Source organism: Plectropomus leopardus, chromosome 4 (genome assembly GCF_008729295.1).
Source record: "Plectropomus leopardus isolate mb chromosome 4, YSFRI_Pleo_2.0, whole genome shotgun sequence".
Taxonomy (NCBI): domain Eukaryota; kingdom Metazoa; phylum Chordata; class Actinopteri; order Perciformes; family Serranidae; genus Plectropomus; species Plectropomus leopardus.
This window is the reverse complement of record NC_056466.1, coordinates 24,377,229-24,521,407: the sequence shown is the minus strand read 5'-3', so window position 1 is coordinate 24,521,407 and position 144,179 is coordinate 24,377,229. Positions and strand designations below refer to the sequence as shown.

The 144,179-nt window shown below is 39.4% G+C and overlaps 3 protein-coding genes, 1 long non-coding RNA gene and 1 pseudogene across 7 annotated transcripts; all 5 read left to right on the top strand.

Moving 5' to 3' along the window:
- The first annotated feature begins 25,597 nt into the window (after window positions 1–25,597).
- Window positions 25,598–28,644, top strand: LOC121942503 (homeobox protein MSH-C-like). The gene is made up of 3 exons (XM_042485723.1): window positions 25,598–25,667; window positions 26,000–26,637; window positions 27,306–28,644. The coding sequence occupies exons 2-3, from the start codon at window positions 26,232–26,234 to the stop codon at window positions 27,716–27,718; spliced, it is 819 nt and encodes a 272-aa protein (XP_042341657.1). The 5' UTR covers window positions 25,598–25,667; window positions 26,000–26,231; the 3' UTR covers window positions 27,719–28,644.
- Window positions 28,645–30,113: 1,469 nt separating this feature from the next.
- On the top strand, window positions 30,114–34,410 carry atp5pd (ATP synthase peripheral stalk subunit d). The gene is made up of 6 exons (XM_042485443.1): window positions 30,114–30,167; window positions 31,603–31,733; window positions 32,441–32,537; window positions 33,625–33,696; window positions 34,038–34,100; window positions 34,227–34,410. Exons 2-6 carry the CDS (start codon window positions 31,612–31,614, stop codon window positions 34,356–34,358), a joined length of 486 nt encoding a protein of 161 aa, XP_042341377.1. The 5' UTR covers window positions 30,114–30,167; window positions 31,603–31,611; the 3' UTR covers window positions 34,359–34,410.
- Window positions 34,411–35,760: 1,350 nt separating this feature from the next.
- On the top strand, window positions 35,761–75,066 carry pnpla6 (patatin-like phospholipase domain containing 6). 4 transcript variants are annotated; one of them, XM_042484718.1, is made up of 37 exons: window positions 35,761–35,823; window positions 42,496–42,593; window positions 45,707–45,760; window positions 46,002–46,089; window positions 46,201–46,283; window positions 46,882–46,973; window positions 47,105–47,245; window positions 47,610–47,769; window positions 48,891–48,971; window positions 49,418–49,546; window positions 50,522–50,602; window positions 50,844–50,979; window positions 51,192–51,266; window positions 52,623–52,723; window positions 53,197–53,376; window positions 54,823–54,900; window positions 55,613–55,818; window positions 56,139–56,270; window positions 56,426–56,549; window positions 57,117–57,230; window positions 57,307–57,382; window positions 57,484–57,633; window positions 57,748–57,811; window positions 58,097–58,265; window positions 58,443–58,625; window positions 58,900–59,018; window positions 59,760–59,916; window positions 60,157–60,273; window positions 60,436–60,505; window positions 63,701–63,817; window positions 66,999–67,115; window positions 69,609–69,757; window positions 69,928–70,080; window positions 71,271–71,387; window positions 71,480–71,567; window positions 71,877–72,022; window positions 73,221–75,066. In XM_042484718.1, the coding sequence occupies exons 2-37, from the start codon at window positions 42,537–42,539 to the stop codon at window positions 73,293–73,295; spliced, it is 4,179 nt and encodes a 1,392-aa protein (XP_042340652.1). In that variant the 5' UTR covers window positions 35,761–35,823; window positions 42,496–42,536; the 3' UTR covers window positions 73,296–75,066. The 4 variants fall into 4 exon arrangements, with proteins under 4 accessions (XP_042340652.1, XP_042340653.1, XP_042340654.1 ...); XM_042484719.1 differs by lacking the exon at window positions 63,701–63,817; XM_042484720.1 differs by lacking the exon at window positions 66,999–67,115.
- A 1,567-nt stretch (window positions 75,067–76,633) lies between these two features.
- On the top strand, window positions 76,634–136,874 carry LOC121942624. The gene is made up of 3 exons (XR_006105815.1): window positions 76,634–76,842; window positions 127,363–127,435; window positions 136,772–136,874. It is a non-coding gene; the product is annotated as an uncharacterized LOC121942624 (long non-coding RNA).
- On the top strand, window positions 80,742–84,927 carry LOC121942623 (annotated as a pseudogene).
- Window positions 136,875–144,179: the final 7,305 nt, after the last annotated feature.

Here is a 144,179-nt window from a genome sequence, read left to right as displayed (position 1 = left end):
TTATCTTGTCCCAGTTCAGCACATAATGTAGTATGAATGAAGCTCCCCAAACACACACAAACACATACATACACATTTGCAAGGAAGCATGCAGAACTTCAGCACTCTTTGTGCACAGGACAGAAGACATGAACGCAACACTCTAATTAATAAGTCACAGAGAAAATATTTTAATGACTTACAAATGGGGGTTACTGCGCACTGCCCTGTGCCATTTATTTACAGTGAGGCTGAGACTTACTGGCATGAGGCAACACATACAGCAAATTCTTAGACATCTAAATTAGAGGGGGCCTGGAGTGTCGTGGCTTTGGATACATGTGTGTAACCCCTGTGGTCTCAAAGCCCCCTCCTTCAAATTTGCGTCTTCCCTAATCAGTGCCAAATGGAGATTTTTTCCCCCCTCTTCCCCAGCTTGAGCGATATAGGCAGCGCGAGAGAGGAAGGAAGTCATTGTATTCAATGAGAGCCTTCCATTTTTATTTTTTACAGCCGCGTCACATAGAGTCTCACCCCCCCACCCCACCGCCACCCCACATAAACGCAGCAACTCTTACAATTACTGACGCTTTCATGTGTCCCAGTCAGCGGTCGGTTGGGAAGGAGGGCCAATTGCTTATAATTAAGAGGTATTTGTTTGGGAGCTGCGGGGTGCTAAATTCTTCATACACATGGCACTTTTTTGTCATGCAGGACAAAATCTCCAGAGAAAATACAAAGACATAGATCACAGGTTAACCAAAGATGCTGTAAGCATTGTGTTTTCCATTCTAATTCTTAGGTATTACCGTGATCATGAACTCTAAATGTCATTTTAAAATAAAACCTTTTTTTGCCCATTTCAGGAAAAACAAGCTGTCAGAGGCGCTGTTTAAAGTAAACATGTTGGAAGGCCATTACTGCACTTCTAATCTCATTTGCACCTAATGCCACAGTAAAAGATTTCCACACTTCACCCAGCATATGCTAGTGATTATTAATTAGTGTTTTGCCTGCATTTTAGGTAATAATAGAGAGAACCAGTAAAATTGCGAGTCCTCATACCCAAGGCAAATGCCAACAATTAAAGTTTATTATGTGTTTGTTTTTCAATAGGTTTCTAACGTTTGGCTGATGCAACAGCTTGGCAGACGCAGGCCCCAAGCAGCAAACAGAGCCGCAGCCCGTCTGCGTGAGGGAGAGAGAAGCTGAAGGACAATGTGACTGTGGACTTCCTCCCTCGGCAAGTTTCTTGACATTTTTGTTGTCAAACAAAAACAAAACAAAAAATTAGTAGTGGAGGCATTGAAGTTTTGGTGCGCCCTCTGGGTGGCACCCAAGGCAATCGGTTATCTGTTAGTCTCCACGTAGCATAGTCATGGGGATTGTTGTTCAAAAACTGTTAAAAGGCATCAAGTCACACTGCTGTACATGTTCTGTCATGACCATAACACATACTGTTATTTATTTTGACTAAATTCCCCATACACACACCGTCCAAAATACTCACTCATCCACCAAATGTGTATCGATCCACAGCTCAAATTAGTGCCCAACAGTCATACTAATTTGACCTTTTTTTTAATAATGTTTGCTCAACTCTACATTGACCAGCTAGCTTTTTAAAAATTAAAAAAATAAAACATACATTTTTCTGACCTGTTTTTAAAGATGTACATTTTCATTTGGGGCTGAGATCCACAGACAGACAGGGAAGGTTTGAAATATTGAGTATTGGACTGTTGCTGAATTTGTTGACTATAAGAAAAATATCCAACTTAATTCTTTAACCACAAAAAAAGAAAGAAAAAAAATGACTTAATGGATCCTTCTATTTTGGTTTCTCATCAACCAAATATGCATAAGGCCTACTGTATAAACTTTTCTTATGTTGAAAAGTGTCATGCTGCAAACACTGAACTTATTTCTGCTGCGGTCTGAACCTGGTAGACGTTACAAACGGGGTCGCTTTTCTCTGCTCATGTCTGGCGGCGACGTAGTCATTCAGCTGACTGACAGAGAAGACATTTAATTCTTCACAGCGACACTCTGCTCGGCACTATTGTGTATTTGTTTTGTATTTGTGTGTATGTGAGTGTGTGGAGGTATTACTACCATAGGACTGTCATTTGGTCCTGCTGACACAGCAGAAAAGCGTCTGGGTCACAGAGTCAGCTGGCACCAGAGCTAATGGGCCTGGCCTTTGAATGTGTGCGTGTGTGTGTGTGTGTGTTAGTGTGTGGATTCACTAATGGTTTTGTTGCATGCATGTCCATTCAAATTAATCAATGAGTGTGCATGCAAATACACATTAAAGGTCTGATGTGTGTGCATGAGTGTGTGTGTGTGGGTGTGTGTGTGTGTGTGTGTGTGTGTGTGTGTGTGTGTGTGTGTGTGTGTGTGTGTGTGGGTCCTGCCCCGGCCCCCCAGCTCTGCTCTCCGTCCACAATGAGCCGTGCTCTGAAACATGGAGCCGCGTGATGACAGGCCGATCGGTGGGGGACAATGCGCTGTAATTTGTGAGGGGCCTTGCCGCGAGAGGAATGATGGGTAATTAAGAGGAAGACACTGAGAGACATGGCGGGGGCTCGGTGACAGCCGACAGGCCATTGGCTGTGTGTACCGACAAGCCAACAAACCCTGCTCTGGTTCTCCTATGACAGGCTGGTCCCCTGCTCAGTTTCACACAGACACACAGACACACACACACAGACACACACACACACACACACTTGCCCTGCCGTCCCAACTAAATACCACATACTGATACTAACTGTGTCGTGGCTAAGGGAGCGTATAGTGTTTTTTACTCAGGAAAATATGAAAAATTCAACTGATTTAAAGCAACATTATGCAACTTAAAGTTGATTGTTGAGTCTCCTTTCCTGGCAATCAAATACCAACGCATTTGGGTGAGTCAAACAACCTCAGACATCAACATTTTGACTTCAGTCTGTCGATCAACCAAATGCGTTGGTATTTGATGACCTAGGAATGAGACTCAACAATCCACTAAAAGTTGCATAATGTTGCTTTAAAGGAGCTTAAAGGATAAAGCCACTTTGTTACAATAAGATCTTATGTTCATAATGTCTATGATAAGTTGACATTGCAGTTACAGTGACTTTGCTTTTTTTAGAGGAAAAAATCTGAAAAGTCACTAATAATCCCTCACTGCACAGAATAAATGCCATGTCTTCTCAGCTATGGCAAGTACAAAATGTCAAAGATGAGAGTCCTGTAAACTGTAATGGATGTTTCCAACAGACATCGCAAAAGCCCCCACCCCCCCACCCCACCGGTTAATATTGTTAGCTCTGTCAGCACTGTTGCTGTTGTTTAGTCCTGTTTGTAGATTTTGCACTATTTGCTGCTCGCTGCCAGCTGAGCCACCTCCATGGTGAGAAACATGTGCAGACAAGTTACGCGCTGAATTTCACTGAGCCCCTTTAAGTAATCCTTTTCAGTCTCCCATTGCTCTCTCCTCTAATAATCAATTTGGCTAACCTTGGACTTTGTTTAAAACCTCTCTGACCATGCACTTTAGCAGAATTCTCTTTATCATGGCCACCACTTTCACAGATCAATGCACATTGTTAATGCGACTTCTTTATCAGCATTAGGAAAGGAAACCAATGAAACTCAAGTTGTAATAACCCGATTTCTGTGTGGTATTGACAAACATTATGTCTCATAATTTCATGCACAATTGAGCGAAGGAGCCACTTGTCTCTTGAAAAATATACTCAGTTTATTTGGTACACTGAGCAAAGGATATAACAAGTCTGATATAACAGCCTTTCAATTAATTCAACCTTTGCAAAGCTTATAATGTTTAAGAGTATCTGTCTACCAAAGACTCCCAGAGTAGTGCACTGTAAATATAAGTACATAACAGTAATAGTATCTAATATAGGACTGGGACCCAGTGTCTCTCTGTCTGTGGGTGGGACAGAATGAAATTCAGGTCTTTGTAGGGACCTGAATGAAAGACAAAGGACGCACTGATGCGTTACATATCAAATGATAAGAAGTCTGTGTTGATAGTCCCCTGTGTTGTCAGACTAACATAAAATACACATCTTGTTACCAGATCTCCTATCTCTGAGGACAAAAGCAACATGTGTATAGGCTCACCCATCAATAACAGTCAGCTAGATGGCAACAACTAACACCTGTGAATGTCAAGAAACCCCATATGTGTCTAAAATGTTAATGCATGTTAATATGTGAACACAATGAACATGTAGAAGTGTCTTGCTTGTGTCAGACATGAGCAAGAAAAAAGGAAAAAAACTCAGGAACAAATAACAAAAGCACAGCCCTTTGAAACAATACATTATCAGAAATGACAAAAATAGTTGGTGCAATTCTAAAGGGAGGACAACCTGAATAAAAGATACGTTTTAAAAGAAATTAATAGTGCCTGTAAAATAAAGCAAAGTGCTGGGCTGTCCCATGAGAAATGCAGTGATGATGACATAATATTGTCGCTCCCTCTCCCTTCCTCTGTTCAGAGTATTCACATGAAGTTAGCTTCTGAAAACACTCTCCAAATAGCATTTGGGAAAGTTGCTCAAGATTTGTAGAATGTGTTTCAGTAAAACTTAATAAGTGATATCCTACTTTCCCAGAATTGCCTTGAACTGACTGAGAAAGTGCCAGATTTTTGTTGCAAGCATGTGGCACTGGGATAATCTGAAAAATTTACACAAATGTCCCCTCAAGTTGGAATAACAACTTGGAAAGTTGGCTAAAATTGCAGTCCATGACTTGCCAACTTTTTGGGGGGCTTTTTATGCCTTTATATCATAGGACAGGTTAAGCGTGAAAGGGGGAGAGAGAGAGGGGATGACATGCAGCAAAGGGTTATTACAGGTTATTTGACACAGAGTAACCTAGATTGGTTAAAAAGGTATTTCTTAGTATGAACCGATAACATTTCAGGTGAGGCAATATCTTGGTGGTTTTAGGGAATGCACTGGTGCAAAAACAGCTATCAGTATGTCAACCACCAATGTCATATAAAACATGAAATTACACACTGCTGTTCTTAGAATATCTCTGCACATCTGCACAGTAAAAACTCACAAATAATGGTTACCACTGAACTCCAGTGGAACAACTGGTCGGCCCACAGTACTTAAATAAATGGCTATCGCTTCATTTCCGTTGTAGCTTTCCAGTGAGGACTCAGACTTGCAATCATAAGTAAATGTTATGTTAACAAAGTTATGTACTTAACACATTAGGTTGCTTAGGTTGGGTTTAGGAAAGTAAAGTTACACAGGTTGTGTTTTTGAAAAGAAACATGTTGACGACCTTCCTAAAAATAACTCAGAGTTTACTTAGTTTTCACGAGGGGCACAAACATCGTTCTCCTGGCTAAAGTTCTGTATAGTTTGACCCCTCTACCAGCCAAACCTACCTTGTTTTGTCAATTTTCACTCTTAATACTACTTCCTTCTTTACTCTCCTGTGTGCATTAGTCACATGATTGCAGCCTTCATGATTGCATGGGTTACATACAAATTGCTGGCTCATGATAATGGGGGTTATATATGAATTACAGTGCATTACTTTTTGTAAGTATATGTACAATCTTTCTATAGTTCATACAAACAAATAGTACATACAAACAATGCCGTATTTCAACTGTAAACCTCAGGAGCACAACTAAGTTGGAAGAAATGAAATGGGAACATCTGAGGAGTTTGTGAATGCAAAATAATTTATAAGGATGTATGAGAGTAGAGAGTAAGTGTTTTATAAAAAAACAAGACAAGACAATTTTATTGAAATTTTGAATGATGGACAGTTGCAGCCAAGTCAAAAAATCAGTATCTCTTCCATATTAATAATGGATTTCTGGCTCAATAATTGTAGCAAAATAGTGAGTTATTTTATTCTAGCCAAACAACATAGAAAACTGTATTTCCATGTGACATCACATCATCTACATTTGACCTGTTGGGGAAAAATACACCAAAAAATGCAACATATATTATTCTTGGTAATTTTTAACAGTGCCATGGTGATTTAAGTTGCATTTTTCCTTTGAAAGCAAAATCCCAAATCAATAAACAATGTTTATAACTTCTGTTTTTTATCTAAAACATTTCCATAGTGTATCACAAGAATGTGGCTCTTGCACAAAAAAACACTGTGGTTGAAATCCAATACGAATGAAAAGAGTCATTTAGCCTTCCAGAAAATCTCCAACATTTTCTCTTTCCTTTGCATTTCTTCTCTTCCTCTGCAAACCTTTTCATCTTATGGAGGTTTTACCGCATTACTACAGGGACCTTAAAACCGCAGGACCAAATCCTTAAGGTACACAATACACAGGCTCCGTTCCCACAGACCTCAAAAACCCATATCAGCCCATGTCTGCACATCCCTTCCTTGCATCTCCCTCGCAGCCTGTAAATCACCAAAGCTCAATGCCAGCTCTGCTGAATAAACGTGCTGGAGTCGCTGACTAATTGATAGTGTTACGATCTGAACTGGTTCATAGTGGCGCTAAATTGAAAACACAGGGGGATGTTGGTAGCAAAGACAGGGAGGAAAGGCTTGTGAGGAGAGAGAAACAGCACAGAAGGAGGGAGAGGAAGAGGTTTTGATGAAAGAGAAAGAGGAGGAGGACAGAGAGAAGAGGGTGTAAATAGGATGCTGATAGTTGAAAGGGAGGATCAGCCAGCTGCTGAGGAGGATGTTCAAGGAGAAACAGAGAGTAAAAGACAGGGAGATGGCCTGACAGAGAAGAGAGGAGGCGCAGTATCAGCAAGACAGAGCAGGAAAGGCTTCCAAGTTGTTCTCATAAATATGTCTGCCCTCACAAAAACCAGAGACATCGTCATCTTGTTAAGGACAGACTGAATCCTAGCTGATTCAACGTTGATTCTGTCCCCTCCTGAGATGTGATAACCCAAATTGTGTTGTCAGATAGATTAACTAATTTCAGATGTTCTAATTATTCTATTTTTGACAACTGAAAGAACAGAAAAAAAGTTGTGTGTTTTTCAGTTAACAAGAAAAAAAATCAAGTGCCTCAAACTAAACAAAATATGGGCTTGCCCTCAAGAATGTTTTAGAACAAGCATTTTTTGATTGTTTGCCCACTACGACAGCTCAAAGGCTTTGTCAGATGAAGGAGATGAGTCACATGACTTATGTTGAGATATTCTTGAGTCACAAGTTTGAGCACTTGAGACCTGCTTGACTAACATGTTTAAAATAATTGTCTTGATTTTAAACTTTAAACGGATGACTTGAAAGGACTTCAATAAATTATTTGATTTTTTTTCTAGATATTGAGAAGTTTTTTTTGTTTTTGAAACATGGTTTGATGATTTCTGGTATAATGCGCGCAAATCTGGCAAGCAATTAAGATAAAATGACTCAAAGTTCACTTGGTTTCACATCAGATACAAACTCCAGTCTCCTGGGGCAAAGTCCTGTGTTTGTTTGACCCATCCACCACTTCAACCTGCCCACTTTTGCAGGCTTTCAATCTTTATACTACTTCTTTCTTTATTCCTATAAATACATAGGTCACTTGATTGCAGCCTTCCCAGTTATGTGTTATGGCTCATGATTATGTAATATGTCACTCTAGAGGCTGACATTGTTGTGTTACCTCTTTTGCTTCGGCAATGCTGGCATGCTATCTAAAATCACATTGGAGTGGCATGATGCCGCCGTTCTTTGGTTCTGTGTGACAATGCAAAGGCAGTGTAAAGAATGACTTTGTAGCAGCCCTGTGGTGCGATATTTGTGTACAAAGGGTGATTGTTTGCCACTTTGAACAGTGATCCAATCTTGGGTGGTCTTACTATTCAATGGGTTTAAGGCGCTGACCATGAACCAAAATGTCCTCAGTTTGAGTCCACCTGGAGACCTTTGATGTATTTTACTCCCCATCTCGATCTCTATCTCCATCTCTAGCTCTATCTCTATCTCTATCTCTATCTCTATCTCTATCTCTATCTCTGTCTCTATCTCTCTATCATTTTCTGTCATCTCTCTACTGTCGACTTCCTAATAAATAAATAAATAAAAAGATTGATCCTTTGCGGAGGCTTTTTGTAAAGCTCCATTTTCTTGTGAGGAAAAACATGTGCTCAGCGTGGATGGGGGGCAAACAGAGAGAAATAGATACTTGCAAATTTAAAGTGTAGGCGTCCTCTTAGAGGATGTAGACAGAGAGCGAGAAAGAGATAGAGAGACAGAGAGCTTGATGTAGAGGAGGAGAGGGAGGAAGAGGGGGTTGTCTTTGATCTCGGTGCATGTCTGCCATGCTGTTTTCCTTCAAGGCTTCCTGGTAAGTTTCAGTAGACACCAGCGGGTCCACTCTCAGGGATCGGACGCTAATGGATCAGTTAAAGGGGCCTATGCTTTATGGCCAGGCTAAGTGTTATCATCTGGGGTTAAAGACACTGACCATGGAGCAAACTCCTGCCAGATAGCCGCTCCTCTGGGGGATTACAGTAGGATCTTTGCCAAAGTAAGAAGGCAATTGAGGGAAAGTGGTGCTCATTCTTTGTTTTGTTTTGGTTCATTTATCTCACTTTAGATCTCTTTTTTCTGTCAGGTTTTTTTTCTCATTCTCTCTGTTTCTGTCCACTTCGTCTCTTGTTCTCAGTACAGACACACATCAGGGAATACCTCTCTAAAGCTTCCTGAACGCTGTTTGAAACCATTTGTCAGTTGCGCAAGACAGAAAGCTGACGATGGATTCCAGAGGTTGAGGTGACCCCTTTCATATAGCAGTTTATCCGTGGGACCTGTCAGGGCCGACTGCTTCAAATAGGACGCAGGGCCCGTCAGATAAGGATCACAGAGACAGAGACATGCCTCCTAAAGTGATCGTTCTCCGTCTGTGTTTTTGTTTAACGAGCGGGCCGAGGGCTGGATTGACAGCTCATAGGTTCGCTCTAATTGAAAGTGATAGATTCAGTCATTAAGTTAATTGGCAGCTGGTTTTGATCAGGACCTGTCACAGCCACTCAGAGATTTTATGGCATAATTTTTGTAGTCAATTGGGAAAGTGAATACCAGGTCTGTGAGAACGCACCGGACCTTTCAGTTGTGGCTTTTCATCACGTCATGTTAACAGCATGTGCTGTGCCAACGTGTCGCTACTGACGCAAAGGCAACATGGATCAGTGGGCCAGGTACGGCCTGTTTACAGCTGCCGTTAACTTAATGTGTGAGTTTCACAAATCAAGTCTGTAGTCGTTGCCTTTGTATTACATAAAATGACACTAAACTTTAGTCTTGTTTCTATTTTTCACATGAAAACTAGAAAAAAGTACAAAACCTTCCAAAATTCATGCAGCAATTTGATCTGAAAAGACAAGTCTCATTGTCTCTCTCATTGTCAACAAATTTAATGAAAAGAACAAAACAAACAATTAAGTGATCTTTCAAACTAAAAAGTGACACCTCTAGACACAGTCTGATATATCTTATTTCCCTTTGCCTTAGATATTTGTTGTTGTCCAAAACTATTAAAAACATTTTAATGATCTACTCTGTCCACTGGGTGACATCTGCCCTCATAATGATGGATTTAAGTGACTAGATTTTAAGTCAGTCCCACATAATGCCCTCCTGCTGCTGGAAATACTCACTAAAGAATCAAATGTCTATTAATCCTTAGCTTGAAATAGTCCCCAAATACGTATTATTTCCTCCTGTTTGAGTAACTTTTGATAAATACTGCAGTATTCTGCTGTTCTATGAATTACTGAGCCTTTTTTAAAAGTCAAATTATGTTTGTGACCTAGTTTTTCTTACTTAAAATGCTGCTTACTCTGGTTCTACTTTGGCAACACATCGCACATCTCCAAACTATTTTCAGTGCAACACAACCAGTTTCTTAGGCTTGATTAGGGCTCAATAGGCACCCTAAATATTGTTGACACTCGCAGTATATTGGAATATTTTTCGTGCTCCATCTACCATTTTGCTCACTTGCTGTATGTTTGGAAGAGGTAAAATTCAGTTACAACTGGAACTGTGTTCCAAATAAAAAAAAACAGTGTTTGTTGAAAACATTTATTGAAGCTAGGAGCACCAAAAGTAAAGTTTAATTCACTCCAATGGGGTTGGAGACAGTTATCTCAAATTAAACCAAAAGTATCTGTGCGGCTGGATCACAGACTTCGTGTATGTGAGATAAATATGTATTATTCTCAATTAAGGTTCACCAGTCCTTTAAGGTAAAGCGAAATGTAAATGTATCTCTCTCCAACAGTAATATCATTTTAAATATATTGAAGACCTGATAAAAAAAAACAAACATCCTCACGCTGACTTTACTGTTTCTTTATTTGTCAAACTGTGACTCAGGAGAAGTCGCTGTCTAAACCTGAGAAAGGTCCTTGTAACACACCAAAATATCTCAGTCGAGTAGGAGAAGGGACCTGTCGTAAAATAGGCAATAACACGTGTTTCAAATTGGCCATTGGTTATAGATTGGTTTACAAGGCTGGCAGGTTATCGGCCCAGTGGCATTTCCCCGTGTTGATAAAGCACTAGGGAGTTGTGGGTCAATTAGTTTGCCACAGCAGAAATTCCTGCAGACAGCCAATTAAAGCTCCCGGCCTGCAGTCATGAAGCACGCTCTTCCTGTTGACGGCTCACGCAGTTATTCTGAGCCCCCGGCAGCTCCTTGCTCCTGCCGGTGTAAAATCTTATTCTGAGTCCAGTGCTGTGAAGAGGACATTTTTGGAAATCTCCATAGATATCTGACATTACATTTAAAAAAAAAGCTGAGGCATGTGTGTTTGTGGGTTATTCCTTACAACACAGTGATTGAGTTCCTTATTTTCTGCTTTTAAGTCACTGAGTACGCAAAAGATAAACACAACATATAAGGAAATAAACAAAATCAAAAAGGGTTAAAAGGAGTTCATGTGTTCAAAGGAGCAGTGAGTGCTCAGGGATGATTGGAGTGTAGGCCAAAGTGGTGCAGCGGAGACAAAAGACGACAGGAGATGATTGCAGGGAATCAATTTTCCATTCTGCTCGGTCTGCCATCGTCACAATGGCCTCCGAGAGCAAACCTATCCTCTTCAGCGAGGAGGAACAGCTTTTATCTTTTTCCCTTTGCTTCTGATTTAAGAAAAAAAGTGCTCGCTGTCACAAGCTTTTATTATGAAGTCTTTTGTACACGTACGGGCTGCAAATTGTTGCTTTTGTGACGTGACGCAAACAGAGCATAACAGTAAACATTGGTCCACTGTGGTATGTCAGTGGAGAGGCTCTTTGTGAAGAGTAGTGGCTGAGTCACAAGCTGACGTGTGTGTGTGTGTGTGTGTGTGTGTGTGTGTGTGTGTATGAGTGTGTATGTGTGCATGAGTGCGTATGTGTGTGATGAATGAAAATTCACTTTTGTTCTTTAGTGATCATCATCATCCTGATAAAACCAAAATAAAGACAGGATGTTTTCCCACACACGTACCTGTGTCATACCTTTTATTTTATGGTTGACATTCTGATCAGACATCATCGGTGCTGTGATCGCTGCTCAAAAAATGTAATATATTACTTTCTTTTCAAAATTTTGACTTTGCATGTGCTATTCTGGTACTGAACTGATCTCCGGTAAGCGTAGCTAAGACTAGAAATCTTGCAATTTTTTAAAAAAATTAATTGTAACTGTTGCCTGAATGGTATTTTCCTGAGGATATGTCTCAAAGATTGAGTATCCATTGTGGAGATAGACAACATTTTATCCGCCACATATCCAGCCATTTTGGGTTTTTAGCTGGTGTAGGGCTACAGCTATTCTGCAGCTGAGGAGGGCTCACTTTTGGTTGCCGCTATTTCCTGGAGCTTCACGTTGTTGAACTGTCTGTCGGAAAAGATTTTTCAAGACTTTTTAGGTCATGTTTTTCACAGTTGAAAGAGTTTTACTAGAACTACCTGCAGCAATAGTCTTCTAGTCATGTTTCCTCTCGACAAAACCAAACGAATGGAAATATTTCTTGCTGTTGAGATAAGCGTTTATCATCTTCCAAACTATGGCTTGCTGCTTTGTGCAATGTATTCTCACAGAACGGTTCATATGATGTCCTACAAAAATGCATGCACAACAGCTTCTACGATATCCTACGAATTAGCGCCCAACGAATGACAGTGTCCTTAAAAGTTCATTCAGAGTTCATATGGTTCCAAACATGTCTCTTCACGGGAAAGTCCTGGGCGAAAGTCCAGTGTTCTGTGACCAATGCACCACACGAACCTGCCCCGACGCTCCATGGGACCGCCTTGTTGTTAACCTGCATTCTACGATGGTCATGTAATAACAGCCTAATATGGGATATGCATAAATTTGAGTGCATTCATTTTTTGTAGGAAAACGTATGAACCGTTTTTGTAAATAACCAGCTTTGTGATGTGCATGTGCATGTGCATGTGCAGTTCTAAGTACATTTCGACTTGTAACTGGGAAAAGTAATATTACTGCTGTAATGCCTTACTGGGAACACTTACTGCCTGACGCTGACATGATCACCCATTTTGCAGAAAGTGTAAAACTTCAAAGATGAACCATATAATTCGATCATATTCACGCTGAAGAGCAGCCTATCTGTCTGAGTGCCAGGGGCCTCAAATAAAACTAAGTCGGTTCCAGGGGATCGCTATCGTCCTCGCGGCTATAACTACATGCACAACCACTTATGATCACTTATAACAAGTCTATGGACACGGCAGGCGTCAGCTGATCCACGCCGACAGGCACAAGCAGCGGCACCCTGGGAGAATCCCCCTTTAAAGCCCAATTATCTCGAGGAGCCGGTGTCGTTTCAAAAAGGCCAACAGTAGAAGATGTTGGCCCCTGATAAGCGACACATGTGTTCCATCACACTTAATTGAAGCAGGGTTTCCTGAAAAAGAAACAACCCTGGAGCGAAATGACAAAACAAACAGATTTAAGGACATAACAACTGTATTTGTAATGGGAACGTTTTTCATGGTGCATGGAAATTGCTTTTCGTTGGGCATATTTCTTCACGAAAAAGTCATAGTTTAGCACAGCATGGTGAATGTGTTTCTGAGTATTTCTCCTTTTTTTTTTTTTTTTTTTTACTGGACATCATTCTGTCTTGGAGAGCGCACCATGACGATAGGTTTCCAAACCTTCCCAAATTTGATTACAGGTCTGCAAAAACCTCAAACAATGCCGTGGCAAGCATGTCACTTACGGTCACAAGCCAAAGTCCTTTTCTGTTTTTTTCCCCTTCTTCTCCTCTCTCTCTTTTCTTTTCATCCTTATGATCTAAAGTTAAGAATAAAGACATAAGTCATGTGTTTTAACAGGAAACACGCATAACAAATTTACAGTAAGAAAAAAAAGCAGTATGGAGGGGAAATAGATAAAACTTGGTTTGTGTGTAATGTAAACAAAAAAGCAGCTTATAGTGGCTTTAATTTGGGGAAGAGATTGTCAAATCCCTACTCGGCAGTTACATCATCTTTTGTGTTTGGACGCACATATAAAAGTTTGTATTTTAAATCATTTTAAGGAGAGAGTCTGAGAAAAGAAAGCTGAGAAATTTAGTTATGCTGATGCAGTTATATTAAAATGCAGGAGCCAGGGTATCCCAGTCTATTCCCAGGATCTGTAGGATGTATTTAGCATTTACAATCTCTCATTTACGGGGATATTATTACCTCTCTGGCACCGAGCCCCGTTTTTGGAATCCCTCCCTTTAATGTTAAATCATGTGGACATTAAAGTCTTTCCTTGACTTACAAGACATGACATCTCTGGAAACATACAACCCAGGTCAAAGATGGAGCTCGTTAAAGGATTGCACACGACCACAAATTCACAGAGAGAAAAAGGGGATAAAGAGAAAAAAAATGTTTAGTTAACTCAGACTTCAGTCGTCGGGGGGAAGCGAGGCTTTGTAACCGGCCCGCTGGAGATGAGAGACAAAGACAGTTTTGTGCAGACTGCTCAATAAGGCTCCCCTGTCGTACTCACTTTATCACAGGGAAATTGTGTTTGTTATCGACAATGGCTTTTAACAAGCACCACAAGCATGGAGGGGATATGACTGTAAGGAGATAAAACCTCAGAATAACGCACACTGTACTTTCCGCCCTCTGATGTTAAATTAAGACCACATTTTTAAAAAGGTCAGATATGATTAAAAGCCACTGCGTGCAGCTTTTTGAACTGTTTTCCGCTGTTTTCAGTGGCACCTAAGTGATGCAATATTGGCTCTTTTTCTTCTTCTTTTTTTTTTTTAATCAAGCAAATCATCCCTCCTTTCTCATGGCTTAGGTATTCTACCTTTAATCATCACTAAACAAACTAATGTAAAACATGCTTAATACACATCATTCAGCCAACGATTCTCACCTACAGAGTACAAAGAAATCTCAAATTGACTTGCTCGGTCTTCACAGCATCCACAGCCAAGAATCAGCCAGGCGTAACTATAGCTAACTATTTGTCTCATTAACTGCAGTTTGTATCCAATTAAACCAAGCCAGGGGGACACTTAATGACCCCACAGGCGAGCAAATTACAGAGTTTATATTGTGATCTTTAATTAGACTTTACTAGCAGATTTGGAAAAAAGTTATTTTAAAGTTTTCCGTAGAAATTCAATAGTCCACAAGACGAGTTTACGCATCCCATAACTGCTCAATAATCCCATTCGTTTCATTTGGAGCTTTTTTTCCCCCTCTCTCTCTCGCTCTGCTAAATTGCCCAACATCATGATGCAATTTGGGTTTTTTAATCACCGTTTTAGCAGTTACAGCGCGGCTGTCCGATTTCCTGCAACAAAAGTGTGTAGTGCCATTAGTGCGAGTAATTTCACACAGCAGGCCTCCAGTTGTGCATGCGAACGGACGAGGAGAAAACAACAAGGTTCACAATGGAAAACCTGAGCTAATGTCCTCGATCGTCCCACCTTGTTGTGGTTGCTCTCTGGGGCAATTACATTCTGTAGACATTACGGGGGGGCAATGTCTGCAGATGGGATGCAATCTGTGTTGTTTTGCGGGGTGTGTGTGTTTGTGTGAGCTCACACTGGATTTCAGGTGTGTTTAAAGTCATAATGTGGCATGCTGAAATGACAGTCCCTTAAGATTTCCCTAAGTGGGTCTGGAGGAGTGCTGGAAAGTTATTGCAAGGTCAGCGGTGAGTCATGGAGCTGATGGCAGCCCACTGGGGAGTATGGTGCAGCGCTGGGATAGTTTGCTACTGTGTCATCGTTGCATTAAGGGATGTCAAGGTCGGGCTTTTTAAGTGTTTCCACAAAGGATCCCCTCTTCTCTGCGCCGGGCTGCACAAGTCATTCTGTGGACAACCACGCACCTATAGTAAAGTGTATTTTTACACACACTCAGGGCCATATGCCTGACAACACGAGGGCTAACCTCACCATTTTTTGGCTCGCTCCACCTTTCAGTCGGACGCAGAAGTCAAACAAGCAAAGCCACGCAGCGGGTCAGATATTGAAAATTGTGCACTTATAGAGTGAAAAGCAAAACAGAGAGAAATTCTTGTCCTGTTTTAAACTTTGTCTTATATAAACGCAGCCAGGGCTGGGGTGATATCTGATAAAATAGATCAAAATTACATTATTGGCTTTTATAGCCCACTGAAAACATAGCCCAAAGGTATGCTATTTGGCAGAGAGCAGCTCGTAATATGTCTAAGAATTGTTACCATCTGGCTTGACTGCAGGGAATGCTTCTCTCTTAAAAACCTCAAAGTCAAAATGATACAAGTAAAACGCAGCATTCATAACCAGGTTGGCTTTTTACGGACGCCTGTCCACATCGATTTGGCTCCACAGTGTCTTGACGATAACCCATGCTATTTAGAAGTAATCTTGTTTTTCTCCTAAAACTGGGTTTCACCGTTTTTCCCTGATGCTACAGCATCCGAATATAATGTTATATTTGAAGCCTGAAATTTCCTTTCCTAAAGAGGAGCTGTTCTTTGGGAAATTCATTCTTTTTGGTCCTAAAATGCAATCCTTTGGCATCATGTTGTAGAGATGTAAAAGGAAACAGGTATCAGTTTTAAGTGTGCAAAAACACAAACAACACTATATGCAATCCCTCTGTCTGGACAAGAAATGTTATCCCCTGACATTTTAACCCCTTTTCTCTGAGCTACACCCTTCTAATCGCACTCCTGTACACAGTTTCAGCCCCCATTACCTTATTATGAGATTACAATGTCAATGTGCTCAGAATTGTGACAATTACAGTAAGTGGTGGAGTAATTTTCGGCATTAAAAGGGGTCTTTGTGCGCTATGTTGCTGTATATTTCCGTGGCCTGTCATAGGTTGAGAAAGGGCGTTCTGGCGTCAAGTCAAATACATTCTCATATGTTCAATACGATCAGCAGGTATGCAGATGAATGTGTGTTGTACGGGAGCATTATGCCCCGTACACATACAGAGATTCACATTAGCAACACCCCATTTGAGAGTCACACTGACAAGCTGCCGTGAAGCAGGAATCCCTGTGTGTGTGTGTGTGTGTGTGTGTGTGTGTGTGTGTGTGTGTGTGTGTGTGTGTGCGCGTGCGTGCGTGCGTGTGTGTGTGTGTGTGTGTGTGTGCCTGTGGCATATGAAACATGACTCCCTGTTTAGCAGTGTGAACCGTGGGGGAGAGTGAAAGGGGGGAGACTGTTTTCTCAATGCCTCCTTGACCTGTCACTATTGATGATGTGTGTATGTGCGTGGATGCGTGTGCACGTGAGTGTGTGAGAATCCGGCAGACATCTACAGGGGGACAGCCGCCCCCTAACCCCCCCCCTGCCGATATCCTCTCATGCCACCACCACCCCCCCTTCCCTCTCCTCCCCACCTCCCTGCCTCCTCTCCTCCCCTCTCCTGGCGCCCCGGTATGAGAGAGAAAGCTGTTGTTAATAAAAAGTTTTCAAAGAATGGGATGAAAAGAGAGGTGAAATTGAGCGGCCCTGGCCGTATTATTTCTTCTCCGTATGGGAGCTGGCCTCTCGCGGTCTCTCCGACGCTCTCGGACCAGGAGGGGGTCGCTGGCTCGGTGACCATTACTGCCCCGGGGCCAAAGCAAATGATTTGCCTCTCTGAGGCTTCAAAGGGGAGCAATTACACTTAAGTAACCAAATGAAAAGATAGCCCAGCTTGGCAGCAGTTTGGGGGAAACAGTGGAGGCCTTTGAGGGAAGAGGCACCACACCTCAGGAGTAATATGTAACAGCTCGCATCACAGAGAGAGAAAAAAAAGAAAAAGAAGAAGAAAATAAACAACAGAATATTCAGCCACCGAATTCAGAAGAGAAAGGGTGCTGAAAGCTGCCCAAACCAAAACAACAACATCATTTAGAGTGGTTTACCGATCCAGCCGATAGCTTTTAGAGTAATTGTGGCTGTATAGAAACACACCCAACCACTGGCCACTTTGGCATGTCGCATAAACACATATGCAGCATTATATTGTGGCAAATTTGAGAGAAATTAGATATGAATATTGTTTTTATTGTTCAAATGTGCTGTGCTACATTTTCACTGCTTTGTTTTTGTTTGTTGAGATAAGCCTCAGAAAGTGTTTCTATGATGCTTGTGTTTGTTTGTGGATATTGTAATTACTGTACACGCAAATCTGAAAAAGATATATAAACGTCTTGCATCCTATTGAGAAGATGACACTAAAACAAGATATAAACCCCCCCTGCGCTGATTTAAACTGCAATGAAAAACATTCATTGCAATCTTGAGAGCCATGAATTGCAGTCCTGTGAGTGGCACACATAAAGTCAGCCTCTCCCCACTGATAAAAGGCTTGGAAAAAGGCCCTATTGAGTGAAGTGGAGACTGGGAGTTTGGTAGGGGAGCTCACCTGTGGAGAGGAGTCTATAGCTGCATAGAAGGCCCAACAGCTGCCAGGGTTGTAAGTCTAGGCACCTAGCGGAGCCGCAGAATGGGAAATGCGAGGCACTCTTTCAATGCACTGCCACTTAGTAACAGAAGGCATGTGCCAAACTTGCAGAATGAGAATGAAAACTCCCCCTTTGGAGTTCACTAAATATCAGCAGCGACTCTCTTTTTATCCCCTCCCCTCCTCTACCCCCTCCTCTCTTTTCTCCCTTTCCTTTAGTCTATTATAATTCCTCCATAAAAGAACAATGGTTGACTGAAAGACCCCCAAACCACAGAGATATACCAACAATCGGCAGGGAGAAGGAAAAAGGGGGGACTCAGCTGAAGTGTGGAAGCCATCAATTACTGAGGGCCTAAAGTTAACATCCCAGCAGGATATATGCATTAGAATGCAGATATGGGCAGGCTATGGGCAGCAGATGCCTAGCGGAGCGGTCAAAAGAGCATCCTGAGCTCGTGAGAGGACATATGCAATGTGGGAGACTCTCCCCTCTCGCCTCAGAATCTACAGAAGAATAGAAAATTAAATTGAATGATGATTGTAGCAGCGGCTCAAAGGATCCATTGTGTGGAACTAACTGGAATTATGGGTTTGAAATGTGACAAACAACTGACATCTCACATAAAGGATGCCAACGCACATGGCTGTGGTGCGGCCTCAATAAATCTCACACATCAGCAGCGAGATGGCTGTGGATGTGGAGTTTTGACGCTGCAACAAGTGGCCCTAAACGCACCGTGATTCCTCCACATGCACTGCCCTAACAGGATTTTCCCCTCTCACTGCATCTCTCTATTCTGGCCGCTCAGCAAGACTCAGCCCTTTGGGCTTCCTCGCGCTGCTAATTTACACTAGCCTGCAGGCTACCTTCACAGTCAGAACACTGCAATTGTATTTTCAGGCTCATTAAGCAATAGCACCAAAAAAAAGGGGGAGCTCTTACCCCCCGTCTGCTTTCCCGTCCACACTCTGTTCAGCAGGAGAGAAAGGGGAAGAGATAAAAGGTGGGATAAAGAAATGGAGCAAAGTGCTAAATTATAGTTGTGAGGCTCGATCACGTTGTTTGTGTTTACTACCACCTCAGTTGGTTTGGGAGGAGGGGGAGGAGGGTCTGCACAGTCGCTGCTCCCCGATCTTCTGAGAACCAATCCGGCTGCTCGGTAGCAGTCCCATTCAGGATCAACCCATGCTTGTTTATTTGAAAGAGACCCCGCTTTTTAAACTTCCCACCCTCTCCATTGTCCCACTTCTCACGGGGAGGACTTTGAAATTGTAATCTCAGGATATTCAAACACACACATTTGTTCTGACCTTTGGTGACTGCAATAACATTATTACTATCAGGACAGGCATCGCCAATTTGGATCCATGCCACTTTCGGCAAATGCTTTGACCCCAACGCTTTTGTCGACTTATAAAAGAGTGATTTGGCGAATTAGATTCAAAAATGAGGGCTGAAAACTGGGGACAAACTTCTTTTTTTGTTATTAAAACTAAATTAAAGGAAATTATGGTCTGAGCAAATTTATATTTACCTGCATGCAGTGGTGGATAAAGTAAGACATACATACTTGAGTATAAGTACAGATATCTCACCAGAAAATGACTTTGGTAGAAGTTAAAGTCATCTATTAAAATATTACTTCAGTAAAATTAGTATCTCGTATTTAATGTATCAAGGTATCAACATTATTTTTTTTATATATTTAATATACTTAAGTATTGAAAGTCAAAGTACAAGTAAATGCTGGTATTAAAAAAGTAAGTACTCAGAATTTGGAAAGGTTTATTTCTTTGTAACATACATAAGGTCTTTTTTTTTTTTTTTTTTTTACAATTTAAGGGATTTGAAGAACAAAATCCAGTTTGTCCTTCCATCTTACTCCTTCAGATGTCTTTCCCCACCTATCCTATTTTGTAGTAGGAAACTAAAATGCTTAGATGAAATGTAGTGGCATAAAATGTAAAAGTAAAATACAGACACTCCCAAAAAAATACTTATACTGTAACAAAATATTATTACTTTATTATATTACACCACTGCTTGTGTTATCAAAAGTGTGTGATTCCTTCAAGAAATACAGGAAAACATTTAAATTTCCTGTAACCAACTTATTTAGTGTGTTTTTCAGTGTTACAATTTGTGAAGATATAAAATCGCCAATGGTGGAAAAAAAAGAACACTTTTAATTGTCAAACATTTTCATTTACGCACATTTTACTTTGTGGAAAGACATATTTTCAATGATAAAACATAATGACACAAAATTATTTTATCAGTTTCTGTCATAATTGATGTAATTATCATTTTATTTCCCTTGTCAGAGGGATACAATGATACATCAACATCAAATTTCCAGTGTAACCTATCTGCCCTTAGGTGGAATTTGAGTACATGATAACTGTGAATTCGCCTGCATTCAACTTCAAATCATCATGTCATTAAAGTTAATGATAAAATGAAACAAGGAGAGGAAAATTGGTTGCAACAAATTTCATATTTTCTCCTCGCCTGCTTTAAACACCACCTAATGCATTTTTATGACCTGCAAAAGAAAAGATTTCATATAATATACACCAAATTGCTGTAATTTATACAATAGTTTGCTGGTTTTGGCCTCCCTGGGATTTGAAGCCAGCAGTAAAAGAGAAAATTGATGCTGCTGCCTTAAGTTTTTTTTTCTTTCCTCAAATCTACTGCATCACCGCTTTGGCTGCTAAGCGCATAAGAGATTGTGGCGACATTCTTGGGTTTGTGAATGAGACCACAGAGTAGCCACACAAAGTTCCTCGTCCCCAGTCTTCGACCTAACTCGCCCACTCGCATTGTCTCGAGACTTTCCTCAAGAATGTGGATTTCTATGGCCGACGGCAAGCCAGACAAAATTGCCAATTGCATTGTCACCTCTTGTGGTTTTTCCTCCTCAACGATCTGCATTGGCAGCAGAGTTCAGGAGAAACCCTCTCTCAATGAAAACATCTGTTTTTGAAGATGCTGCAGAGGGAAACGCTGTTAGACCCTTCGGTATATGATAACATTAATTTCAGCTTCAGTCACAGATGAGACAAATAAACCCTGTTGTGTTTAAGTTAAAAACAGCAGCTATAACACGGCGGGACGCTCCATCCCCTGATTGCTTTTTTTACAGTCCAAAAAACGACGCCATGATGAAGGCAGCTTGCTTCCTCTGCTTCGGCACGGCAAGACTTATTTCCCTCATTACCCTGCATTCAAACACAGGGCGCTGTGATGCCGCAAGAGGAAGTGGCTTTGGCAGAAAATGTCAAACCAGCGTTTAAATGCAGGATTGAAGCGGGTCTGATGTGGATTGGATCAACTTGTTAAGTCAAATGAAAGGTCAAGATATTTTTCCACAGCATTGAGCAATCCTCGGAGCAGCTATTTAAACTGCTTTAAAACAGAGAGTGCCACACTGGTCACCTTACGAGCCGAGGCATCGACCAAGGCTGGAAATTAAAACAATACAAAGATAAATGGTTACCTCTTGCTTTCACGTGGAAATGAAGACCCCACAGAAATGTCCCTTTCTTCCAAAACAAGTGAGAGTGACGTGTCGGGATGATGCTAGGAGTAGCACGCTCACATGTCCCCGTCCACTCTGTGCTGTCATGTCAGCAAAGTGTCCATCTCGTCGAGGCCTGCAGCTACAGGTCTTTGTGCTGCTGTCGACACATCTCACAGGGATTGGGTTCCACATCTCGCTCCTCTAAATGATGTGTTTGTTTGTTGGAGGGCCTCACTACAGCAGGGAATTCACACATTGTTGATGGGAAGACAGACACCAGCTCACCTGGACTCCCACAAAGTCTGAGTTCATCAGCTGGTGCATCCAAACAGGGCTCCACGCTAACGCTTTTCCCCAAGAAGTACATGTGCGCCAAAGAAAATTAGGAGTGCAGTTCAAAATGCTCCAATATGGTGTTTGTTAAACCATTAATTGCATACATGTTTATGCTATGCGTGCATCTGCGTTCCTTCTCCTTGTGTATTTTACAAGTTTTTGCTATACAGTTGTAGCTGGTAGATGAAAAAATCGACTGGCCAAGCATATTTTTTTTTTACCGGCCAAAATGATAATTGCCTTGTTTTGGTTTCACATATACATTTGTTTCAGTACATTTCATTGAGATGATAGTGTATTATGTTGAAGGCAAACTTAAGCCTCCTCTGGTATAAGCAGTGATGCACTCTTCATGTCGAATGCTTTTATTGTGAAAGGTAAGAAGCAGTGATGGAATGCAGCAAAGTACATTTACTCGAGTACTGAACTTAAGTACAAATTTGAGGTGCTTGTACTTTACTTGAATGTTTTCTTTTCATGCCCTTTATACATACTTACTCCATTACCCTTCAGAGGGAAATATTGTACTTTTTACTTTACTACATTTATCTGGATGCTTTAGTAACTTTACAAATGAACATTTTATAAGAGTTTATAAAATACTGTGTTTTGTAATAAATTAAATTACCAATTTCTACAAGTACACATGCAGCAATTAGCTGATTACTGAATCAGTCCATTGACAGAAAACTGATGACCAACTTTTTTGATCAACATTTAAATCTTTTTCAGTTGTCTTCAAATCATTTTAAAGTTGTTGTTTGCTTTTTTTTCAGTTTTTTTTTAAATTAATTTTGAGTTTTCTGGATGGATATATTTTTTCTTTTTGATAATTTTAATGTTTTGGGGTGCTTTAATAATTTTGAGTTTATTGGGTGTTTTGTTTTTCATAAAGATTTTTTTCTGAATTGGGTACTTTTAATACTTTAAGTACATGTTACTGATTATACTCACTTACTTTTACTTCAGTAACAGTTTCAATGCAGTACTTTACTGTACTAGTAGCAGTGCATTTCTACAGGATGGTATCAGTGCTTTTACTTAAGAAATGAAGTGGAGCTAATGCAGTGCTGTTGAGAGTTTGCCATCTTGGTTCAAACTTTGGGGCCTCTATGTTATTATTTCATAGAGTTATGAGTATTTATATATATATATATATATTCCTGAGTATGCGTGTGATGCTAGCTAGCAGCAGAACAGCGGCAGGCGATAGTTTTGCGGATCAGCTGATGTCCCCTACAGTAAAAGTCTTCTAGTTTTAAAAAAGTTTGCGTTTTTGTCACCACATTTCTGTTACTCGCACACAGCGCTCCTAAATTATTTGTCCAGTTTGCACAAATCAATTTTTAGGCGCAAGTGCGAGTGAACAGCTCCTGCTATAGAGCTCCGCTAAAGAGTCTTTACTGGATTGTCTTTTAAAAAAACAAAACAAAATGAGAATCATGTTATGAGCATATCAAATTGTTTTCTCACATAGCTTACCGTGGCCCTTTGCTCGTTTCAAAATGGCTAAGTGGTTTCATCGAGTACTGAAAACGGCCCCCGCACATACTCAAGAAGTTTTCTTTCCTGGTGCCAGCTGAGGGGAAAGTGCTTCCCATCGCGCTTGCACCGACCTTGACGGACAGATCTGCTTTCAAACTCACTAACACCTTCTGACACAGCTCACTCGCCTGCATGCTGTTACAGAAATGTCTTTCGGGGTAGGGGAGAGGGGGCCCCAAAGCTAAATACACCGGACCAAACACCAGGGGAGGAGAGGCAACTGTACTTCTTGTGTAGATTTATCTCTGGGTGTACCTGTATCGGATGAATCTCCGTATGAATCTGTGTGCTCCGTGGGGCCGACTCTCATCCCCGTCTTGCACGACACTGCAGAGACGAGATGGAGGGAAGGGTACACGGTCGCTGGGGTTTAAACCCAAACCAGCTGGGTGATGAGAGGCCTTGGTGTGTGAGGAGGAGACAGAGGGCCGGCTTTGTCAGACAGAAAATTAAGGAGCAGACTCGACATCAGGATTTACTCAAGTTGAATCATCAAGCGCAGTTGGGCCTCTTACCTGAGGAAGGGTTAACTGCTCTTTGCACCTGAAGGCTTTTACCATTAGTGAGCTCAATGAAGTGTTTTGACAATCAAGCCATCTTTTTGGTCGGTCTTTGCTGCAGATGCACAACAGTCATCTCAGGCTGCAAAACAACCAACAGCTTGAGGTTTCAGAACAAGTCGAAAGGTTAATTATTTATTGTTTCATCTAATTAAGCAATTAAGTACCAAAAGGACTAATAAAGTAATTTGGTGAAGTGAAAGAGGAAGAGAAAAGTGACGTTCTCAGATTATCCTCCACCACAGATCAATCCACCTTCCCACTTAAGCACTTCTTAATTGTATATTTGATAGTGTTGATGAGTGTGCACCTCTCAGTGGGGTCTTCCGGGAGGTCGCAGCATGCTGCTGACACGTTTAATGTGATATCAGCTTAGACATGTTGAAAGGGAAGAATTTAGATGACAGACATCATTAGGGAGTTTACGTCTCCTGTTGCAAAATGACGAGCTCCTAAATCGTTATTTTTTGATAAAGACGAATTGACTGGGCTTTCGGCTGCTTCACCACACCTCACACAAATATTGTACGTTTGACTCCATTCCATGCATCTAGTTGCTCTGCAGATTAAGACTTTATTTACAAAAACATAGGATCAGCCTCTAAAACATGTATTATTCTACTTTTAACTGTTCAACAGTGTATAACAGTGATGCTCAACTTACAGCCTGTGGGCCAAATCAGGACTGCGATAGGGGGCAAGGTGGCCTGCAAAGGCCACCCCCCTATCAGATTAGAGTTTGTTTATCAAAAACAGTTTCAGGATAGGATACTCGCACCTCTGTTGCCCCGAATGCCCTCAAATCCTAGAAACGCCCCTGTGTACACCTGACCTGTACAGGGCTGCTACAACTGGGTTTTCCCTAAAATTAAATTATTTTATCTGACAAGTATTGGTAATATTAACTGGCTGCTGGCCTGCTGTCATTTTGCAGAAGACGCCCCCGGACAGAGCAAGCTGAGTCAACCACAACCACAACAGTGAAATACTGAAAACATGTTCATGCAACTGTTATAATTATCCAATAATGTCTATGACTTTTACTTTAACATTTTAAGTACCTTTTGCAGATCAGCTTTGGTACCTTTTTTTAATGCAGGACTTTAGTAACAATGTGATTTTTGAATATTAATACTGGCCATTACAGCAGATCTTATTTAGCAAATACTGATTGCTGAGCACAATAATAGCATCTCTGAAAAAATGTTACATTGATTCTATAAATTCACACAAGAATTAACTTAATTAAATTACTTTTTAGATTTAACAAAAAATAGTTTCCAGTTGTTGTGAAGTTCATATGATGATGTTGAATTATTTCTGTAAACGTCATCATTTTAATTTTTAAAAAAAAAAGAAAAAAGAAACATGTCCACATAAATTAAATTCCTCCCCCATCACTCTCAGACGTGAAACAGTTAACTGTCAGCGCCTGCTTCCTGCTGCAGCTCCATGCAGTGGACTATGAAATATTTGGAGGACAATTGGTTAAGTGGAGTTAACCGTTGCCTTTTTCTCCCCGAGGTATCCTCCTCTGTGATCCCGCCGAGCCTGGCGCCTCGCAAAACACAACTTGTCTGGCTTATTAAATAGTATGACCTGCAGAAAGAAAATGCCTGTTGCTTCTCAACTGAGGCCATTGTGAAGCGAGAAGAGCTCATGACAGCCCTTAAATTGCTGTAATGCTGTGTGACCAACAGTCATACCTAATCAATTTCTAACGTGGCTGCGCACCTTTTCTTATCGGATTTGAGGCTGAGCTTAATTGTTTTACTCGTTTTTGTTTTTGTTTTTGTTTTTTTCAATTGTGAGTCATTTGATCATTTTATGAGGCATGTTTGTTTAATTGAAAGGGTATTTTTTTTCTTTGTAGATTTTAAGAGGCGTGATTTAAGATGTTTTCCTGTTTTCCCCTCTTCTTAGATGCTTTGATATTTCTATGTGACTCTTTTCTGCTCACATGAGGAGAATAACTCATCTCATAGTACCGATGGAGTGCCCGGTTAATGGATGTAAATGGTCAAGAGAGTCCTCCCCACTGGTTAATTGCGCTAAAATTGGTCTAAGCTACTTTGTGAAACCATCAATGGCCCCGCACCGCATGGGGTCTGTATGATTAACTTCTCCTTCCTTTCAAAGGCCTCTTGATGTCCCTCGGAGGGCGACGAGCCAATCAAACCCGCACTCTCTGACGTCACGAGGCCAACGTGACGAGCTGATTGGTGGGAGCAGGGCGGGGGGTACAGCCCCTGTCCTTTTATAGACGACCCCGTACAGCGCGTAAAAGCTACTGGGCACAGCTGACAGCGCCGGAGACGCACATCGGACACAGTTACGCACACAGTCCTCTGAACGGGCCGCTCGGAGGTGCATGGCCCCATCCCCTTGTGTCATGATGAATCCTGTGCAGGGGTCCCAAGACTGTCCCAAACAGCTCCATCAAAAGGAGGAGACGGACACGGAGGGCGAGGAGCTTCAGCCAAAAGACATGACCACTGAGAAAGGATACAAACTTCAGCGGAGCAGCCTCCCGTTTAGCGTTGAGTCGTTGATTTCCAAGAAGACCACTACCTGTCGGACTTCTTATTCCCCTTCAGATTTAGCGCTGCCGAAGCCCCTAACCGGACAGTTCTCTCCAAGGACTCTTTACGCGGAGAGCAAGGTTTCAGCGGAGAGCTCGCAGGGTGTTTCCAGTAGTTCCAGCGAGGACAGTCCGCAGTTTTGTGAGAAAGAGCAGAGCACTTGGTTCCAGACGTCCTCCTTTTCTACTCCGCCGCGTAAGTCCGTCCCTCTACTGTTCCCAGAATTGTGCATGGATACTTTTTCCACATTTATTCATCTCCTACTGTCGATCAAAGCTGCCAGAAAATAGCGTTATTAGGCAACAGATGCATAAAAATAGTAAAGTCAGTAGTCATATGAATGTTGCCCATTTTGCTCTGCAGACTGTGCGCAAAGTTCTTTCTTGAACTTTCCTTTCGTTTTGGGAAAAAAAAGCAGATAAATGATGGTCCCAATGAGCACGTGAAGCACATTTTTGGCCGCTGATTTTGTTCTTTGCCAGAATGTTTTCTATTATTACTATTATTATTATTATTATTACTATAGGCTTATCACATATATTTCTTATTTTTAAAATATTTTATATTTACCAAAAGATACAGGTGATCTATGTAAGCAAATATTCCAAATATTATCATGAATAAACCTTAAATGTTTACACGACTGAATGTGATCACTTTGTGATGCATATTAGCATAAAGGCTTAATTTGTCATAAAATATAGTCAAAAGTATTTATTGATATCAGATTCAATAATACTTTATTGATCCACGTGGATATGTTGAAGGTCCACATGTTTGTTTGTTTTTATCTGCTGTTATAATTACGAATCAACCTCCAACTGAATCTAAACTCATTTATTTCTCTTTCTGATTTCTAACAGGGAGCTCAAGTCCAACTCAGTGTACTTTACGGAAACACAAAAACAACAGGAAACCTCGCACGCCCTTCACTACCTCCCAGCTGCTGGCGCTGGAGCGCAAGTTCCGCCAGAAGCAGTACCTCTCCATCGCCGAGAGAGCCGAGTTCTCCAACTCCCTCAACCTGACGGAGACTCAGGTCAAAATTTGGTTTCAGAACCGGAGGGCCAAAGCCAAGAGACTGCAGGAGGCCGAGCTGGAGAAGTTTAAACTGGCCTCAAAGCCCATCCTGCCCGCCTTTGCTCTGCCGCTCCCCCTCGGTGCGCACATGGGCTCTCCAACGTGGGGCCCGTCAAACGCCTTCCCGAGGCCTAGTCTGCCGGTCCCGGGACTGTTCAGCGGACCCGTCACTTATGGGATGTACTATTTGTCTTAGTATTACTAAGTGTGTGTGTGTGTGTGTGTGTGTGTGTGTGTGTGTGTGTGTGTGTGTGTGTGTGTGCGCGCGCGAGTGTGTGTGTGTGGTGTGTTCTCTGTCATGCAATACACTTTCAAACGAGGTTGATGCGTTTTAAACACCTCGGAAACATTTTTGTATTTTTAATTTGGAGTTTAGAGAAATTTTCTAGCCTCCATAGTAAAAAAAAAAAAAATCTATTAATTTTGGGACACGTTTTGATATATCACTGTGCGTAATTGGAGTGAGCTCTCGCTCTGCTCATTTTCAGTGGATTGTGGATCCACAGGCCTAAATTACTGAGGCAATACTCCAAAAGTAAATGTCAGGTTTTTAAACGACATGCCTTAAATATCTCCTTTCCAGTCCACGCACCGTGCTCCTCAGTGGTTTGTGAAAGTGGACATTTAAAGTGTGTCCAGACATGACGGAGATCATCTGCTGAAGCGGAGGTTTTAAACGCAACAGAAAAAGTACTTAAACGGTGTCAGTGCCTTAATTAAACCAGAGTATCACTTGAAGTATTTCTCCTCATTCAGCATTGACTGTTTCTGCTAAAACTGCAGTTTTCCGCAGAGTTGCTGTTTGAATTTTCTGTCACAGTTTCTACATTTTGTAAACATGGAGCAAAATTATATTTTTGAGGGAAAAAAACCCACATACGTATTAGATCTGTTTTTTTCCTCACAGCGTGGCCTTTATGGGAGTGTTATAGATTTTCTCTAGGAATTTTGCTGTTAATGTAAATAAAAATGTGTAGTTCATAATGTCCTGCAGCCTCGCGCGAGGAGCGGCGGGAAATGTGGTATTTATTGAATATCTTTGTATCTGTACTGTGTACATACATCACTCTATCTAAATGCTCAGTTACTTGTAAAAACTGATTTTAGTAAATAAACATTATACAAGACTTGAAAGTGACTGACTCATTTTGCAACTTTTTTCCCCCACAGTTCTTTTTATTTAGATATGAATTATTACTTATAATAAAGTTTGAAGAATCAGTAGAGCAGGAACTTATATACTGAGTGCTCCTCCAAAAAAAAAAAATATAACCTCATCAAAGGTACAGACTTTAATGAGATAATCGCTTTTGTCGTTATTAATATTAATGTCATTTTTAATGAAAGCAATGTAAGTAGACTACGCCAAACCTCAACCATTGTTGCCAAAAACCTCATCGCCTGTTCACATAATTGTTATCATTATCCAATATGAAAATGGTTCAACACTTATGTTATTTTCCAATATCGTGCAATTTGCACTTCAATTTAAAATAAAGTCCAGACTTGTTAGAAATAAATTATCAGGGAGAATTCATTATGAGCCTTAGACAATAAGTGCAGTATCAGTTAAACCCCCGTTCTGTTAAAGTCAAAATTAGTTATAATATTTTAGCAAACATTTGTTTTCTGTTCACATCACACATCTGTTTTACTTTTCAACAAAGCATTTGCCAACGTAAATACACGTTAACCCAACACATCTTGTCATTAGAAGAGGATACACATGTGTTTAAGGAGGGCTGTGAAGAGGATACACACACACCTCCTGTCCAGTAAAAATGTTTCCAACAAGATCGTTTTAGAGCCATTTTTTATTATTATTTTATTTATTTTATTTAATTTTTGGTGTCGTTGCTTCGCACATCGGGAGGCCGATATTTACCTACCATGTCCACAATATCTTTTCCAAATATCGCCAAATAAGCACAAGTCATCAGCTTGATAACGTTTGCACATTTTTTAAAATGCGGCATCTGGTTAAACGTGGTGCTTTTTATTGATTCTTGTTTGGTTCCCTTACACACTGATGTAAACACGAGTCATTCTTTAGTCCAGCAAGTTAAGTGTTAGTTCTCGTAATTAGGCTTTTATAAACCATTTTTTTACACACAGGTTATATTTTTAAAAAGATAGACAATATTTTTTCTTATTTCCTTTTCATTCACTTTTTTCTTTCTTTCTTATGACCATACCTTTTCAACAAAAAAATGATCGCGTGCTGCTTTCATAGGCTAAAGTCATAGAAACCGCCAGACAATATATTATTGGGTGTATTTATATTTTTTCCTATTAAAGCATTTAGGTGCAGATAATCATTTAATAAACTGTGTAAGCACATAATAACTGTATTAAAATAGTGTTACCATTCTGTTTTCGGACAAAAAAATCATTGTGTTCAAGCACTGCAAATCTAACGTTAATCTTTAATACCGCTAAAACATAACAATTAACAACTGTCCGGCAGTGAAGTAAATTAGAAAGTTGCAGACCTTTTATCGGCGAAGAGTTGGCTCGCTGTAGTTTCTATATCGTCCAGCAGAAGGCGGTGGCGGACTCGCGGCTGCTCCCGGTGCAGATTTGTGCAGATGAAGAAGAGGCACTTCCGCTGTTCTTCTCTGTCAGACTCCACTTTGTACAGCGAGGTGAGTACGCTAGCGAGGCGGTCTGCTGAATGAAAAACATCTAATGATAGCCTGCTTAATAATTATCAGTGCTGCTTATACATGTATCTTTGTGCACGTAATTCAACAGTAAACTTGGCATTCACTCGTTGTTTTCGTGAATAACCTGACGTTGTGGAGAGACTTGTCTGACCTTGGCTAGCAAGCTAATGTGGCTAGCCGCTGTTAGCCAGCTTTGCAGCGGTCCTGAAATGAACAAAATGTCAAAGGCCCGGTGTCATTGATTGTCTCTTGTCAAATAAATGTTTTTCCCCTCATCTTATCTGCTCCATTAGTTGTTAAATATGCTTTATTAATCTAGCTCCTGCAGATATGCGCACGGTATTCATTTCTGACGCTGCTTATTATTAGGCCGAGGGCATAAAATCTTTATTTCGAGCTGCGAGGATTATTTGTCAGAAATGTTGTTTTTTTTTAAACACAGCGAGGTTCTGCAGTCAATTATTAAAAGTGAACTTACTGCTGGATTAACTGCATCATGACACAATGTCGCAGCTTGTACGTGTAAAGGTGAACGTGTTTTTGTCATTTAAGGCTACAGTCGTGCTTTACCTATTTATCCAGGACACTTTCTTAAGGTTATATAACCTTTGTGACAGCAGCACGTAGAGCTCTTTCCATATATATCACCACATCGTATAAATAACATGGTATAAATACAAAAGTACACCTGCCACACATGAATTACACGACATTGTAATGCTGGAGAAACTGGCGACATAAAGTGACCATTTACACTCAGTTTACAGGTAATTAAATCCACATAGCTAAAACTTCATTTAGTGAAAAACAGCCCTGCAATGAATCCAACCTTCATGAAGGTTAAAATGTTACACCTATGTTGAAAGGGATTGTAGAGAGGTGTTGATTCAACCTTTTGGTCTTTTTTAAAGCTTCATTAGTACTTTTTGTGTTGCATTAACTGATACTCATTTTCATTTTTAAGTCTATGCTTGCTGACAGAAATAGCGGGACAAAATTTCTGTATAAGGCAATACAGTTAAGCATCTAAAATCACCATGCACTTTAACAAAACTTCTCCAAAACACAAGTGTGAAAGTTCAGCCTTGTCCTTGGTAACAGCAGGACGACAACAACAAAACCTATCTCTAAACGCATGTAATTGGACCCTGAGTTGTTGTTTTTTTTTTTTCTGGTCAAATCCTCATATAGCTTCAACGCAAACTGAACATTAACATTGATGAAATTTGGATTTGTGTTTCTGTTTTTACCAGTTCAAAATAAAGATTCATTCATTCATTCATTCATGGCAGGCTGGTTTGCTAGACTACAAGCTATGTGTGTCTCCTGGCAGCTGAGAGTGTAGGTATAACTGGATTTGGGGTTTTTTTTTGAGGTTTGTTTGGCCTAAACAGGATTTCCGTCTCCCTTTCAGACAGGCAGAATGGCAGGCCGCCGTGTAGCCCTGAAGGCCATTGACTGGCTGGCCTTTGCTGAGCGGGTTCCACCCAACCAGAAGAGCATGTTCAACGGACTGAAGACCCGCAGTGATGCCATCGCTGCCAAGTCAGTTTCACACCAACACCGGGCTTTAAAGAGTCGTGCTGAGTCAGCTTAAGTCAACCTTGTTCTGCGCTATTGGAGAACACAAAAAATGAAGCTGCTTGAATACTGATAGTTTATTACAGTCAACACCGCTTTATTGGTTGATGTGTTTTCTTGCTGATGGGATGTTTCAAAGGACTCTGCTGTAATTTTACCTTTCACCTAATATGAGAGTAACACAGCAGAGTTAAAGTGTCCACCTGGCTGAGAAGCTTTGCAAGGTGCTGCAATGAAGGTCACATGTTCATAAAGAAAAGAGCCTCTGCACACTTGGATCCATTTATATTCAGTGTGCTCTTGGGCGGATGTGCTTTTGTACACATTAGGGCCGGATGTCACTCTTGGCAGTTTGCTTGAAAACGCATAGAGAATAATTTGGTGAAACTGATAACGTGCTCAACCTACAGAGGAGCCCATACCTGTTATAAGGCATTTTAGAGGAAGAAATTAAAGCTGCTGACAAAAAGACTGTTTAATTGATGCACCTGCCATTTTATATATGCATTTTTGCTTTTTTTTCATATACCTATCAGGTCCTCTTTATTAAATTGAATTGTGGTTATCATTGCACTGATTAGATTATTTGATGTCCTCTTTTAGTTTGCTCACAGTATTCACCTTGATTTTCATCTGCTTGCCCTCAACGCCATCTCCTCTCTTTATACCAGACTGGCCTCCCTGCCAGAGACTCCTGTAGCCATTGACTGGAGCTACTACAGGGGCGCAGTGGCCAGAGCCGGGATGGTTGATGAGTTTGAGAAGAAGGTGAGTTGTTTTATGTTTGAACAGCTTTGACGGTTGCAGTGCCTGTGAATAACCATAGCAGGCGAACTACAGCTTAAATTCCCTTTTGGTTTCTGCCTCTGCAAACATAATCAGTGTAGCTGTTGGCAGAAAAGTATAATATAATAAGTATGATTTCTTTTGTGTATAATCACCTGAAAATAAGAATTATTTTGTTTCTGTAACCTTAGAATTAGCTGTTCATGTATACATAAGGAGCACATCCTAGTCCATGATGTTCACCATGCTGCACTGCCATGTTTCTACAGTAGCCTGCAACAGACAAACCAAACACTGGCTCCTGATAGGGCCACTCACGTTTTTTGCATTAGCCACTGTATTCTTCAGTCCCTTCATGACAGGCTGAACAGTGATGAAAAAAACAAACAAACACTTTTTTTGCTGCTTTAATCAGTGTTTTCACTATTTTAGATCGCTGGGTCTGTTTGTTTTGGAGAGGAATAGGATAATTTGACTCAAAATTAAAAGAGCAACATCTGGATCTTAAGTTATCAGAGGAAACAGGTGACCACATATTAGCATCAGAGAAATACTGATTTGTCCCGTGAAAATGCTTCATTTGTTTTGGAGAGGAAGAGACATCTGCGGATAATTCAGCTCCTGGTAAAAACCTCCTGAACAATGAACATGGGGAATTTTAACTAGGAGACGGTTGAGCTGGTGGCAATCCTTAGTCCTCAACTAGATGCCACTAAATCCAACACACTGCTGCTTGCAACTGTAAACATTCTTTATTTAACTGTTGAGTTTTCTCGGCGTTGTAAATACTGTATATATTGTTTGTTTATGTCGTCCTCTGTGCTTTATTTCCTTCATCTTTATCCCGCACATTCCTTGTTTTTGTACTTATTTATTAATATAGTTTATTTTGCACAGTTATCTTTCTATTTTGCCATCCCTTTGCTGCTGCAATGTTGGAAATTTCTCCACTGTGGGACTAATAAATTATTATCTTATCTTATCTTATCTTTAACTTGTAATATCTTCAGTTTGTTTAGCATTTGTTGGTTTGTGTTACAGTGCTAAATGATAAATGTTCCTCCTGCAGTTCAAAGCCCTGCAGATCCCTGAGCCTGTTGACACACAGACGAGCGCCATCAATGCACAGGAAGCTGAAGCTGTGAGTGATTACACCAAACAAAACCACATATTGTTTAAATTTCAGCTTTACTCTGTTTAAATGTTTGACTTTTAATTGAAAAACGGATTCAATTAAACCAAAAACCAAAATTGGCAATTATATGTCAATTTTGCAACAACTTAGAGAAATGTAATAAGCACAAACAGTTACAGATTAGTACAGCAATCGTGAAATTCACCCAACACTATAAAAGACTGCGAAATAAAGCAAAGGGAGACAGAAACCACAACTGTAATAAAATGAAATTAACAGGAACATTGATGTGTTTTTTGTTGTCATTTTCCATTGTCATATAAAACTGTTTTGTTTTTTTCCAACAGAATAAGAGTGCATCGGCCTACATTGAAGCATCGAAGGTCCGTGTCGCTGAATATGAGCAAAGGGTGAGACAGCCATTGCACTCGTTACTAAAACGCCTCATGGACGTCTTTATGAAACCTGTATTAATAACCTCACTGTTTTTCGTTTCTACCTCTCTTTTTTTCCCTTCTCGTCGTGTTTGGGCACAGCTGGAGACGTTGAAGAACATGATCCCCTTCGACCAGATGACCATCGAAGATCTCAACGCCGCTTTCCCAGAGACCAAGTTGGACAAGGTCAAAAACCCCTGGTGGCCCTACAAGCCCATCGCAGATTTGTAGACCTATTACTCAACGTTCACCTCACAATAAAGTTTATGTATTTCAAAGAGAACTTTGGGATGACTTCATTATTTGATAAAGATTTTCTTTTCAGTTGTTTGAGTTGTTTTGATCAAATTCAAAAAAGGCAGCTTATGATGTTGTAGGTAGAAACCACGAGGGGGCGATGTTGCCTCAGTTATGCTTTGATAGGAAAAACGTGTGGGTTGAAAAAGCTGTTAACATTTTGACAAACCAAATGTTCTCATTAATCTGCTCTCCCTTTTGATTGATTGATCAGTAATCACTGTATGATAAAACTGTTACCAAGGTGAATGTGCCTCTTTGGGCATTCACTAAATCCTAGTGATGTTATTGACGTTTGCTGATTCAATTAGCGGCAGTTTTGAGGTACAGAGGTCTGTTACAATAGAATTGACTCAATCACTTTATTCAGTGTAACCAAAGGTAAAGCTTTATTTACATATTAGCATGCAGTGCGTTATCAAATACATAATCATAAAGGTATCTATGTATAGATTAAAAGATCATCTACATTTATAATGTAATATGTAAATCTTTTTTAAAACTGTCCACTGGATACTAGAGCAATACAAAAATGCATACAGATAAATAGAATGAGAAAACACAAAACAGACAAAACTAAACGAGATATGATTGGATTCACATTTCATAATGCCAGGTTATATCATATTAAAGTCATTTAACAAATTATATGTTATTCTACCCTTTTTGTTATTTACCCTTGCTAACATGGTGCTCTGTTGTTGAATGTCATTAACGAAGTGCAGCAAAAATGATTTAGTTTCTGACCGTTTTTCCTTATGAATATGGCATTTTCCAAAAAAAAGTTGTATGATAGACAATGTTATTTTATCATCTTGCCTGTAGTATAACATTACATCAGATGCATTTATTTAAATATTTCTCTTAAATCTCTACTTTTTACAAAGTTGGCAGCATCAATTCTAAAACCATCGAGTGAAAATACATGAAAAAATAAGTGACAAATATTTTGTTCAATCCCACACAAAATCCCATTTTCAATCAATATTCAGCTTGAAATTTTACAACACAAGCTTTACTGGATTAATTGTATGTAATATCTTGAAGGATAGCTCTTTTTCGCAATTTTTTTTCATGCTTTTTCCCACTGTATACCATTAAATAAGGATGACCAAAAAGTAATCATGCTGATCGTGATCTATCACAGACTGACTGGTTGTGTATCTCGTCAATGATTGGACGACGACTATTTATTTACATATTTGTGGGCGGGATATAGGCCGTTCGCACCGGCTTTGCCTTCTGATTGGTCTATGCTTACAGCGCCTCAGTCGTTGATTGGCTAAATCTCTGGTGGAAGTAAAACAGGAGGGGCCACTGGGAGGGGCTTCATCAGAGATGATTTCCGTTGTACATTACTTGCAAGTCGGTGACGATTGACGGGAGTCCATCAGCTCAGGTAAATGCTCTCTTTATTAACATATCTGTAATCTAACGACCTGGTTTCAGTATGATAGGTTTTAGCTCTCGGTAGTGTGATTTACTGAGAGTTTTCATTTAGCGTCAGCGTGTGACAAGCAGTAAAAACAGCGGCCATCCGCTCCAGTGTGTCAATAACGGTGAAGCTCAGTCAGATATCCCCTGTGGAGGTCATTTGGCTAAAAACAAACGCATCAAAACATCATCGGTTCAACATAAATGGTGGTTTGGACTTTTGCTGTATCCATTTCCATGATGATGAGCACAGTAAACCACGATGAGTAGCATCGGAAGCTAAGTTAGCTGCCGTTTTCCAAGAGGGATTACGTTATGCATACAGCCAGGTGCCCTCTGTCCCGGATGGTGGAAAGATGTTAAATTCTGCTGTCTTCACCCCCCACGAATATAACCCCAAACTAGTAGTAATACCACATTAACTACTTAATGTCTGACCGAGTGAATGTCACTCATTACACGCACTTTCTGTAGCGTTTCTCTGACTGTTAGCTAGCTCAGCTAACGGTACACCACTGCGTCAAAACAGCCTCCACTGCTGTGCATTAGCTACATTTCGTGCGAGCTTTAGGATTATTCAAAGAAAACTCCGCTTTGTAGTACTCTGATAAGCGGTTCCCTGTCTTCTTGACATGTTTACAACACAACTCCACTATCCCGTCAAAGCATTCACGAGAGGTCAGCGAGGCAACCCCATCTGTGGGTGCAAATTGTGCAAAACTATTTTGGCTGAAGGGAAATATGAGCTCATGTCGACCTCTGAGTTCACCTTGGTCAGTGTTTTTGTCATTTGAGTATCGGGGTTTATGTTGTTTGTATTTACTTTAAGCTCCCATTTGCTCTCACTTTAAGGCATGTCTCTAGAAAGGTAGTGTGAAGCGGAATTTAACAGTTTGGCTTGATTTTCAGGGTCAAAGGTGAAAGAGCAACAAGTTTATGTTGACAGTAGTACGGGGGGGCACTTATTTAATACCCTTTTAATATTGAACATGTGCATTTGTATCTCCCAATAAGAACATGAATATAGAACTTTTATTTTGACAAAATGTAAAACATTTATATCATAAATTGATGCAGAAAAGGCACAAAGTAGTGCAATGAAGATTCATCCTAATGCAGGAAATCAAGTGTTTGATGCTCAAAATGTTCGGCTGTGGGTAGGGCGGGGCAGTATATCAATATTATATTGATATCATTATATGACACTAGATATTGTCTTAAATTTTGAATGTCATAACTGTGTAACTTTTTACTGGTTTTAAAGGCTGCATTACAGTAAAGTGATTCAATTTTCTGAATTTACAAGATTAATTGGTTAGTTATCAACTATTAAATGAATTGTCAACTACTTTGATAACTGATTAATTGGTTTGACTAATTTAGAAAAAGCAAAAAATCTTTGATTCCAACTTCTTAAATGTGAATATTTTCTCGCTTCTTTACTCCTCTCTGACAGTAAAGTCAAATTTCGGATTTGGACAAAACAAGATACCTGAGGATGTCATCTTTGGCTTTGGGAAACAATGACTGACATTTGTTTTGACCAAACACTTAATCAATTCATCTGGAAAATAATCAACAGATTAAGAAAAGAAGATTTAATGAAACATAATCTTAAGTTGCAGCCCTGGCCTTAACGAACTTAGTCTTTTTACCCACGTTACTTATGATTATTTGTAAAACATCTCAGTGTGTGCATATTTTATGAAAGCACCGATAGTCAACTTAACATGTTGTTGCAATGTTTAGGTGTTTGGCAAAACCAAAAATATCATGATACTTGATTTTCCCCATATCACCCAGCCCCGTGGAGGACCCTCAAACCCCCGCTTCATAAGTGTTCCCTCCAGTGTTGAAACTACACCCTTGGTTTAAATGCATCGTCCTACAGGCAGGTTATTGTTATTGTGAATGTCATGGCTAGAGTGTGTATTGTGTTAAAACAGACATGGTAGTGTTTGTAGCCGGCCCAGGTCTGCCCCTGGACAGTGGAGTCAACACTAGCTTTATTGTTCTTCGGGAACAATGGGAGCGGGCCTGCATGGAGGCAGGCACTGCTCGGAGGCTAGAGGTCGGCTACTGTCTCATCTCTGGAGGATAGCCGGCCTGTGCTTTTCTTACAGTGTTATTACCACACACGATGTTGTGTGGAGACTATCTTAAGCAAAGTGTGATTGTAGCAACAAGTTTTGGTCAACCTGAAATGATGAAAGTTTTGTGAAGGAGGCTGCTGCACAAGCGACAGTGAAGGAAATGTTTTAGCACAGCAGTAACACCCTGAAGTCCACCGAGGTTCAGTTTTTGAACAAACAACTTTCAGCACTGAAAAGGATTTGGATATCATGGCTGGCTACCTACTAGAGCAATAAATGAAGAGCCCAACTGCAGCCAGAATTTTCTGACATTTGGCTAGCATTGATTCCCTACTCATTCCCACATTTACTTTATTTTTATTTTGCATGCAGTGTTATGAGATCACTTGAAAATGTAATTCACCATCCAGTTAAAAATGAAAATCCTCATAATACATATGAATAATAAGACTATAAATATTGGAGGATTAAGCTACAGGGTGTTATTAAATTTACACATCTTTTTAATGTTCTAAATAGGTGCTGAATTCACAATAGTCAACATTAATACAGAAGATTTTTATTTTGAGAGATTATGGCCTTGAAATTGTGTGTGTCCCGAAGCAGCATCCCATCCTGTGGTTTGTTTGTGACTTCATGTAACACGACACCGCGTCCTCAACCTTTCACTGATTGAATTTCATCCATGCAGCAGTTCAGCCACCCGCTCTGATGTTATAGATTCAGCAGGAAATACATCAGACGAAAGATGCAGCTGGTGCCAGCCTGTGTCGTTAATTCATATGCAGGCTACGATATTGGGACACTGCTGGTGTCGCTGGCACATATGGTCTACAAATTTTAGCTGTCATCATCGTCAAAAATCAGTCCTTATTGGCAATAAACAAATTAAACCTTGGATTGGAGGTGAAATCAATCGATCAGTTGATTGACAGAAAAATAATTGACAATTCTTATGATAATTGATGAATATTATTTCAGCCATTTTTAAGCGAATGTAGCGAAAAAACACCGAACATTACCAGGATGAGAGGATTTGCTGCTTTTTATATAATCCTAAAGTGAATGACTTTGGGGGTTTCTTAGGGCAAACAAAAATGTTTGGAGACTCTTGAATATTATTATTTAGACTAAACAATTATTCATTAGTTAACATATTGCACCTTCATTCATAGCTAATTTGATTACCATTGAAGAAGCAGGAGCAAGATAATCTTTTCATATTGTTGCTTAAAAATGACTGAAACAGTTTACTCATTACCAAGATAGCTGATTCAGTTCTAGTTGATTATTTTTCTTTTGTTAAACTAATCAATTACATGACTTAACGTTAGTTGCAGGTAGGGCTGGGCAGTATATTGATAAGGTGACAGGAGACCAGACATTGTCCCAGATTTGGGATGTGGGAATATTGTAAGTGTTGTATTTTCCTGGTTTTAAAGGCTGCAGTGCAGTTAAGTGCTGTTATTTTCTGAACTTGTCAGACTGTTGTAGTTGCTCTATTATTTGCCGTCATCCGCTTAGTCATCATAGCCACACTACTGATTATCATCTATCAAAAATCTAATTTGTGAAACCATCAATAGTCAAGTGGACGTTATCATCGCAATATCGATTTTGAGTTAAAAAAAAATACTGATATTTGATTTTCTTTTTACTGCCCAGCTCTAATCAATCATTTAACATCACTGCAGTATCTATATCAAGGTTTTTGGTCAAAACAAAAAAAAGTGATGTTTGCTTTTCTCCATTTTGCCAACCCTAGTTGCAGCCCATCCTCAGACTGATTAAGAAAACATTTTTCTTCTTTTAGTTTTTCTATCAGCAATATTTAACAAGAAATCTTAATCTGCCAGTATTAACATGCATTCAAACACCTTTTAGATGAAAACCTAAGACACAGAACAAGAGGCCTGTTTGTAGTCTTTTCTACAGCTATGGTAATGTCTCGTCTCTGTTGGTGTTGAAGTTTTGGCTTGTTTGTAGGCTTCTTACATGCTACTGCTGTAGCCTACTTTGTATGCCCTCGGTGAACAGAGTGTGTTTTTTAAGACGGCTTGTTTTCCCTCCAGCCTCATTTTCCGCTGGAGTCGGGAGTGGGAGTGGGAAATCAGTGGACCTCGGTGAGCTAAGCTAGCATAGCTGTTTATTTGTCTATAGACAGTGAATGAAGCTTGTTGTCCCAGCGACGGCACATACGCCTGTGTCAGCTGAATCTGGCTGCACTGGCAGATGTGGGCAGAGAGGTGGTATGTGGCCGGCCTGGATGAACTTTGGGAATTATTGCTTCAGTGATCAAAGAATTCTGGGTATACTGGACGACCCCCAGTAGATGTGCATGGTTATTATAACTGTAAATGGACCACCTGTGTAGGTGACTATATCACAGCATGCAGACGCATCTGTTTTTATGCAGGGGGCTGTGCTTTAGATGAGTGGTTGGGGGAGAGGGAGGGAAAATGGATTGTGCAGTAAATTAAACAAAAGCAAAATTGCCATATTCTTTTAATGCAGCAGCAGTTAATATCTCACAGAGACATCCTTAAGTGCATTTCATAGCTAATACTAAAGTACTTTTTTCCCCTCAGCAGCTGTTTGTGACTTGTGGGGTGGTAATTGATCTGTCGATTGGGGCTGATCAGATCAGATTGATGGATGAGAGGAGCAGCTGCTGCGAGTGAATGCAAACTTTTAGACCCATTAGAATGAACGATTAAATTTTACTTTTACTGCGCCGGATGTTTTGCTGCTCTGTATGTGCCAAGAGAATGCTCTGCACTCCCGAGTGTGGTGCGGTGAATAACTGAACAGTACGATACACACAGGGTTTCCCACACATTCATTTACTTTTTTGCGGGCTGCCACAATTAATACACCTGCCACCACCATCACATTTTTGAAGCTGGACTGTTCATTAGGAATGTTATTGGTATATACACTATATGGACAAAAGTATTGGGCCACACCTCTTAATCACTGAATTCAGGTGTTTCATTCAGTCCTATTGCCTCAGGTGTATAAAATCTTGATGAATGGGCAACAATTCCCACAGACACACCAAAATCTTGAAGAAAGCCTTCCCAGAAGAGTGGAAGCTGTTACAGTTGCAAAGGGGGGACCAACTTCATATTAATGCCTATGGATTTAGAATGGGATGTCATTAAAGCTCCTGCAGGTGTAATGTGTAGGCGGCCCAATACTTCTGTCCATACAGTGTATATACAGTTCAGTTATTCATAGCACATCTGGGGAAGAGATGGCACTGCAGTACGTCAGGCGCAGTGAAAGTGAAACTTTCTTCTGCTGGGTTCATCAGTGTGATCTGATCAGCTGTGAATGGATTGACAGACAAATCATCTACCCTGCGAGTGACAAACTGCTGCAGAGGAAAAAAGGAATCCATGGCCACCTGCGCTGCGTTCACAGACCCTCAAAGACCCTCAAAGATCTCTGAATTTAGAGAGAGGACAGATACAAAGGGACGCACAGGCTTTGTCAGCTACTGGCACACATACACTCTAATTCTGTGGGAAACTCTGATATATGTTTAAACAATGCTCTAAATGAACTGTCCAGCTCCAAAAATAGAAAACCTATTTTCTATGTTCGGATGTTTTTAATTAATCGTGGCAGGCCGCCACAAATAAATGAATGTGTGGGAAACCCTGTGATGACACACAAATGAAATGCACACAAATTTAAAAAAGAACAGATTGTGTAGAAAAAACAACGCCCACAAACTTTTCACTCTTTATTATACAGCAGCCTTAAATGATGTCGCCAAATCCCCGATAGAAGTGGTACCAAATTAATTGGGACAGTAAGAAGATCATGCTGCATAGAGAGGGATGGATGGATAAAAAGAGGGGAAGGGGTTACCATCTGGGTTTGTTTTTATCTGTTGTCTCCATAGCCTGTGTGTGTGTGTGTGTGTGTGTGTGTGTGAGAGAGAGAGAGAGAGCGAGAGACAGAGACAAAGCTCAGCCCAGTGTCCTTAACAGTGTGCTGCTGTAGGATGCAATAATTTGATCCTTCTCTTGATTCTGGTTCTCAGTTAAAGCGATTTAAAGGAGAGATTAAGTATGATTGACCAGACAGTTGAAAGTAATGTCTGGTCTTTATGTAGTGTCTGTTAAACCACATTTGCTGATGTTTCTTTACTGTTTTGAAGTAACTTGGAGCAATTTAGTGTTTGTTTGTAATTTTGTAGCTCACAGGAAATGAGAAAGGCCTTACATAGCCAGACACTGGTCAGCAGCCTCAAAGAAAATACTAAGTCTGGAGGTGTGAGTTGATGTTTGTGGATTTCGAGTTCCTTCTAGTGAGGTTGGCATCGCTGTCAATGGATGCAGCTGAAAAGCCAGAAAAAGATTAACATTTCTGTGCGTGCATGTGCATGAGTGATCAGCATGTTTTTTCCATTTCGATAGACAGTCTTCACAGAGGACACACAACCACTCATCTGTGCTTTTCCTACTGTGACATGCAAAATGTCTTCCATGAAGAAGCCCTGTTTAGTATGAGTGTGTCTTTTTTATTTCCAGTGGCCGTTGATGGACCATCCCTATGAAGAAACAGGGTTACAATGGGACAGAGTACCTCGGAACAAGAGGTCCAAGGAGGCAGCCCAGAGGTTACAGAGGTCGGTTTGCTCGCTCACTGGATTTATTTGCATAATGATAAAACACACGGGTTAAAGCCATAAAATCTTGGCATTCAAGTATGCACTGCTTGCCTTCAGAAGTTCTTAAGGGAGCTCACATAAAAGGCAAAGTCCATTTTTTTCTGCCAGACTTTATATTTTAAAGGGAAAGAGAAAGGCCTACTTTAGACATGCACACTGTCACAAATAATAAATAAATGATCTGTGAACAGCCATATTGGTCTTACACAAAATGGGGCAAAGCAGCCCACCGGCAAAAAACGATCTATCTTGTATTTGCCATTGAGAAAATACACTTAGATAACAAGTTTAGTGGCAATTAAACAAGCAGCTCAGGGCACATCAGCAGCTCATAATAGCAAACTGTCTTACTGGCATCGCACTCAACATGAACTTTTCCTAACAGTGGCCGGATGAATGTGGCTGGAAAACTCAGAACTTCTCTCCCAGCTGAATATGAGAGTTCAAACGGCCGCAATCACAGGTCATAATATTCCCACAATGTAGCAGCCTTTCTCAAGTCACTGGGGATCTTGAGCTTCCCTTTGAAATAAACTTTTTGCATCAGTTTTTTATCCTACTTTGCACTGCTTCTCCTACTTTGAAAATAACTGAACCAACCCTAGACCTCATCCAGAAGCTTTACACCACAAAGCGTCTTGAACTCAACCCAAAACCCAGTACGTTGTTCATGTCAGGCTCAACCTCAACTTTACGTTAGAGTTTTCTTTCTGATATATACTAGCCCATCATTTCCTGTTATGTAGTCCTTGTGTGAAACACTTTGAAAGATGCTACATAGAGATACTGTAGTTGTTTGGAATGAGCGAGTACACCATTATTTGTATTTGTAAGTATTCAACCAACCAACTACATCATCTGCATCTGCACTTTCCAACCAGAAGTGAGTTTAAACTGGAAATGGCTGGGACAGAAACAGGAGTTTTTATTTCCAGCCCCAAATTTTTTACGAGATGATCAGAAGTTGCCATATTTATATTTTATTACTATTTTACTACTATTTGTAGAACCATCTCAAGATTGAGCTTCCGAAAGTTTTTGATCACAAAAATTTGTTATTGAAGGCAGCTACCCAAATGAGGATTTTCCTACATCATGACACATGTCCCAGTCAAAACAAGTACATTATCCATGTCACTTTTTTTCATCCAAGTATTTGGCTCAACCCTAGCAGTTATTATTATTATTATTATTATTATTATTATTATTATTATTATTATTATTATATGACAATGTTCACATGTACATAGTGGCCTGTGAAACATGACTGACTTTCAGTTTGTTGCACTACAGCTCGCGAATTTATGGTAGCAATTACCTTCACTACACTTTCCACACTCACACTTTGATTTCTAAACTCCATTGCGTCTGCTTGAAGCCTCCAGCTTAATTGTATTCCTCTGTGCACATCCTGCCTATGCGCTCTCCCCATCTGTTAGTCAATATCCCCAGTGTCCAGCTTAGGCCTTTTACTGCCAAATAACCCTTAGCTCCTCACACGGTAATCAATAACTACTGATAACAGACATGTACTCCCACTGGCTGTCAGCCAAACACTAAAACATATTACTCTTGTTCTTAAAAGCTGTATCTGATGGCTAGTTAGACAAACACACACAACAAACAAGCTTATCTTGGCCATGGCATCTCCACTCCCTGCACTGACAGGCATGCTTTAATGTCTGAAAGAAGTGCTTAGTTAGATGTTCGATGGACTTAAGTTAGCCTATAAAAGTCTCCTTGATCAAGCAAAAAAGAAAACTACTCTGCTTTCTATTCTTTCTATGTTTAGCTGCTTGTTTTTGGAGCGCAATGCGAATCATTACAAATAAGCCATTTCCTTATGGTCTTATGCTTTCCTCTTAGCTTTTCTTTCTTGGTTTCTGTTATGCTTCATTTCTTTTTGTCTCCTGCTGCCTCGCCAAGAGTCCAGCTCCCATCAGTTTTCATTATGTCTTGTTGTCAGCCCTCGAGACTTGTCTGTGTGTAGTGAAGCTACACTGCTTCACAGCAGCAGAAGACCACATTATACCCTACATCCATGTGTGACTGACATGGACACAGCCATACCACACAAGGGTGGAGATCAGTTTAGACGAGGTCACACTACATGTTTTTTTATGCCTATTCAAAGCCAGACCGGTCTGCCCCAACCACTGCAGTAAGTTAGGACTTAGAAAAGCAGCGTGCTTGATATTCAGCACAGATTATCTTGTAGATTTATCCACAGACTGTTACCTTTTTGGTGGACTCCATACCACTCGGAGCCTGATAGTATTGTCTTTTTTAACACCCTCTTGTCTTTATTTTCTTGCCACCTGCTCTTTTTTAATTTCTGAGCACCTTCTCTCTGTGTGTTCTAAGCACTTTCAGTTTTCTGAGCACATTGCTGTCTTAATTGTCAGAGCACATTTTCTCATAATTTTCCGAGCACATTTTCTTGTAATTTTGTAAGCACATTCTCGTAATTTTCTGAGCAGCAAGTCTCTTTTTTCGAGGCTCAGTCTGCCCCACTAACATAAAAAAATACTTGATTTAGTGTTATCAGCATTCTTTCCTTCTATTGTAGCAAAACACATAGGCTCACCTTGGCTACAGGGGATGTGTACGCTCTGCAGTTACATGTCTCTTAAGGTGTAATTATGGAAAATCTTCTCTCACCTGGGCTTCACATTTGGAAATCTCAGTCTGCATATACTGTGGAGCAGAGCAAAAGGGCTGCGAGAGGTGCTCACTGTTTGTTTTAGCAAAAGTTTGAGAAATATATAGATGGAAGACACATGTTAAGGCACAAGCCCAGAGAAGGTCAGATAAGATGTTCATCCCCGTCTCTTCTCTTGTCCCAGGCCCTGATAGTCTGACATTCCTGGCTCCAGGGCAAATCCCTTATTGCCACATTCCATTACACTTCAGTGGCATTGAAACCTTCAGGCCCACACAGTGTTTCAGTCTTAATATACTGTAGAAGCGTGCAGCCGCTGGGTACATGCTACTAAGCAAATAGCACCGCCCGAAGAAGTTAATGATGTTTGTTTGAATGAATATTTTCTCTGTGTTTCTCTGCTCATCAGGACGGGTTTGATAACATCAAGATATTTGTGGAGGAGGAACTACAGACGAGCATGGTGAGTGCAGGGAATCTACCATACATGAGTCACTATAGGAAAAGAGAAATGAAATTTAACTCAGTAATATTTAGAAAGTACAAACATGCAGATGAAATAATGAAGTCATAATTTCAGTGCATTAAAACCTCCAAGTAAATATAATTTTAGTGCTACAGACATAACTACATTTTGTCATTATACGACCTTTGATCCCGTACTCAGATCAACTCTTTTCTCTCTTTGCTTCTTTTCTCTTCAGATGGTGGGGATGGTGATTGGTGCAGGCATTGCCATAGTCCTTATCGCCATCCTCATCTTCTTCATCTTGCGGAGGATCCAGCTTCGAAGTCAGTAAATCCTGAGGACCCCATCTCACCATGCAACATGAAGTTTTAGTCACAAAAAGTGTGAACCTTAATGTATTTCTGTGGTAATTTGTCATTTCCTATATTTTTCAGACATAGAAGCTCAGGAGGCCCCCAAATACCGCTTTCGCAAGAGGGACAAAGTCATGTTCTACGGACGAAAGATCATGCGTAAAGTGAGTATGTGGCTGGCCGTGACCTTGTGTCAGTCTTATCTCGTGAGTGCGATATCTCAAGAAGGCCGTGAGGGAATTTCCTCAAATTTTGCAAAAATGTCCACTGATTTGAACGGATTTGAATTTGGCAGTGAAAGGTCAATGTCACTGCGACCTCAAGAAAGATCTTTTTGGCCATAACTCAAGAATTCCTACACTAATTACATCAAATGTCAGTTATGATGAGGAAGTGCTGAAATTACATCCAAATGTTCAAAGGTCATCTTTTCTTTAAAATCATAATGTTCCTCAACACTTTTCTGGCCATTACTAAACATCATATCTGAGGAACAGTGGTGGAGACATTCGGATACTGAATTGGTGACACTAATGTTAGTTACCCAACTTGAAACAGTGCCGGTTGTTGAGATCTTCTGTGCTGCTCGGTTGAAGATGTGTGTGAAGCATCCATGTTTTCACAGATGTGGATTTATATTGTAACTGCAATTTGACTGGTTAATGGAGCCACATGACTGCAAGGCGGTAATTCTAGTTTTTTAATTGACTAAAGTGTCAATATAATGGAAAGAATTTTTCAACCAATATTTTTTCCCAACAGGTCTCTCAGTCTACCTCTTCCTTGGTGGGTACATCCTCTTCCTCTCGGCCACGCCTAAAGAAGAAACAGAAGATGCTCAACATTGCCAAAAAGTACACCAAATAACTCACTCCCACCAACATAACATTTCTATTACTGTCATGACCAGTTCACTGTTAGTGGCTCACAAAATCCCAAATCTCTTGATCTAATTCTACTGTCTTCCTGTATGTCTGCTGTGCAGGATCCTGCGCTTTAAAAAGGAGGTGCCCACCCTGCAGGCCAAGGAGCCCCCTCCCTCAGTGTTGGAGGCTGACCTCACTGAATTTGACGTGGCCAATTCACACCTCCCCTCTGAGGTGCTCTACATGCTCAAAAATGTCCGGTGGGTGTGTTTTCTTTGTCACAGCTGTGTAACTGTGTTCTTATGTAAAACGCCGTCTTCTAAAGGCACAAACATGTCCTGACATCACAGCGTTAATTTGCATGATAGGCAAATTCTCTGAAATATGTGCATTGCTTCCACAGACATGCCTTTTGAGATGTGTGTTTCTGTTGTGCAGCAGTTGCCTAGCAAACTGCGCTCATAAAGCTCAGTTAATGGCATTCCACGCAATTTAACGCAGACTTTTAAAAAGCCCTGCATTTTTGAATATACAAACTTTACTGATTAATGTTCACACCTGTACACACCTCTTTATGTTAGTGTACAAACCTCCTAATAACCTATCTGTCGTCCCTCTCTGCAGCGTGCTGGGTCACTTTGAGAAGCCCCTCTTCCTGGAGCTGTGTAAACACATGGTGTTTGTGCAGTTCCAACAAGGGGAGTACGTCTTCAGACCGGGCCAGCCTGACAGCAGCATCTACGTGGTTCAGGATGGGAAACTAGAATTGTGCCTTACTGGAACGGTACGCAGGCTTGTTTGTGCATGCATGACCGTTTATCTCGATAACCTGGTTATTTAATGTGTGTGTGTATGTGTGTGTTTTATGTGTTTGAGGATTACATTACCTAATGTGTAATGCACATGGGAGAAAATCCACTCAGGGGTTTAACCATGGGAGCTCTGACTTTAACAGTGTATTAGCATCTATTAACATTTAACTCAGATAATCTCATTAGAGAACTGGGGGGGATATGGCTGTAAGCAAAAGTTCTTCTCTTAATAACAAATAAGTACATTACAGCCTTTCAGTTGCGTTTTACCTCATCTGCTCCACCTGTCCCTGCAATACACTAATTTTATCCATTTTAGGGGTGACAGGGAATCTTTAGGGGTAAATAGCAAGTAATCACTTGAAGCTGAAGATTATTATGCAACTCATTTTTTCTAGTCATAAATATGTAATAAACATGCTTTGGTCAGTGGCCTTTTTAAACTTTGAAAGTGTAGAGTGTATAGGGGCTTAGAACATTATAATGGAAGTATAAAATGGTAAAATCCATGATGTACATGATTATCCTCCTTTTTTAAAAAAATTAAAATATTGGTTAAATTAAGCAATTTTGCCACACATTGTCACGTCATCCAAGTCATCATTTGAGACTGTGCTTCTCTTATGTATTTAAATTTAATTTTCTGTGAACGCACTTCCATGCTATGTAGTGAAATGAGCTTCCTGCAACCAAAATGCACTCAAAACTTTCATTTATTGTTGCTAATGCCACCTTCATAATTCTTGACTCTGGAAAAAGTCAGAAAATAGGTGTGGAGAAAAAAGAAACCCCAAATACAACCACAAATCACAGAGATGCCGATTCATACATAATATCATATGACATCTGTTTTTTGCAAAATATGGAAGTTAATTTGTGGAGGCGTTTGTCGTTGGCAAACTACAAATGGATCATAAACAATTACTACAAATTACTTGAGGTCCCCAAGCAAAGAGGGTTTTAGATTGGATAATCCTCCCCATTAAGACTTCAGTCCAGGCTTTATATTATTAAAATCAACTGTAAATACTCATGTTCTTTGAAAAACTTAACAGGGGTTGCTTGATGTGCATGTCTTCCTCATGTCTTCCAGGATGGCAAAGAAAGTGTGGTGAAGGAGGTTTACCCAGGAGACAGTGTCCACAGCCTCCTCAGCATCCTGGATGTCATCACAGTAGGTCACACCCACACAGATCTGCACAGTAAAGTGTGCTGCGTCACACCTGCACACACACGCTTCTTCAAATCACATTATTCACACTTTTACTGAAAGATGTGCAGCCCTCGCTATCAGAGTTTTAGACCCCACCCACGTCTCTCCTCCCTCACATCATTCACATTCACCAGCTGACTCACCCAACCTTCTCCGTCTGGCACACATGTGACTCATACATTGATTCTGATAAAAAAAAAAAGAATCCTGTGATAATCTTGTAATAAACTGGATGGGAGCAGCATGATGTCAATGCCTGACTTGAACTGAGTGTTTTAAAATGATAATCACGAAGATTTTCATTTTTTAAATAGATGAATAAAACATTTCTTCAAGAGCTGTTGAGAAGAAGCAGTCTCTCATGTCAGAGCTCCTTTTCTCAAGTATTCTGTGTTCTTTGTGTCCAGGGCCACCAGAAGCCTTACAGAACGGTGTCAGCACGGGCTGCAGAGGTTTCCACTGTTCTCCGTTTACCTGTTGATGCCTTCCTCTCTATATTTGAGAAGTACCCTGAGAGCCTGGTGCGGGTAGTACAGGTGAGATGTTTGTTTAATTATGTTTATTCTTTTTTCAGTCTTCCCACTTTATTTTAATTAGTATTTAATTAGTATTCAAATATCTTAAGTCAATCTTTCAAAAGTATTAAAAATGTTGGGGACAAGGGAAGTAGGATTTTCAATCTTTATTTTTTGTTGCTTTTTTTAATGTTGTATTAAAATCTAAAAATAATTGGTAAGATCTCTTCAAAAAATAATAATTTACTTAATGCCTCTGGCATTAACATCAGAGATCATAAGATAGCGAAACTAACGCTCATATTTACTTTCTGGCCGGGAGACTTATAGCAGAGGATCCACTGTCTGTCTGCTAACTGTCCCTGGACGACACAAAGAGGTTCATAATCACTGAAAACGGCCATTTTGCGGCTCAGTGTGTTTTATGCAAAAAGTTTTTCGAACTTAGCGTGATGGAATTAAGGCAGTGGAATCCCACATGTTTAGTGAGAAACACAGAATCGCTAAGAAAACCTGCCCAAAAAAATCCCAAACAAAAAACAGCAGGTATTTTCCCGTTCTGTTTCCATGCCTGTGAAAGTGATTTTTTTCAGCATTTAAAGTAGATCATCTTACTTTTTCACTGGTACAAATTGGAAACAAGTCCCATTTTATGTTAGAATAAACATTTGGGATAAATTGTCCCTAACCCTGTGATTGATGTCAGTTCATGTTTTTGTTGTTGTGTGTGTTTTTTTTTGTTTTTTTTCAATTTTGGTAAATGTAAAACTGCTCTTAATTTACAAAAAATCCAGGTAGCATTGAAAAGCCTTACAAAGTCTTAAATCTAACTTGCCTTAAAGTTTTTTTGTCTCTCTCTCTCTGTCTATCCCTCCCGCTCAGTTACTGTTGGTTAGAAATGTAAGCTCACTCATAAAACTGAGGTGGTTTTGATAAAAATCATCCAGCGGTTTGCATGTTTGGGGAAACCACTCACTTCCTGTTTTATCTCTTCAGATTATCATGGTTCGTCTCCAAAGAGTAACAGTCCTAGCCCTGCACAACTATCTGGGACTCACCAATGAGCTCTTCAGTCATGTGAGTTTATCACACACCCACACACACCCACACACACCCCACAGTTCACCAGACAGTCTCATGCAAACATCTGTTGTCGATGTGGTTTGGCATATATAAGGAATTCTGCATCATTAGCTCAAAACACATGCTGCTTTTATTATGATTTCAGTCACTAAATGTTGTGTCTCTGTTTCCACTCACACACACACAAACACACACACACACATCATATTACAAACCATTCACACTTGTCCTATAGGAAATGCAGCCCTCGCGTCTGCCACCACCATCTCCACACCCAACTCGCACCAGTCCCATCCGGCATGGTAAACGCTTTGGCAGCCTAACTGTGCCTGAGGAGCATCGGGAAGCTGCCATTAAGGGTGAAGCTTCAGGTATGGGGGAGAGACGAGAGAGACTGCAACATGATGTTGAAATGTTTGTAAATGATTAACTCTGTGAAAAGCCGCTAATGTCATTCTGAGAAAATGAACCGTTATTATACATGTATTAGTTTCCATTAAATCTTGATTATATAAGTATCTTTACTCTACAGTGTGTTTAGTTGTTTGGAAATTGTTTCACCTGTGGTTTCCTGTATGTACAGGAGGGGAACAAGGGAAGGATGGAGCAACAGTGCCAACTCTCAGCAGGACCATCTCCATGCCTGTGGACATTGCTGGTGAGTTTTCTTAATGCTCTTGTGCTATTTTGAGAAAATACTTGTCTAGAAACATCACTGAAACACCTGAGACAAAGTTAAAAGAAGATTTGATAAATGATGTGAACATGGTACAACAAAAGAGTTCTGCACAAATGTCATAAAAACAGCCCGCTCAGCACTTCTGACGCCATACCTACCTGTAATGCTCTACACGTACCTGATCTTTTGGGCATGTTCACACCTGTTACATAGCTTCTTTTGAATAGATATAAACTGTTATTAAACTCGTAGCTGCTTGAAAACACAAGTTCTCTGTTCTCTTTATAATGAAGCAGAGTGCTGTTAGAAAGGTAAACAAAACATTATCTCCACCATCTGCACGTTACCATGTTTATGGCATAAAGACACAGATGTTGAAACATGACAGCCAGCAGCGAATCGTACTGAGCTCCATCTGGCTTAATTTGCAGGGATTGAGATTTGATTTTGTTTTTCGAGAGTCAAACATCTTGCTGCTTTGTGTTCAAAATATTTCTGGAATCAGAATAAAAGGTTCATTCAAAATGTCCAATTAAAACCGAGGAAAAAAGTTTCCTGAGGCAGGTCATTTTATACACTTTGGCTACCTGCATTTGGGTTGTACGACTCAACTTATTTAAAAAACAAATCTGCTTTGATGCTCATTTTTATCTGCTAGCTTTATGTCTTATATCAACCAAATACAAGACCATATCAGTTGTTGCCAGATCTCCCGAGACTGTGTTGCTAAAACATCAGACAAGTCTCCAACAAAATGAATTTGCTCTTGATTTGTGTGTCTGAAACATGCCATTTTAGCGCCAGAATGTTTGGAAGATATGTCGCTTATTAACTTCGGTGACTATGAGGGTGAAATAGTCATAATCTCTGCTCACATTCACCTCGTCCATTGGAGTGAATACACTCAGGATGTGCTGCTCGTCTCCTAAAGGGGCGAGGCAGTAGTGAAGACCAATGAGACATGGGCACAGAAAACACTCTAAAGTGGGTCATTTTGTTTCTGAACAGTCTCTGTTTATACTTAGAAAACATGTGACTAAAGCTATAAGAAATCATCTGATTGTTCTCAAAAAGTTTTGTAGGATAATAGCCTCCCTGGCTGAAAGAAGGATGTCTTTGATTTAAACATTTTTCGACTCATCTTTTCAGTATAGTTACTTTTAAATGGACACTTTCATTTCATGATCATTTTCAAACCAAGCTTCACGTTTTGCCTCGTCTCCTTTTTGGGGCTATTATTATTGGGCTATATTTAATCTGCTCTAACACAATAACTGACTAACATCAAAATCAATGTTTATCTGAAGACTGAAGATTTGAATTTTGTTTGTGCAGGTATGCAGAAAAGTCTGAGATCGGACTTTGACATGGCGTACGAAAGAGGACGGATCTCTGTCTCTGCAGAGGATGGAAACACTCCTCCTACATTTACCCGGGTCAGTGCACTGCAGACTCTTGAGACATAAAAGAGATAAGGGTAATTGATCTCCTGAAATAAAGTTGGGCAACTGCACCAGCAGCTACAGTGTTTGAGAACAAAGACTAAAATCTGCTACAGAGCATGAAAAACAAAGTCCAGTACTAATCTACTAAATCTTTTTTTCTTGATAACTAACAATGATTTTTTTTTTACCATAAAATTGCTCTCCACTGTGTGATATTAAAACATTTGTTTTGTTTCAAAACATCAGTTTTGAAGCTGGAAACTTGATTGTTCAGTAGTACATCAAAAGCTGAGCTACATATATGATATAATCTGACAATTATCATATTCTAAGCTAAAGTCTTTAAATTAAGTCATTTATAATTATGATAATTCATAGTTTAAAGGGCCACATCTCTTGTTTTTAACAGGAGGAAGTTTAGATTGAGACGCATTTAACTTTTTTATGTACGTGTGCCATTGCAGTCTGTATCCCAGGACCAGCGGGAGCGGAGGGTGACAGTGGATGAGGTTCCCTCAGGGATCTATCTGTACCCAGAGGAAGAGCCGGGAGTGGACAACATCTTCACACCAGTGTCCAGTCGATCCTGTGCTGCTCTGTTTGAGGAAGCTCAGAAAGAGATCCTCAAACTCATGAAGATTGAGGTTTGTTCACTTTTTCAAGTTTCTAATCATGTCTTTAAGATATTATGTAATGGTATCTCGTGGCACTTATGTAATATGCCACAGAAACTGTTTAAAAGAGGAGAACAATAAAGCAGAACTTAGCGTTAAATATTTTTCAGATGCTATTTTACACAACCTGAATTGTATCAAAAACAAAAATTTAAAGATTGTTTTTTTTGGCTTTTGCATTTATTTGAGGTAGGACAGCCATAGTGTGAAAGGAGGAGAGTGAGGGGAAGACATGCAGCAAAGGGCCGAGGCAGGAATTGGACCTGCGGCCGCTGTGGCGAGGACATAGCTTCTATACATGGGGCGCTCGCTCTAGCAACTGAGCCACTTGGCACCCCCTGAATTGTATAAATTTTTAGCATTGTTATTAAACCAAGAGGGACTAGTAAAAAATTACTGACAAACTTCATTTTTATAGAAGTTTTCTTCAAGATCAACTCAAGCTCTTAATAGAATTGCCTCACGTTTACGTCAAAAAATGTAAAATAAGTAAAACACCAAATGACTACAAGATAATTTAACGCATTATTTCAAATCATACATTATTACTCATGAATCCTCACATTTTAATAGTACAAAACAAGAAAGATGTCAGTCCAAAACATTCATCTCTACCTGTGACCATAGTGCTGGATGTCTTCTATAACATGTCAAATAGAGATATCAAATGTCATCCTACGTCACATTATGTTTTTGTATAATTTTCAGCTGAAAAAGTCAAATACATGTAGAGCAGGGCTCTTCCAATCATCACATATACTGTAGAACCAAATTCTCATGGATTAAGAAATAATAATAGGCTCATTACATTATTCTGTTTTTGCATGAACGAGCACATTGTTGCAAATCACTGTGGACCATCTGCTGACGGATTATGATGTAGAAAAGGGGTCAGTCAGAGGAGCAGGGCGACTAGGGTGGGCTACAGCGTCAAGCCACAGCCTTTTATGTGCTTTGCAATATATAAGAACAATGATGACAAACCACAGTTAGGTTTTGATACCAGTATGCGAAAGTGACTGCATTTATTGTCAAGAAAACCCAGTTTATATTGAACTAAACTCCCAGTACTTCTGTACCACATCTATAAAACTAAAATTTTAATGCCGTTTTCAGCCCAAGACTGAATCTGGTAGGAAGTTGTACTCACGTGTTTTGATGCAACATGTTGTAAACTGTCTCTGAGGACCTATTGCTGCACTTAATATTTCAAAACATCATGCTGGTGTAACTGGGTTAAAGCCTGATTGATTAAATAAATGTTGCAGAATCGCCTGAAGCTTGACATCCACCCCAAGGTGAACGACAGAGAATGAAGACCTTTTATCCAGTGTTCCTCCACTATGACTCTTTTCTTTTCTATTACTGCTTGGATTGATTTTTTGAAAATGTTTCTGTCTTTCTTCCTGAATCCAGGAGCCATCCTTGTTAAATGGGAAAGTGACTCTGCATCATGCAAAAGCTGGAGCTGTCTTAGCCAGACAAGGAGACCAGGTACCGAACCACGAGATATACTGGACTCTTTTATTTTTGAAAACTCCTAACAGACTCATCTGTCTGCTTTTAGCTGTATACTGCCCCACAAAGGCAGAGAGCAGCAACTGCAGAGGCAGCTGAGGAGCAGCACAAGTTTTCAGGCTGGTTTGGAAACTTTAACAGATAGGAAGGGTGTAACACTTTGATTTTACGTCTATTTATGATGATTATTTTACCCTAACAATCTTTCCATAGAACCTGAATAATACCTAAAAAATGCAGATACTGCACTTAACCTTTCAATTATTCCCATTGACTTTGAGGTTAAATACATTAAAATAAAAGCTGTTCTTTCACTTTTCTTCTCTATTTTATCTGGTGACAGAAAGTAGACCTTTTTTAATGATTTTCAGTTGCTTATATGCATTAAATGTATTACTCTGATCACTACCTGCTTGTCCAGAATTTATTTCATTATAATGATTTATTTTAGCATATCTTGTATATTGTAAATCAGGTCTTTAAAAAAAGTCAGATTCATGCCTTTCCTTGATTTTCATCAAATGCGTAGGTACTGTTGTTTGTCTTTGTAGAGCAGTATAGTAGTTGGAGCAAGTGTAGTAACCAAATATAGTAACTGAATCACTGCAACAAAGATTTGAATGAGTCAGATAATACAACAAAGTTATTTTCATCCCCCCCGTTTCTGTTTCTCATTTCCCTCTTTCAGGACGTGAGTCTGCACTTTGTCCTGTCTGGTTGTCTGCACGTCTACCAGCGGATGATTGACAAGCAGGAAGCTGTCTGCTTGTTTGTGACCCACCCGGGGGAGATGGTAGGCCAGCTCGCCGTGCTCACCGGAGAGCCCCTCATCTTCACCATCAAGGCCGTCAGAGACTGTACTTACCTCAAGATCTCAAAGTCGGATTTCTACGAGTGAGTTGATCGCCTTTAATTTGGACAAACAACAATGAAGAGAGTTTATTAAAGTTGGTTTTACAGACCACTTTCAGCAGGCATGCAACCGAATCTGCTATTATTTATGGGCTCTCATTAATAAAGCAATATGTAATTACACATTCATCCCATGCCTTAAAAGTTTCAATTTCAAATTGAAGCTAAATACACAGATTGATCTTCCATCACTGCTCCAACTGCTCTTATTTCACTATAAATCATCTGCTTATAAACAGTGGAAATACTGTATAATAGGTATTGCTCATATCTGTGCCTGTGCTTTATGTTGCCCCCTGCAGGATCATGAGGGAGCAGCCCAGTGTGGTGCTGAGTGCAGCTCACACGGTGGCCATCCGCATGTCCCCCTTTGTCAGGCAGATGGACTTTGCTATTGACTGGATGGCTGTGGAGGCTGGCAGAGCCCTCTACAGGTACAACAAATATTTAGCTTTTTTTATTCAAACAATACTTGGTCATTGTGCTGTTTTAACATCAAATATTTTTTTTATTTTCTCAGTGAATTAATTTCTTGATTATTTGTAATTGCTCATGTAATATCTGTTTTGTTTTCTCTTGTCTCTTACAGACAGGACGACCAATCAGACTGCACCTACATAGTTCTGAATGGACGTCTGCGTTCAGTCATCCGCAAGGCAAATGGCAAAAAAGAACTAGTTGGGGAATACGGCAGAGGAGACCTCATCGGAGTGGTGAGAACAAGTCTTTTTCCCTCAGTGTCATTCTGCCTGTGTTTAGAAAGACACATCGACCCATCACCTTGGAAGTATAAGGCTCTATTTAACATTTTTGTCAAAATTATCCACATATTCTTATATTGTGGCAGCTTATTAACATTATGTGAGGTGATTTGTTAAAGTTCTATGCATTTTGGGACCTTTTACTTAAAAAACACTTAATTCTAGGTTGGCAAACTATCAAAATGAAATGTAGAGTGGGGAAATGATTAGATTAAAAATGACTGTTATTACGATGCCCTAATGAGCTGCTATTGTGAGCAGTGCAGTGTTTTGTTTCTAAGTGCAGTACTGTACTGCAGTATGAGTGAATTTTGCAATATCAGAGGGTTTTAATTTACTGGACCAGTAGTGGAAAAATAAATGTATATTACCGGATATTTGTGCACTGTTTAGACTGAAATGACAAACCCAATCATGCTGCTTGAAATGTTTCTCAGCTGTTTATCATTACTTTTACCCTCTTACTATAATTTTGTTTTGTGGAGCTGGAACATCTCATGCTCTTGCCTCATATTTTAGGTGGAGGCATTGACCAGGCAGCCAAGAGCCACCACAGTCCACGCTGTGAGAGACACAGAGCTGGTCAAACTTCCAGAGGGAACGCTCAACAACATCAAAAGACGCTATCCCCAGGTCAGGATCTTCATCTTGATCTGGTTGCAGTTGTCTTTTATGGCTGAAATGGTACTGATGCATGATGTTTGTTTAGGTGGTGACAAGGCTGATTCATCTGTTAGGCCAGAAGATTTTGGGGAACCTGCAGCAGGGCCGCGGGCCCTTCTCAGGTAAGATGATGATGAAGAGAATTTCATATGCACACAAACATACATGCACACTTAAACCTACAATTTCTATTGTATTTACACGCTGTGGTCCTGTCGTACAGGCTCAACCCTGAGTCTGCCCAGTATGACAGCCAGTGCTGATGTCACCAACCCTGCCAGCAACCTCTCCACTGTGGCTGTCCTGCCTGTATGCGATGAGGTGCCGATCAATGCGTTCAACCTGGAGCTTAGCCATGCCCTTAGTGCCATTGGTAGGCCCACAATTATTTCATTCCTCCGCAACATCCCTTTTGTTTTATTTGGGGTTGTTTGATTTCTGTTTAGTTCCTCTTTATACCTGAAGTTTGTTGTTTGTCTCTTTTCAGGGCCCACTCTGCTATTAACCAGTGAAATCATCAGAGAGCGACTGGGCGTCTCTGCTTTGGACAGGTCAGTCACAAGACACCTTTTTTTTTAATAACTTTTATTTATTTTATTCTCACACTTTTTTCTCTCCTTTTAAGTTTGTCTATACTAATCGCTTTCATTTCCTCTTATTATAATTCCCAACATGTTGCTGTCATTATAGCCTTTTCTCTGTTTTATATTCTTTCAGTCTTCTGTTGGATTAATCCCTGTCTTCTTTCATTCCTCTCAATCACTGTCGCTGTCTGTTTTTGGTGAAATAAAACGCTATTCCAAAACTCATGCCTGTTTCTCTCCTCTATCCATTAGTATCCATGAGTACCGTCTCTCCGGCTGGCTGGCCCAGCAGGAAGACATCAATCGGATTGTCCTCTACCAGACTGACAACAGCATGACCCCCTGGACTCAGCGCTGCATCCGCCAAGCTGACTGCATTCTCATCGTTGGCCTGGGGGACCAAGAACCTGCCCTGGGAGAGGTGTGTGTGTGTGTGTGCGCGTGTGCGCGTGCCAGGTTGCTGGCACGCGTGTGTGCTCGTGTGTGTTTTTCCCTCGTGTGTGTGTGTTTAAGAGAAAAATAATTCTGGTAATAAACAATTGAGTACATTTAGTCTCTGTTTGAACTCTCGCCTCTGTCCACCTCTGTCGCCCTCCAGCTGGAGCAGATGCTGGAGAACACAGCAGTTCGTGCTCTGAAGCAGCTGGTTCTTCTGCACAGAGAGGATGGGCCGGGCCCCTCCAGGACAGTCGAGTGGCTCAACATGCGTAGCTGGTGCTCCGGACATCTGCACCTCAAGTGTCCCCGCAGGGTCTTCTCCAGACGCAGCCCCAGCAAACTAGTACGACGCAAACTTTACTAGCTGTTTTTAAGAACTTACTCTTCTTTAGTATACTACATAAATATATTGTATCATGGTATGTCATACTAGCTAGTATCAGGTTGAAAGGCTCCATTTTAACCTTAAATTAAGAGTGCAGTCATGACATGAAGGTCTTGTAAATTTGGGGCATTTCAGAATGAAAAAGGGCATGAAGTCTGGTCTTGTGTTGCTAAATTTTAGTGGGAAGTTGCTGCCTTTTCTTTATTTTTGTCTATGTTCTATGTTTGTACAGAGGGATGTATATGAGAAGGTGTTTGAGAAAACGGCAGACAGGCACAGTGACTTCTCTCGGCTGGCCCGAGTCCTGACTGGAAACAGCATCGCCGTGGTGCTGGGAGGGGGAGGAGCCAGGTGAGACGGGCTGTCCAAAGAGGGCTGAATGTACAGACATGTGGAGAGCAGGTTTGCTCCTCAGAGCCTTGGTGTTTTATAATATTAACAATCCACCTTACATGTATATTATGTAATGTGTCAGCAATCCCAAACTCCTCCTCGTCTTACCATTATATAAGATAATGCAGGGAAGGATTTTGGATGGTAAATCCACCTTTTTTACACCAAAATGTGTCCATTTCCTCTATTTGGAAAGTGTAGATGTGATAAGCCTTAATTGATCCCCAGAGGGGAAATTCAGGTGTTGCAGCAGCACAATGACAGAAATAAATACAGATAATTAGAGAAGTAAAAAGTGAAAATAATAATAAATGAAATGGGTTTAGTAGTGGTACTGTATATATAACTAGTATAAGAGAAGAATTAAAAATATGACCTATTCAATTGCAATTGAAGACAAAGTTACGAGGTAAAGTGACATGGTGTGAATTACAGCAGCAAGTCTAATGGTCCGTACATAGCATAGCACACCAGAATAATATATACAGTGGTTTACTAATGATACTGTATAATAAAAAAGTTAAGTGAAGTGATTGTACTTTTTTGCCCAAGCTAAATTCTGACGATAAAAAATGTCTCTTTTATAGCAAAGGACCATCTCATGTCATTTTTGATCGCGCAGAACCATGTGCAGCTTACAACATATGAAGTCATCCAGTGTACCTGACTATTGTTGAACCCTTTTCTCCCCTCATGCAGAGGCTGCTCTCATGTGGGTGTGATCAAAGCTATGGAGGAAGCAGGGATTCCTATTGACATAGTGGGTGGGACGTCAATCGGCTCATTCATTGGCGCATTGTATGCTGAGGAGAGGAGTGCCGTCAGAACCAAACAGAGAGCCAGAGAGTGGTCCAAGGTACAGCACATACCCAAATCCACTGTGGCGTAATTTCTGTCATGCCTGTATGTCTAAGATGACATTTTGCTCTTAAAATGAAAATGTTTAATTCACCCAGCAGTCCTCAGTTAAATGTTTTTTCCCCGCGTGTTAAAAGTAGAATGATGAGGAACTCCTGGAAAGCTTTTTGGTTTCAAACAAGAATTGGTAATTAATAATAAACTTGCTTAAACTTCTCTGTGTTTTGTTGTTCAACAGGCAATGAACTCAGTATTCAAAACAGTGCTGGACCTGACTTATCCCATCACCTCCATGTTCTCTGGTTCTGCCTTCAACACCAGCATCTATAAAGTGTTTCAGGACAAGCAAGCTGAGGTGAGGGTTTGTGGTAAAATAAGTTTTTTTCCCAAGTTCAGAAAGAATTTTTTTACCACTGCTGTGCGCTCTACCACAACACAAGAGGGTCTTGTTTTTGAAGCAGTCACTGTGAAAATAATCATAAGGGTTATTGCACTGAAATACTCTCTGTGTCCCCAGGACCTGTGGCTGCCGTACTTCAACGTCACCACTGATATCACGGCCTCAGCCATGCGTGTTCACCAGGATGGTAAGTGACAGCTGAGCTGCCTGCAGGGGCCGCCCCCCCCTCTCCATCACATCGTTATAACGTGATTGACTAAATGTTTATTTGAAGCTTAGATAGGCAGCGCTCCTGTACAGTTTACAGTGTTTGTTATCAGAGTACAGTATTTGATAGCTTAAGATGAGCACATATACTGTAAATGCAAACACACACACACAGACATGCACATTAAAGGGCATGAGCAATTGCTTAAGCCAACATTTAACACCACTCAATCAATAATACTGCACCGAGTGACAGAAAACTAATGTGTGAAATCGGCACTGTCATCAATTTATGTTTGAAAAGTGATTTATCAGTGAATTCTGGCAGCAGTCAGGCAGATGGAAAATGGCGCAGCAACTCTTACCTAAGTGAATATATTGGCTTGCTGTTGCTCTCAATTGATTTCAGAAGTGACTTTAGGCACTGCATCTTTTTTATCCTTTTTTCTTTATACACCAAGTCTATAAATATTATATCATAGGCACAACTTACATACACAAATGTGACTGGCTAATGCATCATCTAGAGTGACAGGACTGCATGCCCTCAGATATATGGTTCAAGGCCGGTATACTCCAAACTGAGCTGAAGTTGGTTCGTTCTCAAACAGCTGTTAAATACAGAACTTTGAGCAAATGCCAAGGACGTCATAGTTAAGAATAGTGTCCACACCAGATGGAGCATATTGAGATTCTTGCTGCAAGTAGATTTAGTTTGAGTTCCCAACAACAAAAAGAAAAGTTACTATAAGTAGTAAAATTAATGAATATAATCCTAAAACATGAAGCTCAGCGAACATAAAACTTGCAGCCATTTACAAAAGAGGCAAGAGTATGTCAGCGGGTGGTAACCTGAAGTTTGAGTGACCAGCCTGCATCAGAGCCAAACACATTGCCTCATTTTAGCAGCAAAGCCACTCCCTTGCCTGCCTAAACATACCAGTTTCAGTCTCGTTTTGAGTATGCCACAGCCAAGGACTTACGAGTACGTAGAAGAGAATATGAGGAAAAGAAAACACTGTACTGATGTTTCTATGCTTGTGTCAGTATTTACTGAAACAATAGCAAATGTGTTCTGTTTGACTTGCGCAAAAAAATGCACCATCACTAACATAAGCTAAAGTAGATCTACCAACCCCGCAAATCCAGTGTGCCATTTTAACCTTTTAACAAAATTAGTGCAATTCTATTTTGTAATCTACAATATGTTGGCGTCAAATTAAGACATTGCAGTTTCATCATCAAGGCAATGTTTTGAATTACTATAATCCAAACTGGATTTGAGAGGTTTGCTTATGTTTGCATCCTGGCATGTGTATGAATTAACAGCTGGAGCAAAGCCTTTTCCTTCTCTCTGTCTCATTGTTCCCACCGCCTGCTTGTATCACTTTTACTGCACTAGTTTCTTCGCTTCTCATTTCTCCATTTCCCCTCTTTGCTTGTCTTTCTTTCTTTATTTCATTTTTCCACTCTTTTACCATCTGTCTGTTTCTTTATCTTCATTTACTTGTCCGTTTTAAACTTTTCCTTCCTACTTAACTTATTTTCTATATGCTAAATTAATGAAGCTGTAGGTTTTTCATTTTTGTCCATCACATTTGTGTCTAAAACTCCCAGATTATGCCTTATATATATATATAGTATATGTTACTGTCCCTTACGTCAGGTCTTTCTGCACAGAGAGACGTCACATAGCTGCCTTTTTACAGGTTACGCCATAGACAAAATAACCCTCCTAGTTGCTGACCCCAAAATGCTGACTCCCGTCCCGTGTCCGTGTCAACATGTAGGATCCAGAACACTCCACCCTGCTTTTCCCTCATTGCTCGTTAACGACATCTCACGTTGCTTCTCTCACTCATCAACATTTTGTGCTTCCTGTAGTTTTTCTGGTGTGCGTTTGTCCAACATTGCTAGCCTGGTGCTATTCTGAGTATGTCACTTTGGCTCCAGCCATTTGGTAAAGTGAAGAGTAATTATATGCCATTTGACAGGTGTAAGGTACACAGTGTCATGAGTTTGAATTACATCCTTTGGTTTTATCCAGTGAGAAAAACTAGCGAGATTGAGATTTGAGAAAACTTGAATTCAAAAACAAATCACAAATCTTTCTGTAAAACTTTGTCCAGTTTCACTTGCAGTTTTCTCTTCAGTCTACAGTTTGGAGAATTTAGTAACGCCAAACACCACCTCTTGAAATGTCGGACTCTCTCTCCTACTTTGTCTTTCTCCCTCCTTTATTTTTATCCTTGCCTCTCCTCTCTCTCCTACGTTACCTTTCTACCTTCTCTCTTATCCTCTTTATCTTTCCCCCTCTCTCTCTCTCTTCCACTATCTTTCTCTCTCTCCTACTTTGTCTTTCTTACTTCCTCTCTCTCTCCTTTTTAATCTTTTACCCCCTTTTCTCTCCTGCTTTCTGTTTCACCCTCCTCTCTCCTTGCCTCTCCTTCTCACTTTCCTACTTTGTCTTTCTTACTTTTCTCTCTCTCTTTCTCCTACTGGATCTTTCACTCTCCTTTCTCCTTGCTCCATGCCTCTCCGTCTCTCTACTACTTTATCTTTCTCCTTCCTCTCTCTCTCTCTCTCACCTTGCCTGTTGGACCAGCCATCTAACAACGCTACTACTATGTTTTTTAATATGCTTAATTAACATATCAAACAAACCTTGCATCACTGTTTTTATGTTGTAAAGCTAAGTTACATATATGTTGTGTCATACGTCCAACATATTTGTTGTCATTTATATCACAGATTTTTGTTACACTTAGACTAAATTGTATTGTTTGTAGTAAATGTTATTGTGTTACATTTCATCTGCATTCTGAACAAAGTCTATTTTACTTTGAATAGTGTAATTTAATTGGTTGCAGAGTATAGTTTTATATAAAATTGGCATCGCATTAGATTTTATCGCATTTGGTTGGAAACCACAGGCATAAGTAAATAATTTTGTGGACATTGTATTCCCCTTCCTCTCTGTCTCGCTCCGGGCAGCCTCTTGCACTCTTCCTCTATATGTTGCGGGCATTTCTTTCTCTGTCCTTTCTTATTCCTCTCTCTTTACACGTTCTTCTCGCTCTCTCTCTGTCTTTCTCTCCCTCTTTTTTCCATCTGTGACGTTGAGTCCGGCCCATATTTGATGTGTTCCTCCTTCTCCATCTCCATTTCCTGACAGGTTGCGTCTGGCGATATGTTAGAGCCAGCGCCTCCTACACCCCCTATTTACCTCCCCTGTGCGACCCCAAGGATGGCCACTTGCTTGTGGATGGTTGCTATGTTAACAATGTCCCAGGTCAGATTTTAAACACCCGCTCACCAAAACCTCCTCCCCCCCGTCCCTAAGTCGACAATCGACCACTCGGCTACCCTTCCTCCTCTTTCTTGTCCTCCTCCCTCCCGAGTTCTCACTCATAACTAACCCCACCCTGACCAGGTGGACATTGGGAGCCCATGGTTTGGAAGGAAAGACTAAATCAATTATATGTCTTAGGATTGATCCAGTCAGTGCCCCGATCTTTCACTGGCCACTACCAGTACATATCATAAACTCCAATTGGCTTTTTGGTTCACACACAGCACACTTTCTCCACTTGGCTTGGTGCCACCAATAATATGACTGCTGACTTTCACTTTTTTTTAGTTGTCGTGAGATTTTGCCCACGCATGTCCGGGCATCTATGAGAGATGCATGATGATCCTCTGGCCCCTTATGTATATTTGCTCAATCTTAACCTTCTCCTTCACCACTATAATGTTCTGGATGTGGCTTGTAAATATTGATGTATTTATGCACCTCTGTACTTGCTTATTTTTATATATTTTTACAAAAAATGCAGTTACTGTCTTGCAGGTAGTTTAGCTTGGCCAATATAAATCAAGCTTAAAGGAGCAGTGTGTAAGATTTAGGAGAACCTGCTTCCTATGTAGATATAAACTGTGAAAACAACACAGTGATTCTTATTTTCAGGTGACACACCTGAAACACATACACTAAGGAAAACAAACAATCAAAGTAAACTTTTAGATTAGGGCAATTATCGGTTAAGTTTCACTGTCACTGCACCTGACATGCTGCTTCTTCGTCTTCTCCTAGAGTATGCTCTATGTTTTGAGAGTGTGGTGCAACAAATAATCAAACAATAGGTATATATCAATAGCGCTCATTAGGACAAGTCCACTTCCAAAAATATAAAATCAATATGTGGTGGAAGACAATTTAGTTGTGGCAGGCTGCCACAAATACACTGGGCCTATAATTGATATGAATTTTGCTGGATTTTAAGTGTGAGAACAGCAATAGAGACCTAACATTACTGAGTGCATTTATTAAAGGAAGCTGATAGGGTTGAAGATGACTCTCACTGGAGATAATGAATGGCTGCACCATGTCAACATCACATCTGTCTGTTGTTGTGGATCATTGTGCGTTTCAGTTGGCCTAAATGTGTCTGTCCTTTGGACTGAATTGCAGCTTGTTCCCCTTCGTTTCGAATGAGGAGGTCCTTGTGAAATTGCTTCTGTTTCATTTCAATCACCTCTACCTACAGGAACATGACCGGTCTCTCCTACACAGCACCTGTCCTCTCCCCTGGCTTTGCTTGCTTCTATGTGCATGCCAGTGTGAGCCAATCGATATATTTCTCATAAATATATATTGATGGCATGTGTTACTTTTTTTGGTTTTTCCATGTATTTCATTATTATTATTATTATTATTATTCAGGGATATGTGTTCTGGATCTTGCTGTTGCCCGTCTCAGCCCGTTAAGTTAATAAAAAATGCAGGGCAAACAAATGGAGAGCTGTAGGCGGTAGTCATTCCCCTAAAGTCATATTTCCGTAAGATGGTTCTTCCTCAGCATTCACATATACTCCACGCACAGATGCACCCCTCGCTTTTCTCTGCGGTGCGCCTTATCCTTCCAACCCATGCAGCACCCATCCTGCTCCTGCCCCCTGCTGGCACTCAGCTGGACTGCAGGACTGAGGCGGGTTGGGTGCGTCCCTGCCATGTTCACTGTGAAGGATCTCCAAACATTGTCACAACATCGGCAGCTGCTCCTTCTCTGACATTTGGACAATTCAAGTACTCTCACTGCAATGTTATCTACATCTTATCCTAAGGGCCCAGTTGTTCAACAGATTTAATCTGGATTAAAATGATCTGGATTTGGGAATCCAAGGGTTTGCTATCCAAGACCAGCCAAACCATCGTTGTTTTGTATCAGTTTTTAAAAGCAACATTGGATCCGATCATTCTGATCCAGACACAAACTTTTCAAGATTACCAAATCTGGATTGCCAGTGCACTTAATGGGACTACTTATCACAATGTGGGTCACTGGCTCTATAAATAGCAGGAGGAAAAGTCAGTGTGGGGTCACTTTAGTGCTTTATTTCAAGAGACAGAAAACAGCATGGGGGATGATATTGCTAAAAACTACTTAAATGTAGAAGTTAAAATTATAATAATCATCATCATCATATTTATTTAAATGAATGACTGTTGTCTATCTGTCACTGAATGAGCTAACACAGTTGTAACTGAGTCAAAGGCCCACTGATGAAAGCCCTTGCATTTGCAGTATTTGGAGCTGGACTTCTGATTAAACCAGTAAATATATTCATCTTGTTTTCAAGACTTACATACACACTGCAGTTACTGCTTGTTGCCATGGGTGCCACCAAAGAGAATAAAACAGAGATCGTACTTACTTACTTTAAATCATTTCTGTTTAATGTTGACAGCTATTTGTTGAAATATTTTATGATAAAAAAATACTTAATTTTATTGCATTTAAAGTGTGTATATATATATTTACCAATTTGAAAGTTTTATTTCATTTTGTCCCCGTAATCCACCCGAATCCACCCTTCTGCTGGAAAATACTGATTTTCGGATCAAAGGTATCAAAAATTTTGAACAAAACAATCTGAATATTTGGTCCAGATCAAAAACAAGACTGGATTACATCATCTAATCCGATTTCAGAATCCTTTCCTTTTGAACAACCCATTTTCCTTACCAATAAGTGAAATCCGATCAGGTTACTTTTGAACAACTGGGGCCAGTTTATCATGACTGCTTTCATCTTAAATATACAGTATCTGTGGATTTTGCAAAGTCATATGATAGTAGACTGACCCAAAGCGCTGCTGTTGGGACACAGTTTGGGGATCCAAACAGCCTTGGTGCTCTGTGATGGTTGCCATTTACTTTTTTACCTTCCGCACAAGTCACACAGGGTCTCTGTGCAAGGTAATGAGGTTTGCAGTGGTGTGCAGCAGAGTGTAAAGGTGGGCAGAACAACAGTCCTAGCCTTTGCAGGGATCGGCTACCTTCCTCTGTCCGACCTCCCTCTGACGTTGGGATTGCGTTCTGTGTCGACACTAACCTAAAATGTATAGCAAACATGATTGAGATGTTATCCCCCCTCCTTCCTCCTCCTCCTCCTCCCTCCCTGGTGTACCAGGATCTCTGTGGCGCTATGTGCGGGCGAGCATGACCCTCTCGGGGTACCTGCCGCCTCTCTGCGACCCCAAAGATGGCAACTTGCTAATGGATGGTGGCTACATCAACAACCTGCCAGGCAAGTAGAGGTGGTACCCCACCCACCCCCACCCCCCAACACACAATCCTCAATGTCCCCAGAGGATGGGGGAGGTGGAGGGACGGGGGTTTATTATTAAGGTTATTATGAAGGGTTTTAACCCAGTTGGTTATAGGCTGGGTGAGTATAAGGTCTTAATTCTAATGGATGGAGGTCAGGTGGTAGTCGAGGAGTGTGCTGAGTTTTCCCTGTTTGAATATTGAGCCAATTCAAACCATCAGACAAATTTAGTCTTAATCAACCATATTTAAAAATGAAGATACAAATTGAGTGAGCTTAGTGAGGAAACAATTTTGATCAGACCTAAAAATAGTTTGTATTACTAAATAGGGAAAAGTCAGCACTTTGAGTTATGTTGGGAGTGGATTCACAGGTATCAAGGTTTCACTTAAGAAAGAGGAGGAATGTGGTATTTGTCAAACAGCCTGGTGTCAGAAAGGTGTCGAATTAAAAATGGGAGGAGGGGTTACGGCTAAAATCAAGTTTGAAAAAAGTATATTTAACATTACATACATACATAGTGTGATTTTACTTTTTTTTAATGCCCAAAAGACACCAGTCTGCTTTGTGATAACAATTTGGTCCCCCTCATATCAAAATTAGCACTTTATGTAGAGCTGGGCAATTATTCAGTATTATTGTTTATTGACTATCAGCAGAATCAAACTGTGATGTTATGATAATATCATGCTCTCACTCTGTTGTCCAAATTAATGCCTCCAAGCAAATTTTAAAGTTAAATCTAACAAAATTAGTAATAGAAATTTGGATTTACATGTATATAGAGCAACTTTGGGTATGTTTACATAAACACTAATATTCCAAATATGACAGTATTCTAAATTTGATACTGGTCATGTCAACAGTATATTCCATTTCTATTTTCCGACTTAGGCGTTATTTTGAATGTTGCATTTTCTTATTAAAACATTTGGGATATGCTGAATTTATTCTGGTTGTAATAGCATTCTTTGGACATGTATACAGCACAATCAGACTTGTTTACTCTTCGCATTATCATGGATACCTTTTACACCAACTAACTCGCCAACAGTTTGTAAGACTATGGTAGAGGTGCATTCCCAAAACCAAAGCCCACGTTTCTGGTTCACAGCTACTTTTAAGCATTGGAAGACTTGGATATCAGCAGGTTTTTGGACACTGTCAAATATTGTAAGCCGACCTTTTCAAGGATCTGCTCAAACAAGTCTTTGAAAAAATCCTGGCACAGGCGACAGCTGTTTAAATTTTTCCATATTTTGATGCATTACACAACATGTCAGGGCATAAAGGACATTCGTGAGCCATGTGAAAGACTCAGTAGAAATATTGTCTTCTTCAGAACAAGGGCAATAACTGCAATATTTGTGTATTTGAATATAGTCAGTCAAAGACAGTAATGCTTTAAAGTGTAGCTTGATTATTTACTGTGGGATTATGCATACATTTGTGTACATTTTAAGAAATTACTGATTTTGGAAAATATCCTTAATGTTGGATAATGATTTCAACCATATTGCCCAGCTCTACATTTTTTGTTCATTATACTGAAGCTTCATTTAAAAATCTGTATTTGATTCCATTTCAACCAGAGGAGAAATTAGTCTGTTTAGAAAGAGGGGAGGAGATGTTTTTGTCTGCGGACCATTTAATACTTTACATCCTCATTACCCGAAAAGCATTTCAAAAATGCACCAGACCAAATGGTCACTGTCCTGTAATGTTTACAGAAGTTAGACATAAACTGTTTTTAGCTGTCATTGTGGTGCGCAGATGAAAACTTTCCCAAGTCTGTTTCTGTGTAGTGATGATCAAGAATGTACTCATGAACTAACCATATTCCACAAAGCTCTGGACTGAGCTACTGTAATGCTTTACTTGGTATAAGGGTCATGTCTCATTATGTCCCAAGCAGTTCTCGTTCTTGAGGTTTGTGAAATATGGTGCTCTTGGGGCCCAAAGATTGATCCATCTGAAGGGAGCCTTGTGAAATCAACATTTTGGCCTTCTCCCTGAAGCGTCTGTGTGCGATCAGCTGCATTTATAGTTGTTCTTGGCTCTCTGGATCAGTGTGTTGGGCTGTGCGATGTCTTCCTGTTTTTCTGTCTTTGAATAGGCTTAACACCACAAAAATGCTCATTGCCCCAAAGCTCTTTTTAACACTAGCAAGTCAATGAGAAAGGTCATGACCTCCAGCCTTGTGTTGGTTGGCTGGGAAATTATACATAAAAAAAAAAAGAAATTGAAGTCACTAATTGTCCATAAAACCTCTGGAGTGTGTCTGACAACTTAGAAAATGGATATTTCTGTGGTGTAGGTCTGAGCGTTGTGGCTCCTAAAGTGATGGTTAAAACATTATATCCAGAAACAAGCTTAATAACAGGATCTATTGTCTTACCATCTCTGCTGCTGGATTTTGTCGTGCTGTGTTTGTGCGTCTGTGTGCATGTGTGTGCGTTACGTGTCCAACAGCGGACATTGCGAGGAACATGGGTGCCAGAACAGTCATTGCCATCGACGTGGGAAGCCAAGATGAAACCGACCTCTGTAACTATGGCGACTGCCTGTCTGGCTGGTGGTTGCTGTGGAAACGGATCAATCCCTGGGCAGAGAAAGTAAAGGTACAGTACAGGTTGGCAGCGCAAGGCACTGCTAACTATTGGTGACTCACCGTGTTAAAATATGGAGTTTAAATCGATATGTAGCGTTGCTGACTCTGCAGATCGAGGATTATGTCTGTTGTTGTTAGTGGCAATTTCTGGAAGCATTTTTACACCATCCTCTTCCACAGGTCCCTGACATGGCAGAGATCCAGTCTCGGTTGGCCTATGTGTCCTGTGTGCGACAGTTAGAGGTGGTAAAGAAGAGTGCCTACTGCGAGTACATCAGACCGCCCATTGACCGTTTTAAGACCATGGACTTCGGCAAGTTTGACGAGATCTATGTGAGTTACTTCACACATGTTTGATATGGAGGGTGACTATCCAGCATTTACAAACATTACAACTTAATTATGATGCCTTAATTTGATTGCTGCAAGCCAATGAGGTCACAGTTTAAAAAGACGCAGCCCTTCATTCATGTCAATGAGGCCACTGCATTGACGCATCAAGATTGCTGATGCTGGGGGCTTCAGCAAGAAAAGGCAGGGTAGTCGACCAATCTCTATTTCAAACTCATAGATGGGTTACTTGAATCTGGATCATAAAGTCTTGTCTCACCGGTTCCTGAAGAAACTAAAAAGTCCTGTTTAAAGTGTGAATGCCTGATAAGAACAATAAAGCCCTTCCCACCAGACTAAAAAACCACCAACCACTTAAATCATTTTTTTGTCTTAAATGGGAATGGTTAAAATTGGCATTATCAGGACAAATGTTTCTGCAGTAGTCATGACTTTTTATTGTCTCTGGTTTTGTTCAGCAGTGATAGAAACATGACATCTGGATGGACTAGCTACTTTTTACCCCTTTTGTGGTACGATAAAAAGACGTGCCACCAAAAACTGTATCCATCTCCGTCTAAGGAGTGCTCAAACATTATTCAAAACTAGTCAGCACCAAGTTTAAAAGTCAGCATAAGTGACAGATGTAAAAAATTGTATACCTACCATAAAATTGTCACTGGCGTCCATGCTGCGTTCTACTATTTACTAACCTGTTTTCTGGCGCATTTGCAATGTCAAACTTGACACGTGCATGGCTTTGGCAATGGAAAAGGATTTTATCTCCTGTTTTTTAGCAGGTTTTTTGAGAGTTTGAGTTTAAAAACCTGCATATACATGCTTATTTTGGGGGGAAAAGGTTAAAAGGGCCAGTGTCAGGAAATATGCATCAACTTATCCACCTTCACCTGTGGCTCTTCCTTTTTTATCTTCATAGAATAATCCATCTGATATTCACAAAATCCACCTCAGCAGCACATCTGAGATACAGTTTTGGAAATGTCTGTCCTCTTGAAGTATGGATGGTTCATACTGGAAATGTTAAAATGCCACAAGCTGTACATTTTAACAAGGATGCCGTGTTACCAAATAAACTAAAAATACATCATAATCTGTCCAGAGTTACATATTTCCTGAAAGTGTCTATTCGCTTTATAAAAGGTACCTTGTATCTCTGTTTTTGACTACTTCAGGATGTTGGCTACCAGCACGGCAAGTTGCTATTTACTGGCTGGGCCCGAGGTGACATCATCGAGAACATGCTAAGGGACCACCGCTCAGCCGACTACAACGACAGCAAGAGAACTGACGTGAGAGAAAAGCAGACACACCACAAATGATGTGAAATGTCATTATTAAAAGTTATTACATCAGTATATAATAACAATTCCTTGTCCCGTAGTCCTGCACGTGTACGGGAGCAGACTTTACTGACCTTGCAGAGATTGTATCCAGGATAGAGCCAGTGCAAAGCTACGTATCTGCAGAAGGTAAAAAGATCACTTCATTATTTTTAACTATGAATAATTCCTGTGATTAAAGTCATTTTTACACGGCCTGCACGTGTCATGCTAAAAGTCCTTGTTGCAGCAGTCTCCTTCTATAGATGTACAGCTTCCCCTCAAGATCATGTCTGATTTAATCAGTGTCATAAATAAGAACTCGCAGCTTCGACCTGTCTTTTTTATTGAAATACAATAGGAGAGGTCCCTGATATTTTATGGGTTCTATCTAAACCTCTTGGGTCAGTCACACAATAAATTATCTCTGTAATATCTCCTCTATATCTTACCATTCAGCGGAGGAGTCAGACTGTCTGACAGAATACGAGGAAGATGGGATGGACACTGTGAGAGAGGAGGAGGGGGAGGAAGAGGAGGAAGAGGCAGAGGACCCTGAGGACCAGTCCCCCGGAGAGTGGGTCCAGAATGGAGTCTTTCAGACTGTAAGCATACGTAAATGGAAAATGTGGTGTTACTGATTCATGTTAAATACAGTTCCTTCTTCAACGTCAGTGTTTCTCTTATCAGTTACCTTCACTGAGTCATGGTGGGCCACAGACTTGTTTATAGTGCCACAGTGATCCCTGGCCTCATTTTTCCTGACATGGAAATTTTTCCAAAGACTTTCTTCCAGTGATATTTACAGGGTTTTAATTCTGGAGAAATGGAGAGCACTGTTATCAGATCTATTTAAAAAAATCTGTATTGGAAGATATCCTTTGCCTGATAGCAGACAGAATTGTCAACTAATTTGCCTCCATCTCCAGCTTCAGACAGTATTATTTTTTCCACTTTAACTGGTTTCCCTAGGGGAGAGTTTAATTTTTCCTCAACAATCACTAGAGATACACATATCCGCCTCAATTTAACCGCGTTTTAAGTCCACACTGATTCGTAGTCATGCCAACATACTTGTTTTGCCTGGGGTTTTGAGAGTGAAGCTGAGCAAAGGGGAGACACATTACAATGCTGCAATATTGATAAGACATGTTGATTTAGAACAGCCTCGATTTCCGTGTCTCTCTTGTCTTTAATGCTTACCATTGTTGATCTTACTGCTCACTGGTTTGGGTGCAGCGCTTGACAACAGCTTGACATGAGCGTTCGTCCCGCCTGTGGCGCTGATGGGCTAATTGTTAGTCCCCCCACTGTAATCATTGGTTGTTTTTTTATATCAACCAATAGTTTGATGGCAGACAAATTAGTCAACTCAGACTTGATGGAGTGGCTGGATTCAGAGGTCTGGATATCCTGAGTTGAAGTGATAGAATCTGGAGAGAAGTTGGATTTGGAGATCCCCACATAAATACATTAAGTCTAATGCATGCAGGGTGGTTAGCCTACAGTAGATGACCTTGGTGGGTAAAAGGAACTTACTGTTGAACTGCAGAGTTTAGCATTGCTGTTGATCCCAAGAATTGCATAAAAAGTGTACATATGTATGTTTTGTACTCATTAGCTTATTTAGCTTACGCCTGGAATGTAACTAGTTTTTCCAATTGTCCCGCAACTATATTTCCAGGAAATGGGAAATAGTTTGGATGTGTATTACTAGGGTAGTTGACATTAGTGAAACCTTTAGATTCCAGCTTTACTGAAGAGGTGAAAACAACTCTCCTTTCTCTCACTCTTTTTCTGCAGGATGAGGAGAAATCTGTGCGACAACGCAGGAAACTCACCAGTGACTCCAACACCTCCGAAGTCTCTGACTGCTGACAGAGGGCCACGGAGGAATAGAGGGAGAGACGCGAGAACAAGGGCCAAAATACGGGTCCAAAAACTGTCACAGCTAAAGACTTGGGACGAGGCCACACACAGCCCCTGCAACTTCTGAAACTCTTCTGGAAAACTGTTTTCCTGCAGGAAATTGCTGTTCATGCTCGAAACTGTCGAACCTTCTTTGCATCAAGTGACTTCCTTCCTCACTCTCACGCTCTTCACGTTTGACACCACCATCAAAAATGAATATGTACGTTCTCGAATAGGACCCATTCCCACTCAGCAGATTCTCTCATCACTTTCACACCAAACTGAGCTATTGCCAGAATCCCTGCCTGCCAACTCCCAAACCTGCCAAAACAGGGACTCCCACAGTAACCAACACAACAAAAGAGGGACGCCTAAAACTTTCAATTCACTCTCCTGTTCCTCAGTTTCAGATAGCCAGAAGGACCCCCGTCTGTGTCTCTCAATCTTTACGTATGCCCGTACATCTTCATTGCACTCCATTAGCGTATTACATGGTTCTTTAATTTCATGTGTGCGCTTGATGGGATGCGTGTGTATATGTTGACTGCTGTGATTTGTTGAAATAGTAGCAGGACACAGAAGGAGAGTGAGAATTACACATACTAGAGCTCTAGATAGCAAGAGTTATGTAAGTTTAGTGTTAGATGTCAAGTAGAGAGTCAGCAAAGGGAATCTGTAGAAGGAATAGATGTCAGTGTAGGCGCCAAAGTAGACTTTATGTTGACTGAACAGAGTTGGACCAGTGTTAGAAAGCAGAACAAGGATGAGTAAAACCAGGAGACATTTAAAGAGAGTTGTGACATTAAGTGTGTGGATGCAAGAAAAAAAAAAAAGATGGACCAGTGTGTAAAGTTTTAATTTAATTTATTTACAATTCACTCAGAGTAGAGTAGAGGAAGCTTGGTGCGCTGTAGGTGAACTGAACAGATGATGGTGCAAAATATGTCATGAAAACCACGAATGAATGAAATGATTTCACTGAGTGGATGACTTTGTGTTTGTGTGCTTGAGACTAGGTGTTTTGTTTGAACTGATGCCAGATAAAGACGTTGCCTTTTCAACCACTGTTGGATCCACTCACAGTGACTGTAGAGAAGAGAGACACTACACAACAAACCAATGTGTGCCCGCTTCTGCTTGAAAAAGGTCACACATTCAGTACTCGAGGTTCCTGTGTATAATGGACAATACGTTGTTGATGTCTGAGACTGTACAGAAATTTCAAAACCTTGCCAACAAATTATTGTCAAATAATGTACAGAAACCCTTAGTACTCCTTTACTTCAAATAGGCAGAATTCACCTCATGTAACTATTAACACGTAATTACATGGACCTCTTGTAGATTGTAACAAGATTCCATTATAATATACACAATGTTGATATTCATATATGTATATGAGGTGGAAATTTGTAAGTTTATGCTTTGCTGCAAAACAACGGAACCTACGCATAAAAAATAGTTTCTTCTTTTACAATTAATTTTGTTTTATTTATATGTGTTAACTACTGGCTTTTTAAAAAAACTTTTTTTTTTTAATTTAGGGTTGGGAGGGCGGTGTCTTATTTTAATTAACTTGGCTTTAGCTGTTTTGCACTGAAATATTTGAAGTATTCCTTGCTCAGAAGATGTTTGGTTTAATAATAGCCAACCTTGAGATGCCAAGGGAATCTGAAGAATAAAAAACAGAGACGATAATTTAATATACATACTGGGAAAATAAATATAATATGCAGTATTTCATGTAGCATCTGAGTTTTTCTTTCTTTCTGTCTGTCATCTTTGTGTGTTTATGTTGTCACAAAGCTGACAAACCTGCAGACGGGACGTTGGTTCTCAACTCCAAAGTCAATATTTGAGGCACATGATGCTTTTCCAGAAACTCCACATGTTGGCTCTTACTGTGAAACCACATGCTGTTAGTCTTATTAGAGATACTTAATGGTTTTATACATCAGCATCAAAGAATAAAACAAACCATATTTGTAGTTAGTTGTAGTCTTCTGTATTGTTCTTATTTGGGTCGTGACTAGATACTCGATTTTCAAAACTCTCATAGGCTCATAGAAATCAAGATTTTATGTTACAGAATCATTATTATTTTTAAGCACTATTTTCAGGTAATTTCCTTGTTTGTTTTGTTGTTTTTTACTAATGTTTCCTTTCTTTTTTGGCAATTTTTCAGGAAATGGTTGGTTAATTTTTTCTAATTTCTTGCAAATTTTGGGGTCGTTTTTTACGTAACTCATTGCGAGCCTCCCATGTGTTTGAAAGAAATCAAGCCAATATAATCAGGTTTCAAAGGGCAAAACTAAGTTGGTTTCGAGTATTATGAAGTTGTTTTTTCTTCCGATAAAGATGCATTTTTGGTTTTTGAGCACTGCTAAACAAAGACACAATGTTAAGGTGTTTTATAGCTAAAATTTAAGATTAATGTCAGTTTTGGAAGCTACAACTCCTTGTTTTTGTTTGTGTTTTTTGACAAACCACTGCTTGTCATTTATGTAATTAATAACAATAAAACAAAACTAGAAAATTTGAGAGGAAATTTTGGCGGGTGCCTCCTCCTGCACCAGGTGCTAACTAGGTATTCATAGCACTAGCTACATGTGTACATGTACACATTTACTATTTTTGTAAAAGTAGTACAATGTTGTTCAGTGTTTAGAGATAGCTAAACATAATACTGACAGCAGCAATGCAGCGTGAGAAAGATGTTTACAAATATTCGTTCATAAATACTTGTGTGGGGGGGGCACAAGTGGGCCATTAATTACTAAGTGACATCTTTGTGTTGGAGAACACACACACACACACACACCAACATGTCTCTGTGTTTGTGTGTTAGTGGCCCTTGCTATGGTAGTTTATGCCCCACCTGTGCCTGAGGGACATGTTTTTTTTTTTTTTTTTATGTCAGGACGGATAGCAGTTTAAAGTTTTAGTGGAAGATTAAGAATAAGAATAAAAATAAAAGTAAGTATGACGAATAATACTAACTGCACGACAAGTAAATGAGGGGCCACTTGTGATGCCTGTCTGGGGCCAAAAGTGTATACAAGTGTGCCCTGATAAGTGCCTGCACTGACGAATAGGTTCAGGCACCCAAACAATAATCTACAGTCATGCTCTGTGGTGAGTTTAGCTAAATTACAACGACAGTCCTGCAGATTTATAATCATACAACATGCAACCATGCTATGCTAACAATAGCAAGGTTTCTGATCGGGTGACATGGCGGCGCCAGAAAAGTTAGCGTAGAAGAAGAAAATAGGAACCAGTCGGGCGGCGTGATGCTGCAGAGAGCGCACGTTTTCTGTTGAGATCGCGATAAAGAGTACATCGACGGAGTGTTGAAGTTTAGTTTCTGCGTGCTCATTTATTGATCTAAATTGTGTGAAAGCAGCAGAGGTCAGTGCACGGTGTTTTGAACAACTAAAGAAGACCGGAGCGACGCTGCGGGTGACGGAGAGGAGCAGCAGCCGAAAGCTAGCCGAGCTAACCTGTGTTTCAGGTAAGATCTGCAACTTTTCTGGAGCTGACATGCAGCTTTTAGCCAATGTGGACCCTAAAACTGATGATTTAAGTAGTACCTGTGCCGTGGCAAGGTATTTAATACCTCAGCTGCGCGTGTTAACTTGGTAACACTCGCTAATAGGCACTAAACTAAAGGTACCCAATTTCATGACAAACTAAAACCACAAAGGTGAACCTGATGGTGGCGCTAGAGGTGAGTGTCAGCTGCAGCACCTGCAGACAAACGGTGCCAAACAGCGATTTGATGATTATATTGACTCTAACTGCTGTTTAAAAGTCTCACAGGTCAGTTAAGCACCAAAATGTAATTTATGATATTAAATGTACTTAAGTATTGAAAAGTAAATGTTGTTTATAAAAAAGCAAATGGTCAGAATTTCTTAGAATTATGAAGTTTACTTCTTTGTCACATAAATCACCTTAGAAATTGAGCCAACGTTACACTTGAATTAAAACTAGTGTTTTTTTAAATTTTATTTTTCCAATAACTGTATAGACCAAAATCCAGTCTTTCCTTCTCTCCCATTCCTTCATTTATCAATGCTCCTTTCATCTGATCCCTCCTTATTTTATAGGCTATGTAGTCTAACCAAAGTGCTGAGGGGAAATGTACTGGAGTAAAAACTATACATTTTATTTAGGAAATGTAGTTAAGTGAAAGTAAAAGTTGACAGAAATATAAAAACTCAAGGGAAGTACAGATACTCCTAAAAATACTTATGAACTATAGTTAAGTATAATTACTCTGTTGCATTACACCACTGGTCAGCAGGACTCGTCTTCTGAACACCTTGTCAGTTGTTGAGATGTTTCAGTCTGCAACAAACTAAGAAACCGACACACAGCCACTGCTGATTGTGTACCTGTGAGGTAATGTTGATAAACCGCTGTCAGTCTTTAGATAACGACGACACCTGAATGAGCTCACAGCTTTTCTGATCATTATTAGTGTTTATTTCCATTAGAGGAAACCTAACCTCTGAACGTCCGTGTGACGCAGCTTTATCTGACTGACACTGCTTTCCTTTGACCTATATGGAAATCTTTCTGTAATGGGTAAATAGGCTTATGTAAATCATGCTTAAGCCATTGATAATACCGTAAAAACAGGTTTATCTGTCTGACGTACTGCTTTTTAAAAAAAAATATTTAGTTATTATTAAATAATTATTATTTTATTTTTATTTTTTTTATTTGTTTTACCTAATATAGAGTTTTAACAGAATTACGATGGAAATATTCCAGTAATTATGCTGTAACTCAAGGTCAATGGATAAGCACTCAGAATAACAATAACTCCGATATATATGTTGACATCAACCAGCATCTTTAAAACTAAACTACAGATATGTCATGTATATTTTTCAAGTTCATTATGGTCTCATTAGGAAGTTTCCGTCATGTCCAAACTTAAAAAGTATTAAGCTATTTGTTGAAGTTGTTTTCATCAAGATGTTTTCATGTTGCTGTTCATTGTGCACAATAGATTTTTTTCTGCTAAGGTTCTTGTTTTTCCACACTTAAAAAAATATCTGCTGGTGATAGAGCTTTCTCTGCCACCAAAAACAGCTAAACTGTAATTATCTATTCAAAACTAGGGTTCATTTTAACTAACAACAATACCTTCAATTTGCAAGTGACAAAAACTTGTATTTTACTGAGAAATTATTGTGTAAACATAAAAAGCTAACAAATATCTTTTTAGTGTACCGCATATGTGTACTTCCTGTTCCATTTCCAAAGAAGCATCTTTAGGCTAAATTATTTTGCTCAGCGCTAAAAATAAATCCTTGTTGCCAACAACACACCATGAAGACATTTTTGCAAATGCATTTTTATGTAAAGCACAAATCAACACAGTGAAAATTATTTGATGGTCGTACTGAAGAGATAACATATCTTAAGACAGAGGCATATCTAGAATGTAAGTGTCTTAAAAACTAGAACATTTATCTGAAATTTAAAATTCACATTTGAATGATGAGTTATCTCTAGTTTTTATGACAGGAAATATGGCTGTTTTCTGTGCATGTCATCTGTTTGGGTTTGAATTCGTACAGGGGAATAGGAATATACATTTTTATTAGGACATCACAAAGTAGTGGTGTCAAAGTTTATCCGTAAGAATTGCACGGCTAGGACTCCACAGTCACCAAACATCAGCTAAAAATGGAAAATGCACAACTAAAATTAAAACAAGATTATCTCTTTTAGTGTGCATTTCATGTTAAAGTAAACATGACAGAGTCAAACTAGGCTGGACAGCTGATCTTTAAGGGATTCAGTAAGTTTCATGTAAGATTCTTCAAATTTCTTGTTTGCAGCAGTGCTGAACCAGTTTGTGATCCTTAACTCCTTCTGTAGTTTGTTGACTTTGCTTTAACGTTTTGTTAGAGTTTGAAATGTGTCTGTTCAGAACATGGCAGCTTATGTTGGTAATTGTCATTTTTGTGCTGGTTTATAGTTTTAACATTTAGTGAAGCGGCTGTTGGATTTGGTGAAGGCAGCTGTATTTCACCACTGTGTTTTTGAGTTTAGCCCCTGTATTGCATGTCCTTATATGGTTGACTTGCCTGGAGCAACATTTTGCGTCCTATTTTGTGCTGCTTGTCATGATATGAGTTGATTTGAAGAAACAGACATGAAACAGACCCCCCCCCCCCGAAAAAAAAAAACCTCAAGCAAGTTGAGGTAGACTAAATATTACTTTCCATCACATTTTTTGTGCTTTCCTGAGTAACGCAAGGATGTACTTATCTAGTATGTAATATTGATTACACTTTTAACCCTTCATCATTACTCTTGTTGTCACTGTATAACCTTGACTGAGGTCGAGGTCAGTTGTATCTAACTGACTTTCCGACCTGCAGATAAGGACAGTACACCTGACTATGACTCCATTTCTATTTGAACTTCATCTTAACAACTGTAACATGACCAGAGCTAATCTGCACACACTCTGCAGCAGAACTGTAGCAGAAATTTAACAGAAACATATGAATATAACACATATGGCAGGTCTGACTGCTGTTCAACAAATCCACTTTTTTACTGACAAAATCCTCTATTTGTACTATATTTGAAGATTGTTTGCATTTAGCTATGAAAAGAGCGATAAAGCACACTACAAACACTAGCACACTACTGTAGCATTCACAGGCTTTTCAGATAAGTGCAGCTGTCAAGGCTGACAGAAAAAAAGCAGGTGCATTTATTCTGTCCGACGTGAGATTATTTAGTCCAACCACTGGAGCGACAGAGTGGAGGGTTTAAAGTCATGAGGCTCTGAATCTCACACTGTTAATGATATAGACCCTAAAGAAGTGAAAGACGTCATTGTTGCATGCTAAACAAAGAACCAATCAAAGTTTAGAAACTGCTTTTGTTTATAACATGAATATAGGGAAACTCATTCTTTTTTTTAAATCATTAATATTAAGGAAATATGTTAATAAAGTGGCATTTTATACAAACATGCATATACTGTAGTTTTGTAAAAAAAAAAAAAAAACACTAAGCTTTTATATTGAATATTACATAGCTTTTATCCAAAAGTCAAGTCAGTGTTACATTTAGTCATTCTTCTTTATTGTTAAAGAAAATATTTATAAGATCCAGCATCTAAAAAAGCACACAGACTATAAAAATATCCAGTGAGCTTGTTGCTTGAACATAAAAACAAGCATGTGATGCATTGCCTAATCTTATCAATAGTTATGCTTCACACCAGTGTCTACAAAGGAAGGCTATTACTTATGTGGTCATATTTTCCCTCGTGTGGGCAGTTGGTAAAAAATACAGAGAAGCAAGTGGCGTGAGAACAGCCAGCTGTGAGCAGGTATATATGGAGGTGTGCATCGTCCGCTGAGACCAGAGCGCGCACAGGTTTAACCCGTCGGACTCCTAGAGCTTGTCAACATGAACTTCCTCACTGTGCTGTCCTGCCTCGGCCTGGTGCTGGTTGCTGCTGCCGCCCAGAAAAACCGAAACCCTGCGGTGAGTATTGACACACCTGTTAATGACCACAGACCACATAAAAAATGCCATTTTTTATGTCAGTTTGTAAAGCAGGACTTCAAGCGAAAGAAAGCAAGGTGAAGAAAGTTTAGGCAGTTGCTGAGAATAGAAATGATACAATTTCTATATGACAATGTTGCTGTAAGAGGCCAAAAAAAAACCCCAAGAAAATCATACACGGATAGTTTTATTGTCATTGTCACATGGTGTTTACCTCTTTTACAATACTGATACACGAGCAGCAGCTAGATATTAATGTTTTGTATTTTCCAATGTTTTGGAGGAATTTGTTTCATTTTTTGGAGTTTAGTTGGCTTCGGAAGATACAAATCAAATATATTTAGTTTACTGCTTCCTGTAACCGCGGTCACCTAATTATTGTATAATGGGTTTTTGAATAGTTAGTTTTATTCACCAGCAAATGCACATTAGGCCGATAAAGTTCTTGTTTAATCTGTCTTAATATTACCTACAAGTCACAGCCTATTATTATTGTTACTGTTGTTATTATTATTATTGGTGGCAGTAATAGTGGTAGTTATAGTAGCAATAAATGATACAGAAGAGCCAGATTATAGACATGCTTTATCAGTTCATTTTCAGTTCATGCTACTGTGTGCTATCTCATTTCATATCACTAAAAGAAATGATTTCTGCAGCATTTTGATTTTTTCTCCCACAGTTTCTCCAATGCTGATGAGTGGCGGCTTCACCATCGTGAGTGTGCTCATATGCTGCAACACATATAAACCTCCCTCACGTATAATCGCTCTTGGACGGGCCTGTGTCAAGTGATCTCTGTCTTTCCCTTCACTCCCTGCTCTCTGTCCCTTTTCTAGATGGATGACAGTGGACTCTACATGTCCACAGGAACAATAAGCTACGATGCTTTTGGTCAGAGGATGCGAGTTAGAAACTACGAGTTAGTTGGCAATCACACTTCTTCTATGGATCAGCTGATGCTTTTCAAAGAGGTAAGTGACCGAATGTGCAGATTAATTTGTGAACTAGGAATTTTACTGATGTCCTTGAATTCCCTTTTTCTCCAGCATCAGCATCAGCATATATAAACACTGTTTTGCAGTACAGTCAGTGTCCCATGACCATGAATGATGGATTTTACTCCTAACAATGACAAATAATAGATGTAGTGAATAAATGCAGTATATTCTTTCACCTGATTCTGTTGAGTTGCAAAAGTCTGGGGCTGTTCATTAAATATTCAGGATGCTCAGGCTGGTGATTCCACACCACTGATATTGCTTTTAGCCGATAGCAGTTTGGCTTATAGCCATGCCTGTTGTAGCTGCTAATGGTATTATGTCAGTAGGTTGAAATATTGCCATTATTACAACATGAATTTTTTTATCATATTAAAAATGATACTGGTATTATCATGGATTACATGATATGGTACACCCCTAATCTCCAGCTTAAGTATAAAACATACAATGTTATAATGTCTAATTTTGTAGTTTCTGCATTTTCTCACATGCGGTGATGCTGCCTCCTGTTAGCAATTTTCTTGTTACTACCAACTGACAATGACAATGATGGAAAAAAAACAGAAATCGACAATAAAAAAACTTTTACACATTTTTAACAATATATAGAAACTAGTGCTTCCCCTCAATCAGAATTTTCAGAGACGACTCAGGAAAGGACAGCATTCATAATTTTTCTTTGTCCTTTCAGAAAGTCTATTATGAGATCGACTGGAGCAGATTTTCTTGCAAGAAGAAACCACTGAATGTTTCCTTCGTTCCCATGCAAGTTCCCTCTGATGCTCAGCTAATGGGTCAGGTTTTCATGGGCTCCTCCTCCTCTTTTGGAATGGGTGTGCTGTCCAACACCTGGTATGGAGCACTGCCACAGAACGGTAAGAGAAACACTGTATTATAAAAAAAAAGTCTGGTTTTATTTTGGCAAGACCTGAGGGGATGATAGCTCTTAATACAATTTACCATGTCACTGATTGGACTGACTCTGGTGGACTCTATGATGAAAGGCTGTGATGCAGGCAGACAGCTTGCTGCACAAAGCAGGATGAGGGCACTACGATTACAGATCAAAACTTTAAATGCAAACAATATCTCAGGTATCCGACCGAATGTGGTAAACAATTCATATTTATCACTGGGCTGCCGTATTTACCTAACACACTTGCAGTAAGACCATAATTTATTCAGATATAAATTGTTTTCATTGTTTATTCCTTTCTTTATTTATATTGTAAGTTAGTTATTGTATTAACCACCAGCACTGCGGGGACAGCTGTGGCTGGAAGCATTGTGTTTTTGGGTTGTCTATTTGTCACACTCTCAGAATACTTTACCTCAAGAACGCCTTGAAGGGATTTAATTACATCTGGCAGAAACCTCCACCTTGAATCAAGGATGAATAGATTTAATTTAGAGGTCAAAGGTCAGGGCTACTTTGACTTCACATCTGTCTCATTCTTGTGAATGCGATACCTCAGGAATGTCTGAAGGAAATTTCAGTACATCTGGCACAAATGTCCATTGGCAGTCAAGGATAAACTAATGTTTTTGTTAGTTTTTTTAGTTAGCAAATTCACACACACTGCAAAAGAAATGTTGTGTTGGTAACTAAATCTCTGTTTGCCTGCTGAACGTCTAGTCAATGAGACATTGCAATAAAGGTGTTTCTTTTTCAAGTTAGACATTGTGCAGGAGGATGTCTACAAAACTGTGTCTTACTAATCCTCCTCCTACGCACCTGTTTTGAAATAAACATGCATTTTTTTTGTAATGTCTGTGACCCAACTGTTTAAATATTACCACAAAACATTTTCTTTGTGTGTAGCACGTGTGCAAGTACGGAAGAGGAAATTCCGACTTGTACAATTTAAAAGCATATAATGTTTTGTGCAGCACTATGTGAGATCCTCACATGTGACTTATGCTTCATGTCATCAGGAATGTATTCATTTGTCTTCACTGAGATTGGCTGCATCCCTATGACCATGTCTGTCTACACTCCATCAACTGGATGGGCCATGATCAGGTGAGAACCAGAGCGGACAAAACCACAGGAGAGCATTTAGACAGCTCCTACTTAAAGCCTCGAGTTCGGCATTTCGGCTGTCGCAGTCTTGGATTTTTGAAGCCAGACAGAAAGGATCTGTTTTAAGAAATTAATAAATATTATTTCTGACTGGGTGACAAGTTCTCCAACCACGTGTCACCAGTCAATTCTCACATATCAACACTTTTTAAAACGTGAGAATTAGGGAATGATTGGCCAAAATTTGGAATCAAATCTAAGACCGTACAGTATTTTCTGCCATGAACCAAAGTTTAAAACACAAGTGTTGCAACATGGCACACTGTGCTAAATGCTGTCCTCTGTTCCTTATTCATGATGTCATTTTCCTGCTCCATCTCAACGTCAAATAGTCAGTAACGATTCTTCAAAAAAATATGTTTTTGTTTACATTTCAGCACCTTTAACTGGGTGTTGGGCAACACAGACCCCATGGACTACAGCCCTCCTTTCTTCTGTGCCAAGGCCAAGCTGGAGGAAACCGAGACCCCAGATACTTTCTTTACTGCCATGCAGTCTCTGGCCAAGAAGACCAAGAACCAGCAGTAAACATCTGGAGCATTTCACCAAGAAAATCACTAATACTGCTCCTGTCAGGACAGCAGAGCGAAATTTGAACCACGTGATCCAGTAATCATCATAGTATGGAATTCTGTTGAGTGAAACATGATTTCCAATTTTGTTTGACCTGTCGAGTTACCAGACAACACAACGAGTCACAGGAATGTATGTGTAAGAAACATTTAATACAGTCTCGACATGAGGGTAAAACCCACACGTTATCCATTGGTACTGCATGTTAAAAGGAATTGCAAGACAGTATGAGAAGATCCAGATCCAGACTATCAGAGTGAAAAGTGGAGAAACACAAAGAGAACTAAGTAAAATAGACCTTTCAGTAACGACTTTTGTTGCTGTATGCCTTCTGTGTTTTCTGTCTTTGTCATCCTCTTCAATAAAATCAGTTTAAAGCAGGGCATAATACTGTACTTCTTTGGAGTTTGGATAAGTGTCCAAGAAATAACAGGAAAAACAAAATAGAGCAGAACAAAAGGACGAAGGGGAAGTGTTAATGTTTAGTCCATATCAGACATGTTTTCCACACTGAGCCATGAAGCATATCTGTGGCACAATAATCATCATGTCACCAACACAAATGACAACAAGTTCAGGCCGAGTAGATGTCTTCAAAAAGTGAACTGACTTATTTTGAAATGTATATGTTTATGAGAGTTGCTTTTGGTTGACAAAAGATGTCAATGTTTTTGCTGTCCCTAAAAGCAAATTTCAGTTGGTCGTTGTAAAAATAAACACTGTACATCTGTTTTTGAGGGAAGCCTTTTTCTGTTAGAGGAAGATGGGAAAAAAATTCTAAAAGGTTGGGACTAATAAATATGAAATTTGCTAATGGTAGGCCAGAATTATGAGTCGTAAAGTCAGAGGATACACACTAGAAACATTGGAAAGATCCTTTTTTTCATAGCTCAAGTGAAACTTTCATACATTTCATTCCACATACATATATTGCAGCTGTATTGCAGATGAGTGGGTTTGCTGCATTGATAAAAAAAGAAAGACTGTCCTCCCAAGAAGTCATCTGTATATTGGTTAGTAATGACTCTCAAAAAGTAAACCTTTGCTTCTTCTACAGAACCTTGGACTTTGGCATTAGGCACCAAACCCCCACTGTCCTGCATCCCTCGTCCCCTCTGTAAAAGAGCGAAACTGAGAGCCCAAATACCATCTCTGGCAAGGCAGACCAGTCAAGTGGTGTAAACATCTGGCTACCCATCAGTATGATGGGAGCTAATACTGCACCTTTTAGCGCAGCAGAATGACATTTATCTCACATTTATTTCACAAAATAATTTAACCTGATGAGATATAAAGGCAGCAGCATATTATTTTTAAGTTCATATGAGCTGGTCCTGTGGAGTTTAGATTGCCGTTTGTTAATGTCAATTGATTTTAACAAATGGCAATCGAAACCTGTAGAAAACTGCAGTACTTGCTGTTCTACAGCAGATGGAGGCAGCACTGCCCTTATCTCAATTGCTCCTGCTCTGATTTATGCATTTAGGCTACCTAATGCCTTACTTAATTTGAATGTTCACTGAAAATAATTAGTTAATCAACCTACATCAGTTACTTGCGTACCCTTAGGTGGAAGCACTATATTTTACCCCTCCATATTTAGCATTTATAAGCAGGATAAAGCAATAAATGATTAGCACACTTTATGACTCAAGTTTATTAATGTCACTGTCAACAAAAGTAACTCCTCCTGTCAGGCAGAATGCTTCAGATAAGGCTTTATAGCTGTATTTGTTTATTGAATAAATACATTAACACTTGCCCTTTTGTCTATTTACAGTTACATTACAGTGAAAAGTATATACTGTTTAGAAAAGTAAAGTAGGAGTGTTGACTTAAAGTGTAACCCAGAAAACAACACATGACTTGTACTCAAGGTAAAGTGATTAAACTGATACCAACATGATATCAGGCTACAGGGCCAAGTGAAACATCACTGTGCCTACAATTACACTTCTCCGCTACCATATGTATGTATTCTATTCTGATCTCATTTAATTTTTATGTGCAGGTTTTAGTTTGTCTTTGTCTTTTAATGTAAAGCACTTGGTGCATGTAATTTCTTTCTTGTAAAGTATGTTGGGCTGCATTTCTTGTATCAAAAGTGCTATACAAATAACATTTATTATTATTGTCATTATTATTAATACAAGACTGTTAACACATGTAAAGGCCCAGACACACCAAACCGACATAATAGAACTAGGGATGTAGAAAACCCCCTGCTGCGTTGCCTTACATCGTTGTGTCTCAGTCACTCAAAAGTTGCACATGAAGACACCAAACTGGTGGTCAACCACCATGTATGTTCTGTGCCTATGTGAGAGGAAGTACCTCTCCATACCATCAGATGGTGGTGATCTGTAATCATAATTCAAAAAAGGATATTGGAAGACCGTCTTGATGCTGGTTAGCCAGTTAACACATTAACACGATCCAGTGTTGAAAGAATGAAGCATACTTACTGTGCGGCAGTGAACAACAACACAAACCACCAGGAAACTTTTCTGCTGAAGAGCTCAATGGCTAAAGAAAAATCTTACTTTAGTTTAGTTGCTTGGACCTCACTCCCTCTTGACTTTAGCTCTTTGTTAACTTTACTCACTTGCATTTCTCTACTTGTGTGCTGGGATGAAAGGCCAATCAGACTGATTTCATTCAGTGATGGGCTCCACTGTCACTAATGCTGATTCAGCATGTTGAATGAGTGTAAAGAAAAAAAAAAGCTGATAAGGGTCAACGATGGCAAACAGTGTGTGACACACCATAGCGGCAACAGACGCTCACTGATAGCCCAGCATTGGATGATAGTTCACTGTCGGCTTGGTGTATCGGGGCCTTAAAAGAAACGAGCATCAATATAAAGGTTAAGTGTGCAATTTTGGCAAAAGATAGCTCATTACTGAGTCTTATTCCCAGGTCATCAAATACCAACACTTTGTCACACCCCTCAGCGTGAAATACAAATGCCAAAGGCACCCTTTGTTGTTTCTAGGAAATGCAACAGGCTTTCAGCTTAACCCAATGTAAACCCATCTGTGGCAATATTTGGCGCTTAAAGCGACTGATGTGTTGAAAAGAGCAAAAAAGTCTGTGCCAGGTGGGTGGGAGGGGTGTTGGATAGGTCAGACTTTAACCCAGGAGACAGCTACTTGGGGCCCATGTCAAACCAAAAGTCAGTACTGTTTCAACATAATGTTACCTTACTTATGTCTGTTCATCAAGTATCTATGTTAGTCACATTACATATTTACATAACATTATGAACTTAATTTAACTCAAACTTCGATGTGGTACAACAAATTCCACTTAGGAGACAGCTGTGGGTCACATAAAGTCACACACACACACACACACACTAAAGGGTGCTGGTCATAAAGACGCCAAAGGGTGCCTGCTGCGTTGGTGTAACACTCCAAGGAGCATGAGAAAGCACCAGTATTTCATGACCTGGGATGAGAACATATTGAACCTGGAAATAAGACTGCATTTGTATTTGTCGACATTGCAGTGAGACTCAATGATCAACTATGTTTATCCGGAATCTCATACAGCACCTTTAAAAGTTAGTCTGTGTTGCTCCATCTTGAATCTATTTTAAAACTTCCTAAGTGGCTGAATCACTTGGCTGTGTCTTCTTACAGTAATGCCTGACTAACCCACTGCACATCAATTATACGAGCATCACTTTTTGCCATTAGAGATTCTTCACACTTGTTTCTCCTTCATGCATTTGTGAGTCATCGTCTAATAATGCACGTCAAGGTGTTTGGAGGTGGCTACCTAAACCCACTGTCAGAAACTACTCATCTGTCCTGTGTGATTAAAGAGATGCAAGACTTCTCTGGGAGCATTAGCAGCAATAATAGCCTTGCTAGTCTGTCCAATTATCAGTCTAATGATTATCTAAGCACGCTGGGACTGTGGCGTAGGCCTGCGCAGGAAGAGACGGGGCTGAGTGTTAAGTCCCTGTTGTGATAAGGAAATTACATAGTTAAGTCAGTTCTACCTTTCAGTTTTATTTAACTGAGCCCAAATATTAAAGTGGTAGATACTGTAGGATGATTTGTTAATTTTGTGCCTGACTGCCAGTAAATGGCAAAGTCAGTGGAAAATCGAGGCAATTTAAAAACCTGTCGCCTTAAAATTGTCACATGAACAAGTGTAAAGTGAAGCTCGTTCAACAACTGAAACAGCAAATACTTTAAACATAAAGGTAAACATGGTGCGTTGAACTAATCCTATTTGTTTATTGTACAGAAGTGATTTTATTGACACTGAATCAGTTTGAAGCTTTCCTCAGCATGAAGGTGCCGACAACCACAGAGGAAGATTTTAACTCTGCTACAAGCCTGACTATGACTGTGGTCAGTTGGACTGACTGTCCAGTAATTATAAAAAGCCAAAGAAATACTGAAAAAGTACTGACCAGATTAATGAGATTTGCTATGAGTATTTATGGTACCAGAGGATTAATCCTGTGTTTGGTGACCCTCCATACCTTCCTTCTAGCACCATTTGGCATGACTCTGTAAACGATAAGCTCTGTAAAACATAAGTTCCTAATTCCTTTTTTGTCCTTCTTTTTTTTTTTAAAATTCATGTACATGAGACATAGTGAGAGATAGACTGCACCATTAGGTCCATGAGGTGCGGTCTATCCATCAGGTGCGGTGGTGAATTTACAATTTACAGAAAGTTAATATGATACTGGCTCTTGCTTTTTTTGATATCTAGGTACTGAAAAAATGTTGTTGTGCATTTGCGATCTGTCATTAGCACTATTAGCTTGTTCACTATATTACGGGAATGGCGATGTCACACTGAACATCCCATGCAGCCCGTTCAGATTTTAAATCTTTGTATGGAAAATAAAACGAATTGTAGAATATTCGTATTGAACAGTCAAGTCTGATATGACTGGCATAATTCTAAGTTGAATACAGCCCTACAGTGTAATATGCAGATTAGAGAGTGCCAGATTGAAAGAGCATGCCAGATGTTGCATTCTTATATTTCTGGCTTTAAATCTTATGGATTAAATGTATTGACTCCCAAAGCATTTGGTACAAATCAGGATGACTTATGCCACTGCACTTGGTGCAGTGTGATTATAAATCCAAGCAGTTCCAGTGATTGTGAGGTTTCTCATCCACCACTGATGCTTCATCAGATATATCCAAATTAACAAATCAGCGCATTCTGTCAACTGGAGAATTTAGTGACTTATTTAGCAGCCAGTACTTTCCCTCGATTAGAGTCCACCACCTGTCTCAGGGAAAAGTAAGTTAGGTCAGTTAGGTTTAGCTTTGGATTTCTGCAAGTGAAATTATAGTGATAGCAGAAGTTTTTCCATTTAAGAATATCTGGTCATGCCTTTAACATAAAACCTGTCTTCTTTTGGCTCCATTACATGATGGATGATTGTTGTACATTGGTACGATATGGTTTACATTGAAGCTTTTGCTTTTTTGTGCCAACATCCAAAGTTTACATACATTCCCGTCTGTAATATCATATCCTTGTTTGACCAGTTATCCAAGAGGAAAAGGCCTAGAAATGCACATTGCATTACAACAGTTCTTATCAGAGTCTTTTAGTCTCAGCTTAAATGTCACATGTCAAATCTTCCTTTTAAGCAGCCAGTTGTAGGGCTACATGTTTCATCCACAAACACTTAGTATGAGTTGTGCCTGGCGTAAGATTTTCATGCCTTTGGATAATCCCTCGATATTATGAAACATTGGCACATGAACCAGTCACTGTTTATTAACCTTGATTCAAAAGAAACCTGGTATTTCACTCGTTCTGACGAGTTAACTTTCTGCTTTGAGCAGTATGTATCAGGAGAGAACAAATACATCAGTAAATGCGTGCATGGACCCACTCATTCACCCACCACACACACAGCAAATGCCTCACACACCTCTTTTATCACTACTCAGTGTACTTATTGAGTGCTCATCCAGGCTGATCAAAGAGCCCTAATTACATGCATTAGCGAGTGACGACTCCACTGAGTGGGTACCACACACACAAATAAGACTTCGTATGCAAGGTAACAGGCTTTAATGTGCCTGTATGAGAATTTGTGTCATGAGTGGGTGTGTGTGTGTTTGGAGAGTCACCTGTAGTGTACATAGGAGCTTGAATTTGCACGTGATGGAGCTGCTCCTGGCGCATCAGAGCAGTGTTAGTCACTGTCACCCCGCTATTCAGCAGAGGATGATGGACGTCAGAGGGTCAGCCACCAATTATCCTCTTTACAGCGATGGGAGAGGCTGGCCCTCATCTCTGTGCACCTCAGTCTCCTCCCTTCTTTCTTTCTCTTTCTTTGACATTCATGTTACCTCTGTCTCTCCCACAGAGTGTTAATCTTTTAGGAAGAAAAGGAGCATAACAAACTGTTTGTGGAGTAGACTTTACTGTTCACACGCTGTTCCCATGGTCATGGAAAACCTGGAAAAGTCATGGAATTTTACAATCATATTTTCCAGGCCTGGAAGGGTGATGGATTTTGCTGTATGTAATGGAATTGCTGTACAGTTAATCTTAAATGAGTCTTTTCATCTTAAGGCCTTTGTACACTAAGTCCATATTTTTCATACACATTTTATAATCCTTCATCTGATAAAAATAGTTATGCACAGAAACCCACACTGAATCCAATGTATTTTACTGTCCTATGCATTGCAAAAATAAGCAATACATTCATCTCATACAGACGCATATCCATTCAAATAATAATAATTAAAAAAAAAAAGATTAATAACCTGTAAGGGTTTCTAAAGATGATTGATTTTCATATCTATCATAAAAAATTTGGCATTGGATGGGTAAAGTGATCAGAAGAAAGTTTTTCAAAAGCTTTTGGCCATGTTACCCCTTAAAAATGACGCAATTTTGCCACTGTTGTCATTACTGCTTATATCTATTATTTATAACTAGTTCAAAGAAAGAATCTATCACAAAAAATTTGGCATTGGGTGGGTAAAGTGATCAGTGACGCAATTTTGCCACTGTTGTCATTACTGCTTATATCTATTATTTATAACTAGTTCAAAGAAAGAATATATATATATATATATATATATATATATACACATACATACATATATATATATATATATATATAATATATATATATATATATATATATTTTAAGCGTTTTTCACTTTTTATATTTTTAGGAAGACATTTATATATATTTTGGGGGCTCTTCGCGGCTGTGGGACCCAAAGGTGCCACCTACTAATTTAATGCTTCGAGCCATTAACTTGTCGGTGATTGTTTTAAAATGTTACATACGTCATACATAGTGGCATAAGCAGGATTGGATGGTTTGCACTTAAAGGGCAAACATGAGCTCATTATTTACATTTCATGTTTGAATTTTTTTTCTGTTTTTTTGTGCGCTTGAAATAAGTGAAACCTATTTTGGGAAGAAAAAGCAGGATGGAGGATGAGGAGGGAAGGCCACTTCTCTGTGAAACACGTTGGCGCGTGAACTATTCCAGTACTGTGGGCTCTTGAATGCTGTCCCGCTTAATGTTGTTACCTTGTTATTCAAGGTGAGACAAAGCAGAAGTTAATGGGCAATAACACACTTTATGGCTTCGCTGAGTGGCTTGTCCTTTGACACGCTCTTTTAAACAGACTCAAACATACTGAAATAGCGTATGTCTATAAATATGTTTATGTACATACACATGCACAATACCAGGCGCACACACAAACCCGATGACCTACAGTGTCTTCCACCTGTTCAACAGAAGGGGGAAAAAAGAACACTTATATAAGGAGCCTGTGAAAGGGGTACATGATGTATTGGTCATACACGGCTGTGCTGACCGGATGTGGAAATGAAGTGTGAAGCCATAGGTGAACATTGGAGGGCACAGATAGGAGGAAACCATGCTGTTAGTCTCTATTTATGTCTGTCGCAGTTTATTAACGTTACTTATACTGGCTGATGGGGTACAAAATGTTCAGGCAGCTCCCTAGAGAAAACATATTGTTCCCTTTTCCACAATTATCCAAGAAAATCTCCCCACATGGGTACTCCATATGAGCTTGTTACCTTCTCACAGAGGGTGACTTTTAGTATAAAGTTCAACAGGATTAAAAACAGCTTTTCAAGTACGATTAAATACAGCCAAAGGCAGAACATGTTGACAGCGGGCGTTAATCTAATTACATGTCTGTTTTGAGGCCAGCCTCCCGATGGGAATTAGTAAGATCAGAGAAGAAATCTGGTTTCAAGAAGATATCCCAGCTCTATGTACAGTATAGATATGAGAACCTACAACAGATGAAGTCACTGCAGCAGCATAATCTACATGCTTTTCAACCAAAGTACTCCTTTACTTTTGTTGCGTCCTCAACCGAATGGTTAATAAGTTTTGCCTTTTTTTTTTTTTTGCCTTAATAGTAAGCAGTGGCGGATTTAGCACTATGGTACCATAGGCGAGCTAAAAAGTAAGATAAGAATATGTGCCAATTTGCTTTAAGTACTAGTAATATGTTATAATAATTGAATAAATCAACTGATTTGATTTGATTTATTGCAAACATGTAAAACAGGAAATAGAGAAATTGTTATACAAAAGCAGACATACTAACAAAAAAGTAATATATACAGACAATGAAAAACATCAAGCAAAAGAAATGGTCAAACAAGTGATGGAAGATAAACTAGGAAAAAAAATAAAGTAACCACCTAAATAAACAGTAAATAAACAATAAACAAACAATAATCAACCGACACTAAATAAGTAACCCAAATAAAAATGACCAAAACATAATTACAAATAAACTTGATCAGAAGAATAAACAATAAAATTATATATGGTCATGAAAAATAACAATAAAAAGTACAAATCCACTTTCTTATTAAACTGGGGATGCCGAAATTCCAAAACCAATATTGTATAATATTTATACAAAAACAATTTGGAGAATAGCTGATACATTGTTTTTGTATTGTTGTTGATGTTGGGTTTTTGTTGTTGTTATTTAGTTTTCTATTCTACATTATAAAAATAACTGTTAAGCCCTTCATTACATTCCTCAGAAGGAGAACAAATGCACTGATACAAATTTATGAAACAACCTTTAAAATAACCCTCTTTCACATGGAATACAAAATCCTTCTCTAATATCTGTTTTATATTGCTGGGAAACATCAAACATTTCTCTCCTTTAAACAATTGTATTTATTGACAATTTTGCCCTAAAGCTACATGTTACAAGATTACAGGAACACATCATGAGAACATTATTTCCTAATGCTCCATTTTACTCCATTTCACTTGAACGCATCACAGTGTAACTCGGTGTGACCTCCCTGAGCTGCTAGAGCTCACAATAATAAGCTCTCCTCTGCCCGTTTCAGCACAGATTTGTTTGCTTTTTATATTCTCTCTTTCACCGTATAGGCCTACAGATCTCAAAGTATTGTAGTGGTAGTTTCTGAGATGGGTGTTCTTCTAGCATATACTTTTCTATATATTCCAGTGGCTTTTTGGCTGATAGGTGGCTGCGCTGTTAATGGCCAGAAAAAGGTCCTCTAACAACCACTTTCATGCGCATCCAGCATTGTTCAGACTGTGATAACTTTTCTCTGGGTGCAAAACACAGATTCTGTCATAAGTAAGAGGACAGCTATAGTTTAGCACGTGTGACTTGTTTCTGTTGCTCCATTCATCAGTTCTGTTGGTTGTAAACGAGATGGTGGTTCACCCAGACATTTCATTTGAAAGTAAAACCAAAGGTGAGCACAACTGTAACGTCACTAATAATCTCTCATTACATAAGACATTGTTTGTGCACAAGTACAGACTACAATAGTGATGGATGTTTACAATGGGCAGTTTGGATATTGATTTTACCATTTGCTTAAAAATTAATCTGATTAACCTTTGGGTTTGTTTACAACCTTTATGAAAGTCTGACTGCTTGTCTTTGTTGCTGTTAGACTTATTTTTAAAAATATCACTGTGTATATATCAAGCCCTCAGGAAGTACTTTGAAGCCAATTTGTTATAGTGGCTAGACCATGGAATTACAACCCAAAGAGATGTCTAAATCATTGGAAACCTTTTTTTAGCTTCTCAATTCCAACTAAATGAGTCATTTCACCATCAGGATTTAATCCATTTAGATTAATAGCATTTTGAAAGTCTAGAAAGACCCACAAGATTAAATCATTTTATCCCTATTAAAGTTATTGGAGGGCTAAACGGGAAGTTAGCTGCTTGACTGGCTAAAGCCTCCAGTTTGCTTGTTCTGTTGGTCTAATGATACATAAGATCTAGATACTTCTACTCAGGAAGTCGAACTTTTCAAAGGTATGAACAATTTTAGCGTGCTGACGCTAACATGCAGATTTTTAGCAGACTTCACGTTTACCATGTTCAGTATCCTGGTTTAAGGTGTTAGCGTGCTAGCATTTGCTAAACCAACATTAAACACACAGTAAGCATGACCAGAGACACTAGATAAACCAAGACATTGGCCCAGCTTGTAATCAGGTATCTTTTGTTGTAGAGTATCTTTGGTATGGATGAGGCTGGTGAGAATGTCATTGCTTTTGCAGGTATTGCAAAAGTCATGATTTAGTTTTTAGTCATGACGATTCTGGTGGAAAGGTCAGGTGATTAAAAAGTTAATACAATTTATCCTGAGGTGTACATGAATGTCTGCACCAGATTCTTGGCAACCCATACAATAGTGGTTGAGATACGTCACCCAGATCTGCATGTGATTCTCATGGTGGTGCTAGAGAAAAAGCGGGATAGCCGAAGTCTGGGCACCATGAACGTCAACTTTCATGGCAACTAAATAGTTGTTGAGATTTTTTGTTATGGATTGACCTTGCAGAACCATACTACTATTCTGGCATAATAATAATGCATAAAGGCTTTCTTTCAACTCTGACCACCTCTAAATTAATGACAAATTCCTTAAATGACACTTTCTCCACATCAAGAAATTCTCATAAACATTTGAGATTCACAGTGGGGTAAATGGGTGAGGTTGATCTGCAGGGCTACCCCTCATTAACCATCCAAATATGACTGCAAGGCTTTGTGGTTCCCTGGCCCTGACCTGTTCTCTTTATTAGATAGGCATGCCAGCACTACAAGAAGATACAAACAAGGTCTCAAAATGAATAGTCTAATTGATTTGTGTGGTAGAGCCTGTGCGGGCCGTGCCACCATCAGCTATAGGTACAAAAAGAGAGGCAAATGTGTAATTATTGAGGCACGCTGCAGGATTGAAGAGGTCTGCTCTAATTAGTTGTGTGGCCCGGAATATGTATGTGCATAAATGTGAGTGTGTGTGTGTGTGTGTGTGTGTGTGTGTGTGTGTGTGTGTGTGTGTGTGTGTGTGTGTGTGTCTGTGTCTGTGTGTGTGTGTGTGGGGGGGGCAAGTGCCAGGGCATAGTAGCGTAACTACGTAACCCTACATGCAATGCAGTGCTCCAGAGCCTTTAATTTCCGACTACCTTAACATTAGTAATGAAAAGGATTTTACACTTGTTGAAAGTCCACACTGGTATTTAAACGCTGAACACATTATTGCAGAGTCCATTTTTTTCTTTGTGCTCCCATTTTAAAAGGTCACTCAGCTGCAGCATTATACCCAAAGTCATTTGAACTAAACTCACTCTTGATAAGCCATTAGAAAGGTTACGGCAACATTTTAGGCAGGTTGAACCATCCGGAAAGCAGGTAATAATGTTTCAAATGGTAATGAGAGACTGCAATTTGTTAAGTGCGACTAACTTAATAAAAATCAGGGGAGAAAAGATCACTTTGTCTGCTTCTCATATTGTTTCTCCTCCTGTTTCATTCAGTTCAGATTCTCTGCACACAATAACAAAGAAGGGAGAGACTCTTTGTTTAAAGTGGCACTCACTGTTGACTGTCCTGTTAAAAAAATTAACACACTGTGCAGACATTGTGGTCCCAGACACTTTTCCCTGTGGCTCACCGTTACCCTGTGTGGTCTCAGGTTCACATGGCACAGAATTTCTGTTGATTTATGCTTCTTTACTCAGCGGACAGCAGTATCACACAGTGGTGCTAAGAGATCTGGCTTGACATCCGTCATCTAGGGCCCATCACTCATGATGTCAATGCTGCATAACAAATTACAACCTTTGGTAGGACTACTGTTTGTGTGTGTGTGTGTGTGTGTGTGTGTGTGAGTGTGTGTGTGTTGCACTGGGTTTGTGTGTATATTTGCATTAAGGGAGTGTATTTGAGCATGATTGTTCTTGTTTGTTCATGTGGGAGGATTCAGTTTTAATGCTACCAGGGTTTAGGAAGAAACTCGTGATAGCTGTCTCTATATTTTTTCACGCCATTTATGCACTCCAGTCAGCCAGTAAAAAAAGTTTGGTATGAAATATCTTGTTAATTACATTTTTTGACATTTTAATAATGTAAAACTATCCCTGCAGTTGGTCTGGCTGCTGCTGTTTAAATGTCATGAAAAATTCAACATCAAGTTGGTGAATCCAAGTAAAGTAACAACAGCAATCTAAAGTCTTTCATGTATATAAATATCCAGACTGACAAGACCTGCACTCTACAGCAGAGGGTAAAAGTGTTTTATTCCCTGTCTCTGTACCTATGAAGGCCAAAATGAAGAAAGGCAAGAATCATGGCATTATATACTGAATGTTAGGCATGTATTGACCTATTTATTACCTTCACCAAGGGGGCTATACTTTCAGGTTGTTTTTATGCCTATGTGTCAGCAATAGCTGTGGCCATAGGCTTTATGTTTTTGGGATGTACGTCATCCCATTTTTTTTAATGCAATATTTTAATATGCCTTGAGGGAATTTCCTCAAATTTGGCACAAACATCCACTTGGTCTTAGCAATGAACTAATTAGATTTTGGCGAACAAAGGTCAAGGTCACTGTACCCTCACAAACATGTTTTTGGCCATAACTCAAGAATTAATATGTTAATTATGACAAAATTTCACACAAATGTCTAATATGATATAATAATAAAGTAATGACAATTTATATCCAAAAGGTCAAAGGTCAGTTTTACTGTGACATCATAAACATCTGCAAAAACACTTTTCTGGCCATTACTCAATATCATAACTCAAGAACAGAGGGGGAGACATTTGATCAGATACTGAATTGGTGACACTCATCTTAGGTCTCCACCTTGGAACTGTTCTGGTTTATCGTTCTTGCGGAGATGTGTGTGAAGCACACGATTTCACAGAAATGGATGTAAACTTCAATTGTAACTTGACTGGAGCAGTACTTCTAGTTTTTCTGGTGGTTTGTTTGTTTGTTAGTAAGCAGGATTATGGAAAACTTCTCGTCTAATTTCTATGAAACTTGGTAAAAGGATGTGCTTTGGGTCAAGACAGAACCCATTATATATTGGAGTCGATCTGAATCACGGGTCACATTGTCGCACTGTTTTTCTCATTGCAAGATAAAGCATTTGGCCTTTGTGAAATAAATGCCATACATCTTAAAATCCAATAGATGGAAATAAAATACAATAGTGCCAATACACAGAGAGTTGTACAAATATGATTAACGCCATGCCATGGGTAGACTAGACAAGGTGGCTCAAGCTCAATACAGAAAGTGGTCATTTTAGGGCACTCGGGGGCTGTGGTTTCATGAGAAAACTATTGTAAAAATTGAAACACACCACAACTATGACAATGCTTATTTCTCAAACTAAGGTGCGGCTACAGAAACGTAAATACACACATATTATGCAACTAAATGTAGCCTTACTACAGTTGTACATTCATAAAATGTAAATTATCTGCCATAACCTCCACCAGAGATACTAATTCAAATTGGCTCAAATAAAAATGTATTCATTGTTAACAAAGTTTTAAAGAAAGGCAAGCTGCCATGTTCATGACACTTCAGTCTAAGCATTTATATTTATACATATATTAATGATAATAAAATGTTAATGGTTTTTCACAGATGTATGTTAAGTCTGTGAAATATTTCCAATCAAGAAGTACATAATAAATGCACAGCTGAGATGGTGAGGCAGTTTTGGAAGTATATCCAGACATATATAGTGGTTGTGCTTGCAGATTTACAAATCATAGAAGACTGTACTGTTGGCCTTGGCGGAGGACTACGCTCTCTAGGTACCCCTCTAGTTACTAGTCATGTATTTTTAACGTTATTACTGACATTTTTCAAAGCTGTACTTTTGGATGGAGTTTTGGATGTGTTTTCCCGCTTTGTGCCATTATATATTGAAGAGAGGAAAAGCATGCTGTCAGTTATTTACCCCTTCATCCTTTTGATCTTAAGTTTGGCATTACTGAGGGCCCTGACTTTGTATCTTCTTAATACACTTTTTACTGTGAGGGATGGTGTCCTACATTAGGATCAAGTTTCTGCCAAATTTTCAAAAGCAATTGTGATAATTTTATATTAGATATTTCTGAAGGGTTTTGTTTTCTCTGTGCTCTTCTCGCTGGATTGAAGTGGGCAAAGCTCAGTTAGGAAAAGGTGATGATGTGAGTCTACATTTGCTTTCAGCTTCTCAAATGTGAGATTTTGCTGCTTTTCTTTGTTACACAAGATAATAAATGAAATATGAACAGCGGACAAACACAAGCAATGGCACAGTTCCTTGACTAAAGATTCATTTATTGATTGAGAAAAAAATGATAATGTAAATTTGCGAAAATTGCGATCACCTATTACAATGAATTAATTCCTATACACACAGAAAGAAGTGCAAAACGATTATGGCTGAAAACTCATTAAAAGATTTACCACAAACATACTTTGGAAAACAGTTGACAGCACTGTAATGTAAAGTGTCATTTGTAGAAAACAAGCCAAAAAAATGCACCTGTTATCATGAAAATAATCACCTGAATCTCTCGGAATTTCTCTTTTTTATACCTTTTTCAGTTGCAACAGGAATCCTTTTTATAAGAACGCAAGATGACAAACAGGCAGGGGTCTTATCTTAACTAGCCAGACTGTACCTTGACCTACAGTAAAAGACAGTGGTCCAAAATAAACACTCGTCATTACAGAGACAGTTATACAAACACCCAACAACAGATGATGGAAGAAATAATGGTCCCAGACCATCAACAACCAGCCATCATCCACTCGTTAGTCCTCACATATTCGTTTTAAGTTCTGTTTTCCTGCGTACGTGTTTGTCCCCGTACATGCAGCTGCTGAAATAGCCCTCTGAGTGGATCTATAATGGGGAGCTGAGGTGAAGAATGGGTGGCCTCCATTACCCGTGTTGCTTCTGCTCTCATCCAGTTTTGTTCAGATGCTCTCGACTGATCTGACGCATTTTTTATATATGGCCATTATGTGCCTTGCGTAAAGGAGATGAGGGTTGATCCGGAGCCTATCAGCTGGTTTGCCGGTGACCTGTGTTCACTGCCTCCCTTCGCCTTCTTCTAATAATGTTGCCAAGGTGAACTAATTTCTTGTGTAAGTTATTGTGAGATCCCACTATGAGCTGGTTCATTTCATATGTGCATTAGTTTGCATGATCTATCATTGTAATCTCCTGGTGGGAGGCTGCAGAGCTACCTAGTCATTACATGTGTCATGTCATTCACATTAGGTTTAGCTGTTATCTAGTCAGAAAGGGCAGATGGTGAGGCAGACAGAGACAGACTGTCTCAGTGATCACAGTGTTTTGATATCTTATGCCTATTGAAATCATTAAAGGTTAGAATTACTCCCCTGTGTTTCTGTGCACCAGTCAGGTTTTTCTTACAGTTTACGTCCATGTCTGTAAAAAAACATTGAAGCCTTCCACACATTTTACCGCTGGCAGCACAGAAAATCTATAAAATCAACACAGTTTTAAAATGGGCACCCAAGATTAGTGTCACCATTTAGGTATCTCACCAAACTGAGATTTGACGTCCAGAAACGGCCAGAAAAGTGAGCTATGCAAATTATTATGATGTCACAATGAAGTTGAACTTTGTCCTATTGGATGTGAAATGCCATCACTTTATCATTATATTCTATAAGACACACACACACACACACACACACACACACACATACACTTCTTTTATAATGAGGACACAAATTCACGTTCATAGGGAATTAAAATACCATCCTCCAGCCCATGCAAATCCCAACTCCTCCACTAATAATCATACTCAAAGTCTCATCACTGCAAAACCACACATGCACACAGACGGACAGTCAACATTCAGCAGATGGTGTCCAGTCTCGCAGCGGAGCAGCATACATATGCAGGTTATAACTCAGCCAAATCCTCTACACTGAGACCTGGCAGTGCGCTGAAGGTCTGCAGCCAACTGACTAGCATTTACAGGGAAATCACCCACCTGCACTCACAATCCAGCCACAGATGGTGAGGAGTTTCTGCTCAGGGAAAGCAGAAAGGATGTGACCACCAATTCTGTCAGCAGCCGTGTGTTTGTTTACATGCATAAGGAAGAGACCATCAGAGGTGGGAGTGTTTTCCCCTGAGGGACACCGGGTCTTTTTTGTTGTAAGTTGTCAAGGTGTTTCAAGTGATGTGGTGGCAGAGTGGCCGTACTGTGAGAGATCACATAAGGAAAACAATTTCAGTGAGCCTCTAGTGTGACTGCAAACCTGCCAACTTTTAGCAAAATGCACTTTTCCAAATAAGAAATTTGTCCCCTAGATGATTCATGTAGAATTGAACTGTAGTTTTTGACACCTGCACTTGATACCAAATTGTATTTGACCAAGTTTGTTATCTGAACTGTTTTCTGTTTCCTTTGCTTAAAATATTTCAATTAAAAGATGTACGTGGCAAAGCCTATTTTGTAGTCATATTTTTTCTCTGTGACATGGCAGTTTGCTTTACAAGTCAATATACATAGCTGACTGCATCTGATGTGCAACAAAACACTTGACTTGGCATTATGTTTTCAGATTGTCCGTCCGTCCCATTCTAGTGAACGCCTGAGGGATTTTCCTTTAATTTGGCACAAACATCCACTTGGTTTTTACAATGACTAGATTAGACTTTTGAGGTCAAAGGACAAGGACAAGGCGACTTCAGTCTCATTCTTGTGAATGCGATACCTCTCCAACACCCTGGGGGAATTTCCTCAAAGCTGGCACAGACGTGCACTTAATTAGATCTATCTATCTATCTATCTACATATATATATATATATATATATATATATATATATATATATATATATATATATATATATATATATATATATATATATATATATATATCCATGTTTCCACAGGCATGGATATAAGCTGTAAAAGAAACTTGACTGGTGTGGAGAAGCATACAACTGCAGGGTGGTAATTCTATTTTTTAATGATTTTAGGATGTTGAAACACTGTGATCACTGAGTCAGTCTGTCTCTTTCTGTCTCTGTGCTTATGGGGGGAAGATGTAAGTGAAGAATTCATGTTTCTACCGCAATCACAGACATGGATGTAAACTTTAAATTCAACAACCCCAAGGCTGTAATTCTAGTTTGTATGTACAGTCCTATACACCGGCAATGTCTTTATGCATCTTCGTTCTTAAGAAAACTGCAGTTTTATTATATCCGCAACCTGGATGTCTGTCAGTATTGTTTGTCTGACATGTGCTGCCTGTCATTCTCAAATGTAGCAAAGAGGAGAGAAGTAGTTGAGGAACAAGGAGTGCCAAGACAGATGTATATGGCTAAGCAGAAACAACAATGTACTGTCATCTGTTTCTGCCCATTTGAGTTTGCAGCAATGTTCTTAACAGACTATTTACATCGCGAGTTACATGAACTAAATTACTAAAATAAGTAACAGTTTAAAATTCAAAATTTGTTTTCATGGCATAAAAATGTTTCACCAATCAGACACAGTGATAGATGTGATGTTCTTCAGCCAATTTTATCTCATCGCTGCCAAAGTGGTTTCAAGGTAGAAAAAAAAACATTACCTAACACAGGCCGCCTGCCAAGGTTATAATTATAACTGACAGACTTGCAGCCACAATGGTCTGTGCCTGGTGTGATGTTATTCTTCTGGATCAATACGTAGGATCACAGATGACAGGCAGATAACAACACAATTCATGTATTTTAAATTGTTTTTCCTCGGAAAGACACAAACAATGTTTTAAAATTTGACATACAAGTATAGTATAGTACACAGTAATTGTGTGGCTTGGCATTGTAGATTTCAGCAAATGTTTCTCAAACGGGAGTAAAAACTGCATTTGTTGGCGACTGTTCTCAACTGTGGATGGATACACATTTGGTGTTCTGGTGAGGATAACAGCAGGACGATGGGACTCAAACTGCAAGTGCCAATGTTAATCATAACGACGGACATGTCAGCCAGTGCAACAGTGTGTGGAGTGAAATGTACAAGGCTTTGATACAGAGACACAAGCTTGTATGATCACTTCCTAGTTGGTTGTGGTGTTTTCATGGGATTTGAGGACCATAAGAAAAGTGTCACCAGCCTTATCCCTTAATGCCACTGTAAACATACAGCTAAAGCCCTGAATAAACCAAGATATGAAAATCAGCTTTGATTAGAGTAGAAGAGACTATTAGAGAAAAAAAATCAAAAGAGTGAGCTTTCACTGTCACTGGAATAAAAAAACGAGCACAGGACTTGTTTTGAACTATTCACCAGCTTAAATCCATCTGTGCCAAAGAAGTTTCAAAGTAGATTTATTTACCATCGCTTGACTACCTGCCAAAGGAGTAAATACAGTAAAACTGACAGATTTCCAATGGCTTTTTTTGTGATGGATGATGGTGACTGATTTTCTCTTGTTAGAAAACAGGGACATTCTGAAAAAAGAAAATTATTATCTTTCATAGAGGTAACAAAATGCTAAATGATGTGCTTTTAGCTGTGCACAAGTATAGGTGAGGTTAAACCATGATTCTCTGTCTCTCCAGTAAGAGGTGATCTTTCCTATTAGGGAAATACTGTATTTCAGGCCTCCACTGATCAAGGCCCCCCAGAGTGCCCGAAAGTATAAATTAAATGAATGAAGCGTTAATTTGGATTATGCCATAAAATTCCCCTAAGTGTGCTTATCTGATCCATGCCACTGACAGGTAATAATGGATAATTCTGGCCCTGGCATAAGACTTTGCTTCCACAACAAAAATGAAATGCATTTGTTTGAGTAAGGCCGAAAAAAAAAAATGAAGTACGACCAAATGATGGATGACTTTTTTTTATTACAGTAAAGATCAGTTCAGCACAAGTGCAGTGATGTGGGTTTTGACAATGGAAATAAAGACCAAAGCGCATTATTCCCTCAAGGTTGACAGTGATAGTGAAAAGTGCTCTTACTGTTGAAACTGAAATATTATTTTATCATGTTGAGAAAACAACACAAAGCATTTTCAACAACAAGCACTTCAGGAGTGGAGACTCTTAAGGGCAACCAAAATACAGTCAAAGATCACAAAACTTGTATTTATGATTTTAGGAGTCAACAGTGTAAAACTGCTTTGTTTTGTGCAAAGTGTGTTATACAATTTTAAGTGCAAGCAAAGTAGTTTAAGTAATTTATTGGCTTAGTGAAGAGATGTAATAACAGTAGATCTGATTACTAAGACAGAGGAATCTCAGGCCCTCAAAACTCTCAAGGGGTCAGTTTGCCTCAGACAAAGTGCTTGTTGGATCATTGAACAGCGTGTCTTACTCCTCTCTATGATGGCAGCCTGTTCAGAACAGCTTAAATAGGGATAAAATGATTTAATCTTGTGGCTCTTCTAGACTTGATAAGTGTTGTCAGACCAAATGGATCAAATCCTAATACGAATCTTGATTCATAGTTGATGAGTTCTGCCTAGTTTGGCAGTTTGACTGCAGTTCATGAGCAGCAACTGACATGACTGACACATAGTTTAGAGACTCCTCAGTGCTGACGAGTTATTTTGTTCTAGAGGTGCTACAAGGCAGTAGAGTAGATAGTGGAGAGTGATCAAAAAAAAAAAAAAAAGATTACCTGTCACATTCAGTGCTGTGTGAATAGCATATATGAAACAAGTTATTATTATTATTATTATTGTTTTTTTGTTTTTTTTTTAAATCGAAAAGTTACCAAACAGCTTTAGTGCCAAGTTCCGACCAACAAAGGGCTGTATGGAAAAATCAGCTCCCATTACTCATTTTAATGAGACCATTGCATTGTCACGGATCAAAGCAACTCCTTGTGTTTTAATGGTGTGCCACATTTTTCATCTGAGCATCCTTCAAGTCCACCTCTGGTCCAGACCTTGTGATGATGATTGATAATCAATGTCATACTGTGACAGGAGACTTTCTGATCAATTGACAGTCAAACTAAGACTCACATCAATCATTCCTCAGTTCTAATTTAATTCCTTCAACTCATGCGTGCAACTCAAAGCATTGAAGATGCTTTATATCCATCAGAGATTCTTGTTTCACGCAGAGTTTTTTTCTGTAACTTTGTGGCTGTTTTTAAGTGTGCCTGCAGGTACCCAGAAAAGCTGAAATATTGGTTCTTTGAAGGGTGAGAAATTTAAATATCACCAAATAGTTAAATGATGACGTTTGTTAGGAGTTTTCTGTGGCTTCGGGCTGCCACATCAGCCTGCATGAAATCCATTTGAACCTCTCCTACCTGGTTGAAACTTCGCTTGGGTGTGTTTGATTTTTCAAATGAGCGCAAAATGTGTCATCGATGTGTGTGCTGCTCTGAGCTGTTCCTACCTTGAGTTAGGAGCAGGGTTTTTGAAACACACAAATATCAGGCAGATAAATACCCTGCAGCAGGAGGGGGTTATTTGTTGTGGATGTTAAAAAAAAATTCTCAGTCTAAGCGTGGCTGTCATTATCCAAAGCACTGAACTCGGCTCTGGAACAGACAAACCCCAGAGGATCAAAAATCCCTCTCCTGTCCCTCCACAACCTCTGATTTCAAGTGACGGTAACCAAGCAACTGACAGCAACTTAATTATCATTCATGTTGTAAACCACTTACTTCTACAGAAAAACTATTTTCCTCACTGACCCGCCCTGCTCTGTTCCCGAACATAAATGCTGGGGTCGAACAACGGAGGCTGGGACTGTCAGTGTTGTAGGAGAATAGCGGTAAATACAATTCACTGCAATTTTCTGCTTTTGATTCTCATAGATTTTTTAAAAATCGTTTTCTGTATTCTAACAGTGAACAGCAAAATGACTCCATTATACCACAATAATTTCGTTACAAAAAATACTTGTCACGTCATCCATTGTTTAAACAGTGAGGCATGCAAATATCCCCTTTATTTACTTTGTTTTTCATGATATCTAAATTTGCTCTATGCAAATTTTTCCATCACTCTGTTTTTTTCTGTTTTAATCCATTGCTGTGGTTTTGCCCGTTTGAGTTTATTTAATTACAAATTGCACACTTAAATGCAGATTTTCCAGAGCCAATTCAACATTTGTGGATTGATTTCCCTCCAGGCAGCAGTTGTCATTTCACTCTTTATTTCAGCACGGAAGAAAAAACAAAAAATCACCTTGCAATAACTTGAAACTTTCCTTTCTCACTTTGATTTATTCATTATTTACTTTTGTCAAAGCTTTCTTTATGATGTGTTAAGTCAACTTCAGTTACAAGCATGTCCACCTTTAACAAATGCTGCATAAAAACGCAATGTAAAGAGTCTTGATTCTTGTTTTAGATGGGTACCACGTCAAAGGGATCAGTGTAAGGCCTTTTTATTAAATTTTTTTTGTGTCATAGCTGCGTTATCACCTGGAGGTACTGCAGCATCAAGGACTGACTTTTAAGCTCTTGCTATTGATGCATTCAAGGACTCTGTGACATCTGAGGTTTGAATGTGAGCTGACAAATATCAGACTTCTTGAAATAAATACGTCTGTATAGCACCTTTCAGCTATGGAACGTCATAAAGTACTCAAAAAATATATTGATAGGTTAAAAAGTTTGCAGATGCTACTTCTTTTCTGTTAAATCATACCAAGTACATATTTTTAATGTCAGAACAAGTTATGAGTTAGAGGGATGCAACCAGTGCTTGAATTGGGGAAAAAAAGTGCCAGTATTCCCGTACTCACATGACTTGCGTCAGTCAGATTGCTCATGGCGGGTGAACGTCATTAACAGGGTCCTGGAATTGGTCTTCTTATCACAATTGGGGGCAGCAGCTGCAAAGAGTGTCACTAACATGAGCTTGCTGCTTTAGGCCTGCATGAAGTAACGTTAGAGTACAGTTTACCTTTGAACCCATTTTGAACCAGGTCTGGTACCTGGAATTTGTAACGGGTAGCCAGCAGTACCTTTTTTCTGTACTTTATTTTCTATGTAATTACAAAAATGTTTGAACAAGCTGAGTGACATAGCACACTAAAACACAACTCTACTCCTTTGCTCTTCTCTAATCAGTCAGCGCTAACCATCTACCCAGAGATTACACCATAGGGCTGCTACAAGTGTCTTCATTATGCCATCTTTGCATTTTTAGAACCAAACAACAATGCCAATGCCCGGAGGCTGAGGAGCTCCTGGACCTCAATGGCAGTGTAAAAGTGGCTACTATCTGTCTGCTTGTGTGTGTATGTGTGTGTGTGTGTCTACTTGTCTAGCAACAATACCAACAGTGAGGCTATAGGCTAAAACAGTAGAGAAAAGAACATAGACGAGACACCAAAACTGCAGCAGTTTTACACAGTAAAGACAGTTTAGGCTCAATGGAAAGCTGATGGAGTAGCCAAGTAGGTCTGTGGCTCACTTTGGGGAGTGTCTACTTTTTTTTTCCCCAAATATTTTTATTGAAGACAAATAAGATACTTCCAGTCACAGAATTACAATTTACCTTCTTTTCTTTTTTTTTTTTTTTAAATATATACATATATGCATACATACACACATTTAGACATATGTACACATACACATATACAAATGAAAACAACAAATGAAAAAACACTCTATGAACAGAGTGTAGAAAAACAAAACAAACAAACAAAAAAAAATTACGGAAAATTAAAAGTGTAGCGAAATAAAATGAACAAACTGCACCCTCCCACGCCCCAAACTCACCCCACCCCGCCTCAGCTCACCAAGACCAGCACCTACTGATGGTTACTTGTGTATAATAAAGTACAGCAACAACAGGCACACATTCAATCGGGTAGTACCTCTAAATTTGTGAAATGTGAAATAAAGGGTTGCCATTTGTGGAAAAACTTGTCAGTACAACCTCTCAGCGTGTATTTAATTTTCTCAAGTTTTAGAAAAAACATGGTGTCTTTGGGGAGTGTCTACTTTTGTCTGAAGTGAAATTCGATGAAGCTACAGAGGTCTAGGTAAACTAGGGGTCTAGGGTCCTAGGCATTTTATTTTAATGAACGTCAATAAAATTAATTAATTTTCAACATGGGAGGAACTTTTACTTTGTAAAACCTCAAGGAGCTATTTTTATTTATTCTTTTTTTTTTATCTAAATTTTAACTTGACTTTATTAAAGACAGTTGCGAGGAACATTTCAGTTTTGATTAAGCATTTGCTAAAGGCATATAAACAAAGTTTTGTGTTGGAGTTTGTCATATTCCAGATTCTAATTTTTGACAGAGATATTTTAATTTTTTATTTTAAATGCTATTGGTTCCAAAAATCGGTTATCTGTCTCATTAACTACTGATATTCGGTATTGGCATTGGCCCTGAAAAACTAATATCAATCAAACCCTGGTCTAAACCCAATGTTCTAACGTAGATGTATCCTGATGTACCAACATTTGGCACTGATGGATTTAACATGAAACATTACTCTGTAGTACCAATGTAATTCGATTTGTACCTTTTAAAAGTATTGAGTTCAGGATCCAACCCAGAGTAACGTAGTATTTGACTTGTGTCATCTTCTGACCGTGTTTATTTTCTTTTTGTAATGCCTTTTTAGAGTCAGGCAAACATTATTGGCATTACTAGACTAGCCGTCAGCAGAGACAAGCAGGCAGGCAAAACAAAAAGAGGTGACAGCTATGTAGTACCATCAAGGTATGCTATGTAGTGCCTTCGAATGCCCCTGAAGTAGCCTCATCTAGTTCATTTAGGGCCATCATTATGAATCGCCTGGAAAATCTGATATAGAGAGGGCAGAAAAAAGTACCCTCCGCTTGTGAGAAGTGCTGGTGTGCAAACAAAAGTCACAGTACATCGAGTGTGAAGTTAGCAGTACTATGTACCAGTGAGTACCAGCCCAATTTAAGCACTAGATGTAACATATGTCCTGGTTCATAGTCTAAGTCTTGGCCCCTTGGCCCCTTTATGAATGATTGTTTAACATATTCCTAATTGCTGGTTTGGTGCACTTATTACCATAACAGTCGTGATCATTTATCATACCAATTTTTAACTCTTTTAAATTCTGTTGGGGGAAGACTTTTAAGCTTTTCTCTGCTAGATGGCTCTTTCCAAATTGAATTTCTGTCTGTTTCATTTTGTTTCAGACAAACAACAGTTGCAGCATCGTCTTTTTCATTTTGTTTTCACAGTTTTTAATTAAAAAAAAACAAATAACTTTGCTGTGAAGTCAAGATATTAAATGTTGAGGGAGATTTGCATGGTTAATCCTGCATAATGATGCAAAGAAGATCTAAAACAAATATGAACAATAACTAATGTGCCAAGTAACATGCAGCAACAGGAAGATATTTTTCTATACCCCTCTGGCTTTGTGCTGTCAAGAAGGGACAGTGGTGTTTCCTGCCTCCATCACCTTCTCATGTCCCTCCTTCTTCCCTCCTCTACCCTTCTCTCGTTTCAGGGAGCTAATTGGGCCGTAAAGTTGACTCAAGTGGTGAAGCTCAAATAGAATTAGCCCCGTTCTGCCTCATTTGGCAGAGTCAGACTAATCCAGCCCCCCTTTTGCTGTGCTGCTGGCGTTTCCTGGTTAAACAGCTGTGGGTAAACACAAAGGAGGCAGGATCACAGCCTCCTCATCAAACGTTTGGATGTTCAGTACCAGGAAGCCTGAGCTGCTCAGGCAACAGAACTGCTGAGCCAAAACAAACGCTTTAATTTTCTCTGGTTTGTTGACCACTAAAGATTAATTTTTATTCATAATGAAATCTCTGATGGAGTAGAAAGTAGAGAATATTCTGGCCATAAAGCAGCAATTTACCATGGTCTCTAATAGATGATCAAGCCATTAAGTCCATTACTCTCAAAATATTGATATTAGAAAATATATAAAATGTGTTGCATCATTTGATAAGGTGCTTTTTCAAAGTGGATATAAACTATTTTGAATACGAAATTAAGTTGGTGAATGATAATCCGCTTTCCATAGTTCTTGACATTTAGCTGATGCTCCACATCTGAGTGGAAACAGAATTGCTTTATATTTCCTCATTTTACTGAAAGCGGACGTACAAGAATTCTGAAATACTTCAATACAAGTAAATGCAATTCAGGCAAACTATTACTCAAGTTAAATGACATAAGTATAATTAGAAAAATTTACTTAGCAAAGGGAAACAAGAATGCTCATGATGCATTGGTAATGTCCACTGTTGATGTTATATTATGTATTATATGATTAGTTTATTTTGAAAGGTCTTCAGTCACTGGATACCAGGGTTGTTCTTATGAGCCATCCAGTTTTCGTACAACATTGTGAGAGCCGTCTCCGCATACTCGGCAAAAAGTCAAACCTGTTTTTAGAGGGTGTTGACCTCTGCCAGGGTTGTCCGTCATTACACAATCTGTTTGTGATATTCATGAACAAAATTTCAACATTTAGCTTGGGGGAGGAGAGTGTCCACTTTGGGGACCTCAGAATTGTGTCTCTGCTTTTTGTAGATGATGTGTTTCTGTTCTGTGCGCACTCTGTGTGGCTCGCACCCGGGTCTGAAGTGGTCGGGATCAGAGTCAGTACCATCAAGGCCATGGTTCTCTGTTGTAAAATGGGGGATCACCCCCTCCGGGTTGGTAGAGAGATACTGCCACAAGTGAGGGAGTTCAAGTATCTTAGGGTCTTGTTCACGTGTGGGTAGAATCGAGTGTGAGATGGATAGGTGGTTTGACGCAGCATCTGCAGTGTTGCAGGTGTTACTTTGGACCATCATGGTGAAGAAGGAGATGAGCCAGAAGGCAAAGGCAACCCTCACCTGATCATAAGCTTTGTGTAGTGATTGAAAGAATGACATCACGGATACAAGTGGCCAAAATGAGTTTCTTCGGTTGCTAAAGAGAGGGATGTCTGGAGTACGTTGCTCAGCCTACATCCTCCTGTGACCAGGCTTCAGATAAGCAGATATGATGGATGGATGGATGGATGGATGGATGGATGGATGGATGGATGGATTATGTAGAAATGTGCAAGCAACAAGTTTCTGTTGCAGCATGCCGACGTGGAGGTGAACTTACTGATACACTAATGGGTTGTTAAACTATAGCAGTTAATTGAATTTTAATAAATCATCATCTGGCATGCAAAAGCGTATTCTACAAAGTAACCTATAACTACATAGAGTACAAGAGTACACTATTTCTTTATAAAATGTTGTGAACGGGTGGAAAGTGTCTTGAAATGGAGAGTACAGTGCCAGTACTCAAAACTTAATTTAAGTACAATACTTGAGTAAATGTACTGTGTTTACAATTCACCATTGCTCAATAACTGGATGGAATTTTCATAGTAGCTGCTGACTTTTAATCAACTCATTAATTTTTAACTCCAAATATGTAGCAGATCAAGGACAAAAGTAATTTCGTTTTTTAAACTTGGTTTGAAAAATGACCAATAAATCTACCTTCTTCTTCTACCTTCTATTGAGTTATATAGCGTAGTATACAGTGCATTATAAATCCTGTAAACATGTTCTACAGTTAAAAATAGACTGGCCTCATGAAAATGTGAAACTGATTTAAAGCACAGAGTTTCAGAGCTCTGCACTTTTTAAAACAGGAGGATATGCTTAAGTACACTGCTGAAATGTAGGTTTAGATGTGTGTATGTAAAGAGAGCCAGAGTCAGGCTATGTGTCATTCAGGCTCCTGATCCTGCTGCTGTCTGAGGTCTGACTACACTGCACGCTGACTGCACTCCTCTCTCTGAGACTCAATTTTAAATTGTAGTTTGGTTGATCGGCTGTATACTGTATCACATTTGCTTGTGCCACTGCTGATTTCACGGCCATGTGTCTTTTTCAACCACCAATTTATTTTACTCTTATCTCAACTATGCTACCCGGAATAAAACCCCCCAAATATTTCACATTACTCTGAACTTCTTTTGAGGACACTGGCATCTTAGTTTGTGGAAACAGTCGTGGCCTTCATGGTCATGTGATTTGGACATCTTGACACTAACGTCTAATTCGGGAGCGCTTGCTGGTTGGCTTTGGATTCTGGAGGAACTGTCTCCTGGTGACACTGAGTGGGAGCAGGCTGTACTGTGTGGTGGCGTATTTGTATGAAATACTATCCTGGAACACGAGGAGGAGGAGAGAGGGAGGGATGGAGGAGGAGGAAGCCCAGAGCTAGTAAATAACACTGGCCCATGAAATGAGCTACAGGCTGGGCACCGGCATCCTAAAATTTGCTATTGATTTGGACTCATCGGACTGAGCTGGACCGTTGCTGTCAAATCTGGAGGTTTGTGGAAGGGAACAATGATAGAGTGTTTTGAATAATTTTACTATAACAACTGATTTTTTTTCTCCTCACTCTTTGAGTCTTCTGCTTTTATAAAATTGTTTTGTAAATCCTTTACCAGCATTAACGATGTCCCCTCAGCTTCTTGGCTGTATTTTTTAATAAATCACATGGACACAAACACACACATATAGCAACATGCTTTGTCCAGCACACAACACATCACAGGAAAAACACTGAGCAGCAGAGCCACTGTCCGCACCTCCCTAAACATTAATAACCTTTTCATTGACACGGTTACCGTTGCGCCACCAGCACTGTGGCCCTTGTGTGCTATTTCGCACCATTAATCTTGTTCTGTTTACTCTGGTTAAAATCGCTCACCCAGACACCTGTAGGGAGGGTTTAATGACAGTTCCCATGGAGAGACTTGTGTGGTCAGCCGAGGTGGATGATGGTCGCTAATGTGGTGACTATTAGCCTGCAGGCTTTGCTTCCATTTTTCTTCTCGCACAGTCGGACTCTCCGTGTGCCTTTTTCCTTTTGTGTTTGGCTTTTTTCATCCTTTTTTTTTACCCACTTACAAGCAGACCACTCTGCCAGAGTATCCCCTCTCTGCCCCACATTTTTCTTTCTTCTCTGACTCCCATCATCCATTCTCTCACACACAAGTTCAAGCAATTCATCTTACCTGCTGTCCTCTCAATCTTTGACACTTTGGCCAGGGTACAGAAATTACACCTGATGGCACAGTGAAGATGCTTTCCTCTCTCTCTCTCCCCCCTCTCTCTCTCTCCCTCTCTCTTCTTGTTGCTTTCTCTTCCTTTGACACCCTCTCCCTCTTCAATTCTTTTTCATTTTCTTGCTCTCCCTATCCCCATCCAGGTAGATGGTTTTTCTGAAAAACTGTAACCCATTTTCTCTGTATCTCATTTTCACAAGTCCTCAAGCAGACTTTTCTCTCCCAAGAGATCATGTTAGCCAGCAATGGATAGCAAAGTAAACCACTGCTTAGAATCACTGCAGAAAGAAAAACCAACAACAACAAAAAACATGTACAGGAACCAAAGTGTTTCTTTTTTGTTGAAAAATATGTGGAATAGGTATATGTCATTTGTAAAAGTAGCATTAGCAGCAGAGCAAGCTGAAAACCCAACATTGACATATTATTGCCTGTTTATAAAAAATGGCTAATGTCTTAGCAAAGTTGCATATAGACATAGAGCAACATTAGCGGCCATTTGGAGTCATGTTTCTGCTGACCTGACAAGAAAGGCCAGTATGCACTCTCATTCACTCTTGCTTTTTAATAACTCCTGATGGCAATATCTGCCTCTTTGGCTGTCTAATGCTCCACTAACAGGATTTAGCAACCAACTGCTGTTTGGTGCAGAACAGGTTGCATACAATTTCAGTCCCAGGGTTAACATTAGCCGTCATATACCGTCTTTTTGCTGGTGTCATATGTAGTTGTCCAGCAGATGAAAATATGAATGAAAACTTCTGGTGGAAAATATGCCAAATAAATAAATTCATTAATAGGACATTAAATACCCTAAGATAGTGTGACCTTTACAATAAGTTGCTAAGATATCTCAAATATAAACTTATATTCCACAGACCAGATTTTAGGATTTAAAAAATGGATGGATCTATTTATCCACCCAAGTTGCAGTGCATGCCTGCCTCTTCTCCATGGCAGTCAGGGTGTGCTTGGTGTATGTGCGTCACAGATCATGCTCTTCAGGAAGACGCAGTGGGTCTCCTTGTAGATCAGACCGGAGCTATGCCTCACGCCACCACGGTGAGCCAGACAGATGTTATCACCGAGGAGTTTACAAGGACGCTTGGCGCGTCCTTTATTGAGTCTTTTTCCTTCCTTGCCTCTGCCACTCGTCTTCTCTGATTAGTCACTCTTTTCAAGAGTGCTTCTTATTTTCAAGTTTTTTTATTTTGATGGGCCTGGAATGCAGAGAGGATCATAGCGTTGTGTTTTTTAATGTTTTATTGCTGTTTAAATGTAGAATATTATATGGCTATTAAAAAAACATCCTACGTCGGGCAGTTGTTCTACATGGCTAGAATTCTGGAATTAAAACAGCCATATTGGCCATCAAAAAAGTCTAGTGTAAACTATTTAATAGGCCTGTTTCCATCAACTGGTTTGGAGCAAATAGACTAGGCTACACAAAGCGTAGTTTTGTCAGAAGTTGGAAGCAAAGGGTATTATGTATGTCTGAAACCTGCCACTACACAGAGCAGAAGAAGTAGAGGTTGCGAACTAGAAAGAAAACAAATCACTGTGGCCATCAAACCCATCGACAAGAGAAAAAGTGAGACTGGTTTTGAGGAATTTGTTTTAGTTGGACAGATTTGAATTGCTCCTTTGTGTTAATTAGCATTGGCCATATTTCCAGAGACAAAAACAAGTTATGCCCTTATGGGATAATTCAGAAAGACACCTACAATGGAAACAACTCTCAGTCATGTGTTAAATTCTGGAGAAGTGTTTCCATATCCCATTTACCCAATCTTTTCTATGCCTCCGCGCAGGTGATAGCCAAGGGCATAATGTTTTCAGCTTGTCTGTAGGTCCAGCACATTCTTGCGAATGTGATATCTTACGCCTCAAGGGAATTTCTTCCAAGTCGAGACAAACATTCACTTGGAGTCAACGATGAGCTTATTAGATTTTGCTGGTCACAGGTCAAAATTCAAGGTGTGACCTCATCTGTCTCATCCTTGTGAACGCAATATTTCAAGAACCCCTTGAGGGAACTGTTTTCAAATTTACAAACGTTCAAGTAGACTCAAGGATGAAGTGATTAGATTTTGGGAGTCAAAGGTCAAGGTTACAGGGATCTGTCTCATTCTTGTGAAATTCTTGTATGGTGGTATTTCTAGTTTTCAGCAAAGGCAAAAGACAAGGCTAACAAGTTATCAGAGCTCTTTTGCTGAAGCTCTTGTTGCTGACAAGTCTGATGAGAAACCATAAAAATAAACCAAAACAGTAAATTTAAGAGCAACAATTAATGAGCTAAAAGACATATTAGCGCTCTGATGAGAACTGCAGAGTCAGTAATGATCCTCTCTGAGTTTATCACTATGAGCTACACCTTTCACATTACAGTCACTTGATTTATTGTTGATATAAAACTAGCGATTAGTGCAGCTTTAAATAATTTCATTTCCACTTGTTAAGCATGCTAATGTGTAGTTTATTAGTTGGATTAGGATGAAAGATGAAACTGACTGGAGCAAAGAAAGACAGAAAACCATCAAAAATGCCAGGAAAAGTTATGAAAACCAGTTTTTAAAATGTGTTTGAATGCATAGAATCCTCTGAAGCTATAGTATGTCATCATGATTGCAAATTAAACATTTCTCTTTCTCCTCACACAGCAACCAAATGAATCAAGCAGAGTTCATTGCCTTAGGGGGCGGGTCTGACAGTTCATATTGAAGCTCCTTCTCATTTATCCCTCAAAAGTGCATCATTGTCATGGAAACCATCTCCCATAACATTTCAATAGAGGTATGGAAATACTGCTCCAGGCAGGAGTCGTGCAGTAAAAGTCTCCCGTTACCTCTTTGTGCATACACTTCGAGACTAACTTTGATTCATCCGAGTCCTAACGCCATTCTTTATTCCTGGTAATTAAATTTTCCTACTGAGTAAGAGATGGAGAAAGATAGACTGCTCTCTCGCATGAGCTGCATTTAAAAGAGGAGCACAGCAAATAGAGAAGACAATTTGGGGAATGGGTTTGTCAGCAGTACCTGGCAGAAATTCAGTATGAAGTGTGCGAGACAGATCAGTTCAGGGCTGTGAGTTTTCCTCTAACAGCACAACTCAGCCTCCGCTTTCAAAGGTTAACAACGTTATGGATGAGTTTGGCATGAACTCATATATGCTTCATTGGATGTGGTACACGTCAGTATCAGATTCATGAAATCTCACTAATGCACCGTATTTACAACCACTTAACCCTTCACCTTTTTAAAGGACCCACTGTGAATGCAGATCAATCAAACCCCCTCTATACGAGCCAAGACATTGTCTGCGCTGCCATTTTGACCCTGCATGATGATTAGATGTTAGAGCACACGTGAGAAAGAACATTAAACCCGAAGAGGATATCAGCACTCCGTACATGCAGTAAGTTGCTACTGTTATTAACAGCTCAGAATAGCAAAGGGGTCAAGTCATCTCTTGCTAATGAGTTGCAGAAAATACTTTGAAGTATCTTCCTAGGAAAATGCACACACAACGGCTCGTATAATACAAATTAATACCCCATTAATGACGTTACATACTGGGTTTAGTTTATTTATTTGCGCATATATGTGTATAGAAAAGACAGAAAGGGAAAATTACAAAGTTTAAACATTGTGCGGACAAGGTTAGAAGCCAAAAATGGTCACAAATTGATCAAAATTTCAAAACATGCTTGCCTGTGAATATTTCATGTCAAAACTTTTTACACTGGCAGTGATGCAAATTTGTAAAAGGTGCTATTTAAACCTTTTTAATTAAAGGTTTAAATAGATTTATGCCAGCTCACTCTTGGCAGAGGACAGACGACTGTTAACATAGCCTAAACTACTGTGAGCTATTTTACTGAGTTTCCTTTTACAGAAATTCTCTAAGTGAAAATACACCGGAAAACAGTTATGCAGTGTGTATGTCGAGGGCTTTTATTGTGAAAGGTAAGAATGGAAGGAGTGGATCTGGTATATGCTGATTTTGTCAGTATTGAAAGGAGTAATAAAGTTTGATGTCTTGGTTTGGATTAGAATACAGAGCGTATGTGTTGTTAACGTGTCACACAACATAATTGGTTGATGCCTTTATTTGCAGTGAGAATCTCAGACAAATTGACCACGTTCCATGAAAAAATACTGGTTGCTTTTTCACCAGGTAATATTTGTGTTCAACAGTTCGAAAAAACATCTTGATGTGCGGATTAATCACCACCTGAGATAAGAGAGCCTTTAGTCTTCTTCACCAGTTATTGTGTTGATGCATTTTATAATCCTGGTGTTCACCTGTTTCTCTTAGCAGAAGATAGTTACTGTGACTTAATGTTGTGACTGACGTGATAAAGTCCATTCATAGCTGTTAGAGCTGTTTCCAGACTTACTATCAAGCTACTAACATTCGCCACCAAATGCGATGTGAGGTGAAGGCCATGTGACAAGAACTTGTTTATGCCATTTGAATGCTTTCTGTATTATTTGAAAGTGTCTTAAAAGTGATGCTTGTAGAAAACATTACATTCACCTCAGCAGTCAAGGACAAGCTCTTTAGTCATTTTGATTTTGAAGGCTTCTTGATTTTTGAGTTCTCTTTTTTCATTTTCCAGCTTCTACCTGGTGTGGCCAAATAAATGCTTTGCAGTGAACCAGATAAATTCAGTCTGATGTTTCGGCCGATCTCCACGTAGATGCAGCTCACACTTCTAACACCAAAACACTACACTTGGAACTCTTTGACAGTTATTTTGTGCATAAAGATAGAGCAGAGACAAGAGCAACTAAAAACTGCCACTTCTTTTAAACCACCTTCAGCCAGAAGTCTTTAATGCACCCAGTGCCTACATGACAAGTAACTTAATAATGTACGTGATTTGACTCAACACATCCATTCTATCGAGCCAATGTCAAGAGTAGTTGAAGTGTATCTAAGACACATAAAGAATTAAGATGAAAAATCCTAACAGCAGTATTAAAATCAGAGGCTGAATAACTGTGGGAAAAAAATGATTGAAGCACATTTCTAAAATGATTGCGACAAAAACATTTAAATTTGTTAATTTCTGGCCACTAAAGGGTAGCAGAACATCCCTTAAACACAACATTGACACACACCAATATTACCTCGTAAACTGGATATGGGGAATACGTCGGCAAACAGTTGCCTATTAGTACATCCAGTAAGGAGCAACATTAGGCCATCATCCATTTGGAGATGTGATTCTGTACACCCATATTCACTCATGTTTATGTCTGTTGTGATCTTTACCCACTCCATTATTTTCACAAGCTAGTCGCTAACTGTGTTGGAATGCTATTTGGTGCTTAGCAGGTTGTTCACAATGAGTTGTTTGCAGGTGCACATTGACTTCTGGGAAGTTTGGTAATTTTCCACCAGGGCTTGTTATGTAAGGGCTGGCATTATATACCATTTTTAACACACTTATGTTAAAAACCAGACATGGTCACACCTGCATTCTTCTGCTAACTTCTGCCAAGTCCGTTATTAGTTCCCCCCAATAGCTCAAGTTGAGCTGTTTGAATGTATTTATCATGAGGGTCAGGGCATGAATGGGTTACAGTTGTATCTTTGGCTGATGTGCTGCGGAAATACAAGCGACAGCTGACTTGACCACATCTACTTTTAGAACATGCCCTGCTGGTGACCCATTAGATCCCTGCGAGTGACGCTTACAGGCACTGTGGTGACTACCTCGATAGTCCTGCAATAAAAATGACTTGTTAAGTACTTACTGAGAGTAGATATTGTGTGCTTTGTTTGACTATGCAGTGTCAGTATAGTGTGCTACTGTGTATAGAGTTTGCCTGTTCTAATTCAGTTGTGCATTTAAACACTCATTGCCATGCAGTCAAATTAGGCATCAGGTGATAATTTTATTAATCCAACTTCGAATTTTTGCTTTCTGCGCACTCGAATATGGGAGGGAAAACCTTGGTAAATTAGTGTCATTGTTTAACCTATTAGCCCAACACATAAATACACTTTATCATTGGTTTTTGTTTGTTTATGTAGTTTTAATTAATGAGTCTTTTAATTAACAACATGTTGTGTTAGTATGAATATGGCGCATCAAACTGAGGCAAGAAATCCCTGGGCTGCTTTTTGTTGCCAGTCCACTCCTGGTTTTGGGAACTTATTTGTTGAACACTACAGCCTGCTGCAGCAATGAGATATGTGAGACTTAAAGCCTCCAGAGATAACTTTTTTGATTAAACATTTAATTCTGAATTTAATGTTGATTGCACAATTTAACAGCTAAAGAACAATGAAAAAAAGGTTAAAATTGGCCATTACTGTCAAAAGTAGTTATACAAAAGCCCTACGCGCGCTCTGCCGCATCTGTCAATGAGTGCCTGAGGACGCTCATCGCCAGTGCGAGCTTCAAGCAGCAACAGTTTAGCAGTGAGAGCTCCAATTGAGTTCAGCACGGACAATTAACGCCTTTTTTCTTCTCCCTTCATGATGTGTGTGCGTAAGTGATTAAGAACCACGCACTCTGTCAGTGCTGTAATTTCCTGCATTTGTAAATTATCTTCTCAAATCTGATTCTTTGGCCAGAATCGGGTTTGAGTTATCATAGCCGTCCAACCCAAACTGGTGTATCCCTGAGGCCCCCATAACTAACTAAACTTAACTTAACTAAAACAGTAAAGATGTTGGCATTAAAAACAAAAAGCTGAAAGACACTAAAATATTTCATAGAGCTGAGAAGAACTGCAGTCTGCTGTTAAAACTCTGTGAGGTTTTCACTGTGAATGACCCTTTAAAGATAGTCATTGTTGACACAGAATAGTGAAGCTTTAATGTCACATAATAATAAATATGCAATATGCAGAAAAGATAAAAAAGCTCCTGGCTGACTACATGTAATCATGTTGTACGTAATAAATTATTCAAGTGGGTTTAGGAAAGTCTCCAACTTGCAAAGTCAGTGCAGAGGACACTGAGATCTCGAGAAAAATGTGAGTTTCACAGCTGTTAGAAGGAGATAAGGTAACCTGTCCTCAGTCTTCAGCCATGATCATCAATCACTATGTTCGTCCTGCTGTGTTACGTAAGTGCGGCTGGTTAGTGCAGCTGTATTGACCCACTTACTAAACACCATAAACACATACACCATGTTATATTGGGAAGATGGATTTAGTATAATAGTATCATAGTCATGCTGATTTGCAAATGCTTTTTGAGAATAATTTGGAACAGCAGATGATTTCTAAGTCAAGTAAATTTTAGCAATCTGAAGCAAATTTGAATATTGACCAGGGAACCGAAGTGTTTGCTGCTGAAAATTGATAGCGACACTGGAGTCAATGCGTGTCCCACAGTACCACAATGCAGTTCATTTCTTCTCAGTTTTAGTGAGAGCATGGACTCCTAATGCAGGGTTAATCCAGAGCATGCAAGAACGAATGTTTCAACGTTGTACCTTTTTTTTTTTTTTTTGTTACACAAAGTAATTCAGTCAGTGTTCTCTCCAGGGGTTGACCAGTGGTGAATTATAAATTCATGAGCTGGAAACTAACAGTGTTCAAGTGTACTCAACCGCACTGATAAGTGAGGGAGTTTACAGATGACAGAGGAAAACAAAAGCAGCCAACACATTTTCGACAAAACAATAAAAACAATTCACACTTCATTTTTGTCATCCAAAGTTCCAGAAAACTGGCACAGGATTAAAAGATTGCTGTATTAGAGGAGTATTTAAAAAATTATGCATCATTATCTTAATAATTATGCAAATATGTAGAGAAAAGAGATTATCATGTGTGGAAGCCATATGATATGAAGGAGAGAGTTAACATTTTCTAAATGATCTACCTCCACATCTATGTATATCATATATGTCATACATGTATACTCATCCCACATGCAGATTTTTTTTTTTTTTCGCTACATATATGATGTCAGAAGTTATGTCTGAACAGGTTTTGTGGCAGAGAGCCAATCAGCCCACCTCTCATCCTCTGGAGGGTAGAGAGAAGAAGCGAAATTCTCCATTTTACCGTACTTCAGTAGGTGAGAGGCGTACTATTGCAAACAAAACACGAAATTACTCAACGCCTTCTCATTGAATACACAGCTGGCCTACACACGCGCACGCGCACACACACACACACACACACACACACACACACACACACACACACACACACACACACACACAGCTCTGTGTTGGAAACGGTGTGAGATGTTTTTCTTCTTTATGTGGTAATTCCGAGAAGTACGCCTGAAAATATTTGTTTTGATAGCTTTCTGTGTTCCATAACAGCATAATATGATGTATAAAAGGATTCATCACACATTACTTTGCTAACAAGTCAGAGAACAATACATTTTTTTGTAACATTTGCATGGATTCAGTTCATACTGATACAAAAAACATTGAGGGTTTTCTGTGATTTTAAAATTACAGTGCTACATACTTGAAAAATGTCAAAGAGGTGTAATTATGTTTATTCATAGCCTCTGATGTTGTTCTTTCAGATTCATTAATGTATAAACAGAGGAACAAATTCCTCCTAACCATACAGAATTGTCTCATTGTTGAATTTTCAGGATGTTGAATACATTTGAGTGGTTGCAGACGAGTACATGACTATCTTAGTGCTGAGTTTTGTTTGTGACAGGAGAAAAATCTCCTTGTAATTTTAAACATGTTGTTCCAGTGGTCTGGATCGTCGTTAGATATTTAGCTGTAATGTTAGGGTGATCATCTGCACTCCAAGTACATTTGCTGAATGTCCCCCTGTACTGTGATTTTAATCCATCCTGGAGGTTGGATTAAGTTGCAGAGTTGCAAAGTTTACAGATCCACTTTTTTCACTTATTCTGAAAAAATATTTAACTAATTAATTTTTAATAATTAATTTAAGAAAACATTGCTGTGGAATGTTTATCTAGTGATGCTACCATAATGGCATTTCGGGGTCAGACAATAGCTGTTGTAGTCATGTAGTAGAGTTAATGAGGTTGGAGAAGACGCCTACATATGAGAACAGTATCCGAGTATGCAGTTGCACACAGCTCAAAACCCTGAGATTGTGTCGGTATTTCTTCCTGCAACAAAATAAAATCCACCCACTTGCACCACTAAAGCTCTCTAATTAACATGTATATAATTTGCTTAGTTTAAAAAGTTGAAGAGTAAAAGCCACAATTTACTGTTTCATGGCCAGGCACATAACACCCAGTAAAACATCTGTTTCTGTTTTTATGCCTCCGTTCTGGTGATAGCAGAGGTGGGAGTCTGTTTGTTCGTCTGTCCGTCCAGCGCATTCTGAGCTAATTAGATTTTTGTGGTCATAGGTCAAAAGTCAAGGTTGCTTTGATCTCTATCTATCTCGTCTATTTCATTCTTATGAACACAGTATCTCAAGAAAGGCTTTAAAAATTTGGCACAAACGTTCTCTTGGACTCAAGGATGAAGTGATTAGATTTTGGTGGTTAAAGGTCAAGGTTATGGTGATCTTGCATCTAAATTATCTGTAGATGGCATGAAGGTTGTTTCCCAAAATTTGGCACAAATGTCCATTTGGACTCAAGAATGAACTGATTAGAATCTGGTGGTTGAGGGTCAAAGGTCAAGGTCATAGTGACCTCACAAAACATGTTTAATCAAGAACCTTGAGTGTCCACCTTGAAACTGTGCCAGTTGTATAGATCTTCTGTGCTGCCGGGGAGGAGATGTATGTGAAGCATCCATGTTATTACTACATGGATGTAAACTGTAAGTGCAACTTAACTGGTGTGCTGAGGTATACAATCGCATAGCGGTACATCTAGTTTTAGTCTTCATGCTGAGCAAAGTTAACTGATATATTATATCTGATATTATTTCAGATGTCAGAGTGGTATCAAAGACAGTGAAGAATGTTTATGTCTCACGTTAGGCAGAAATCTACTATGTATATCTAATATGTATATATAGAAATATGCTTAAAACAGAACAAAAACAGAAGAAGAAATGAAAAATACACATACTCTTCTTAGAGCAGGTTTTGACTGACGTATTATTGCGTTCATTGTCAGACTCTCTTTTTGATAAGTCAATCGTCATGTTTTGCCTTGCAGTATAGGCAATTGTTGCCAATGCTGGAAAAGGAATTTTCTCTGCAGGATTCTTCAATGAAAGGACGTGCACACACATCTGCATTTGCAGACTAGCCTATAGGAATGCGTTATCTCTGAAATGACCAGTGATAAGCCAAAAAATCCTGTCACAGTTACATTATCTAATGCCTGAATGCAGCCAAGTGGATGTGCAGAAGTTTACATTTCTCTCTGACCACTTGAATGACAATATGCTAAAAGTGTATGATGAGATTTTTGTCCAGTGATGCCAAAATGAAACTTCTTACCCCAGCTTTAATGTGAAATATTCTATCCTTTCATGACATCCCTTCCTACTGGGCTTCATAAATGTTAAAGCTGTTATAGAAAATAATTCACAGCAATCCTGTTAAGTCATGTTTTCTCAAGTGTCACTTCACAAGACTTAACGATTTTCAACTGCACAATCGTTAGTCCAAACACGTTCTTTATATCCTATACCTTTACAACCCACAATTCACAGTAACCCTGTATTGTTTAAGGGCCTCTCCTCTGATCTTCGCCACACTGGGGCTCGAGGCTTTGCTGACCACAACAAGCTCATTATGCAGTGATCGGGCCATTTGGTGTTCTGCAGACTCAAAGCCGACACAGTGAGAACAGAGCGCCTGGCTGTACGTGAGGGGCATTAACTTACTCTCTGGGTTTATGAAACCATTCTGAACCGTTTTTTTCCCCTGCACCTACCTGCTTTCACAGTCTCTGTGATTCCTCTGCTTCACTGCTCTGCCCTTCCAAGATTAATTCAAGGCATTCTGAGGAAAAAGCTTTTCTCTGCAGACCTGTGGTGCTGACCCTCTCGCTGGTCACAGCAGGGTTTTGCACCAGCCTGATTTAGAAGCCTAGGGGCTTTCATATCAGGAATAGGAAAAAAACCCACAAAATGTTACATGCATTTTTTGTAGAATAAAACCCGTGGTTATTTGTGTTTGAAAAGTAAATGTATAATCTTAATTATACATCATTGTAAGTTTTACCTGCACACCAGGGGCTCATTTTGAAAATTCTTCACCACGACTGTGTTTCAACAGAGTCGTATTGTTTTCCTCATTACAATGCTAAACTGTTGTTCAGAAAGTGTAGATGCAAATTATGCTTAAGTGTCCTCATTTAGCACAAAGAGTTGTTTTGCTGTTCATGAGATAAGTTTGACATCTTCTCCGTCTGAAATATAAACGACCTTCTTCCCTGACCTGAATTCATCAGTCATCATTGTTCTGCCAGCAGGCATGTTTAAGTGTCCTTCCTTTTCATTCAGAGTAGACGCAAATTGATTTTTGTAAAAAAAAAACAAAACAAAAAAAACCCCAAAAAAAACAACTTTTGTTCACAGTTTCAGGCCTTTGTCTCTATCGACAAGCCGGATTCTGCACAGTTTTGACAGGTGTCTGTGATGTAATAGAGGTCATGCTTAAAGTGGAATCGATGTCCCATTTGTCACGATTAACAGAAACAGACTGAAAATGTGAATACCTAATAGAAATCTTCATGTTTTACAAGCATTTTGGAGCTTAAAAAGAGAGACTGAAATAAAGAGAGGAAGTGCCTGCCAAAGTACAAAGGCAGATGTATTGACATAATTAAAAGGCTGCTGGATTCCTCCTTTGTTGATGCCAGCAATCCTCAGCAAGGCCATATTGGACATATCGAACGCCCCAGGAGCCATCCGTCTGATTCAATTCAAACATTGTAGAATTTCTGAGGCTTGTATTTGATACAAAAATATCAAGCACATGAGTGGCATTCACTGTGCCTCCAAGCGTTTTTCAGTACAGTGGCCTTTGGAGGAGTTAGCGAAGGATACGCTGACTGAACTAATTGAGAATTAAAGATAACTTCTGAATACTGGTGTGGAAAAAAGTATCCCTGGGTAATTTAATAATAAATACTGCTGTTGAACAACGTGAAGTTTTACAAGCTGAAAAGTGAAAACAAATATAGTTGCAAAGCACAGACTGTAGAAATAATTGACGTAACTGCGTATTGGTTTGTGGACTCCCATTTTGAAGCCTTGAGTTCGGCATTACCAGGCCTCCAGGTACATCACCGGGCTTTGAAGCCAATTTCCATCGTGGCCAAAAATAAGGAAGAAATTCTCTGAGGCCCCAGATACAACATTATCACAATACTTACGTCACAATATGTTATTATACCAATTTTAAATGTTTTGCAATATTCTGAGTATTGGGATAATATCAGTTGCGATATATTTTTATGTATTAACTTTTCTAAACTGCATATAAAGGAAAAACTTTGTCAATATCTGTTTTATCTAATAAGTTTGTTAATCAGTCATTTCTATAACATATATCTAGCAGACTGAAAAAGATGCTGATTTGATTATTCTAATGGGCCACTAACTTTCTTTTTAAATGTTTTTTTTTTTTAAACATATATACTTAATTAATCCCCAAGGGATTTGTTTTGTTGTCATTTACACACAAGCCCAAAATACACACACAAACAAATGGGAGCTATACATGCACTAAATGGAGACAGGTCAGAGTCAGGGGGCTGCCCGTGGACAGGCGCTCTGAGCAGTTGGGGGTTTGGTGCCTTGTTCAAGGGCAACTTGGCAGTGTCTAGGAGGTGAACTGGCACCTCTCCTGGCCACAAGCCAATGGAATGAAAAGAAAGCTGTATGTTCAACTGCCTCTGTACTGGTAAAAGCACCCCCTCCATAAAAAATACAGACAACAAACAGTCGCAACTCAATACATTTTTTGATTTATGTTTATTTTTGCGTTCAATTTTAGAAAAGTTACACTTTTTTCAGATATTTTGCCACAGGTTGGTGGATCAAAATCTTAAGGACAGCCTTTATATGAGTGTAAATTTACTTTTTTTTTTAAATGGAATATTGATTCTGTTGTTTCTCTCTGTGTTGCTTGTACCTCACTCTAGATTACAGTAAATGTTAGGTTTAAACCTCAGTTGTAGTTTCAAGTTTGTCTTAAAATGCTGTTGGACTGGAATTACTTTAATTTTCCAGTTCAGTTGCAAGGTGTCCTCCTAATTGTCTTCTAGCCCCATGCAGTAGCTCTCCCTAAGGCTTTTAGAAAAAAAAATCCATCAGCTTACAAGAGCTCTTAAAGTCAGGTAAGATGTGAAGTGGGTAGAAACAACATCAAAGACAACAGCACTGCTTCAAAACATCAAACACATTGGTGCGGGAAGTGTTTTTCTGTAGGCCCATTGTTAAACTACAATGGAAATTAAACATACATACCTCCAACAACCCTGGTCTCAGTGACAAGCAGAGTGACAACTGTCTCATATAAACCTTTACTGGCTGAATGCACAGCCAAAGAAATCACACTTATCTCCTGTATGAAATGGCTGTATTCACAGTCCTGCATTATTAAAATCTCTAATAACCTGGCTGTGGGTCACATCTCTCGCCTACATCCATACACTGCCTTGCTTTCTTTTCCCTCTCCATACAGTTCTAATGCAGTATTCTTTATTATGTAAAAATGTATTATGTATTTTAAAAAAAAATAACTCTTGAGATAAAAATAAGATTCAAAGGAAAACTTGACTGGATAAAAATTAGCCTGCACAATTCCAGAAATTTGTCTCAGTGATTAAATTCAAGTCGTTGAGAAACCTCTGAGAAGCCTATGAATACAGCAAAAACAACTTCTGCTTGTTTTTTTTTTTTTTCTTTTTTGCTCCTTTTCCTAAAGGGGATTTAGGAGAAACAGATCAAAATTCAGTCATCTCCAAATAAGAAGCTGATTTAATTATAATGAGACAAAGAAAAGACTGTATTGTGGAAAGCAATTTTTTTGTTGAATGTGTAGTTTCTGTGGCTGCTTTGACATACAGTATGTTGGTGTTTAAGTGAAATGTTGTAAATAACTATTAATTATAAATGACCCTAGCCATTTAAATTAATGCAAAAAACATGAATGTCGAGTTTAGATGGATTTCCTTGGATGATGGGGTTGTCAGGTTCAGATACACAGCAGATACTGTACTTTAGATGCTTTGCATTTTTAAAATGCCTCCTGTGGACAGGTGTTGCAAGTTAGCATTGTGCTACAAACACTAAACATCTGGTTCTTGTGCATAAATGTACAATTTTAGTGATTTCCTTAGCAATTAAACTAAACTAAAACATGTTGTTGTTGTCATGTATTGTACTGGTAAATAATCTATGAGGTGGCTGTAATGTAGAATTCACCCAAAAACAAACAAACCAACCAAAAACATATTTTTGCAAAATTAAGTCTATTCTAGTGTCATCTAACCTGGTCATTTTTCTTGTGTGTTTTGTTTATGTAGTGATGGGGCAAAGGATGGCAGCTCTGGTCAGTTGGTCACTCCATGCAACACTTTGGTACCTCATCTACTCCTGGTAAGATTTTCATAATTGTGTGGGTATTTATGGTCTTTAGATGATGATGCCATATGTTTTTTTGCCCTCTGTTGTCAAGTCAAGAATTCTCCTGATCAACACTTGTGCCAGCACAAGGTATATTACAGCCTCATGGCCTGGTTAATGTTTTTGGTTATACTTCACCTTTTCCTCTTGCTCCACTATCAGTCTCATTTTCCATTTCTACACAACAAATATCAAAACCTAATGAGCAGATTTCTGCCATCAAATACAGCATTAGCTTCCCTCAGTGCCACAGCACCCTCAGGCTAAGATATTAAAGCTGCATTAACTAATATTGGTTGGCACTTGGGGGCAACAAGCTGCAAACATATGAAATTGACAAATCATCCCATTACACAGCTGTTGTGGTGACTGTGTTAGCAATCAGTTGCTTATTTACACATGCAGCACACATAAAGTGTCATTAGCCCACAGTTACCAACTTTAGGTACTTGACTGGAGTGATGCCATGGGCTTCATCAGCTGTTTAGCCTGACCCGCACCTCTGTATGGAGGTCTGGGGTGATCCACGTCTGGAATATTTTTTTGGTTTTGTTAAAGTTTGTTTAGGAGCCACACCATTACATTATGCAACGTGACCTCTGACAGAGAGTGTTAGGCCAGATCAACATTATGGTGCAGCTGATTCAATGTGATTCAGTGAGAGTGCAGTAAGTGCAATTCACTTCTTTGTCATCAGGGTCAGAGAGTATCATACTCTGCTAAAAATCCATAAGTTCTGTGAGTTGTTGAGTTTACATACTGTCTACAATGAGGTCTTAATTTTTTTCCCCTCTTGTGAATTCCTATAATGTAACAGCTTGCATTATGTAGGCTGTTTAAGTTTGTTAGTGCTGTAGGTCCAGCTTGTGGTTTTGACAGATCTGTCAGCCAATGAAATACGAGTATTTCCACAAGTTTATCCGTAAACCCTCTCTGATTTATCTGGTTTCACCTCCATTCATTCACTGATAATACAAAACTGATATCATTTTTAGTGGCAATAACCCCTCAAAGCGGAGACTTATTCGGAGCTGAATACCAAGCAACCTTTCCAACCAATGTGTCACTGTCGCAGTGACTGGGCATGATATTTTTTCTGGCAGGCTTAGAGCGTAAGACTGAAAGTAAAAGTGTGTGCCAGAAGTGCGAGTATTGTCAACCCTGCATAATATTTATTCTGTTTTTAGCTCTATTTTGGTCTCTCCCCACTCACGAAGGAGATATTTGGCTGTTTAGTTGCTAAATACTTTGCTGTGTTCACTAATTGTATTACCTAGTCATTGTTTTCTATCATTACGTGGTGAGCAGACAGTGCACAGTGAGTTTATCAGTGCCTTACTTATTGAAAACAGCTGCTGTGATAAACCGTTTTGTTTCAATTTAAATAACTAATGCTCCCCATCAGCACAATTTGTAAATTCTTACCTCCACTGTAGATGTGGCTGTTTCTGTAATGCTTTTTACATTGGCTGCTTGTGTATGCATACCAATATTATTCTCAATTTGATAAAGGGCATGCATGTAAACAGCATATTCAGTTTATATTTCCCAAATGTGGCCTTTTCAGAATTTCGCATTTTCAAAAAAAGACCTGATATGTCGGTATAATTTAGGGTTCAGTAGCATTATTTGGGCATGTTAAGCGCAGTCAGAATTTGCATCTCAATTGGGATTTTTACCACAGTTTGTGACACATGGCCTTTTTCTTGTTTACGGATGGTTCTGTGCGTTGTCATGGATATGTTGTACACAGACCTGCATGTCAACAGTTTGCAAGGCTGTGGTAGTGATGCACGCCCAAAAGAAGAGCCCATATTCCTGGTCAGAAGAAGAAAGACATCTACCTTTAGACATTATAAGAAACTTGGATACCAACAGGTTTTTGGAAATATGCAAATATCATAAGATGGACTTAGAAGGTGGTCGAAGGAATGAAAGAGGGAAGCTGTGTTCACATGGTCAAACAAGTCCGCCACCAGAAGGAAACCTGGAAAAAATCTTATTTCGATGCAAAGAAGCAAAATGACAAGAAGCTCCAGCTGTTCCCCATATATTTTGTGGTTATAAATGACACATTAGGGCATAATCTGAGTTTTCAATTCTGAATGCCATGGGAGTATTAAAGGAATTTTCATTTTCTATAGTCATGTAATCATCTTTTTAAAGAATATTGGGTTTTTGGGTTGTTTTTTTTTTTTTTGTTAGTTTGTTTTTTTCAGAAAATGGGCAGAAATAATTTAATATTTTGTGCATGTAAACATATTCAAGGTCCCCTGTATAGTCAGCTAGCAAGATCTTGCAGTTTGATTCTTGTTTTTTTGTTTGTGTGCTGTCTGTCTTCGTGGGATTTATTACTAACAGTTCAGCTCTGTAACTACCTACACACAGTGAGCTGTTTGTGCTTTATTTTTGTTTGCCGTACTGACTCAAGAGAATTTTGCCCTGCAACCTTACAGATGTATCTGTCCCATTCTTGCTGTATTACTATTGTGCACCACAGGGATCTTTTTTTTCTTCTTCTTTTTCTCTAAAATTCAAGCTGTGCCCTCATCTCGTCCTCTTTTCAGCCATGACAAGAAATCATTTGGCAACCTGTGATTTCATAAGTTTTGTGATACAGAAACATTCATTCCAGGATTGTCTCGCTCTCCTGTGGAATAGGTACGGGACGAGCTGCTTCTGCCTTGGTTAGCAGTGCAAGACAACAAGAGCTCAGAAAAATACAAGAAGCAACATGGCATATGATTACATCTTTCAGCTGGCTGGCAATCAAACTTTGACAGCATCTGGACAAAATTTGGCAGTCAAACGATAACAGTGTCTGTGTTGAATATGTAGCTTGGCGCTGCAGAAAAGAAGCCCTGACAGTGCATTTGTGTGGGTTATAACACCTGTCTAGAGAAGAGTGGCAGATGTGAATTCAGCGTTTGTTTTCACTGTGAGACATTTAAAAACTTTCAAGCATAAAAGCAAGTAGATTAAAACGCAAACTGTTAGTAGCTTAAGATGGCCCGGAGAGTTAAAGGGGCTCTTCATGGTGGGGAAGCATGTTGGGATTCAAATAAAAGACCAATAAAACACTCAGCAGCGAGAGAAGGGGACAGTGGAGCAGAGAGAGTACATAATGAGCAACAGATGAAGCAATGAGGCTAACAACTGGCAAAACAGTAAAAAGAGATCAGTGGCACAAACACCAGCAGCAAAGGAGGGACTAACCAAGACAGCAACCACAAATACGAATAACCTGAGAGGCCACTCAAACCTGAGGGGACAACATGTTTGTTTATGACAGATGGAGAGCAGCAGGAGCAAACACAGCCAGAACATGGTGAAACAAACACAAAAGCAGCGAAGCATTAATCACTAATTACACCTGTTCAGCCCTTGCAACAGTTTTTAGTTTAATTGGGTTTTTCAGGGGTTTTCAGCTGCTGTTTTGATCATGTGAAATCTTTTTTCTCTCTTTTCCCTAACAGATTTGTGCAGTGCATCAGTGTCAGAGCTGTGCTTGTAATGTTAGGGTAGAACAGTCAGTCTTATTAATTTCCCCAGTGAGCCATATTTATTTGCTCCTATCTGTTCCTTCCTGTAACCAATATGAATCGCTCTAACATTGATAAAAATGATTCCTTTTTCTGCTTCCAACTGTTTTTCATTTCTTTCCCTCTCACAGTGTTGTGTCTGAGGACTATTGGGTAAAGAGGTGTGAATATTTTCTCTGATCAGCGCTCTGTTTGTCATCATACACTTGTCATGTTGCTGATGTTGGAATCCACCCTGTGTTAACCTCGACTTTGTTGCTGTGCCCGTCAAACTTTCCATTACAGCAAAAACAGTTAAAAAATATCAGTATTTTTGAGATGGTTTATGAAACTTTCAACAAGATAGGTAGGGAAGGAGCCGAGCATCTGCTCATCAGCAAAAACGGGGACAAGAGACTGTGACTGTGATTGACCGTCATGTTGATAGAATGCTGGAAAATATATATTACATCCATATTTAGTACAGTGTCACTATCTGCCAATGTTTCAATATTTCATTAGGACCACTGGCTGTATTGAAAATTATCATATCACTTAACATTACAAGCAAACTGTGACAGATCCATTTAGAGCAGAAGCCAGATCACTAACCCTTGATCAGAAAGCACATTTGCTCCCTCTGTATCGCTCTTGACTAGTAGAAAGCGCTTTTTATCACTACATGATTTATTGTTGACTTAATCATTATCGTTTGTCATAACACATAAATTGGTATTGTATTAGCTGGGCAAGTAATTTGGCAAGCTAGCCAACTGACGTATCCTCTCAGTATTTTGCCAGCGTTGGCAAGCAAGAAAGCTAACCACTTTGACTTCATCAGCTGCAAGCAAACCCATACAAATACTTTTTTTTTATGAATACAGAAAGGGTCAAATACAGACATCATCTGACTGTAGAAGTTCCCTCTTAGTGTAGATGAAGCACGACTGGCTGGAAAAGCTCATGTGAGAAGAGATAAGTAAACACGTAGGATCCATTTTTTGCTACCCTAATTGTGTTAGGAAGTAAAATAAATCAAAACTAACTACTAATTGTAAATTTGTCATTTTTTTACCATTCATTATGGCACTTATAATATTAATTGTACATCATACAGAGGACAAAATACAAATACAATATTGTACATATGACAATGATGATGCAATATGATAAAGGAAAATGTAATGTACAGGGATTCATTCTGAGCAGCCTGTTTGGATACTTGCAACATATGTGCACGATCAACATAAAGGTTACATTTTTGTTTTAATGTATTACTCCTTTACAAGACAAAAGCATTCAAAATAATAATAAGTAACAGATGAGTTTGGAAAATGTAATGCTATCTTGGATAAAGAGTTTGGCTGGAGTGGTTTAAGCGTGTTGCTTGACATGTCATGTTATTCACTTGCGTTTAGCCAAAGACTGTGATAAGGCCTTTTGTTGTACAGTTTTTTTTACAGTTTAAAAATGGAGATAAAAATGTGACTCATTTCGGAATTAAATGGCACGTTAAAGGGGGTCTATGCAGAATTCAGAGAGTATGAGTTGTGTGGACGCATGGGGGTGGCTGAGCCGGCAAGACGGTGGGTGCTTTGCTTCTGCAGTGACGCTGTTCCAATTTCAGCACTAACTGTCATATACATAGTGCAAAGCGGCGGTGATTACCTAGCCAGTGTGAAACTCAAATACACTAACATGCACACACACGTAGCATGACTTCAATCTTTGCTCAGGACGGCATTACTTTATATATCGGTTTGCTGCTATATTAATGCTCTGAATGTTGCATACAGAATCTTAAATAATTTATTTCAGTTTACATAATGCAAGCTCCTAAATAAGTCATTCACAAATGAAATCTTGTTTTTTTTTCTGTCAGGCAAAATACAAAAAAAATTTATTAAATATATATTTTTAATACATTTAGTTAAAATACTGCCCGTCTCCACCCAGTGGTTGCTATAGGCTACCGTAAGCTATTATTGGACACTGGCTGTTTCTACTGTTGCCCTTGGAACTCAAAATGGATAAAAGCTTGAGTACATGGTTACAAGATAATGAGATCAAAGACCCAACACAGTTTTCCCATGGCTTCCCACATCACCTTCCTCTCAAACCAATGAGCTTTTAATTGTTTTAATTGAGCTTCTCCAATGCTTCAGCCTCTCTGATAGTGAGATATCAACTGCAAGCTCTCCCCCTCTCTGAGGCCTCGCCTGGACGTGTTACATAACAAAAGCTGCCATCTTAGCCAAGCGGAGCAGATACCAACCCCCTGTTGTCTTTGCATTAATTAATTGTACTAAATGTCAGTGGCTGCTGGCAAGGGTGAAGGCGATTAAAGGCGGCCATCATTTAAGCAGGCCATGATTTTGATAAGGGCAATTAGCCCACAAGCTGCTGCAGAAAAAATCAATGTGCAAAAGAAGAGGCTGCCTCCCAGAAATTCCCAGGACTGAATCTGCCAGCGTTAGGAGGAGAGAACATCACAGCAAGGCTCATCAGGTGCACCCTGAGGCGTCATCGTCTCTCAGCAAGCTTTGAAAAGTAAGGCAGGAAAAGTGAATAAAAGCTTGTTATGCAAAAAGGGGAAATCAAGTTGTCATAAAACTGTTGATGGATTATTAAAGTCAGAGGCAAAAACAGGAACTTTGTTCACTTTGCGAGTTAAACTCAGATGAGAGAAGCTTGTATCTAACTTTTTTTATTTAATGAAAGCCCAGTTTTCATACAACTGCAATGAGAAGCACACTCTCACTTGTTCCAAATCATCTAGCACTTTACGGGGCCATTATTCAAACACGATAAAACCCTGCAAAGTTGAATGTCAGAGCATTATTGATTCATTTCTATCTTTAAATAATAACAGTCATTTCCAGAAAAGACTTGATGTGTCAATAAAAGGCTTTCCCGCTCCCGTACTTTGAATATTCATCTCCATTCCTCTGATTATGTGCCCGCTGGCAGGTTTGGTTCACATGCATATGAGTGATGCTGAGGGCAGAAAAAGCATCCAGTGGTAATGAAATACTCCACAGCTGACAAATGGCAGTCCTCACAGCTCAGACTTTATTAGGTTTAGCCCTCTTTAAATGTCTCGTTAGTGGCTTGGAGGAAACTTTACTTTCAGCTGTGAGGCTCACACAGCATAGACAATGTTGAGGAGCATTAACTTAAATCGTTTTCAAGGTGGTGACCAACCTTTCATTTCTCGTAGCCATTTTCTCCCAACAAGGGAAAACAGCTTTGTGCTGATATTGACGTATGGCTGAAAATTTACTGTGACATTCAGAGTCTCCTACACAGCGGCCGTAATATCGACGCACCACTCCTGACATGAGTATCTGTCAGCTATACCATGATGTACAGTGCTGAAATATGATGGGAAAGATTGCATTTGTCGGTTACTGTATGTCACAGGCCCTGAAGTCATGAAAAGTTCCTTAACACAGAAGTGACCAGAAAATATAGAAAAAGGTTCTCACAGCAGCGGTACAATCAATGCAAGACATTGTCTTTAGGGGATTTTGACATTTTGAACTTTTGTGGGTTATTTTTCTTCAGCAAACATTTGTCACATTGTGGGAAAAAGACTTTTTGTTGCCCTTTGGTTTCCCATTCAGTGCCGTTGTAAGCATTCCTCATTGAAACCACAGAGATAGCTCTCATAACTTCAACGATGAACTCTGTACACCTTCCGCTCTGTCTATGGTGAAGGGGGAATATCTTAATATGCTGTTTGTAAGCTCACTGCAGCTTTTCTACTGGCCAGATCTGACTCTTACTGGTTCGGTGGGTACACCAAAAACCACTCCTAAGCACAATTTAGAGAAGAGTTCAGGTTGTTTGACATTCTCTGTAGTGTCATCATGGTAAAAGCATCCAAGTGTACTGCATGCGCAAATTTGAGAAGTCACTTTCCTCACGACCCTCGGTGTGTGATATCGATGCCAAAGGAATCCTTGAGCGTCTTAATGAGACAGACCAGGCTTTCAACCAAAGAACTTTGCACTCGGAGTCCATTTTTTCATCTAAAAAAATTGTTGCATGTCTAAAACTAAACATAACCTCACATTTTGTCTATCATGTTTGCACAATAACTCCAAAACTTTTGTCTGTCATTTAAGTTTTTCAGAATAGGTTAGATTTTCTGCATTTTTTTTATACATCCATCAGTAAGATTTACACAGTTGTTTGAACAAGAAGTAGTGAAGAATATGTGACAGCGAGACACAATTGCAAAAAGACAGAGGAATGGGTCACACAAATATCCTTTAATATCTCAGATAGCCAATTTTAACTCTCAAACAGAGAGCAACAGTTTGGAGACAGAGAAGAGGGTGGCTCAGCCCCATCAGAGAGCTGCAGAGCCAAACACAAGACACGGGACAGTGGTGACAGCCAGATAGGTAACTCAACACAGAGGCAGAGGTAGCAAATGTGTCTTTTCATTTTGTCTTGTAGTCTGTTTTTTTGCAAAAAAATTTAACTCTTCAGACTCCATTTGCAAGGTTTCTCTGCATTTTCTTTTTTTTTTTTTTGAGTGGGTGACAGCTTAAAAAAAAAACGCATGCAGAAAAAACTGAGCAGAGGCCTCATCTCCAATGTAAATCCATATGTGGCAATACTGATGGAAAAAGAGCACCTGATGTATTACAAAGAGTGACAAATAGAAATGTTACGATATTAAATTTTAATAATCGTGACAAATTATCACAATAATCGATATATTGCGATAATGTTGAAATATGCTGGAAAATGTTCAAAAAGTACTGATACACACATTGAAACCACATTGAAAGGGGGAGGGAGGGGCTGCACATTCAGCGTTGCTGCATCTGTAGGTGATTGTTGCTGCTAACTTTGGTTGAGGCATTACAATCAGACAGTTAGTGTCCAAAATTAACTTTACTAAAATTATTAATTTGATTCACCAGCCAATTTGCTAGAAATAATCAACCAGCCAAGCACATTTTTAACCAGCCAAAATAATAAATTGCCTTTGTTTCACATACAGACATTTATTTCAGTAAAACTAATGGAGATAATAATGAATGCAAACTTAGAGGTACAAGGTAACTTGTAATTTTTCATTTCTGGGGCTTGGGGAGAATGTGGGGGCACTGCAGGAATGCAAATAATCACAGGGGATTCTTCAAAATCCACAAGTCCCTACCTCAAAGGAAACAGGGGAACCGACATAGAGGATCAGTGCAGGTGAAAACATGGCATTCTTTCACAAGGGGAATCCAGCAGGTAATGAAACAGGTTAACTCACCCAGAGACGTCGAGCCTGGATAATGCCAAACAGCCACAGAAGCAGGCAACCAGAAGCCATGAGGGACAAAGGCAAAACTCGTAGTCAGGGACAGAAGGCTGTGGCATTTACCGTGGATTTGACAAGTTAGTCAAAGGCAGGCAGGGACAGCAACAGGTGAAAGAAGGTGCTAGGAAGTGTTGCATGAAGGCAAAGATACAATCTGGCAGTGAATGGGTGGAGAGCAGAGGCTTATGTAGTGGTGAGACCAGGTGTGAGGGAGTGAGGCTGAGTGAGAGCTGCGTTCAGGAATGCAAACTTCAGCAAGGAGAGCACAGTTTTTGTCCAGTGTGAAACCAGGTTAGTGGTGTTTTAATGTAACGCTGGAAAATCACAGACAGTCATCGCCTACTCAGCTTATTTTAGCACAAACATGATTTATTTATCCAAATCTAACCAAGTACTTTGTTACCTAAATTTAACTGTAACTGTATGACAACATTAACCAGGTGTTACAATGTCTTTCAGCTGTGTGACCTGCCGAGGAGCGTGACAGTTTGTTGCTACGTGACGACCGAGGGTAAGAATGTGTGGCAGAGTCCTGCAAAGACAACAGAGAGGAATCCTTTCCAAAAATGTAAGTTTTGTTGTAGCTTATTCTTCACTATGATGATGTGTTTGATCTGTACACAATTTGAGGGAGATGCTGATGTCATGTCATTGTTCGGTTGATTATACGAGAATGCATATAGATTTATATATTAGAAGTCTTTGTATCTTTGTTAAATTATGAAAGGTTACAGTATAGTTTCACTAATTATTTTTGTTCCGACTTATAATTTACCATATTGGGGATACCACACATGTCGACTAGGCACGGCAAAATTAAAAGCACATTAGCTGTTATATGAGATGTTGGAGAAAGCAAACAAAAATGCTAATGTTGTATTGGATAAATTATAAAATGCTAATATTGCTGTCTTTACTTTGACACTTACACATGGAAGTTAATATACTTTTGCTTCTGTCTGGATATATATTTTTTGAAAAAAAGCTCACACCTGTTTAACAGATGTTTTTCTGATTAATTTATTTTATTTATTCATTTAAAAAAGGAGTTTATTTGTCTGTAATCTTCTAGGTAATTATCAAATTTACATGATAGATTTGTCCAAGATAATGAGACTGTGATTTTTTAATATTTTTTTCAGTATTGGCTAGCTTGGAAATACACAAAGTACATAAAGCAGCTATCATTCTAACGTTTAATACATTCTTAATCAGCAAAAGAAAACTCTATACTCAGTTTTGAACAAAAAACAAACAACCCTCCTGTAATGTACAATCATCCTTTAGCTTGTTCACGATAAGCACGTTCCTGCTGCTCTTTACTGTTCCACTTTCTCGATGCTTTATTTTATCCACCTCCACCTGTGTGGTTCCGCCTTCATGTGCTATACAAAGATAACATCCTTCCGACCAAAGTCTAATGGATATGCACCAACAAGCCATAAAAGCAAATATGGAGTGTCCAAACCAAACCCATCGCCATGTCATAACCGTCAGCACACAAACACTGTCCTCGGTTAATTTCCACTGTCGTCGTTTGATGTTTAAAACAACAGATGACAGAGAAGATGACTCATAAAAAAAGGAGTACAGAGAGGTTTTTTTTACAGCCTGACTCTCATACTTGCATGTCCAGCTTGTGATGTTTGATCTGTTTCAGAGGGACTTCATGAGTGTGACGACTGACACATGATTTGTATGAACCTGAAATTGTTTTCAGTGTGTGGTGGAAGTGTGGATATATAAATGTATCTAATATGAACTGAGGAGGATGCCATTCATGTTTGCACCTTGTGCTGTCATGACCATGAGCCTCTCCTCTGTGAGTAAATACATGTTTTCTCCTGTGGGGTGATACGATTTCTAGCTGTGGTTAGGTAGAAAGAAAATAGTTCTTGCTTAAAAGCTCCCACAACAAAATCTAACTGGAGTAATTAAGTCATGAGTTCGGGAACGAGACATTGCTGTTGAGTTTTTCAATTGTATTTTTTGGCGGCTTTGGGCACCACAAGCCCAGTGCTATCTAGTTCCACTATATTTGAGAAAAGGCAGTTATCTCTTTATCTGATGTCTCAAACACTTGGGAACTCACACCAAAACAATCTGGACTTAGAAATAGCACCACAGGTAAAAGGAATTGTATGTATTTTTGGTTTTTATGCAAAGTGTCCCTTTAAACAAGCCTCATTCACACCATAAATCCAGGTGATCAACCTGGTGACCTAAAACAAGCTTTCAACTGCTTCCCGAATATCTGTGTGAAACAGTGAAATTAAATTCTTGATGTTTCATTTCAAGGGGCTGACACTAAACCCTAACCTTCTCTGTTGCCTTTTCAACTCCATTAAACGTCACTAAACAGCATTACAGCTTCACTGGACATGTCTCAGTGCGATGACTTATGCGTGATGTCATCGGTTTAGTCATCCGCAAGAATAAAGATGGATATAAATTCATGATGCACCACCAATCTGTTTTTAATGATGTTAAAATGTTTTCGGAAGCATTTTACCATTCAGACTGCACACTGCAGGATGTAGAGGGAGTGAATCACTGATGTTCCCAATAAGTGCAGCTGCCCAGTAAACAACACTGTGAGAGACTGGCTTTACTAGGCCAGTCTCAGGTATGAATGCATATCCCCCGGGGCCCGCTGCTCTGCATTTAACCAGGTGTTCTTTGCCAATGTTCCTGTTGAAACAAAGGCTGAAAAGTACTACGATGAAATACCTACACAATCAGTGTGGTAATTAATTGTGTTAATCTCCTCTTCCAGACTTTGTCTTATTGTCTGAAAACAACAGCGCTGTCTGACAATGTGTTGTAGAGTCACAGCAGGGAAATGCTTTGACAACAGACACTGAATAAACAGCATTGTTTAGCTGTCCGCTTCAAGCTAAAGAGCATATATAGGAAAGAATGCTAAATGTGTTACATTACATGTAAAGCTTGTGCATTCTTCGTACCTCTTTACAAATATTTCTTTGCTCAATTCAGCAAAAGTTTAACAGATAAAGAGCTGCTTTCTGTGTTCGGCAGTTCAGAGTAAAGAACGTACTGTTATATCTCCAGAATTACAGTGTGTGTGAAAAATAATTCTCCTTTTCTCTGCTGCTCTGCACTTCGGTGTTAAAGCATCTAATCCCTTTAAAAAAAACAAAAAACACAACAATCTGTTTAAAGCTTAAGGAGGATCGGTTCTTTCTCAGTCTCTGTGCATCATGACAGCTTTTTCATTTAGGATTAAAGCCTAGGAGTGATTCATGTGGCTGTTACCCTTTTTTTTTTAACATAACAAGGTGTGTTATTAGTATCGCCTCTTTGCACTTTTTGGGAGATTGAGAAGAATGGGGGGTGTACTGCTAGAAGCAAGCAGTAACCAGAAAAATCTGGTCATGAATCAGGGATGAAAGAAACACAATGCATCAAGTGGCAAGCGGATATTGCAGAGGCCAAAGCATCATATGATGAAACCATTTCTACAAATTAGATATTTACTCATCTTTGGAAGAAAAACAGAAGGAAGCAGGGAGGTAGGAACTGATGTAATGTGGATTCACAGCACCGAGCAGTCAGTGTTTAACGATAATGTCTAAATCTAAGAACAGACTCCAGGGTCTGGGTCGCACGAAACAGCCATGTGTTTGTGGCTTAAAAAATACCGTAATCACAACCAGCAAATCACTACCATTAATTCAAATAAAGGCTTCATTTTCTCAGTGTTTGGGGTGCTAAACCAAAGCACAAGGTTTAAGCATTTAGCAGCCATATTTTTATAGAGTAGAGGAAAGTTTTGTCTCAGATTTTATTATGAATTTTACTATCATTGTCAATTCAGGGTGGGTGGATCAGAGAATCATAAGATTTAAACACAGGACATTGCTGTTTAGTTCCCATTTTTTAACTGACAGTAACATTCTTTGTAAGCATGACTGTATCCAATCCTTATGCACTTGTTAATTACTGTAACCCCAACCCCTATTTTTATCCAAAGCATGAACTACCGCATTGTCACATTTGCCTGAATCCGCCCACTTCACAGAGTTTGACTGATTCATCTGGCATTGTGACATGAAACAGTAATTTCTCAGTTAAAATACAATGAAAAAAAGCAGGTCTTTGTTAGCCAATTAGCGCCACTGGCGGGATAAACACCGTCATCAAGCCTCATCAAATATTGCACAGGAATCAACGAGGAGTCAGAGCAACAATGGCGAGATCCTCTGCCACAGGCTGCTATCAGGGCTCTTTTAAATCATCATGTCTTGTCAATATTGCCCAACATGGTTTGTTTTACTTCACTCCAGTGTACTCGAACCCCCACCCGACCTTCCCAGGGACATCAACTAGAGTGGGCACAATGTCAGACTGAAGATGGAAACAGAATTAGACGAGTTGACGATTTTGTCTGATGTCAAACAACTGTCACATCACTAAACATATTTATTTTTAATTTTTTTTTTCAATATTTTTTTAAGGCACAGACTAACCATGTCACCCTGCTGATAGGGGCATCAGATAACAAAATGCTTTCATCTGTCCTTCTAGAGGACATTTACGAACAATGTATTGTGAGGTTTAATTTGGAGGACTTCTTGTAAGAGACAGTCAGTTCATCACTCATATCAGAGTCTCCTGTTAGGATCCAGAGTTGCTTTACACTTGCGTCTCAAAACTTTGCAACCAGTTTGTGGCTTCATGAAAGTCTAGTGAACAACCAACTGTACACAAACAGAGAGCACATCACCACTACCTATAAAAACTGTTCAAAATAGAGTATGACACCTGGATCAAATAATGGAAGAGCAGGTGATGATTCAAGGAAAACTGAAGTCTTTTGAAGTATGTTGGTTGTCAGCTGTTTTAGGTTCATGTGACAACAGTCTGTGTAAACCTCTTGGTGTCGCCTGATTGGAGCATCTGAAAGTGGAACAAAGCTCAATTACACAAATTTGCTATCTAGATCACTATCTAGCATCAACATTTTATACTTTTTAGTTTGATTAGTGTCTTGCCTATTTCTCTGACTGCTGTCTCTTGTCTCATCTCATGTGTGAGTGAATCCCACTCATTAATTTGAATCGCAGTGCTTACTGGGATGTACAGATTTGATTGGCTGGGCAACATCACATGAGATGGTTTTCAATGCTGGAAAGCCAGATATTTCAGGATTTGGTAGAGACCAGCAGAAGGTAGAAGGTAGATTTATTTGTCATTTTTCTTAAACATGGTTTAAGAAAATATGAAATAAAAGTTGACCCTAAATCCTGCTACATCTTTTTGGCATCGAAGGGGGAGTTGAGGAGTCTCACAGCCTGGGGAAAGAAGCTGCTCTGTAGTCTGGTGGTTCTGCAGCAGATACTTCTGTATTTTTTCCCAGATGGCAGCAGGGTGAACAGACTATGGCTGCTGTCTTTCAGTGTCCTTTGTGCTCTGTGCAGACGCCTCACTTCACCGAGGTCACTGATGCTCTGTAGATGGGAGCCAGTGATGTTCTGGGCAGTTTTAATCACCTGCTGTAGAGCCTTCCTGTCCTGGGCCGTGCATGAACTATGCCAGTTCGTGTTGCTTCCAGTCATTATGCTTTCTGTTGCTCCTCTGTAGAAGTTAACCAGGATCTTCCTCTTATTGCAGTCTTGTGACCTGTCTGCTTTGAGCAAGGTCCGCCCATCTAGTGCAACGGCTTGATCTCAGGGGTTAACCGTGTCTCTGTGAAAATGTGCACAGAGCAGTCTCTGATCTCCCATTGCTGAGTGAGCCTCAATCACATCTCATCCATTTTATTCTCCTGCGGCCGGACATTAACCAGAAAGAAGTCTTGGTTGAGGAACAGCTCTCGGTCCAAGGTGGGTCAGCCTACCCCTGATGCCGGCTCTCCTCCTTCTTGTCGTCCGGCACTGTCAGTTTCTTTTCTCCCCTCTGGTCTGACTGGCAGCTCATCATATGCCGTTTCTCCCAGATCCTCTCATGGTCTGCTGTATTCAGTCCAATACCCACTCAACTTTTCCCGATGTTGATGAGTGCTTCTCTATCATAGGAAAGTCATGCTTTAGCACAAGGGGCCATGGAGTTGAAAAAATAGGAAAATGTAGCAAAAGTAGCAAGAATTTGAAGAGCTACTGGCTGTTGCATCTGCATGCGCCGCTTTTTTCATTACAAAGACTAAAAAAAGTGTGAATATTGGACTTTCATCATTCATCATATGGGTACAAACACAAATAAATGATAATATTGCTCTGTACCTGCTGAATGTGTAAATAAGTGACTTTACGCTAGCACTTTCGCCATTTCGTCTTAAATCTGATAATATGAGGATGTTATGTTCACAACCTGTTATCACTGCCTCCAAGTGATAAAAACTGCATCCTAAAAACTGTTAAGTGGAGTAAAAAATCCAATATTCCCCTCTGAAACATAGTGAAGGACAAGTATAAAGTTGTACAAAATAGAAATACAAATACTCCAAAAGTTGCTCTTCAGTGCTTGAGTTAATAAAGCAGATGTTGCCATTCAGCTTACTGCCAAAGGCAGCACAGCACGTCTCTCACTTTTTTTTAAGACAGCCAAGTGGAAAGTTTATAAAAGTTTCCTTTTAGCAGAAACCCTCTGAGCAGTGGCTGCAGTTTATTTATTTCTATTCAAATCCTTCCTCTGCTTTTTGTGATTCTTAAAATGAAAGTTCACCCTGCAGAGTGAAAGTGCATATTGCATGAATATTCACTTCACTACTTCAGTGATTTCTCTAACAAGCTATACAGAGTTATGGAAGTAGAACAGTGCTAATAAAATTAGGCAAAAGCACACTGTAGAATGAAGAAAATCAGTGCATTAAAAAAATAAGCTGATTTAAAAGCAGGATTATACTGACAGACACAGGCAGTAAAAAAAAAACACAAATGGTGAGTGAAATAAAACATCTGTAAAAGGATTCCTTCCTTTTTTTAATATCTATGAATCCAGATAATTTAGTCGATTCAGCTGCCTTGATTTTTTTTTTTTAACCCTAGTGGCATAAAAGTATTTGTTAAACAGAGATTGCACTACTTGGCAGCTACGAAGTCCCTTCTTTGTGCAATCTTTGCATTTCTACACAGAAGCAAAAAACAGCGGCTTCAGTGTGTGATTTTCCATAGCATGCTGGCATCGTGGAAGCTAGAGAGCCATAATCAGTATGATGTTTAACAGAACAGTGTCAGCCTCTAGTGTGGCATACGTGTCAGCAGCTCCTTCTTGACTATAACAATGGCATAACATGGCATTAATAAAGCAATATTACACAAGATAGTGTGCTTTAATATCATTAGTGGTATGACAGTGATGCGGTGAGGACCAAGGTCTTTGTGCTGAGGTCCATAAGCATTACTAAAGTGCCACCATTAATGTTAAAGGACACTCTCTCGTGTAATATGAAGACTATACAACTATAACTAACAAAATGAATATATATATAATCAAAAGTATTCATGTAAAGGTACAATTAGCTCTCAAAATAAAAAGCTTTTTGCAACGTCTCTCATTTCCATGGAAATAAACAGAGTCTGTCTAATAAATGGAAAACAATCTGTCACATCTGTAGAATCCTGTATGACACTGAGTTTATTGTCAACAGACATGTTTTGTAGTCCCTGTTGAGTCAGCTTGCCAACTTGTGTTTATACTTTTTGTAGATCCTGGGGTATCTCAAAGCAAATAAATACACCAGATATAAACAAAAAAAAAAAAAAAGGCTTAGCTTGCTTGGTCATGTTACGATTAAAAATTTAAAAAAAAAAATTTTTTTTACATATAAAGATTTGGCTACTACATCTGCAACCTTTACCTGTATTTTTAAGGCCATGTCACCGGCATCGCTGAAGGAGAATGCCAG

Excerpts from the sequence above, each read along its gene's own strand:
- atp5pd (XM_042485443.1), top strand. The coding sequence starts at position 31,612 with ATGGCAGGCCGCCGTGTAGCCCTGAAGGCCATTGACTGGCTGGCCTTT. Across the intron at positions 31,734-32,440 it reads AGTGATGCCATCGCTGCCAA|ACTGGCCTCCCTGCCAGAGA; the intron begins GTCAGTTTCACA and ends TCTTTATACCAG. Across the intron at positions 32,538-33,624 it reads TTGATGAGTTTGAGAAGAAG|TTCAAAGCCCTGCAGATCCC; the intron begins GTGAGTTGTTTT and ends TTCCTCCTGCAG.
- pnpla6 (XM_042484718.1), top strand. The coding sequence starts at position 42,537 with ATGGGACAGAGTACCTCGGAACAAGAGGTCCAAGGAGGCAGCCCAGAG. Across the intron at positions 58,626-58,899 it reads GACGCAGCCCCAGCAAACTA|AGGGATGTATATGAGAAGGT; the intron begins GTACGACGCAAA and ends ATGTTTGTACAG. Across the intron at positions 63,818-66,998 it reads CTATGTTAACAATGTCCCAG|GATCTCTGTGGCGCTATGTG; the intron begins GTCAGATTTTAA and ends CTGGTGTACCAG.
- LOC121942503 (XM_042485723.1), top strand. The coding sequence starts at position 26,232 with ATGGCCCCATCCCCTTGTGTCATGATGAATCCTGTGCAGGGGTCCCAA. Across the intron at positions 26,638-27,305 it reads CTCCTTTTCTACTCCGCCGC|GGAGCTCAAGTCCAACTCAG; the intron begins GTAAGTCCGTCC and ends GATTTCTAACAG.